At 38.2% G+C, this 144,179-nt stretch overlaps 5 protein-coding genes and 1 long non-coding RNA gene across 6 annotated transcripts; 4 read left to right on the forward strand and 2 right to left on the reverse strand.

Moving 5' to 3' along the window:
• The first annotated feature begins 393 nt into the window (after window positions 1-393).
• Window positions 394-6,868, forward strand: LOC124412602 (facilitated trehalose transporter Tret1-like). The gene is made up of 6 exons (XM_046892617.1): window positions 394-487; window positions 1,582-1,843; window positions 2,212-2,372; window positions 3,843-4,118; window positions 4,188-4,435; window positions 6,186-6,868. Exons 1-6 carry the CDS (start codon window positions 406-408, stop codon window positions 6,582-6,584), a joined length of 1,428 nt encoding a protein of 475 aa, XP_046748573.1. The 5' UTR covers window positions 394-405; the 3' UTR covers window positions 6,585-6,868.
• A 2,160-nt stretch (window positions 6,869-9,028) lies between these two features.
• On the forward strand, window positions 9,029-11,866 carry LOC124416218 (solute carrier family 2, facilitated glucose transporter member 8-like). Its single transcript, XM_046897143.1, has 4 exons — window positions 9,029-9,110; window positions 10,545-10,806; window positions 11,175-11,335; window positions 11,838-11,866. Exons 1-4 carry the CDS (start codon window positions 9,029-9,031, stop codon window positions 11,864-11,866), a joined length of 534 nt encoding a protein of 177 aa, XP_046753099.1.
• A 3,852-nt stretch (window positions 11,867-15,718) lies between these two features.
• Window positions 15,719-23,582, forward strand: LOC124416039 (facilitated trehalose transporter Tret1-like). The gene is made up of 6 exons (XM_046896872.1): window positions 15,719-15,800; window positions 17,792-18,053; window positions 18,427-18,587; window positions 20,672-20,947; window positions 21,017-21,264; window positions 23,012-23,582. Exons 1-6 carry the CDS (start codon window positions 15,719-15,721, stop codon window positions 23,408-23,410), a joined length of 1,428 nt encoding a protein of 475 aa, XP_046752828.1. The 3' UTR covers window positions 23,411-23,582.
• A 1,887-nt stretch (window positions 23,583-25,469) lies between these two features.
• Window positions 25,470-33,130, forward strand: LOC124416038 (facilitated trehalose transporter Tret1-like). The gene is made up of 7 exons (XM_046896871.1): window positions 25,470-25,545; window positions 26,767-26,867; window positions 28,155-28,416; window positions 29,040-29,200; window positions 31,672-31,947; window positions 32,013-32,260; window positions 32,608-33,130. The coding sequence occupies exons 2-7, from the start codon at window positions 26,789-26,791 to the stop codon at window positions 33,004-33,006; spliced, it is 1,425 nt and encodes a 474-aa protein (XP_046752827.1). The 5' UTR covers window positions 25,470-25,545; window positions 26,767-26,788; the 3' UTR covers window positions 33,007-33,130.
• A 1,712-nt stretch (window positions 33,131-34,842) lies between these two features.
• LOC124415983 (octopamine receptor Oamb) lies at window positions 34,843-43,887 on the reverse strand. The gene is made up of 9 exons (XM_046896774.1): window positions 43,319-43,887; window positions 42,073-42,210; window positions 41,457-41,555; window positions 40,501-40,628; window positions 39,004-39,141; window positions 38,277-38,556; window positions 37,976-38,140; window positions 36,979-37,289; window positions 34,843-35,593 (listed from the first exon to the last, which is right to left on the reverse strand). Exons 1-9 carry the CDS (start codon window positions 43,577-43,579, stop codon window positions 35,476-35,478), a joined length of 1,638 nt encoding a protein of 545 aa, XP_046752730.1. The 5' UTR covers window positions 43,580-43,887; the 3' UTR covers window positions 34,843-35,475.
• Window positions 43,888-45,053: 1,166 nt separating this feature from the next.
• LOC124413046 lies at window positions 45,054-120,034 on the reverse strand. Its single transcript, XR_006929842.1, has 2 exons — window positions 119,513-120,034; window positions 45,054-45,114 (listed from the first exon to the last, which is right to left on the reverse strand). It is a non-coding gene; the product is annotated as an uncharacterized LOC124413046 (long non-coding RNA).
• Between the last annotated feature and the right edge of the window lie 24,145 nt (window positions 120,035-144,179).

Genomic DNA, 144,179 nt, shown 5'->3' on the forward strand with positions numbered 1-144,179 from the left:
TGCGTCGTGGCAATTGGATTTAATTCGACGATTTATGACAAAAATCTTGTGCGTGCACTATTATAAACTCTTGCGGGGGGGAACAATAAAGCTGCAGTTGTTGTGGACAATTGGATGATGATCTTCCGGTAATAGATCTTAAGCATGTGTATATTATGGCAATTATATGCATATCAGGGAGAATAAGAGAAAAAAATGAGGCCGTGACCTCAAAATTGATAAGCTTAGATAAGAGGTAACCCCGTATATAAGAGTGTACGAAATGTCCGGCGACTTCTTAACCGTAACGAACCCTTCGTGAGCGCTGCATTTCAACCGCGACAATTTTATCTTGAGATTATTTAAACAAGTCTACCGCAGAATTACTTCCTGATTTTTGCTTATCTTGTTTTTGTGAATTATAAAATGTCTTCATCAGATCGGGAAAATAACTCACCACCGTCACGGACGACTGGAAATTTGATGCAGTACCTTGCAACGCTCTCAGGTAAGTGGTCGCGGTATGATATCGAGAGTATTTATCACGTTTAAAATTCATCCCACGTTGATCATCCAAATAATGAATCCCGCTACTATGTGAGGGCATTTTTCTTCGCTCTGTCATCAACTTGCTGAGTTTATCACCACATAGAGATCGGAGAAGCAGAGGCTCTACCGATTTCTCAAAAGTCTGTTCGGCGCAAATTTAATGAGAAATTACATCATCTTCTCATTCTTCTCGACAAAGTTTCATCGCACTAATGGTCGCATCTACGTACGGACGGCAAGAAGTGAATCATTCCATTTATTTTAAATACCGCAAAGCTAGGAATACAACGGTCCATAACCATCCAAAGTGGCATAAGAATTCTGGCGATTGGATTTAATGATTATGAACATAGAATGATGTGAAAACACAGGGATTCAGATGTCAGTGATTTCACAATTTGTGTCTTCATGCAAAGACACACCGTTTGTTAAAAATGTTCAATATTCGTCATCAAACTTCGCCATTACGTAACTCGTCTTTCTACGTGCCAATGAAATGCATAAAAGTACTCAAGTCCAGTCAAATAAGGTAAAATAAAAAGATTAACCGGTAAAAAAACTGGCTTTTGGTAAACGAGCTTACTAAAGCTTCCGGATGAGAATACCAAATTTTCGAATCAATACATATTGCTCTGAAGCCGCCATTTTAGAAAGATGGTACAATTTTTTAGTTTTTCGTCTGTATCTCGTGAACTGTCACTGATATTGGAGAAATAGTTCCTAATATACAGGCAAAAAACTAAAAAAATGTACTTTTTTCCAAGATGGTGGCTCGAGCGCAACAGGTATCGATTCGGAATTTCGCTAGGCTCATCCGGAAGCCTTAATGAGCTTGTACACAGAAATCCAGACTTTTACCGGTTCATGTTTTCATTTAGCGAAAATTGGTCTAATATCACTGGACTACTTCTCAATAAGTGTCAATCGTGTAGCTGGATCAAACTTGGGTGGTGTTTGAAGGGCCTATTCCCTCGTAGCATTTAAACTTTTGAAATTGAAAATGACCGAGACAGTGAATGACCGTATTAAACGAATGAATACGCTTAATCGTAGCTACCCTGGCCGCGGTGACTGCTGGCAACTATCTCGGCTGGTCATCCCCGGCTCTTCCACTCTACAACCAAAAGGATACACTAACCTTGGCCGATGACGACAAGTCGTGGGTCGGATCCTTGCTCCCGCTGGGAGCTCTCGTGGGTGCCATTCCTGCCGGATGGATAGCCGATAAAGTAGGACGCAAAAACGCCATACTGACGATTGGCGTACCTTATGTAATTTGCTGGTTCATCATAGGATTTGCACCAAGCGCTTTATGGTAACCGATTGAAATTTATTTCAAATTTTTGCTGTTTACCTTTTCAACTGACTTATGTGACCACCTGGCTCTCGATATAGTGCACAATGCCAATTGATAATCGAATTTTGTGATCTGTCAGATCGTCTGAAGCTCGTTTCAATGCTGTACGAGGCCATTGAGGTCTGGGTACCTTCTTGAAGGAGAACTACATTTTTCATTGCATTATTTTCCATCGATTTATACTGAGTGATTGAGTTAAGTCGAACTCCAAACAAGGTGGACCAAGTAATCAGTAAACAGGGATCGAGCGGCGCGGCGTGGAAACCACACGTCTTACAGTAATTACTTTACGAATCGTTAATGTAGTTTTTCTATATTCGAAACAGGTTGTTCGTGGCTCGCTTTTTGGCTGGAGCTGCAATCGGGGCAACGACAGTCGTAGTGCCGTTGTACGTGTCTGAAATTGCGGAGCCAGCTATTCGAGGTACTCTTGGTGCGTTGTTCCAGCTCCAGATCACGATTGGCGTTTCGCTGGGGTATTTGACAGGTAAAACGTTATTTTTATACTTCATGCTACAAGCTGACAAGAACCTTCGTATCGTCGTTGATATTTTTTTTCTTCCTGAATGGAAGTTCGTCGTATGTCTACGATTATTGGGACCTTTTGACATCGGTTATGATATCGAATACGCCTGATGATGAATCCAAGTATCTTTTTTCGCGCAAAATACGATCATTGCGACTTTGAATCGGTAAAAATTGAATTGAAAAAGTTGGTCAAACTATTCGGGTTATTTCGTTCTTGTTACCCCCTTTATTTTTGAAGTTATGTCGGGCTAGAGCCAAAAAAGAAAGGTGGACCGATGGTTGGTACCCGAGGGTATCACTCGAGTCGTCAAATATTAGTATTCGAGTTTATTGAAAACATCCGGGTTCTCTGATGCAATTTCAAACCTTTCCGTGTATACGTGGCGATAAAAATTCAATTTACATGGAGGGGGATAAAAGAGGTCAATAGTGAATAAAGACGTGCAGGCATTTGGATTTGCCGTATATTGGACCACGGAAAAACAACAGCTAGAACCCTGTGCAGTCTATGCCATGGTTTGGACAATTTTTTTTTTATCTTGGTAGAAATGGGTTATAACCTAATTTCAATGTCCACCGGTGATTGCGGCGCTCCAGAGTTAATGAACCATGCTAGATCTCGTAACACTGTATAATCATATTTTTATTTGCATTCAACAGTTGAGGTTTTTATTTTTCGTATCAGAACTATCATTCGGAAGGTTTCACATGATTTAACAGTTATTTATTTCCTCGCCGTAATTTTTAAGCATCTACGTTGGAATAAATATTGCTTTAGACCAAAAAAATTGACCGATGAAAATGTTAATGGCGTGAACATTTTTATTTCAAATGCTTTACGGCGATACGTGGAGTTTTATCGTCAAATAATTTATGATTCTACCCACGTTGTAAAATTCGCACCAGACGCGGAAGAATGATACGAGGCTGAGAGATAGATTGTTGCTTGGGCTGGAAGAAAAAATAAAAACTAACAAATTTACGACTATCCATGTATAATGTGTCTATAATTAAACACTTATCACAGTCATTTTACTGCCAAAATCCTCAATAAATGTCCGATCCTTCGTTATCTCTCATAATTTACGACTCAGTTTATACGTATGTTTTTCTAAGAAATGTTCAATTGATAGAAAAAGGGTATATGTATAGGGCAGATGAATGCGGCATAATGAATCCCGTTCGGTAACATTAAAATTATTGAGCCATACAAACACATCGATTCGATTTATTGATCGTTTTCGAATGTGAATCATGGTTGGTCGGACTGAAGGCATTGGATCCCGTCTGCAACCATATAATGTCAGAATAAATTTCAGCTACTTTTATGATTGTGTTCGAAATCGATCGAAGAAACCTGCGCGTATCGCGCCGCGTTTAAGATAACTCGACCCCTGATCTAATTCTAAGAAATGCTCTCTTGCGGCAGGTTTGATCGGAAATTTGAAATGGATCGCCGTCACCTCAGCCTTCATACCGGCGGCTCTGCTACTGGTTTTTCTGTTCATGCCGGAGACGCCGGTGTGGTTGATCGGCCAAGATCGTCGAGATGACGCGGAGCGAGCCATGGAGCGATTGAGGGGCAAAAGTTACCCTTTTCAGCAGGAGCTTGCGCAGCTCGAGAGCAATAGAAAATCTCAGAGGATGCAGAAGGCCAGCCTTTCCGAGCTTAAGAATCATAAAAGGGCCGTGCTGATATCTTTCGGTGAGTTCGTGGTTATTCAATCACGCTTTGAGTTTTTATGGTTTGACGCCCTCCAATTTCCTCCTTCAGGACTTATGGTTCTCCAACAACTGTCTGGAATAAATGCCGTAATCTTCTACGCCGAGGAACTTTTCAAAGCTGAAGGATCGGCCCTCAGCCCAACGGTATGCACAAGCATCATGGGTGTCGGCCAGGTCTTCGCAACCGGCGTATCCATGCTGCTGGTCGACAAAGCCGGCCGCCGAATTCTTCTCATGGCCAGTTCCAGCGTCATGGGTGTCTGTCTTATTGCCGTCGCCCTGCATTTCTATTTTCAGGTGAGTTTTATTATGATTTGATCAACGAACGAAGCGAAAGTGAGGCTGTAGCCAGGATGCGGAAGAATTACAGGATTGTCGCGAATTTCCATAAATAGACACGACAATTTTATCTCATTATATTTTATGTCATAGTTGAATGGCAAGTTCTATTACGAGTATCATACAGTCGAGTCTTTCAATAGGACCTCTCGCAATAGGGCAGCTTCCTCTCAAGAGAGCTCAGCGGTTTCCCCCACTACTCCAGGTAAACAAACCGCAGCCGAAATTTTGCCAGGTACTCTCGCAATGGGGCCGGAAACATAAGTGAAATGCTGGAAAAAATAGCGTAGCTGTTATGGACTTTGGGCGGCCCTATTGCGCGAGTCTCAGTTCAAAGCGCTGTAAGAGCACGTGGAGCTCGTTGGTGGGAGTGTACTAATTATTACAAATGCTCTCCCGTACGCCCCCACCACCGGTCCTATTGAGAGAGTCGACTTCAGTTACAAACCAGCAGCTAGAGGAAAGCAAGTGGCTTTGGACTGGTCATCAGCCGGTCCTCGAACTTTCCGTTCTCACACGGGAGATTGAAAGGTCACAAAGAAAAAAAAAATATTCAATTAGAATTTTGAACTGAAGATTCAGATTCGTGATCAACAATTTCAAAGCTTTCGACAACCATATTGTTTCAAAATTTTACGTTTTTTTCATTTTTTGAACCACTATGATGGTTCCATCATTACAAATTTTGGAAGTCTGGCCTGGGATTCGATATCAGTGATCCAAAACACCTTTTAGAATGTTTTCCACCCCATTGGATCGCCGGATTTTCCAATCTGATTTTAGATTCGTGTTCAGCCACCCACCAAGCCGACGAGTGCTAATTTTCGTTCGAATCCATTCATTCATTTTCAAGACATCTTCATTTTTTGGGGATTATTTGAAATTCCATCTAAAAAATTGAAAAATTAGTGAACCGCTCAAAGCCAATATCTAATCAGTTCTAATCACGAAGAAGCCGCTTAGATTGAGACCAAAATCATTAAAGTCCGGTAACGTCTTCTTGAGATATCGTCAGGCAAAACAAATTGATCACACACATGCACACAAAATTTCGAAATCTCGAATCTCGAAGCTTCGAGATCTAGTGAAAATTCGTCTTTTCATTTTCGGGGTGATTACAGTAACTTTCTTTTTCCTGAAAACAGAGAAATGGGAAGTTAGCGAAACAAAATGGTAATCAAGTATAATTGGTTTATGGTGAAATTGTACGTTTATAAAGAGTGTACTTTCTACAGCGTCTGGTCTATCGATAAGTTCGTTGGAAATCCTAGATATAGAGCAACCGATGCGGATCTCGCGCGACAAAATCAAAATTGGCAAGATGCAATTCATTTCGTCTGACGGAAGTATAAATATAACTTGACTTTGAGCAGCTCCAACAACTAGAGCTGAGGTCTCACTGGAAACGTTTCTAACCTGACGAAAATGAGACGTTGAACCAACTCGATATAAGATATAGTTGTGATGAAATTCATTTGATATACGTCAGGCCTTGAAAATAGCTTTGAATACTTGCTGGATCAGTAAAATCATTTTATGGAACTTGCATGCCTGCTCAGTGTTTCGATTTAAAATCTTAATCGCTGGCTTTAATCGGATATACGCACCAACATGACATTTGCATAACTCATTATACGCATATCTAGACGACAAGTAGAGAATCTACTACCGAAATCCATTCACCATGTTTTATGTTCTTTCCGACCAGGCGGGAGTACAATCGACCGGCACTCCATGGGTGCCTCTGATATTCTTCACGATCTACATAATCATGTTCGCTATCGGATTCGGACCAGTGCCTTGGATTATGGTGAACGAAGTCTCGCCGACCAACGTCGTGGGCACAATCGGTTCCGCGGCAGCGATGTTGAATTGGTCGCTGGCCTTCGCTGTGACAAAGATTTTCATCAACATGAAACTCGCCATTGGCTTGCCGCTGTCATTTGGCATGTTCGCATTGATATGCTTAAGCGGGACTATTTTCATCGCGGCTATCATACCGGAAACAAAGGGCAGGACCAAGGAGGAAATTCAGATGAAACTACATCGGATGAGGAAAATGGAAACGAAAAACGACACCGTCATTAACGACCAGGCTATGCTGTGATCTACTAACGATCGTCAGGGTATTACGGAAGCACGGGATATGATAAGAGGGAATGGAATGGGATAAATTCGACTGACGAAAAAGACGTTTATTGCTCATCCCCGGAAAAACAACGCAAAATCAAGATTCTCGTTTTGAGCAGAAAAACCGGATCCTTCCTTTATCATGTTGATGGGGTCCCATGCTATCCAATATCACACTGTTGGCCCTCATGGTCCCTTTCGTTTTGTAACGCAGGCTCTCTTACCGTGGACTCTTCTTCTCTACAGATATACAAACGACCTAAAACTCGGGCCAAAAAAGATAACTCTGAATTGGGGTTGTAGCTTGAATTGTTGCCAAAGTACGTACAGAAGATTCATTTCTTCTACTTTCAGACCTGAATCTCGTCTCTTATCGCATTGCTTGTTGCACTGAGAAAATTTCATTCCATTCCTGATCTAATTCACCCGGGGTCGATACGATCCCAGAAACTTATATCTTTCTTATGGGACGAAAAATAACAGTGACCACGAAGGGTTAGCGAAAGTTCTCTCTGTGTTTCTGTTATTCTTTTCTTCCCATCGTTTTCCAATAAAAAGGAAATTCGAAACAATTACCTTATCACCGCCGTCGTATTCCTTGGATTCCACTAGGTGCAGATCCTTCAATGCACTTGGGTCAAGGATCTCAGCTGAATAGAAATTCACTCTCCAATTGTGGTTATCACCAATTACGATTTTTGTTCATTTTCACTGGCAATTGCACATGAGTGTTACTCCTGAAATGATTATTTTGCGTTGAGGAAGATGTGAAAAATTAAATATGTTTTTTTCTCATTTGTAAAAGTCCGAATGACTCGTACAATTAGGACAATTTGATATGGAATAATTACCCCATGAATATATATATAATCTGATTAATTGAGTTTAATAGATCTATAGAACATAGTATTGCCAAAAAAATATCACAAACCTTTTGTCGTAACTTTATCATTAGTATATGTGAACATTGTCGATTCTACAGAGATCATTAAATATATTAGATTCAATTGAATATTGAAAACGGAAACGCTTAGAAGTGAAATTACATTTAAGACCATGCTAATTCTCACGTACTTACGTGCCGATTTTAGGTGACTGGAAAGATATAATGTTCTTTTCAAAATAAAGCATTTTGTATATTTACAAATGAAGTTGTTGGGCGTTGCCTCAGCATCACGCTGAGACGTAAGAATAAAACTGCATTTTTCGATTTAAATGAAAAACGTTTTATGCGGAAATTGGAGGTGCCGTTTTAACTCGTTACGCTATTAGATAATTTGATTATGTAGAGGAAAAATTTTTGGGTGTCAAACGGAGCAAAATATTGGTTTATGTGATTCAGGAGAAAACGAATCCTTCCTCTGCACACAGTTTCTCAAAAAACATTCTTGGTCAAAGTATTCAGGGAAAAAGTTCAAACAACACATGATTATCAGGGAACAAAAAATAAATTACACGCGAAATCATCTTTTCAGGTGAATCACCCAAGTACCGGTTATTCCTGGAAAATGAGGCATATGTCTGACTGTGTATCTACAGTTGTAATTCTTTGCGATTTAGGTGTTTTTCCGTATACGGGGATAGCGTAAGACCCGGAAGACATGCCGATCGCAAGAAGGATTTTCGCACGTCACATTTTCAGGAAATAACATATATATCATGTACATAGATATAATTACACGTACGTATATTTTATACCTACGTAAAATAACTCTAAGCTTAATTAACGTGATTGTATAGACAGATGTACAGTGTAATTTACTAATGACAGTAAACCAAAAATTGGTATACGTAATCACTATATTTCGGTAATTGTGTTGTTTTTATTTAATAACTATAACCTTTTTTACCTGTTGCCATGCGGTACAGGACTTTTTTATTAGATAGAGAGACAGGCTTCACTTTAAAACAAGGAGAGCAAAAGATGGAGTATTACCTGCATATCTGCTTATTAGCTTAAACAAATATGGAAGCCTTATAATAATAACACCGTCATTAAGATCATGCGTTTTTGGTATGAGATAACAGCTAAGAATAGCGAAATCATTATAAAATCAAGTGATTAAGCGGAATCCGTATTTATCGTTTCGAATAGTTTCTCAATACACTGCCACTATCAATATCTATTCAATCCGTAGTGCGGTTATCAATGGTCCGCAATTGAGGTAACCCCGTATATAAGAGTGTACGAAATGCACGGCGGCTTCGTAGCGGTAACGAACCCTTCGTGAGTGCGGCAATAGCAACCGCGACAATTTTATCTCGAGAGAAATTGAACAAGTCTACGGTAGAATTGCTTCCTGATTTTTGCTTATCTTGTTTTTTCGTGTGCCTCTGAATCGCCTTGAGTAAAACCGTTTATACGGAACGTTTGTATTTTGAGTTACACACTTTTATGTTCGTGAGCGTTGTGGGTTAAAAATGTCTTCATTGATACAGAAAAATAACTCACCACCGTCACAGACGACTCAAAAGTTGATGCAGTATCTTGCAACGCTCTCAGGTAAGTGGTCGCGGTATGATATCGAAAATATTTATAACGTTTAAAATTCATCCCACGTTGATTCCCACGGGGACTTTATTTCTGACTCAACTCTGGCCACACCCATTGACTCAAAAAGTGGGAATCACACACGCACAGAAGCTGAGTGTTCTATGTCGACCGCAGAGCGAACATTCGGTTGGTATCTTTTTTGGGCAGTTTGTGTTTGCTGTTTAGCATTTTGCCCTGATTGGGGTTCAGCTAAGCCCGATACCGACTTTAACGTACAATTTTTGAGTCAACGCGCTTGAATCAGGGTTACTTCTGAAAATTGATGGAATAAATGGTGGGGTCCAGTTGACCCCAATACCAATTTTAACATACTTGAAGTCAGCGAGTTTGATTCGTGGTTGTGCTAGTAAAATGTAAATGAAAAAACAATTTTGGTGTCTCATAGATCCCATGTATATATTGCATATTCTTTTGTCACTTTTTTGTGTTAAAAAATTTCTCCCACATCTCGTTCCACATTGTCTATCGTTTGTTTTCTAAAGCTTACATTCGAGTACATTCGCGGAGCGGGTCCAGGGCCGCAGGCCCTGTATGGTGTGGGTCGAAGGGGCGAAGTCATCATCATTATCATTATCGACATCATCATCGTTATCATATTCTATCGTGTAATTATTCTATTATATTTCTATTTTGCGGGGAAAACGAGATTAACGGGAACAAAGTCTACTTTTTTCCCGCAAATCTCATTTTTCCTGCATTTAGCGCTAGGGAAAAAAGTTAAGCGAGAAAAATATGCCACTTTCGTCCCGCTTTTCAGTTAACTTTACGGCTGAGTCGGAAATAAATGTTCATGATTCGTCATGAAACTTCGCCATTACGTAACTCGTCTTCCTTTATGACAATGAGGAGCATTAGGGTACTCTAGTCCAGTCATATTAGGAAAAATAAAAACTTTAACCAGTTTAAGATCTGGATTTTGGTATACAAGTTTATTAAGGCTTCCGGATGAACATACTAAGTTTTCGAGTAAATACCTAGTCAAAAAGGCACACTTTCATAGTTTTTCACTTGTACCCGGGAAACTATTACTGAGATCGGAGAAATGGTTCCCGACATACCGGCGAAAAACTAAAAAAATGTACCTTTTTTCCAGGATGAAGGCTCGAGCGCAGCAGGTATCAGTTGGGAAATTGAGTATGTTCATCCGGAAGCCATAAGAAGCTTGTACACAGAAATCCAGATGTTTACCTTTTAATGTTTTTCTTTGTCGAAAATTGGTCTAATATGACTGGACTACTTCTCAATAAGTGTCAATCGTGTTGCTGGATCAAACTTGGGTTGTGTTTGAAGGGCCTATTCCCCCGTAGCATTTAAACTTTTGAAATTGAAAATGACCGAGACAGTGAATGACCGTATTAAACGAATGAATACGCTTAATCGTAGCTACCCTGGCCGCGGTGACTGCTGGCAACTATCTCGGCTGGTCATCCCCGGCTCTTCCACTCTACAACCAAAAGGATACACTAACCTTGGCCGATGACGACAAGTCGTGGGTCGGATCCTTGCTCCCGCTGGGAGCTCTCGTGGGTGCCATTCCTGCCGGATGGATAGCCGATAAAGTAGGACGCAAAAACGCCATACTGACGATTGGCGTACCTTATGTAATTTGCTGGTTCATCATAGGATTTGCACCAAGCGCTTTATGGTAACCGATTGAAATTTATTTCAAATTTTTGCTGTTTACCTTTTCAACTGACTTATGTGACCACCTGGCTCTCGATATAGTGCACAATGCCAATTGATAATCGAATTTTGTGATCTGTCAGATCGTCTGAAGCTCGTTTCAATGCTGTTCGAGGCCATTGAGGTCTGGGTACCTTCTTGAAGGAGAACTACATTTTTCGTTGCATTATTTTCCGTCGATTCATACTGAGTGATTGAGTTAAGTCGAACTCCAAACAAGGTGGACCAAGTAATCAGTAAACAGGGATCGAGCGGCGCGGCGTGGAAACCACACGTCTTACAGTAATTACTTTACGAATCGTTAATGTAGTTTTTCTATATTCGAAACAGGTTGTTCGTGGCTCGCTTTTTGGCTGGAGCTGCAATCGGGGCAACGACAGTGGTAGTGCCGTTGTACGTGTCCGAAGTTGCGGAGCCAGCCATTCGAGGCACGCTTGGTGCGTTGTTCCAACTCCAGTTATCCTTTGGCATTTTGCTGGTATATTTGACAGGTAAAACGTTATTTCTACACTTTCTGTTACAAGCTGACAAGAACCTTCGTGTCCACGTTGATATTTCATCTCTCCCTGAGTGGAAATTTGTCGAATGGATATAATTATTGGGACTTTATGGCATCGTTAATGATATCAAATTTACATGTAATGTGTCCTGAAAGTGAAAGCGCTCAAAGTTAACCCTTGTATTGCTTCTAATGTCATTCACACACTGGAGTTGCTCATTTTCGATTTTTGCGTATAAGTCGCACTCTTAGCAAAAATTTTTAAATCCTTGCTCTATCTTGGCTCGGCAAACATTTTTGCAATTTACTCAAGTGTTATACAAGAAATTTAACAAGTGTCCGGACATTAGTTCCAACCGATTACATTCGAAGGTTATGGCGCATTCCGGAAAATAACGTAATTTTTACTTTAAGAATCAAATCCATTTTGTCAATTGCTTTAAGTTCTGCAATTTTTTCCACCAAAAACTCAAAATTTGTTACGATTATCCTAGTGAGCCACATTGCGGCGGAACTTGAGTGAAATTGTTTCGAGGCAGGAAAAAATTACTAGACGATATTTTTGCGTTGAGGTTCTGATTTATACATATATCTACATTTCATTGGAATCCGCCGTTTCATTTATCCTTTTCCTTGTTTCCTTTCTATCTTCTAATTAACGATACAAACAAAATCTCCCATCCAAGGGATCGTGCCTACCCCAACGTTTGTTTTTTCGCATTATTCTTTGGAGTAAACAGCTTGGATGCAACTGGTGGTCAAGTACAGAAAAACAATTAATAAAAATGACGCAGATCTGTAAAGTGAGTACACAGAAGCTCTTCGAAGCTTGAGCGCAAGGAATGTATTCTAACGGCAGCTATTTTTTGTTTTGTCTGGCCAAAAAGCTGGATTAAGTGAGGAGTGCTTCAAATACGCCTGATAATGAATCCGAGTATCTTTTTTCGGTCAAAATACGATCATTGCGACTTTGAATCCGTCAGAATTTAATTGAAAAAGTTGGTCAAACTATTCTGGTTATCTTGTCCTTGTTGACCCATCTATTTCCCAAGTTATGTCGGACTCAAGTCAAAGGAGAAGGGTGAACCGATGGTTCGGTACCCGAGGGTATCACTCGAGTCATCAAATATTAGGCCTCGAGTTTATTAAAATCATCCGAGATCTCTGATAAAATTCCAAAACTTTCCGAGTGTAGATGGCGATAAAAATTCAATTCGTACGAGGGGGGGGGGGAGGTGAACAGTAATTAAAGCATGCTGGCTGATGAATTTGCCGTACATTGGACCGTGAAAAAACAATAGTGCTAACCCTGTGCAGTTTATGCCATTTTTTTGACGGTATTTTTTTTCTATCGTGATGAAATGGGTTATCGCCTAATTCCATTAATCGCCGGTGATTGCGGTGCTGCAGAGTCAATGAACCATGCTAGATCTCGTCTAATTATATAATGATATTTTTATTCGCACTCACCAGTTGAGGTTTTCATTTTTCGTATCAGAACTATCACTCGGAAGGTTTTACATGATTTCACAGTTATTTATTTTTGTCGCCAAAATTTTTAAGCATCTATGTCGGAACAAATATCGCTTTGTAGCAGCAAAATTGACCAATGAAAACGTTAATTACGTGGTCATTTTTATTTCAAATTCTTTATTACGGCGATACACTTAATGTTGTGTCCCACACGACACTTTAGTGGAGTGAGGGTATTCAATTTAAGAGAAATTGTTCTGGTATTGTTTTTAGAACTTAACTATTTATTTACAAGTTAATATGAGCGGTTAATAAGATATGTTTATAATTCGTTGACTGGATAGTTCGTTAAAAACAGATATTGGATTGGTATTTGAAACGGTTAGGTATTCGTTGCTTGAGGTCTTGATAGGATTGTTGGTGGTTGATGTCTCGACGGGAACTGACTGTGTTAAAGTAAAGTAAGAAAGAATGTGAAGGAGTTTTAAGAAATGTGGAGGGTGTAGGAGTTTACTGATTCGTCAGTTTTCCCTATTGGTTGATTATTGCGATTGGTGGGAATCCAGGATTGGTCAAGAAATTGCATCGGAAGTCTTGGTTATAGGGATGAAAAGTTTGTATGTAGGAGGAGAGTGGGAGCATGCAGGTATGACCTATGCTTGAACAATACGTGATCCTTTCGGACTTTCGCGTACCTATTGTCCAGACAGGCCAGCGTCCACATCTGGCAGCCAACTGACTATTGATAATTGGTAAAAACCCAGGGGTAATGAAGTAGTGAAAAACCCGCGCTGGTAGTTCCATACGACCCTTAGACGGTTCATTTATTGCGCGATATTTGGTATATTGTTTAGGGTCGCAGTTCCTTCAGCGCGGTCTTGTATTGCCAGATGTGGGACTGCTGTCCTTTCCAGACAGCTCGATATAGCTTGGGAACCACCGTCCAGGAAAATCCCAGCCGTATAAAATATATGGATTAAAATTGAATAGTTGGTTAATTGTATAAATTGGATTGTGTTGATACGCAACAGTTGTAACTCTTTGCGAATTAGGTGTTTTTCCGTATACGAGGATAGCGTAAGACCCGGAAGACATGCCGAACGCAAGAAAGATTTTCGCACGTCACACTTCCACGAAATAACATATATATCATGTACATAGATATAATTACACGTGCGTATATTTTATACCTACGTAAAATAACTCTAAGCTTAATTAACGTGATTGTATAGACAGATGTACAGTGTAATTTACTAATGACAGTAAACCAAAAATTGGTATACGTAATCACTATATTTCAGTAATTGTGTTGTTTTTATTTAATAACTATTCTTTTCTAAAATAATATATAATCTGATTAATTGAGTTTATTGGATCTATAGAACATAGTATTGCCAAAAGAATATCACAAACCTTTTGTCGTAACTTTAATCATTAGTATATGTGAACATCGTCGATTCTACAGGGTTCATTAAATGTATTAGATTCAATTGAATATTGAAAACGGAAACGCTTAGACGTGAAATTACATTTAAGACCATGCTAATTCTCACGTACTTACGTGCCGATTTTATGTGACTGGAAAAATATAATGTTCTTTTCAAAATAAAGCATTTTGCATATTTTCAAATGAAATTATTGGGCATCGCCTCAGCATCACGTTGAGACGTAAGAATGAAATTGCATTTTTCGATTCAAATGAAAAACGTTTTATGCGGAAATTGGAGGTGCCGTTTTAGCTCGTTACGTCATTAGATGATTTGATTATGTAGAGGAAAAATTTTTGGGTTTCAAACGGAGCAAAATATTGGTTCATGTGATTCAGGAGAAAACGAATCCTTCCTCTGCACACAGTTTCTCAAAAAACATTCTTGGTTAAAGTATTTAGGGAACAAGTTCAAACAACACATTATTATCAGGGAACAAAAAATAAATTACACGCGAAATCATCTTTTCAGGTAAATCACCCAAGTACCGGTTATTCCTGGGAAATGAGGCATATGTCCGACTGTGTATCTACATTTGTAACTCTTTGCGATTTAGGTGTTTTTCCGTATACGAGGATAGCGTAAGACCCGGAAGACATGCCGATCGCAAGAAAGATTTTCGCACGTCACACTTCCACGGAATAACATATATATCATGTACATAGATATAATTACACGTACGTATATTTTATACCTACGTAAAATAACTCTAAGCTTAATTAACGTGATTGTATAGACAGATGTACAGTGTAATTTACTAATGACAGTAAACTAAAAATTGGTATACGTAATCACTATATTTCGGTAATTGTGTTGTTTTTATTTAATAACTATTCTTTTTTACCTGTTGCCATGCGGTACAGGCCTTTTTTATTAGATAGAGAGACAGGCTTTACTTTAAAACAAGGAGAGCAAAAGATGGAGTATTGCCTGCATATCTGCTTATTAGCTTAAACAAATATGGAAGCCTTATAATAATAACACCGTCATTAAGATCATGCGTTTTTGGTATGAGATAACAGCTAAGAATAGCGAAATCATTATAAAATCAAGTAATTGAGCGGAATCCGTATTTATCGTTTCGAATAGTTTCTCAATACACTGCCACTATCAATATCTATTCAATCCGTAGTGCGGTTATCAATGGTCCGCAATTGAGGTAACCCCGTATATAAGAGTGTACGAAATGCACGGCGGCTTCGTAGCGGTAACGAACCCTTCGTGAGTGCGGCAATAGCAACCGCGACAATTTTATCTCGAGAGAAATTGAACAAGTCTACGGTAGAATTGCTTCCTGATTTTTGCTTATCTTGTTTTTTCGTGTGCCTCTGAATCGCCTTGAGTAAAACCGTTTATACGGAACGTTTGTATTTTGAGTTACATACTTCTATGTTCGTGAGCGTTGTGGGTTAAAAATGTCTTCATTAATACAGAAAAATAACTCACCACCGTCACAGACGACTCAAAAGTTGATGCAGTATCTTGCAACGCTCTCAGGTAAGTGGTCGCGGTATGATATCGAAAATATTTATCACGTTTAAAATTCATCCCACGTTGATCATCCTCGAACTGGAGGATTTTCGAAGACCGAGAAAGGTGAAATAACGAATCCCGCTATTACATGAGGGCATTTTCTTTCGCTGTGTCATCAACTTGCTGAGTTTATCACCACATAGAGATCGGAGAAGCAGAGGCTCTGCCGATTTCTCGAAAGTCTGTTCGGCGCAAATTTAATAAAAAATTACATCATCTTCTCATTCTTCTCGACAAAGTTTCATCGCACTAATGGTCGCATTCACGTACGGACGACAAGAAGTGAATTATTCCATTTATTTTAAATACCGTAAAGCTAGGAATACAACGGTACATAACCATCCAAAGTGGCATTAGAATTCTGGCGATTAGATTTAATGATTAAAAACAAAGAATTACGTGAAAACATAAGTACTAAACACAAGGATACAGATGTCAGTAATTTCACAATTTATGTCTTTATGCAAAAACACACCGTTCGTCAAAATAGTACATTATGTAACAGGGGAATAAAGTCGGAGATAATAACCGCGGGTGGGCTTACTAGTAATCACCTGAAGGAATAATCGACTCCCAATCCTGTGTTTCATATAGGACTTTATTTCTGACTCAACTCTGGCCACACCCATTGACTCAAAAAGTGGGAATCACTCACGCACAGAAGCTGAGTGTTCTATGTCGACCGCAGAGCGAACGTTCGGTTGGTATCTTTTTTGGGCAGTGTGTTTGCTGTTTAGCATTTTGCCCTGATTGGGGTTCAGTTAAGCCCGATACCGACTTTAACGTACAATTTTTGAGTCAACGCGCTTGAATCAGGGTTACTTCTGAAAATTGATGGAATAAATAGTGGGGTCCAGTTGACCCCAATACCAATTTTAACATACTTGAAGTCAGCGAGTTTGAATCGTGGTTGTGCTAGTAAAATGTAAATGAAAAAACAATTTTGGTGTCTCATAGATCCCATGTATATATTGCATATTCTTTTGTCACTTTTTTGTGTTAAAAAATTTCTCCCACATCTCGTTCCACATTGTCCATCGTTTGTTTTCTAAAGCTTACATTCGAGTACATTCGCGGAGCGGGTCCAGGGCCGCAGGCCTTGTATGGTGTGTCTCTAAGGGGCGAAGTCATCATCATTATCATTATCGACATCATCATCGTTAGCATATTCTATCGTGTAATTATTCTATCATACTTCTATTTTGCGGGGAAAACGAGATTAACGGGAACAAAGTCTACTTTTTTCCCGCAAATCTCATTTTTCCTGCATTTAGCGCTAGGGAAAAAAGTTAAGCGAGAAAAATATGCCACTTTCGTCCCGCTTTTCAGTCAACTTTACGGCTGAGTCGGAAATAAATGTTCATGATTCGTCATGAAACTTCGCCATTACGTAACTCGTCTTTCTTTATGACAATGAGGAGCATTAAGGTACTCTAGTCCAGTCAAATTAGGAAAAATAAAAACTTTAACCAGTTTAAGATCTTGATTTTGGTATACAAGTTTATTAAGGCTTCCGGATGAACATACTAAGTTTTCGAGTAAATACCTAGTCAAAAAGGCAAACTTTCATAGTCTTTCACTTGTACCCGGGAAACTATTACTGAGATCGGAGAAATGGTTCCCGACATACCGGCGAAAAACTAAAAAAATGTACCTTTTTTCCAGGATGAAGGCTCGAGCGCAACAGGTATCAGTTGGGAAATTGAGTATGTTCATCCGGAAGCCATAATAAGCTTGTACACAGAAATCCAGATGTTTACCTTTTAATGTTTTTCTTTGTCGAAAATTGGTCTAATATGACTGGACTACTTCTCAATAAGTGTCAATCGTGTTGCTGGATCAAACTTGGGTTGTGTTTGAAGGGCCTATTCCCCCGTAGCATTTCAACTTTTGAAATTGAAAATGACCGAGACAGTGAATGACCGTATTAAACGAATGAATACGCTTAATCGTAGCTACCCTGGCCGCGGTGACTGCTGGCAACTATCTCGGCTGGTCATCCCCGGCTCTTCCACTCTACAACCAAAAGGATACACTAACCTTGGCCGATGACGACAAGTCGTGGGTCGGATCCTTGCTCCCGCTGGGAGCTCTCGTGGGTGCCATTCCTGCCGGATGGATAGCCGATAAAGTAGGACGCAAGAACGCCATACTGACGATTGGCGTACCTTATGTAATTTGCTGGTTCATCATAGGATTTGCACCAAGCGCTTTATGGTAACCGATTGAAATTTATTTCAAATTTTTGCTGTTTACCTTTTCAACTGACTTATGTGACCACCTGGCTCTCGATATAGTGCACAATGCCAATTGATAATCGAATTTTGTGATCTGTCAGATCGTCTGAAGCTCGTTTCAATGCTGTTCGAGGCCATTGAGGTCTGGGTACCTTCTTGAAGGAGAACTACATTTTTCGTTGCATTATTTTCCGTCGATTCATACTGAGTGATTGAGTTAAGTCGAACTCCAAACAAGGTGGACCAAGTAATCGGCATACAGGGTTCAAGCGGCGCGGCGGGGAAACCACACGTCTTACAGTAATTACTTTGCGAATCGTTAATGTAGTTTTTCTATGTTCACGGTGAAACAGGTTGCTCGTAGCTCGATTTTTGGCTGGAGCTGCAATCGGGGCAACGACAGTGGTAGTGCCGTTGTACGTGTCCGAAGTTGCGGAGCCAGCCATTCGAGGCACGCTTGGTGCGTTGTTCCAACTCCAGTTATCCTTTGGCATTTTGCTGGTATATTTGACAGGTAAAACGTTATTTCTACACTTTCTGTTACAAGCTGACAAGAACCTTCGTGTCCTCGTTGATATTTCATCTCTCCCTGAGTGGAAATTTGTCGAATGGATATAATTATTGGGACTTTATGGCATCGTTAATGATATCAAATTTACATGTAATGTGTCCTGAAAGTGAAAGCGCTCAAAGTTAACCCTTGTATTGCTTCTAATGTCATTCACACACTGGAGTTGCTCATTTTCGATTTTTGCGTATAAGTCGCACTCTTAGCAAAAATTTTTAAATCCTTGCTCTATCTTGGCTCGGCAAACATTTTTGCAATTTACTCAAGTGTTATACAAGAAATTTAACAAGTGTCCGGACATTAGTTCCAACCGATTACATTCGAAGGTTATGGCGCATTCCGGAAAATAACGTAATTTTTACTTTAAGAATCAAATCCATTTTGTCAATTGCTTTAAGTTCTGCAATTTTTTTCACCAAAAACTCAAAATTTGTTACGATTATCCTAGTGAGCCACATTGCGGCGGAACTTGAGTGAAATTGTTTCGAGGCAGGAAAAAATTACTAGACGATATTTTTGCGTTGAGGTTCTGATTTATACATATATCTACATTTCATTCGAATCCGCCGTTTCATTTATCCTTTTCCTTGTTTCCTCTCTATCTTCTAATTAACGATACAAACAAAATCTCCCATCCAAGGGATCGTGCCTACCCCAACGTTTGTTTTTTCGCATTATTCTTTGGAGTAAACAGCTTGGATGCAACTGGTGGTCAAGTACAGAAAAACAATTAATAAAAATGACGCAGATCTGTAAAGTGAGTACACAGAAGCTCTTCGAAGCTTGAGCGCAAGGAATATATTCTAACGGCAGCTATTTTTTTTTTTGTCTGGCCAAAAAGCTGAGATTAAGTGAGGAATGCTTCAAATACGCCTGATAATGAATCGGAGTATCTTTTTTCGGTCAAAATACGATCATTGCGACTTTGAATGCGTCAGAATTTAATTGAAAAAGTTGGTCAAACTATTCCGGTTATCTTGTCCTTGTTACCCCCTCTATTTCCCAAGTTATGTCGGACTCAAGTCAAAGGAGAAGGGTGGACCGATGGTTCGGTACCCGAGGGTATCACTCGAGTCATCAAATATTAGGCCTCGAGTTTATTAAAATCATCCGAGATCTCTGATAAAATTCCAAAACTTTCCGAGTGTAGATGGCGATAAAAATTCAATTCGTACGAGGGGGGGGAGGTGAACAGTAATTAAAGCATGCTGGCTGATGAATTTGCCGTACATTGGACCGTGGAAAAACAATAGTCATAACCCTGTGCAGTTTATGCCATTTTTTTAACGGTATTTTTTTTCTATCTTGATGAAATGGGTTATAGCCTAATTCCATTGACCGCCGGTGATTGCGGTGCTGCAGAGTCAATGAACCATGCTAGATCTCGTCTAATTATATAATGATATTTTTATTTGCACTCACCAGTTGAGGTTTTTATTTTTCGTATCAGAACTATCACTCGGAAGGTTTTACGTGATTTCACAGTTATTTATTTTTGTCGCCAAAATTTTTAAGCATCTATGTCGGAACAAATATCGCTTTGCAGCAGCAAAATTGACCAATGAAAACGTTAATTACGTGGTCATTTTCATTTAAAATTCTTTATTACGGCGATACACTTATCATAGTCATTTTACTGCCAAAATCCTCAATAAATGTCCGATCCTTCGTTATCTCTCATAATTTACGACTCGGTTTATACGTATGTTTTTTTAAGAAATGTTTAATTGATAGAAAAAGGGTATATGTATAAGGCAGATGAATGCGGCATAATGAATCCCGTTCGGTAACATTAAAATTATTGAGCCATACAAACACATCGATTCGATTTATTGATCGTTTTCGAATGTGAATCATGGTTGGTCGGACTGAAGGCATTGGATCCCGTCTGCAACCATATAATGTCAGAATAAATTTCAGCTACTTTTATGATTGTGTTCGAAATCGATCGAAGAAACCTGCGCGTATCGCGCCGCGTTTAAGATAACTCGACCCCTGATCTAATTCTAAGAAATGCTCTCTTGCGGCAGGTTTGATCGGAAATTTGAAATGGATCGCCGTCACCTCAGCTTTCATACCGGCGGCTCTGCTACTGGTTTTTCTGTTCATGCCGGAGACGCCGGTGTGGTTGATCGGCCAAGATCGTCGAGATGACGCGGAGCGAGCCATGGAGCGATTGAGGGGCAAAAGTTACCCTTTTCAGCAGGAGCTTGCGCAGCTCGAGAGCAATAGAAAATCTCAGAGGATGCAGAAGGCCAGCCTTTCCGAGCTTAAGAATCATAAAAGGGCCGTGCTGATATCTTTCGGTGAGTTCGTGGTTATTCAATCACGCTGTGAGTTTTTATGGTTTGACGCCCTCCAATTTCCTCCTTCAGGACTTATGGTTCTCCAACAACTGTCTGGAATAAATGCCGTAATCTTCTACGCCGAGGAACTTTTCAAAGCTGAAGGATCGGCCCTCAGCCCAACGGTATGCACAAGCATCATGGGTGTCGGCCAGGTCTTCGCAACCGGCGTATCCATGCTGCTGGTCGACAAAGCCGGCCGCCGAATTCTTCTCATGGCCAGTTCCAGCGTCATGGGTGTCTGTCTTATTGCCGTCGCCCTGCATTTCTATTTTCAAGTGAGTTTTATTATGATTTGATCAACGAACGAAGCGAAAGTGAGGCTGTAGCCAGGATGCGGAAGAATTACAGGATTGTCGCGAATTTCCATAAATAGACTCGACAATTTTATCTCATTATGTTTTATTTCATAGTTGAATGGCAAGTTCTATTACGAGTATCATACAGTCGAGTCTTTCAATAGGACCTCTCGCAATAGGGCAGCTTCCTCTCAAGAGAGCTCAGCGGTTTCCCCCACTACTCCAGGTAAACAAACCGCAGCCGAAATTTTGCCAGGTACTCTCGCAATGGGGCCGGAAACATAAGTGAAATGCTGGAAAAAATAGCGTAGCTGTTATGGACTTTGGGCGGCCCTATTGCGCGAGTCTCAGTTCAAAGCGCTGTAAGAGCACGTGGAGCTCGTTGGTGGGAGTGTACTAATTATTACAAATGCTCTCCCGTACACCCCCACCACCGGTCCTATTGAGAGAGTCGACTTCAGTTACAAACCAGCAGCTAGAGGAAAGCAAGTGGCTTTGGACTGGTCATCAGCCGGTCCTCGAACTTCCCGTTCTCACACGGGAGATTGAAAGGTCACAAAGAAAAAAAAAATATTCAATTAGAATTTTGAACTGAAGATTCAGATTCGTGATCAACAATTTCAAAGCTTTCGACAACCATATTGTTTCAAAATTTTACGTTTTTTTCATTTTTTGAACCATTATGATGGTTCCATCATTACAAATTTTGGAAGTCTGGCCTGGGATTCGATATCAGTGATCCAAAACACCTTTTAGAATGTTTTCCACCCCATTGGATCGCCGGATTTTCCAATCTGATTTTAGATTCGTGTTCAGCCACCCACCAAGCCGACGAGTGCTAATTTTCGTTCGAATCCATTCATTCATTTCCAAGACATCTCCATTTTTTGGGGATTATTTGAAATTTCATCTAAAAAATTGAAAAATTAGTGAACCGCTCAAAGCCAAAATCTAATCAGTTCTAATCACGAAGAAGCCGCTTAGATTGAGACCAAAATCATTAAAGTCCGGTAACGTCTTCTTGAGATATCGTCAGGCAAAACAAATTGATCACACACATGCACACAAAATTTCGAAATCTCGAATCTTGAAGCTTCGAGATTTAGTGAAAATTCGTCTTCTCATTTTCGGGGTGATTACAGTAGCTTTCTTTTTCCTGAAAACAGAGAAATGGGAAGTTAGCGAAACAAAATGGTAATCAAGTATAATTGGTTTACGGTGAAATTGTACGTTTATAAAGAGTGTACTTTCTACACCGTCTGGTCTATCGATAAGTTCGTTGGAAATCCTAGATATAGAGCAACTGATGCGGATCTCGCGCGACAAAATCAAAATTGGCAAGATGCAATTCATTTCGTCTGACCGAAGTGATGCACCTTGACTTTGAGCAGCTCCAACAACTAGAGCTGAGGTCTCACTGGAAACGTTTCAAACCTGACGAAAATGAGACGCTGAACCAACTCGATATAAGATATAGTTGTGATGAAATTCATTTGATATACGTCAGGCCTTGAAAATAGCTTTGAATACTTGCTGGATCAGTAAAACCATTTTATGGAACTTGCATGCCTGCTCAGTGTTTCGATTTAAAATCCGAATCAGTGGCTTTAATCGGATATACGCACCAACATGACATTTGCATAACTCATTATACGCATATCTAGACGACAAGTAGAGAATCTACTACCGAAATCCATTCACCATGTTTTACGTTCTTTCCGATCAGGCTGGAGTACAATCGACCGGCACTCCATGGGTGCCTCTGATATTCTTCACGATCTACATAATCATGTACGCTATCGGATTCGGACCAGTGCCTTGGATTATGGTGAACGAAGTCTCGGCGACCAACGTCGTGGGCACAATCGGTTCCGCGGCAGCGATGTTGAATTGGTCGCTGGCCTTCGCTGTGACAAAGATTTTCATCAACATGAAACTCGCCATTGGCTTGCCGCTGTCATTTGGCATGTTCGCATTGATATGCTTAAGCGGGACTATGTTCGTCGCGGCTATCATACCGGAAACAAAGGGCAGGACCAAGGAGGAAATTCAGATGAAACTACATCGGATGAGGAAAATGGAAACGAAAAACGACACCATCATTAACGACCAGGCTATGGTGTGATCTACTAACGATCGTCAGGGCATTACGGAAGCACGGGATATGATAAGAGGGAATGGAATGGGATGAATTAGACCGACGAAAGGGACGCTTATCGCTCATCTCTTAAAAACCAGCGAAAAATCCAAGATTCTCGTTTTAGGCGGGAAATCCGGGTCCCTCCTTTATCATGATAATGGGGTCCCATACTACCCAAAATCACACTGTTGGCCCTCGTGGTCTCTCTAGTCTTATAACTTAGGCTCTTTCACCGTGGACTCTTTTCCTGTACAGACATACGAGTGTCCTATGGCGTAGGCCCAAGATCACTCTGAATTGGGGTTGGGACTTGATTTGTTACCAAAGTACATGCGGAAGCTTCATTTCTCCTACTTTCGGACCTGAATTCTGTCTCTTTCGCATTGATTATTGTGCTGAGGAAATTTTAGTCCATTATTGATCTAATTTACCCTCCGCAGTCACCTGGGGTCGGGATGACCCCAAAAACTAATGTATTTTTTATCGGACGAAAAATAACAGTGACCACGAAGGGTTAACGGAAGTTTCTTACTGTGTTTTTTCACATTTTTTTCCCGTTCGTATTCTTATAAAAGGGAAACCCGAAGCAATCACCCCATCACCGCCTCCGTATTTCTTGCATTCCATTAGATGCAGATCCTCTAATGCACTTGGGTGAAGGATCTCAGCCGAATAGAAATTCACCCTTCAATTTTGGTTATCGACAATTTCGATTTTTGTCCATTTTCACTGGCTATTGTACATGAGTGTTACTCCCGAAATGATTATTTTGCATTGAGGAAAAAGTATAAAATTAAACGTATTTTTTCTCATTTGTAAAAGTTTGAACGACTCTTACAATTCGGTTCATTCGATATGTTATAATTACACCATGAATGTATATAAACTGATTTATCGATTTTAAGTGGATTTTTGGAACATACTATTGCCAAAAGAATGACGCAAACCTTTTGTCATAAGTTCATCATTAGTATATTGAAACAATATCGACTCTCCAGAGTTCATAAAAAACCTTCGAATCAATTGAATATTAAAAACGGAAGTGATTCGAAGCGCAATCACCCAAGTATCGGTTATTCCGTGGAAATGAGGCACATGTCAGACTTTGTATCGACAGTTGTAACCTTCTGCGATTAAAGTGTTTCTCTTTATACGAGGATAGCGATCGTAAAAAGAATTTACGCATGTCGCACTTACAGGAAATAACCGATGTATTACGTATACATAGATATAAGTATGCCCGCGTATATGGTATACCTACGACAAATAATTGTAAGCTTAATTAAGGTGTTTGTATAGACAGATGTACAGTATAAATTACTAATGAAAGTAAACCAAAAATTGCTATACATAATGGCCATACTTCGGGTATTGTGTTTCTTTTATTTAACACCAGACTGTACTCAAACACAAAGAGAGCAAAAGATAGAGATATTACGCGCGTATCTGTTCATTAGCCTAAACAAATACGACAGTCGTATTAGAAAATTTTCCGAACGATTGCCCAGTACCAAAAATAATAACACCGTCAGTAAGACCATTCGCCTTTGGTATGAGATAACGGCTAAGAATAGCCGAGTCATTGTGAGATCAAGTGATCAACCGGCGATGGATATTTATCGTTTCGCGTACTCCCTGAATACAATGCCACTGTCAATATCTATTGAATTCGTGGCGTGGTTATGAATAGCCGCAATTGAGCTATGTTAGGTCCACATCCATACCGGGAACAGTTGCCTTAAATGAGGTCGTGACTTGATCGGAAAGGGGCTGTTTAGAAATGATTTCAGATTTGTCATTGGCAGCGCAGATGTTCAGCCAGATGTGTGAACTCGCAGTATGACGCGTGGCGCGAAACGGTACCAGGTACAGTTTCGTCGTCTGAAAAGTCTCTTAGGCATCTGAAGTGTTTGACGTGACACCGAGTCATGAGTATCCGCACAGAGGCCTGTAATAAACTCACCGAATAACACGACGTTATCGTATCTCTACAACTTCGTTTTGGATCTTCCTGACAAATTGACGAACAGATAGACGGAAAACAGCTAGTGGTTTTGGCGCCATATTTCTGCAAGCATTGAATTTATTTCGTCGGTTGGTCACCGTGTGAGCGAAGAGAGGTCAGTGCTATTCACGAGTTTAATGTGTGAGGGCGAATTGGAACGATTACATGCGTGACATCAGCGAGGGTGAGGAAAAATACTGGATGTTTGAGAAGTCGGGTTATTGGTCTATTCTGGTGGAATAATCTTGGACTCAGGAGAGAAGCGCACCCCAGGGTCTTGCTTCATTGTTAGCTCAATAGGTTAGAGCGATAAGAAAATTCACGTTCAATATCAAATAGAAAATACCTAGAGTACATGGCAGTCGGACCTTTTACTATTGCTGTACGATTCAACCGGTTTGACCAGCCGAGACAGTTCACTTACTTAATGAGCTAAAAGGCAACCGGTTGAAGTTGTTTACCTGTTAACGTAGTCAACATAGTTGACGAGTTAACCGGTTAAGCCAGAGTTAACTAGTCGAATACGAATTGACCAAGAAAACTGATGCTACGAATGGAGTATGCAATGAAACTTAGGCTTAATTAACTAAAGTTCCTAAATGAAATAAGTCTTATTACAGCCTTGTCATTTCAATTCGTAGAGAGTCGACTCTTGTCCGATTTTTTATAATTGTTTTACTTGTTTGCTTGACCAGTTATATGCTGGCTGATTAGTTGCTGTTAATTATGAAACTAGTTAAATGTAATGACCGGTTAACTTTTTCAATCGGTTACCCTGAAGCCAATTACCTAAGTTGACCTTCTCAGCCGATTAAGCCAGTTAAATCGTACATGTTGCTCCTGTTTACAAATTCGAATAAGAGATTCTTGCGTAACTCGAAGAAATTTGTGAAAAAAGAAATGACACCTTTTTCTCGGCGGCAAATCATTAAGATACTAATCGTTTTTATACATTTGGTGAGTGCCCGATGAGGCCGTGACCTTGAACAAGGCTAGATGAGGCGACACCCTGTATATAAGAGTGTAGAAAATATGCGGCGAGCCTTTAGCCGAGACGAATTTTTCGCGAACGGTTCATTTCAATCGCGTTGACGTTACTTTGCCGGATTAGAAGCAGGTCTACATTGGGGACGATCATTTCTCCTGCTTGAAAAGTTCGATAGGATATGAAAGACGTCGATAAATTGTTCGAGAATATCACATAATAGTAATTTATAATAATATATTGTATCGGAATAGTTTATATCGTGTCGAATTATTTGAGCGTGCTGTTCAATTCACATTATATTTCAAGTGAAACTGTTTGTACAGTATATCGTAATTTTAGGTGATACAGCTTGTGTGGTTGTGTACAAAAAATGACCTCATCAATTCCGGATGTTTCACCACCGACGCCTACGAGTAAAAAATCTACACAGTACCTTGCAGCTGTTTCATGTAAGTTCCAGCCCTGAAATAGTATGTAATTGTTTTTAAGACACAAAATTTCAAGGTATCTTCGGCCATGGCACGTTTGAACTTTTGCCCGCTGTAATTATCTTGAGATTAGACAATTTTTCGAGTCCAAAGAAAAAGATTAAGATTCTCACGTTGGCTTTAGAACATCTATTTTCACTCTATGAAATACATTGAGTTTTTAGTTTAATCAAAACAGCAAATACTTCTTACTGATTGCTCGTGAGATCGGGTGACGTGAATTCAAATATAAGAACCTATAAACAAATTTAGAAGCTATTGGTTTTAGGTATTTGTCTCAAGGTATTAGCATGAGGATTTGGCCTGGAAATAATTCGATTTCAACATTTTTTTACACCGGTATTCGAAAGACAAGGTCGGATTTTTCGTCGGAAAAATATTAATTTACAACGGCCTTGTTGTTAGTAAAAAAAAGATATTCGGCTGTGGCGAGGTCAAACAGCGTGAACCGAATCTCAAAATTTATTTGTCCGATTGGTTTCAAATTTGGACAGATTCTTGATGTTACTATTTTCTATTGTATGACGAGATGGTTTAAAGAATATGTTTATTGATTTGTTAATACTTGACGTTGAAATTCTAACTTTTTTTCCACTGGAATACTTTTTTTCCAATTTGAAATAAAAAAATGTGTCTGACCGTACAAAGAAAATGTGATATTCAAGGATACGTTCAAATTTCAAGTCACTCGGATGAATAGATTTTGAGGTTCGATCAACACCGTTACACCACATCGCGGCCGAATGATTTTTCGTATTGCCAATAAGTCCGTTATCAATTGATATTTTTCAATGAAGCAAAATTGAAACCTTATAAAACTTTGTACTAACTGTGTGTGAGAATCCTATCTTACCTTCTGATATCCACGTCAGAAAAAAATGTCGAAAATGGACGTGTTTTTTATTTTTTTAAACAAGTCCATATGCTAATTGACTTAAGGTACCATTTTAATTCTGAAGATTGTATCTTATATCCAAGGTGTACAAATATCAATACAAAGGTCAAAGGTGATTCAAATTATTTTTCAACTCCTCTCCCGAATAGAAAGACAAATTGTACTAACTCCGAAAAAAAATGTTGACTTGACTATTCTTGACTATTCCTCGTAAAACTTCGGTGTTTCTGAACTCATACTTGTTTGGTAACGCAATGACTTGAAAGACACACTTGATTAATCGTAAATTCATACGTCATCAAATGACAAAAATAATAGAAACTAACCAAATGAATGATTATGTCCAACCTTAGCTACCTTAGCCGCCGTGACTGCAGCCAACTATATCGGTTGGTCATCTCCAGCACTTCCGCTCTACAATCAAAAGGATACACTAGCTTTGAGCGATGACGAGAAGTCATGGGTTGGATCCTTGCTCGCGCTGGGAGCTCTCGCGGGTGCGATTCCTGCGGGATGGGTTGCTGATAAATTCGGAAGGAAGAAATCGATACTGCTAATCGGTGTACCTTGTCTGCTTTTTTGGTTCATGATCGGATTTGCACCAAGCACGTTATGGTAATTATTTAAAGATCCGTTTCAAATTTTTCGATTACTCGATTTCACACCCCGGCTCACGAGATAGTGTACATTACACGTTTCTCGTGGAATCGTACATGACCAGCCATGCGGTCGAAAGTTCGATTCAACATCGTTTGACACTACTAAAGTTGGGCTAGTTGATCGATAACGACAATAATTTTCATTGCATTAATCGTCATCGATTTATTCCAAGCAACGTTAACCCGTTGACTTTAAAATGAAAATATTAACTCAAAATGCCTTTATTTGAGTAAAGAAACACGTTTTAGAGATGATTTGGATAAGTTTAAAAAAATCGAGTTTTTTTCGCAATGATAGAATAATCCTACAAAATAAATAGCGGCCATCGATTTGTGAGGAAATTTAACACCTGTTTCATGTACTTGAGAATTATTTAATACACTTTATATCTCGATAAAATGGTAAAAAACGAAAATCAAGATTATAATGTAAAAAAAAGCGAATGGTTTAAAACGAACGCCTAACAAGGTGGACCCAGTATACAGAGTTTCAGCGGTGTTGAATTGAAAACCAAACGTCTTGCAGTAATTAATTGGTGAATCGTTAATATGACTGGTATAATATTCATGGTGAAACAGGTTGTTCGTGGCTCGATTTTTGAGCGGAGTTGCAAATGGGGCAACGACAGTCATCGTTCCGATGTACGTCTCCGAAATTGCGGAGCCGGCTACTCGAGGTACGATTGGGTCGCTGTTCGAGCTCCAGATGGCGATTGGGCTTTCGCTGGGGTGGTTGACAGGTAGAAGAATACTTTTATACTTCGTACTAGAGGCGAAAAAATATTTCCGTGCCGTAATTTATTTCTATTTTTTCACTGGAAGTCGCATTTTGTGAAACGTACAAGATGGTCTGTGACTTAATATTATATAGCAGAGTTAACTCAGTCGAGCAGAAGTTAAACTTATCGTTGATTACATTAAATTCGTATATAACGGGTGAATTTTATACCACGTTGCACAAATGGTTTAAGTTAATCCAGACGTCCTTAAATTTGTCGTACATTATTGATTCACGTCTGTACATTACACGTGTCGTTTTCTTTTCATAGGCTTACACCTGTTTCCATTTCTTCAGCAAACAATTATCAGGTTCATCCAAGCTTTAAGCCATAAACTATATCTACGCGTGGCTGAATATCATTCAAAGGCATTTTACACGGAAGAATAATTCCCACGCGTTTCATTTGAGATTTATCAAGTCTTGAATCAATTACAGACTGTTTCAGCAAGTTCTATTATCACATCTCATTACGATCTATCTTTTTCTACTATTTTTTCTCTTGATCTCTTTTTTAATTAACCGCGAGTCCATTACGTCAATTTGTGAGGCGTCATGGCGTAGAAGCTGTGATTAAAATCTCGCGCTTACGAGGTCTCGCTTACTTTCGTTGTTTTCGTGGCATTTTTCACGACACTCAAAGCAGACGATGCAACTAGTGGCAGAGAACAGAAAAATATCATTTTACAGCGGTAAATGAGGTCAATTGGGACAGTAAATATACCGAAACCATGACGAAATTCTCCAGTCTAGAGAGTCGTGTCGTAGTCGGAGCTGTTTTTTTTATCTTTTCTTTGCAAAAGAGATGCGTTGTTAATCGGCCAGAAGATGAATCCAAACGTCTTCGAGCGGGACAAATTACGACAGTTGAATTCGAATAAATTGACTGAAGTTAAGCTGCAAACTTAGCGAAACTGGCTACTGAGATTTTCACGTTATCCAAATGTCCTTGTTGTTCCATTCATCACCTGAGTTGCGCCACATTTGTTAAGGCATCAGATATTCGGAGTCGGAATTGGTAGTAGCAGTCGAGCTTAGTATCAAACTATAAAAACTCCGAGGAGGAGAATATTCCGTATTCTTTACGACGGAAGAATCGCAGCCAGAATTAAGCTCTGTGTGCAGACTAATTCACCTTATTTTTCTGCCTTAGGCGAAATATAATTCCAATAAAACAGGAAGTCAGTAATTGCGGTGCCTCACAACAAATTAATTAGGCACGCTTGCTAATGCGTAATTAGGTGGCGAAGAATCTTTTTACCATTCAAAATTCGATACGAATGTAGAATTTCAAGCTTTCGCAAAATTATTGAAATTCACGCTTTTCACAGGAATGTCCAATATTATAAGTTGGGAAAAATGTCATGAGGTACTTGAGTTGCGTATGAGTCAGAATCATACGCACCAACGATAAGACACAAAGTATATATGGCGCATTCCACGCCAACCCTTACCATTTTTTGTTTGATTAAAAATTTTGTATGTAATTACCTTAACTCCAGAGAAGTATCCCGAAATTGTTTGAGATTTTTTTTTGTTTTTTCTTTTAGTAAACCTGTTTGATTCATGATTTTTTAAATAAGCATGTTTATGGCAATAACATAAAAATTCTCAACAATCTCGTATCGGTTATAAAAATTTTTTCCAAAGTCGGAATTGTCGCGTTTACGTCTCGCAATGTACCTAAAAAACTGCAAAAAAACTTTGACAAGCTTACGCGTGCTCAATCAAAGTAGCAACACAAAACTATTTGATACATATAAGCTATAATCAAAGGTGGAATAACTGAGGTTCTACAGCCACTCAAAGGTTTTCGTTTTTAACAATGGATTTTTAAGAATTTTTTCAGATTCTTCCGAACTAATTAATTATTTGTAATTTTTACACTATATTTATATCTTGAAGAACAAAAATCTATTCAGAAAAGTCTAAAAAAAATTCACAAAAATCCTGGATTTTGTATAAATATGTTTGAACATCAACACAGAAAACACTGACTATTGCTTCTAAGTTTTACCGATTTTTTTACAGTTTGGGTCTGGGCTTAAAATTTTTTATATCTGATATAAAGTTTTTGAGAATTTTTTCAGATTTTGGAAAAACAAGTAACAATAAATTGATTTCAAAAATCATAATTGAAACAGATTTACTAAGAAAAATCTGAAAAAATTCAGGGTACTCTTTCGGAGTTTGTGAGTTGGTGTGGAATGCCCCATATATGTAGATATAATATTCAAAAGTGTTTTATAAATCAGTCTGAAAGAAGAGTTATGGCCAAATTTCTAGCTGTGGCCAAATGTGACGCAAATAGAATGTGAATGTCAATTGGAGTGGTACAGGCGTGGGAACGATACCAGTCAAATATATTCATACGCATTGCTTTAGCCTTTTTTGCTCCAACTGTAGTAAAAATAAATTTTTCCCATTGAACAGGTTTGATCGGGAATCTCAAATGGATAGCCATGACCTCAGCCACTATACCGGCAGCTCTGCTGCTGAGCTTCATCTTCATGCCCGAAACCCCGGTGTGGTTGATTGGCCAAAATCGTCGAAAGGACGCCGAGAGAGCGATGGAGAGACTCAGAGGTAGAAATTTTCCGTTTCAGCAGGAGCTTGCGCAGCTCGAGTTCAACAAAGAATCCCAGAGCAAGCAGAGGGCAGGATTTTCGGAGCTAAAGAACCACAAAAGGGCTGTCCTAATCTCCTTCGGTGAGTCTGGGAATTCCAATCACGAGCTGTGAGCTAGTTTGAAACCCTTCAATCCTCTTCCGCAGGACTTACGGCTCTCCAACAACTGTCCGGAATAAATGCGGTTGTTTTCTACGCCGAGGAGCTTTTCGTTGCCAAAGAATCGGTCCTTACCCCAACAGTCTGCGCTGCCATTATGGGCGTCGCTCAGGTTCTAGCGACTATCGTATCCACGGTTTTGGCGGACAAAGCTGGCCGAAGAATCCTCCTCATGATCAGTACGATCGTCATGGGTGTCTGCCTCATCGTCGTGTCAGTGCATTTCCATTTTCAGGTCAGTTGTCGTTCCCTTTCACCACTTTCACGAGTATACCAGACGTTTGGTGAAAGTCGAAGAAATAACAATCCATTGAACAGTCGAACTCTTCCGCACTTACACTTCTTACATGATGTAACGTAATGGAGTATTTTTTACAAGCAACTCAATTTCTCTTGAATAAACCATAAATCCTTTCTCTCGGTGGAAATTCATAAAGTATGAAGGTCAACAAGAGTACGAACTCGGTTCCCAACATCGTTGCGTAACCACCATTCCAAAACTCGGTGTTACGTCTAGTCCATAAACAGCACGTATCCCAATGAAACCTGTGTATAACCATGTAATGCGTTTTTCCTGAGCAGGCAGGAGTACAATCGACCGGTATTCCATGGGTGCCTCTGATATTCTTCACAATCTACATAAGCATGTACGCAATTGGATGTGGACCAGTGCCTTGGATCATGGTGAACGAAGTCTCGCCGACAAACGTGGTGGGTTCAATCAGTGCGGCAGCGGCCATGATCAATTGGTCACTGACCTTCGTGGTTACGAAGGTTTTCATCAACCTCCAGGCCACGATCGGCCTGCCCTTGACTTTCGGTATGTTCGCCGCGTTGTGCATGATCGGCGCGATATTCGTTGCGTTTGTCGTACCGGAGACGAAGGGCAAGACGAAAGAGGAAATTCAGCTTCAACTTCACAAGATCAAGAAGGAACCGATGGAAATCTATACTATCACTATCGACCAGACTAGGCTGTGATCTGGTAACGATTGTGGATGCATTTTGGATTTGCGAGACGTGATGGTTTTGGAGGGAACAATAAAGGATTAATCCGACGTGTGGATGGAGCGTCTCATCCCTCGCCCGCGCGCCCGTGACAGAGTAGCACATTCAAGATTGTTAAGAATGAAGATTCATTCAAGAATGTGATTGGATTATCGTGGATTGTCATTAGTCCTTTCATCTCAAGGCACACTACAGCTTCCCAAGAGAATTCGGAAACTGAGTTTTAACTTGAGTTGTTATTCATCCAAAAGATTCACTCTTCTACATTCGTTAGCAAATCTCGTCACTTTCTATTCAACCCGTCCTACTAACCAAAATATTAATTCGTGTCAAGTTTAATTGACAAAATTTTTCACATTATTTTTCATCCATTGAATCACCTTATTACAATAGAATAAAATGTTATCTATAATTACCTGAAATCATCACTTGATTTCCGACTCGGTTTTGAAATAATAAAAAAATAAAAATTTATGGTGGTCGGTACAGATCCATAGCCCAGATTGGAACTTTCAACTTCTAATTTTGATTATTGACAATTTCGATGTTCTCACTTTTTATGGTAATCGCGCGAGGGAAAGCGGGACAAAATGACTGACTCTCTAACCGCGAAAAAAAAATCATTAAAAATTTTTTCTAGCTAGCGATAAAAATATTCTGCGCATATGTGCTATATTTCAAATTCCGTAGAAGGTGTAGCTTATATATTATAACTATATTATAGGTATATGTATCGTCCAATTTTTAACGGTTGGTGCGTACTTGTATCTCGAAAACACATCGCACTCTCATTACAATTGCAAACATTGTTGACCGTTTCAATCGTGTGCTAATTGGTTGTATAAATAATTTGAGTAGTTTGAAAAATTTATATCTGTACACTTACCACACTTCGAGTCTTGATAGTTGAAGTTAGATCATAGTATTCCATTACCATTCGCTTCAAAGTTTTCGAGAAGGCAAAAATAAACTTTTCCACTACGTATTTCAGTTTGACCAGTGAAATATATACGGTGCGAAAACTTTGTGCGGAATTATTTTTAATCTCAGCATAAGTGTGAAATAGTTCAGTTTGATTATACTTTGTGAATTATTCAATAATTCTTATGGCGAATATATGTGTTTTGGCCAACCAAAAATTTTGTTGGTTTACATTAATTTATAATGCTCAATAATTTTCTTGTTTATTCCTATTATCATTGTTGTTGTTGTTATTATTATTATTATTATTATTATTATTATTATTATTATTTCTTTGTCAACATGCCTGCAAGTCAATAATGACAAAGTGAGTTTCTTTGGGCCTGTGTTCTGACCATTTTACATTCTTTGTATACATATTTACGACATAATTGAAGAACGTACTTTATTTATTCCTTACATAATGTATAACTTGATGCACCAATCAGGATATCCTGTTTCCGTGGACGCAACATTTAAATAGTAAAGAAGCGTTTAATTCGTATTTACATTAATTAATAATTAACAACAAGTATTATTCATTCATTCATTTTTTTTTCTTTTGAATTTGATTTAAGCGCTACGCCCCTTGACGATATTCGCCACACGATGTGTCTTACGATTCGATCAATATATTATATACGTATACATACGTATAGATATACGATCTATACATTATGTGTAGATTTCTTTTTTTTTTTTTTTTAACCAATGAAATAAAGGTGAAAATTTACAATTTCTTAATGATTATGTGCATGCGTGTATGACTGGCTGACTTATATTTATACGCGTAAGTATTCGTCATATTTATTTATAGACTCGATATGAACGTGCTTTGATTTTTTTTTAAATCAAATTTTGTTTGTCGCGGGTATTATATTATTATGATACACTGACGTGTACCTACCTTGACTAGAATTATTTGTCAATTATAAATGGAGTGTCATTCTATTCCACATTGAATAATGACGTGATTTTTTTTTTAGGCCAGTGCTCTGGCGCGCCAACGTCGCCAAAAGGTTTTTCCTTTGTTGAGAACCTTAGTTTACGTAGTAGGGCTGACAGTATCCTGCTTTCCAAATTAATATTAGTTTTTCATGAAATCTTTTCTCGGAAAAATATAATATACAGTAAAAGGAAATAAAAGAAAAGAAACTAAGAAACGAAATAAAAGTAACTTAAATTGGACCAAAAGGACTTCTTACGAACTGTATGGACAGGCAGGAAAATTAAAACGCGTAACCAATCAACAATCAATATTTAAAATTAGAAGCCTCAAAAAGAAGGGAGTTAAAAGAGAAGAAACGAATTAATACGAATATGAATAAGGTTGAACCGCGAGACTTAAGGCAGCTCTCTAGCCCCGCAAAGAGTTGCCCTATCGACTCTTCTGCAGTTGCACCGAAATTTTCACGAAATTATTACTCTAGAAGTCCTTGGATTGAAAGCCACCCTTTGCGCGCCAGCCCTGACTTGCTACAGTCATCTGGAGTCGCTTTGCGAATGCGCGTTGTGATCCGAACCCGGATCAGGATCGGAATCCTCAATTGAGACGCCGTGATGAGGCGTCCTCGCCGAATAGCTAGGACTTCGATCGCATCTGAAATTGAAACGTGTAAATTTCTTATTCTAGCGCGCTCCGCGTGTCGTCGGATTCTCATTTAAATAGGTAAATAGGTAACTCGACGCTCCTTAGAGTCAAATTTACACAAATTTTCGCAGAATGCACAGCGAACAAATCATCTTGATTTAAAAAATTTATATCGGGTGAATTGTGCAAATAATTTTTGTCAAATTTACTGCACCGTATTTGTTTTGTTTTCTGTTTTCCTTTTATATACCAGATTACTGAAACTTGACTTGCACAATTGATTGAGAAAATTTTTATTCACGAAAGATTTCCTCACGTTTGTCAAAATTATTTTCAACGGTGAAATAGCAGGTACATAATTGTGGGGAAGAAAGAAGACCAAAAAATTGTTTTCCAAATTGAAATCCACGCTATAACTAGAAAACCGATTTTCTCACTGCATCGGATACGTTGTTGTAAATTTTAACGAGAAACGAGTAATTTGAGTAATGCACAGTAGGAAATATATCTCATATTCCCCGCGTTGCATCGCTACTAGGATTTACTACTGTAAAGAAATCCCATTGTTGGTCGTCACGTCTGCTCTACGGCATTCTTACGTTCCTACCAGACGTTGGAAGGAAAGAAGGAAGGAAGGAAGGAAGGAAGGAAGGGGGAGGAGAATGAAAACGCGCACCTACACACAACGTCGTACGAAAGATGCAAGAACGCGGAAGGCATGTGCATCACGAACATCACGAGTAGAGACGAGACGTTATTACCGCAAGGTTGGGTAATATCGTTTTTCTGCACTACGTCTCACACACCTTAGCAGGTACTTTATGTGTCGCGGACAAACGTGATACACGGCCGATATATGTGGTATCACTTTCAAGACATAATGACGCTATTCTACCTCAACAATCTCCCGTACAAACTTCCGGCTGATGCTTGCAGGCGAAAGAATGATTGTGTAAACGGTTTTTCAAGCAAAGCCTTCGCCAGGCAATTTTCAACGCGGTTCTTTCTTACTTAGTAGGAACAAGTCTGAGCTTTGAATGCGAAGGCTGTTCTCATAGTCACTTGATTAATGCGCATTCCCGGAATTGACTTGCAAAGACTCTAGTGAAAAATAGAAGGTTCGATTAAACTTGGCTCGTAGATATTTACGAACGGAGTACACAGAACTGCACCTACGACTCGCCTATGTCTCTGGATCGCGTGATTGCGAATAATAAATTGCGGATTTGATAAGTATCAGTAGAAATTTCAGGCAGCAATGAACTACCAGGAATAATCAATGTTCGTTGGGCGTCTCAGTGCAGAAGGTTTGCTTCAATGCGACTAAGTATTTTTCCACCTTTTCCCTTCAGCTGGAGAAAACAGCATAATCTTGGGCTTTGGGATGAACTTACCGGGTCGCTAATTGGCTCCCGTCACTGCCACGTCTGAGAGTGTTGGCTCTCCGTTTGCAGAAGCACTTGCATATTATCCTCTTGAAGGCGAACCGGAAGTCCTTGCTAAACAAGGCGTATATGCAGGGGTTTATGGCGGAGTTGCAGTAGCCAAGCCAGAAGAGGACGCTGAAGACCGTAGGGTGTATGCAGTTCGGGCAGAACGCTCGCACCAGGTACATTGTGAAAAATGGAAGCCAACAGAGGACGAATCCACCGACGATGATGCCTAGGGTCTTGGCGGCCTTTGTCTCCATTCGGAACCTCTTCACCTTTTGGAGGAAGGTGGACAGCCGGCGAGGAAAAAAGAAGGAAATAAGATAATAAATAAGTTATTACCTGGGTATCGTTATACTGTGGCAAATTGAGTTATTCATTTGCTCAAAGTTCAAAGATATGAACGGAAACAAAAGAAAGCTTCAGGGAAATAATAAGTACTTGCAGAGTTGAGTTGACGTATCGTTTTATAGAGTAAAATACGCGAACGCAATCTTACGACGAGATTGAACTCTGTAGTTGATACACCTCAGGTGATGTATGTGTGAAACGTATTTTCGTCCAGACCGATCAAATTAGCCGTTCCGTCAATGTCTCTACCTCAATTGAAATGTCAAACGGTTCTTCTCGAATTGAATTATGACACGAAGTGTTCACAGTCCCGACATTTGTCACCATGCGGTAAAAATGATGGTGTGAACAATTGGTTCTCAACCTTGACTCAGGGTTGGAACAAACCTTAAAAACGCCTGTTAACCTGGGCGCCACGATGTAGCAGGATCAAACACCGTGTATCGGGTGAATAAAAAGTGAATCCATGAATCAAGGAGGACTGCAAAACGTCAAGAGGCACCACATTCTTCTCCAACATCAACGGAGTTCATAACCCGAAGTTTATAAGATAGCGAGAACATGGATAAGAAATGGACGAGAGTGAGTTACTGCAACGATGTTATCTCACCTGAGCTTTTATGTTCCTCTTTCCCATCTTCGGCACTCTGCAGGGTTTATCGTCAACACCAGGAGCTAGTTCGCGAAGAGATGCATCGTCGCCAGTAACTTGGCTCTCGCAGCTGCTCCGTCGGCTCTGTCGCTTGGTACTTCCTACCCTATTCACACCCCCCACCTGACAAGTGAAAAGCACAACTACTGAGTTATAGAGAAAGCTAGATGCAGACTAGATCTAGTGAGAGATACCTGCACTATGACACAAATGACACGGTCATTTGGACTCGGATAGGTTTCCATAATTTCATTAATACCTTGAGGTGAGCGGCTCTGGGACTCGGGCACAGCTGCGTTTGAGTCTGTCCGTTGCTGTAGTGCACCGATATCTGCGAACACCTTGACGGCGTGCGTTCCAAGGTGTTGCATTTAGTGTTGAGGGTGTCAGTACTTGGGTAGGACACTGATATCTTGATCTTTTCTTTCCTCACAGAGCTCCGACCTGACTCCGGGCTCCTGGGACTTCCATTGTTGCTGCCGTTATGGAGGCTTCCGCGACCTCTGTGGATCCTCAATGTCAGTCTCTGCTCGTCGAACCTTGATCGGGAAGAATCGGAGAACCAGATTGAGGACCAATCAGGTGTTGCCCGATGCCGCGAATCGCGGCGGGACTAATTAAAACGTGTCAAAGAGACGGACGTGCCGTAGTAGTCCGTTGATCGTGGTTAACTGAACATTTTTTTTTCATCCCTCGGCAAGATCAAACGCTCGTTCCGTGTTTGCTTCTATTGATGGGTACAACGGCCAGCCATTGACACGAGTTTCCCAAATTGCACACCGTGCTCTATGAATGTGAACCAGTGACTCGAGCCAAATTGCAGTCGTATCGCTGATTTCGATCTCCATTGGTACGTTTGAAAAGGGAAGTAGACACCATAGACTCTTCACTGATTCATGTTTAGAGAGGACGGGTGTAATTTGCGATGGGATGGGAATGTTTGATTACATCGGAGAACAACAACTTCTCCATATTTCAATGCTTACCGTGAGCCGAGCATTTTCGAACCCTTTGTCGTTCGAAATCCTTGATTGATCGCCTTCGTCGTCGACACAGCAGCGTTGTATATTCTCCAGTAAAAGAAGAGCATAACCAGCATTGGGATGTAGAAGGAACCGAGTGCGCTACGCAAATGAAGAATTAAAATTCGATATTTGCAATCGTGCGATAATCAATCAATGGCGAAGAATAAGATACGGCTTCGTAATTCGGATCGCTGATGATGGTATACTCGAAGTTGGTTTCATTTGGATGCGTGGTTACAAACGCATGATAATCGGATACAGTAAATACGGCATGCGTTTTGGGCGATTAAAATCACCGAACAAAATGGCAGGTTCATATATCGCGATTATTCCTTCAACTAGATTCAACTTGTTGCCAGACTACGAGAATTATCATGCAGATAGCTGACATATTCTGCAGAGGGGAAAATTTCGTTCCGATTAATACACTGGATGTAATTAGCACTTTGATTTAAGGCAAGCATTTAATGATTCGCATTAAAGAGAAAAATGTTCATTTTAATTGTCATCATGAATCCCGAAGTTTATCGTTTGCTCCTCTTGCATCGTTCAACTGTGAAGAGAAATAGAATTTTCAATTACTACGTATTACAAAAATCACTGCGGAGTGAAGAGTTTCGCGAATCGGTAGGGAGAAAAAGCGAAGTAAAATATGCGAGGTAGAAAAAACACAAAACAACACGCACAGACAACCGAATGAAGTTGCAAAAAAGTAGGTAAGGACTTTGTAGGCGTGTGTGAAATCCTTGGATCCCTTGTCGAAACTTTAAGTGATTTCAAAACAAGATCACACCGCACCAGACCCTCATGTTAATTCGAAAATAGTCGTCACATCTTCTTTCCGAGGGTGGTGAAAACTTTTTTCTTTCCTTCAAACTTTCGTCATTCTCTCTCTCTTTTACTTACTGTACGATATTTATTATACACCGAGTGCAGATATCTCGGCCAGGTTTTTCTCAATGTTTGAAAACATTTCTGACACAGCACAGGACGTGTGGACACACGTGGGCGTGGCATCTGGATAGGTATGTAGCTGCATGGTTTTCGCGACTACCCTTTGAAATTCGCCTCAACTACTGTACCTACAGTATATCCACATGTATGTGGTCAAGTCGACGGTACTTTTATCACCGGAGGCCTTTGCTGAGGGTATGAATTACATTGACTGCAAAGTACACGAACGCAACTTTCTCATCTAGTAAACTCCGGATATTACATTTCAGGCCTCAAAATTATAAAATAAATTGCGATGACCGTAGATGGCGTCGAATGAATTATTCAGACACCGTACCTCGTGTACCTTTGAGCATTGCAGCTTGATTACAAGTTTCAAGCATGACATCGTTGTACGGAGGATTCAGGACCGCTCGTTACGAAAATTTGCGGACACTTTACGACCGAGTTCGAATTTCTACGCCGTCATGGATAATTAATAACTTGATAACAGTGTCAACTCACCTGTACACGACGTACCCAGCATCATTGGTGAGTTCGCATATCCAGGGACAGGGAGCGACCGGAATAAAAATTGTGGTCATATTGAAGGGTCCGTTTTGCGACAGGGTTGTATTGTGGGGTGCGTGTACCTGGTATGAAAAACGAGAAGAGTTAAGGCGGAGAAAATGATGGGCTCATTTTTATTCTCTTCCAAGTATAGCGTTGGTACATCCAACGTCAAGGAACTGAACACAAAATCCCACGTGTTACTATCATAATCGGGATAACAGCAGCTGTATTATCGCGTGCCGTTGGTTTTACACCGTGATTCCAATGCTCGCTCGCTCATTGTTAGAGTCACGTTTGCTGCGGCAATTGGCGTAATTGGATTTCAAGTAATTGAGGCGACAAATTTGAAACGAAATGAATTGACTGATGAATAGACGCGTAACAACTTGGATCCGTCTTATTGACACGTCCCGCATCGTGTCTCCGAGTAGTTTAGACCTTTATGTGTATCTTTTGTTCAGAATTGTATCGCGCAAATTAGCAGCCCAAGTTGGTATAGTATAGTTTTATATATATATATATATATGTATATACAAGTAGACGACAAAATTTCAAGGAAGTTACGTGAAATGCGATTGTTGGTAATTAGGACGTTGTAAACGCGAAACACGATTCCGTCATTCTGGGATATTAATTTACAATCGCAATGCTGAATGTGGGTGTAATTGATAATTGCAACAATTCTCTAGAATACCTTCGTGCGACTGTACGATTATTTCCAGTTCATTTTACGACTTTAATTGTTCCAAAGTAACTTTCTACCGTCTATTTTACAGTTGTAACACAAAAAGTATAATCGCTCGGGAATTCAGACCAATTGCTTCGTCGAACTGTGTCACGTTCGTTTTAACGCGTTTTTTATACATCCGCGATGGAGTAAGAACATAATTGATCAAGTTTAATTATACCTCTTTGTCTTTCCAGCCCACGAGAGGAGGGAAACATATCACGAAGCTCAGGACCCAGACAGTCGCCACAAGAAGTCGAGCTCTCTTTGGTGACATGATCTGCGTTTGAAACCACGTATCAACAATGTCTCGTTGCAAAACGAAAGATTAATTATTATGCGAGTGACTGAATCAATGCTCGTATTTATGTAATCGCTAAAGTTTGAAATGAAGACAATTTTCAACTTGAAGATGGTTAGGAACTTTTTAACTCACTCAAGCGTAGTTACGGGGTTTCTGGAATTGTTAAATAACTCTCGAGTGATTACGAGAGAAAAATGAGCGAGTCAATTCTCGAAATTCACAGTATCAGGTTTAGAAATAGAAGAATAATCGTTGTTTAACAGTCTTTAATTTATTGTTTAATGAACTGCCTCTGGAAGGACGTGGCGTGAAATCTAATTTGGTGATTTTCATCGTGACTGATTTGACAGAATCCGGGTCCCGGAATATCGATGAAGTTATTTTACCCCGTTGTAGTCTAGCGCATGCATATTCAGTCCGCGTTATCGATAACGCGCACCTACTTTAGGTTCTATATTAGCGGAATGAATATATTGATTTATTGTTGTTATACCTGTGGATAGCTCACTGGCCTTGTGACAGCTAAGTATCGGTCCAAACTAATGGCACACAAGTTCAGAATCGAGGCCGTGCACATCCACACGTCTACGGCAAGCCATACGGAACACCAAATGTCACCAAAAATCCAAACCTTTACGGGGAGAAGAGGACAGAAAGCAAAGTTTCAGCTGACAATGACCCCTGCAGGCTCTCCGCTACGGAAGAATTCCACTTTTTGTTCCAATGATGTTTAATTGTAACTGCAGGGAACAATGGTTAACCAAAACAGAAAAACTGGGTGTTCACTATACGTACACAATTTATCTAAATGATATTATCGAAGAACGGTATGAGTTAAGGAAATAGGCTGAAGAAAAAGCATAGAAAAAAATGCAGGAAATCAAAGTTTTTTTGCAAATCAAACGATATATTAATTATAATTGAATATAATTTCGACCAAAAAAGGTCGTTTAATTTTTGGGATAGTCAGTTTATTCAATCAATATCGTGAATAATAAAATCTTATCATTTTTGTGATGATAATGAGTTACGGGTCGTTATTTCTTTTTTGGATATTTGCTTGAAATAAATCTATTTTTAGGTTTATATGGTCTTGAGCCTGAGAAAATTGTACGCTGTCAACATAGCTGGATATAATTATTGATATTACAGTTTTTTGAAGTGTACATATTAACGTTATTTAAATTTCGCTCCAGATGGTTTTCCAAGAATCTATAATAATCAACGGTGAAACGAGCTTCGATTCATCAAAACTTGACAAACGATTTTCACATTAACCCTAGGACTCTACACATGGGTACCCCTAAACCCACATAATTCTTCCGGCCTGCTAAAATCATTTTTCTTACTTTGTTCAATCGGATTTTTTACGGTAAAAAAATTTATATTACGTTTTTCTCATACATACAGACATACTATTCTATTCTTCAGTCCTTCAGCTTTCGAATGAAAATAAGCTCTCCTTCGACAAACAGTCCGTTGAATTGAAGTTCTGGGGTGCCTGTAACCCTTGTGTAGGGTCACAGGATTAAAACATGCTAAAATAATGAGATCATCTCTCACATAGACCGAGAGTTGACCTTTTTTTATTTAAATTTTCACTTTTCAGTGTTTCCCCGTATTTTTATTTTAATTTTTTTAAACTATCTAGCGCAGACTGTCTGGCTAAAATAAAATTCATGAAAGAACAATGGGAACACGGTTAAATCGAAAGTACATATTTACTTTAATATTCTTACCTTAAATACTTCCCAAGTGGCACTAAACGGCAGAACCGCAACGCCGACCATTAGATCCGCAACAGCGAGACTGACGATAAACATATTGGTCACGTTTCTCAATTTGGACGTGTGGTAAACGGCCAGAATGACCAAAACGTTGCCCAGGACTACCATAACGTTAACAACGGCAAGGACGACGAGCGTCGCAACGATTCCTGGTCCAGCCCACTCAACGCCCTCGTACAGCGCTGCACAGGCGGACTCGTTGAGCTCTCGCATCTTAGCCTCACTTCCGGCTCTCCATTTTCTCCACTTTCTTCTTCTTCTTCTTCTTCTTCTTCTTTTGTCGTACTCTTTTAATCCTCTTTTTTTCACTCGCCTTTAGATTGGTGCGAAATTTCTACAAAGAAGCTTCGTCATGATTTTTATTTTTTAATTCTCTTATCATTTTTGTCATCAATCTCGTTCAGTTTCTTTATTCGCAACGTTCCCGACGCGGTCAATTAGACATTATAAGTCCGAGTTAGAGAGTCTTTGATTCCCTTAACAGTTTCTTTTTTTAAATCTTCTTTCGCTTGGCTGATTCACATTTTTCTCCTCTTTTCCCGAGCCTCCAAGACTTACTTCATATGATTTAATCTCAATGAGCCCTAATCAATTAATTTACCGCTTTTATCTTTTATACCGTTTCTTCACTTGTCTTTGGTCAATTTTTGGTTACAGGTTACAATGGCTTTATAATTGTTGCGCGGTACCTATTATCATATTTCAATTTATGTGTCAATTGTATGGTTACGGACATCAAGAGTAATGGTGTATAAGCGGTGACACTATTATTAATGGCAAAACACTAAATTAACTTAACGTGTCGCGGTTGGCGTGCATACCTATTTACAGTTTATTGATTACGTCGTAGATTGCCACAATCACTGTCTATTTATTATTGTGTGCTCGGACGAATTTACACATCTTAACTATACTGACTGCTTAATGCATGGTAGATGGGTTATAGAATTGATTTACATGGAATATTTTTTATATAATCAGCCTTTACACGAATATATATATACACACATATATATATATATATATGTATATTAAATTATGGTTATTATTATTGTTGTCATTGTTGCTGTTGTTTTTGTTCTTATTATTAGTTATTCAAGGATAATTAAATGTTGACCTCACACTCACGGGGTTTTCGCGCATATATATATGTATACGTATATGCGTATTATTTATTTAAAAATCACAGCCAGAAAAATAAAAGATACATTCAATGAGTTCCAATCACATTTCCACGTGTATATTTAAGATCAATTATCTCCAAAGCAATTTTGCACGCATCCGTGTTGACGTTATCTATATTTATTCTTTAGATCGATTTTGTATTTATTTCATCCTGTATATTTATTTATGTTTCCTGTTTCCTGTTTTTTTTTTTTTGGATGTTTTTTTTTTTAATATTTTTGTTTACTGCAACCTGTATGTATATTGTACGTATAATGTAGTTATACACGATGAATTCACCGTAAAATTTCTCTCAAAGCTAAATAATCTTTCGGTATTTTAAACATTGTCTGTATCTAAGCAGTCTGAAGTATAATTCTTTTTTAATTCGCTTCGGTCTCATCTTCCTATCCTTTTCCTCTTCTTTTGTTTCTTCCTTTTTCTTGTTTTTAAAGTAAATTTATTGTCTTAGGAAATCCTCTCGAAGTTAGCGAACCGCATTTTCTTCTTTTTTTTTTTTCTTACTCTCACGATTTACATGCCCGATATCATTTTGCCCTCTGCGTTCTCCTCATAATTTCTCCCTGAAACAAAAGCAAGGGTTATTCTAAACATGAGAAATATATCGTTTAATAATATATCTGACGAATATTGCATCGAAGTTGCAGTATATGAGTCAGGAAAAAGACATTTTCACTGCCGATAGAACATTGCGAGTTTTTCAGTAGTTAAAATAGAAACAGTAATCAAGTGCAGATGGGTTTTTGTGAAAAAAGTATTATTTTGCAATTATTCAAATTATTAAAAGTATTATTTTATCATTATTCATAATGATTTTGAGTTCTCCACGTCAACTCAACTTACTTTGCGACCTCATCACCTTCGATACTCTTATCTTCTGATACGTTGTTGTATTCAATGTGAGAAGCGTCACTTTCAAATAAATTAGTTCTGGCCGATTATAATTTTCTACTCCGAGTCGTCTCATGGCTACGAAAACCCTGAATTAATTGCATTCATGCAATATTAATGATTTTGTATTTTATCCGTTTTATTTCATCGCGGAAAAATTTGTTTACGAAGGTGAAATTTTCTTTGTAGTTCATGTAAATGATCCAAAAAATCCATTAAAAAATGGCGAGAAAGTCAAATAGTTAAACTTTGGAGAAAAATTTATTTTGATCTCAAATCACGTTGAAAACATGAATTTTATGGGATGTGAAAATTATGAAATATTTTTCATTACAAGGTTCATTCAATTACCTAAAGTTTGTCCATTCAGTTCTTCATCGTATGATAAATAACGCTTTGAAAAAAGTGATGTCAATTTTGGTTTTGATACACTTTGAAAATATTTTACTCAAAAAATGTGAAGGTAGGTCGAATTGACGTGGGCATAATTCCGTACTTATTATATATGTATAAGACTGATGTATTGTTATACACTCAATTTGTAATTAGCGGTTGATCGATATAACCTTGGTGCACGATATCCAGCTTTCGTCTAATTTTGTACTTGAAACATTTCACATGTACAACGTAGATATAACATATACGATCATACGTACGTATAAACGTATAGAATTACACGTCAGCTCAACGTTAACGAAGAATGCTTGCGTCAGCTGAGCTTCTCGATCGTAGATACGACTCGAAACTATTCGTTGGTGATATTTACACGGTCGTAATATCTCGTGAAAATTTTTTCCATCGCCATTTTCCCCCTGTTCTTTCCGCGTTCGGTGTTTAAATAAATAATCGAACATTGTCAGGATTTTTTATTGCTCCATCGAATGTAGTGATGCAGAATGTATGTTCCTTAATCGATAATCACGCGTGGATATTTGGATGAAATTAGGAAAAGGAAATGATGAAAACAAGAAGAAAGAGGAAAGAGAAATCGACGTATTATAGTTATAATAATAGTGACGATAAAAAAGGTGATCATAAATCTGGCTATAAATATAATCACAGACTCAGTCCTCGGTCAGATTGAATCTGTGATGATAAATTAGAGTGTAGCGTGTATTGACGTTGACAAGTGAAACATGATTACGTCATTTAGTGGATACGTATAAGATGATTTTTTATTTCTCAAGTGCAGCCACCGGTTGTGGTGTAGAGACTGGCAGTAATTGGCCGTGAGTTAATTAAGAGATACCTAATTAAAAGCGAGCTGCAAAGGGTGAATTCACAAAAGACGAAAGCATCCGTAGAGTCGAATTCTAAAGCATTTGGCCGGATTGGTATTAAGTGTACATAACGTATACTTCAAGTTTACAACAAGAAATGCGCCGCATTTGTTGTTGCTGTTGTGTGTGTGTGTGTGTAAAAGCAGAAATCACGAGCAGCAAAAGTAGACATGCAATTATCGCAAAGGAGCTCTTCTCCTCCAGCTATGCGTATTTTCAAGAGAATTTCTCTACGGAATATTTGCGAAAGAAATGAGGTTAAATTGACCGACTCCTCTTTCAAGGATCTGTTGTTTTCCATTCTCTCCCGGCATTTTCAACCCCTTGCCAATTCCCGCATAGCCGCTAAATCCCCGGACATACACCGTATAACCGCGGTTTATACTCGACCCGCATTCCGCAAAGCGTTTCGTTAATGTCAATTATTTTTCACTGCCTTTCAATACACAGATGAAAACGTCTCGTCTTACTTACTTCTCGTGAAGGATGGAAGGCTTTTGACGGAGAGAGAAATTCGCGGGATAGTGGAAAATGCGTGAATGCTTTGAAAGGCATCGCAAAATGGTTCGAAATATCAACTTCATTATCATAAGTAATATGAACATGGATTGAATGGATTATATTATCGCACTGTGCTGGTAAACAGGAGAATAAAAATGGCGAGGAAAGACTTTCTTCGTGTACACGGGATTCCCGTATGGAATGGATGAAGAATAAATTGAAGCCGCAGCAATCCCATTTTCCGTAAAAGGTTTGTTATATCCGAATTGATTTCTGTGTTTTATCTTGCGCTTTTATCCATGTTGAAAATTCAACCTCATTCTGTTCCACAGACTTGTATGCATAGTGAAAAAATAAATGAATAAATGACTAACGAGGGTGACGGTTCCAAATGAAAAACGGCGAATCGAGGTAAAACCTTTACAACAAGCTCATCAGGCGTGAAGGTGATTGAAGTCGGACATGCAAAATGGGGAATTAAAGATGCTCCATCGCTGTATAACAGTGATGTCGAAAAAAGCTTTGTATACGCTATGCGACAGATTTATTGAATAACTTTCGGATATAATCAAAGCCCGAAGAAATTCTTTTATTAATATTGAAAAAAAATTGTTCATTATGCTCAAAAGAAAATCTGTACAAAAGTGGAAAGAGTTCAAAGTGTTTATAACATTTTTTTCTCAACTTATTTCGATCGGAAATTTTATTCTATATGAATATAAAAGTCTTCATATCAAATGATGTAGGATCTATAGTTTCTGAGATAAATGCAATTTTAGTGGAAAAAAATTGTCATTTTTTGTCTACAAATATATTATTCATGGGTGCAAAATAATGGATAAATAATTCATTTTATAAGAAATTCAAATATTAAGAAAAAATTGCAATTTTAATCGAAGCACATATTTTTAATTTTACAATAAATTACGTTAGATTAACAGTTTTTTAAATAATTGCAATTTTATTAAAAACGGCCTTTTTAAATTTTTATTTTATTTTACAAAAGACTCGTTGAGTCTATTTCCGTTACTATTATACGTATATATACCACTCTAACGTCTAATGTTAAACAACCTGATCAACTAACATGCGGCTTTTCAAAATCATTGAAATCACGCTAAGATCCTCATGTGAATCGTGTTTTCTCTTCATTTTCAACTCGGAGACAACTAATTTACATCGATCGGTCAGTTATTTCTGGTTCGTTTTTCGGTTGCCGGTTGAAAACTAGAGCAACGTGAACGAGCTCAGCACACGAGGTGAAGAAGTAATCTTGGTATATTCACCTACAGATATTGCACACAGATTGAAGTGTACCAGGTATAATGTACCGAGGGTGCAAGTGTACACAGTTGAAATGAGGTTTCATGCGAAATTCAACGACGTCTTTTCACGGATTTTTTTTTTTTTACATGAAGATTCACGCATAGTTATAAACCAAAGCAGTCTGTTATACCCTTCAAAAATCATACCCAAGGTCTCGAGGATTCTAGTTTAGGTACTTAGGCCGAATATTGCAAATACTTATGAGTTTGCTGTTCAAATTTCGGAACCCAGTCTTTCGTTGAAGCGCATAAATTGCGCTGATCCTTCAGGATTTTGATATTTTCTTACTTTGGATCCATAAAGATACGAAGAATGGTGAACATCTCTATTCCGAAATTTTCAAGTACACAAACCTTTCTTCTGTACTTGACAGTGGCAACGCACGATGTACTTTGATCACTTATTTTCTGCGTGATATCGTAAACCAACATGTGATGTATAAATTGTGCTTGCAGCTTTTTTTCGCACACCTTAAACTTGCCTGAGCCGTCAAGAATTTATCGATAAATCGATTCGATATTACTGCTAACTTTGGAAGTTGAGAAATACGAAGACTTTGACGAAGAAGAATTAGGGGTTAAAAAAAAATGTGAGAGGATTGGAAAACCGAAAGATCGCAGTCAAAATTTTTCACAAAAGCTTTAGGGGGGGGGGGGGGGGGTAAAGGTTTCAGCGTAAAAAAAAACACTTTTTTTGTGAATTTTTTTTGAAATTATGGGTTGAGCAAGTTCATTGAAACCTTTTGTACATTATTAAGCATACTTTTAACAATAGTCTGTAATTTTTTCATGCAGAAATATTGCAAAACAAGCCGGTGACAGAGCTTGCCCCAGAACGTCTCAGAAAAAAAACCATTTGCAGTGTTCACTATATCTCGGTCGGAAATTATCTGAAATTAAAATCCATTAAAATTTAGTCAAAGTATTATCAAATCCTCCTCCCAACGTTCTACGATTATTTTTTTTTTCATTTAAAAATTTTTGGTGGCCATCTAAAGTGTAAACTGCTTTTTTTCCACGAAAAATTCCACCATTTTGTGGGTGGGAAACCCCCTTAATGTTAAAAAAAAATTTTTAACTAAACGTTGGGGGGAGGTATTTTATATGTAGAAAATGTGTACCAAGTTTGGCATGAATCGGTCAAGTAGTTTGTAAATGGCAGTGAACACGGACTTTGAAAAAGTAGTTTTGAGAAAAACGCGTTTAAAGTTTATTGAGCTAAACAAGTGAAGAAAAAAAGCTCTGTCACCGGCTTGCTTTGCAATATTTTTACATGAAAAAATTACAGAATATTGTTAAAAGTATGATTAATAATGTACAAAAGGTTTCAATAAATTTGCTCAATCCATACTTTCAAAAAAAATTCACGAAAGAAGTATTTTTTTTACGCTGAAACCCTTACACCCCCCCCTCCCCCCCCCCGCCCTTCAAGAGTTTTGCTCAGATCTACTTAAAATTTTGAGAATATAGTCTTGAAATGTTTAACAATAAGATGAGACAAAAAAAAATTCCATTTTTCGAAAGTGTAAACCCTTACCCCCCCCCCCCCCTTAAGTTTACATTTAAGCACAGACAACGAAAATGTAGAATCGCCAGAATATCGAAGATTCTGTTTTTTGGCTTGCTATATATTATATTCTTGTTCACACTGACGTTTCTATATCTCTGCTCATCTACATTTTGAAATTTAATAAAACAGATTTTCGTGTCTTTGAAAATTCGATATTCGACCCTTAAATTTTCTGATCCTTCAACATTTTCACTCCCACCCAAGGGATGACACGGTGTAGCTGTGTGATTGAAGCCCATAAAAACGTAAAATATTACTCTAAAACACTTTAACCTGCTGTATAAATTATTTGAATCTGCCACCAGTGAAAAAAAAAATAAAAAAATAAGAAACAAAAAAATAAAACAAGCAACGCAATAGTGCCAAATAACTTTTAATACTGTACGCATTTGAGGTAGACATAAACTGTTACAAGCCGCCAGAGCGTATATGAACACACGATTTATTAATCGAGTATTTGCTTCATTAAAACTTCAACTCTCAGGTATCTGGAAAACCACTCGCGTTATTAATTTACAAGTTGCGGGGATCGGGGCGATTTGACAAGCTACACGATATGGCGTTACGACGGTTGTGACAAATGCCAATAGTTATTACTATCTCAGACATGCTGACTCTGACGCACCGATTGCATCGGTTTTAAAGGTTCAGGAAAAATTCTGAACTAAAGTCACATCAAACCGTCATATAACTATAGCGTAAAGTTTGCCTGAGATGCCTGAGAGTTGAAGTTTTAACGAAGCAAAATACTCGATTAATAAATCGTCTGTTTTATCCGATATTATAGGTATGTATTGTAGGTTGAATGAAAGTAAAGAAGCTCATTTGAAGAAAAAGTGTGACGAAAAAATTGAAATTGAAATAAAATTTTGCGGGAAACTGATTGCGCGTTATTTTTTTACCGGGTACACTGATTCCTGGTGATCAAGGTATCAGGATTTCAAAATACCTGTACTGCTCAACGAGGGCTGGAAATAGCGACTCGTTTTCATTACGTCCGCATTGGGGGAAGAATTATCCAACTTCCATTTTTTCTTTCTTCAATTTTCTTTGGTTTCCACCCCCCGGCATTCTAATTATCCACTTGTTATTTTCTGAGAAATCTCCGGGGATACTTTTCCTCCAGCGTTTTTTTCCCGTCGGACTTACGATCTCATCAAAATTCAGCACTGCCTTAAGACTCAAGTGGATTGAATCTGACCGAACTCAGACATTATGAACAAAAAATGTGCATCCTTTAATGGATAATCCCTGGATTTATGAGACACGCAAAGATGACATTTGCGAGAACTGTGAAAACTGGAAGAGGTGAAGTGATTCTGAAAATCTTGGTTTATCCTCGAACTCTGACCCCTTTTGAACCCGAAAAGTGTTCTCTTATATCCCAGCATACTTTGGCACCCAAAAGAAATTCAATCGAGTCGGTTTCACAGCATTGAGTTTTTCTCACTTTCTTTCGCTCTGTCTTTCATTCTTTGTTCTTCTCTCACTCACTTATCCGCAAGGGAGAGCGAAACTTTGTCTCGTTTTCTTCCGAAGCCATTTTTTCCGTTACCTTAAAAGTTTGGATAAAATTTTCCAAACTTTTTATCTCGAAAAACTGTTACCGGCACGTATCTGACGTTAAATCGACACTCTATAGCACTGCGTAAAGTCAAACCGAAATTTTTTTCTCTCACACTCTCTGCACACGGTAAAAATTTCTCTGTCAAACGTTTGCTAAATTCGCGTATGCGAATATTCCATTTTTTCGGTATCGCGAACCTGACAACACTGTTTTACAAATATTACACGAAGACATGAAACCAATTTCTGCTGCGATAACCAGATAATATAATATACAAATTCAACTTTGGGGGTTGAATTATTCACTGCAGCGACGTACGATTTACTAACAAATTGGCGGGACCGTCGTATAATTACGGTATAAAGCGGCTGAATAATATACGTTGGACCCGCACCGTGACTGGGGTAAAAATTTATTTAACGTGACGTTGTAATAACACAAAGAGTGAAGTCCGCTTATTTTCAATGGAGAAGAGTTATGAGAACGAAATATTTATAGAATATAAATGGATCCCGTCATTTCTGCGAATTATTTTGATATTCAGAATTATTGATCAACTTTCCTCATCTAAATTTCATCATCGTCAAACCGAATGGCTGGGATGGATCTCGTTGCACGTTGAGCGAAACTTCCAATTTCGATATACCTGGTCGTCTTATTCGCAGGGGTTTTGATGGACGGGAACAGGACAGGCGAATGGACAGATGAATGGACCGAGGAAAGCACTGGGACTATATTATTATGAACAACGCGTCATCCCCGCAGCAATTCTTGTCTATTACCTGCCTATCATCAAAATTGCCGGAGACCCAAGTCAGGGCAGCGAGTCTCGTAAATAAAGGGCCAGAGCAAGTTGATATAATGTGGTAATACGGCTTAGGTTCAGTTCCACATCAGTTGAGATAACTACAGTAGATATTATCAGTGTCAGCTAATGATGACTGCATTAGAATACCTCGATTAAGGGCTCGAAATACCTGAGTAGACAAGCAAAAAAGTAAAACATTTTCGGATTTTTTTCCCCGGGAATAATGAAATTATAAAAAAAAAATTTTATTTTATTTAGAAATGTCGTTTGTATACAAGAAGATAAAAAAAAGAGCGAAAAAATGGAAGATGGCGGCAGTTCGAAGCCTATTTTTGAAGTTAACAATTTTTGATATTGTTTTTTGTCAAAAGTTTGATCGTAGATAATGAGACAAGGTTTTCCCTTGTTGCGCAAAAATCCAGCTTTATTTTTACACTAAATAAGTCCGAAAAGAAAAATCTGACTGCAGATTGTCAATGCGAAGCAGGTTTCCATGGGATTGAATGGTGAATTTAATTGCACGGGAGTTTAAATTAGCCCCTAAAAACCTTGATATTTTCTCCATTGATTGGAATAAAATGAAACGCGGATTGATACAGTGAATCAAAAATTGTACCGATATTTTTTCCTCGCTTGTACATGGCTCGTGTCACAATAGTCTTTGTCATAGCGTGGTCAAGAGCTCCGACCAACGAATTGACCGCCTGATACTTTGGGCAGAAATTACCGAAGCCCATTAGTCCACCCCTCGTTTTTTCCCGCGTCGAGTGAAAAGCTGCAGGGAAGAACCGAAGCTGAGCAAAAACGTGAGCGGCGAACATTTTATACGGTCTAATTTATTATTTTACTCTTTATATGTGAGTATGTGTATCATATAACTGTACAATAAATTTAACCCCGTCGTAAAAGAAACTACGAGCCTCTCAAAATGTCTGGTTAGTTTTAAATCTTTTTTCCAACATCTGAACAAGCTAATAAGATTCTATAAAAACACCCGAGCTGATCACGCTACTTTTCTCGTGGTAACAATAATTCTTGTTACGATATCAAGGGGATAATAATAGATTACGGAATTGGTTTAGAATGCGGAACGGCACGTGATACAAAAAATTTTTTTTTTTTTTAATGATTTTTTTTTCTCTCCAAAAGTAGGCTTATAACTCAGTGAAATAAAGTTGAGCGTATTTGTAAGCGTTCCCTTGAGCGTATTACCTCAAGAAAAAGGAAAATTATGCTCCACCAGTCACGTAGTTTCTTTGATCATAATGAAAGAAATTGGTTGCAAGAAACGAAAATTCACTGAAGTCATATGTCTAATAATGACTGGCAATTTCCGGTAGTTGTGCTACAGAAATGAAAAGCGTGCAATGTTTTTTTTCTTGACTGAATGTTTTGTATAAATGAAATAAATATTTTCATAAATTGTCTCTGTTATTGAACCGATATTGACTTTGTATTTTCTGTAAGATTATAAAAAACGACTAATTCTTACTAATTTTAAACGATAAAAATAGATACTTTACAATTTATTTAACTGTATGTTTTTTTTAAACCATGTAATAAGCATTAGAGTCTACTGTATACGTGAATTTCATTAAATATCGTAATATTATTTAAATGACATTATTTTTGATGATCTATTATATTTTAAGATTTTAATTATTATGTGACCCCAACATTAGTAAATACTTTTCTTCTATTAATTATATTATAATTTGTAATATTTAATTTTTACGTAGGCATAATTAAACTTTAATTTAAAAAAAAAAAAAATGATTTTGTTCAGATAATTCGGATATAACTTAGAAATCATGTTTATTTGTTCTGTTAAATCCTAAATATATTTATGATTTTATTACATCATCGAATAAAATTTTTTTTTCGATTCAACATTTTTCTCCTCCAGGACGAATAATGTTAATACATCTTTCAATAGAAGTGATTCTAACATTATAAATATATTTCTAAATATATTGAATAATAATTTTTGAATAAACTTTTTATCTATTAACCATAATTGTGATTAAATTCAGACGGATTAATGTTTAATATTTTCAGATGCTCGTTTTAACATTTCTGTGATACAACTGTCGTCAACCGCTGACGATCGTCAAATATTTCCTTCTCAAATTAACAAGTGTTTTAGAGTAATCTATAGGTCGAACGGTAAGGAATTCACACCACGAATTCCGTGGGCAATTGGCACGGAAAAATTTCGCGGAGCTTAGGGGGTAAAATCTTTGACCGATCTTGACTGGCTGGCAAAGAGGAAAAAAGAAGCGTGAGGCTAGAGGTTGATTTAAGTGGGGCAGAGTTACGTGACTTGAAACACTGCCCGGCAAATGATTTAGGAAACTTTCGGTGTTTTCACACGTTTGAAGCCAGCTACGATATCTTAGATTACTACGGAAAGCCGCATCGTCGACAGCATACTTTATTGTTAGAGAGAAACCTGACAGTAGTTGAGAGGCGTAAAGTGAAATCAATTAAAGTAAGCTGTAACGCATATATATAAAGCTATAAATGATACGCGCATAATATTAGCAAAGCCGCGTTTTTCTAAGCAAAAAAAAAAAACACGATATAGCACAATTAGGTGCACTTGGGGTATTTCAACTGAACTCGATCCACTTTTGACCTAATTTTTTCGGATTTAGTTTTCAATTTTTTTCGAAATTCTATTAGCCGATAAGAAAACTCCCAATTTTTTCAGATTTTTCAAATCAAATGGTTTCGAGATGTGATTTTTTTTGAAATCACCTTTTTTAAAAAATGGAAATTTCATTTGAATTGTTTCATAGAAAAACATTGTCAGCAAATCTGCAACCACCCTGAAGGTGATTTTTTTCTTTCTAAATTAAAAAAACTGATTTTTCATCAAGCGTGTCACAATTGATTTGGCTCGAATTTCTCTTATAAAAAAGTGTATTCATGACAAAAATTTCAAGACCCGGAATATCATCCCCCGACTTTTCGTTGAAGAGTTAAAACGATCTCAAGTCGATTCAGGAGAGTCAATGCGATTCGAAACTCAACAATGTTTCGTGAAAGAATGAATAAACCGTGTAGGGTGACGGAAAAGAGGTTAATCCCATTTGTTTATATATATATATATATATATATATATATATATTAGTCATATTTATCGACTCCAGACTCATCGCTACGTTCCCTCGAGAAAATACGTTGGAACAGCTTATGAAAAAATTTGACTTGAGCGGTGTTTAAAATTTGTCAAAGTTTTGGTAAGGCAGAGTATTTATAGCTGCTGTTTGCTGATATACGAAATCGAAACACTCTTGGAATTTCAGGCTTTTCCAAGCGATTTCAACATCGTACCAAATCTGTTCAAAAACAATTTTTTATGTTAGAGAACTGCTGGAAAATAATTATTTTGATGAATTCAGTTTTTTTTTCAATCATTGTGATACAATGTAGTTAAATTATCCATTTTCATAACAGGAGGATTTCAGAATTTTAGGAAAATTTATTGCTCTCTGGCTATTACAAGCGGTTTAAAATAAAAGCTATTTTGTCAAAAAAATTCTCTAAGGATTCCAGTAAATAGTCGAGAACTGCATTTTCCAATATGGCACCTGACTAGCACCCAAAAAATGGTTAGTTCTTGTCTTGATCGACTTTCAAAATACTTACTGCTTCGGTACTTTTTGCGATTGCTCGGCTTATATTATGATGTCGCATAATTAGCTGATCAGTAGGCAAACGAAATCTGTTCAAAAACAAAAACGAGCCTCCGACGAGCACCTAATTAATCGCAAACTCTATTCCAACATGGCTGATATAATATTATCTATAGCTGAATGATGAAGCGCCGGCAAAGATATTCGATTGAAATTTTCTCATTTTGATTTATGTATAGCCCAGAAGTTCCTCCCATTATGCGAAGTAGCCGGATCTCACGACGAGCAGAAGCGGGTCGGTAATATGTATATATTCCTAACGTATATTGAAATTTTTACGACCGAGATTCCACCCCAAAATAACCCTTATTGTTTATTTACCAATATCGATCGTGACAGCGTCAAGCACATATGCGAAACTACGGGTACAAGAAACGTAAAAGATCCCGTCAGCACTCGGGACGATTGTGGGAAAAATTCTGGATAGGCAAACGAGTGACAGCGGTGGGATTCTTTTTTACGCTCGTCGAGGAATGGGAGACCATGAAAAACCTTCTTTCCCTCACCGTGACGCCCGCATTTTAACCTGAATTGGAATTTTGCGGTACCTACGCTACTTATAGTCTGTCGGAATGGGAAACACTTTACGAATGAAGTACGCGGTATGACTTTAATTGCGTAAAGTTTGTCTATTCCATTCTAATTCAGTGCAAAGATTCGAAGACGCTGATCGTTCAAGACACCAAAAATCGCTTGCGATGTGCGGTAAGATTGTAGTTTATAAGGGATTTCGAAGTTCATTTTTAATATCTGCTATCGACACGGAAAAGCTTGCGAATAAATAAAGTTTTTAGGTTGGAAAAATGATGGATTCGTTGTTATTTTCAAGTTAGAAATTTGAGGGGTCGACATTTTCATGGTGTTTTCTACAATTTAACTTTGAAAAGCCTCTTTCTCGAAACAGTATTTTTCCAAATTGTAAACGTGATATCTCAAAAAGCACTGTACCGATCTTGCTCTAATTTTTTTTGTTACTCTTACTTTTTGATTTACGAGGTAAACAAGTGGGAAAAAATGCAAATTTACAATTTCTTTTTAAACTGTCAGAAATTAGAATTAAAAAATTTTGAGTTCATTCTAATTCCACAATAACCATTGTTCTTTAGCCACAAGCCTAAAGATCGAAATCCCGTTTATTTTTTTTGTTTTTTTTTTCAGATGAGCAGAACAGCTGGACTCATGTCTACACTTTTTTTTACTTACGTTCCTATCGGGCAATACACATCAGGTTATATTCAATACTTCGTCTGCAAAAAAAATTGCAAAGTTCGTTTAATTATCAGTAAATATAATGTGATAATTATGCGAAATTTAATTTCATTTTTTATTACCTTAAAAAATATTCAAAAAACTTTTTAAAAAGTTAGCTTGCACACTAGACCACCCCCTTAAGAAACTACCAATTGCAATTGTTTGACTTTCCACGCATTTGACTCGAAACTAGACTCCGTGAGTTATGAATTGACGACGTATAGAAATCACATGAAATTACGAAAAACGTATTGAAAAAAAGAAGTAACGTGTCGATATTAACGTTTTTATTCAACTACGTAAGAGTATTTTGAACTTAAAAACACTCGACTTTTCTATTTCGTAGATAATGCAGAGCATGAAAATTACGTGAACAGTGCAAACTCGTTGAGAATTTTGTTACCTGCTAAAGGCGTGAACAATTACAAATTGTCTAAAAAATATTTAAGCCTTTGAGTCATCGAGAAGAAACTAGTATCTTCAATCCTACGGTAATTTGCAAATAAACGGCACAAGGGCGCAACCACCCCTCGATGAAGTTAGTATCCAGAGTTTGCAGTTGAACGTTCTAATTTTTATTGAAATCAGATAGTGAAGGGAGACAATCGAAATTTTGTGAAATATTATCAATCCCCGTAAATTTTCTAGAATGATGGGCATAAGACTGAACCGCGTTATCCTATTTGAAAGAAGTTCAATGAGCTTGGCTGCCAACTTAAGCTTCAACGATTTATCTCGACTAATGGAGCGACATTTTCAAGCACTTCAATCTTGGATCATTAATCACCGCATAGAAAGATGTACGATGCAGTTTGCAACGGAGATTCAACTCATGCTTATCGTGTTCCATTCGGTAGTTCAAAGAGAGAGAGAGAGAGAGAGAGAGAGAGAGACAGAGAGTCTGATTTGATTTTTCTTCATTTTTTCTTCCCGTAAAGATGTTTCGACTTTTGAATGAAAACCTCAATGAAATTGCTGGAGGAAACATTGAAAAGAAATAATTTTGTTTGGAAAAGTTTCCGAGGTAATTTGAAAGTACAGCTTTATTTAGCAGTCGAATACCTTGATGTCGTATTTTCTTTAAGACACCTTGAAATCCGGCAAACTTTTTTCTAACACCACTGCAGCAGCGCTAAGGATTGGGTGAAACTGGTTCTAAAACAGCTGGTACGTAACGTAATTTTTAGATAAAAATAGAAGTTTCTTTTCATAAAATACTTTCCTCGCAAAAACAAAGACGTTTTCAAAATCTGCGTTCAGATCATTCAGTATCTTGTTATAAACATTTTCAAACATTCGCCAGGAATGATTTTAATAATTATAATCGGGAAACTCACTTTCTATACTACAATAAATAATGTAACCTTTATCCGAAAAAGCTTTCACAACAAGACACCACATATTTTGCAATTACTTCAACTGGTACATTTTTTTTCTTTTTTTTTCAAACACTAATTGGATGCAATTATAAAATTACTGTAAATCTCTTGGCCACTGCAGTAAACACGTGAATCAACCAACCACATGGTGACTCGTATCCAATGGCTAACTGAGGTAGAAGGTATGTCGTCAAGAATGTCTGACCGTACGGTTGACTGGCTCTCCTTTACAGGCGAATGACATTGCACCAAAAATTTCTAGAGCCTGTGTACATGAGACAAGAGCTATTAAATATGGGAATTGATTATATATCGTTTAACTTTTTGAAGTGAATTAAGAGTTTATAGTCTCTGACGATGTTTTTGAAAGCTTCGTTGATCTTTGACTGATTTTCATGGGCAAGAAATGAAATTCACACATCGTTGATGAAAAATAATACTTACATGCAAAATCGATACTTTCGTCAAAAGTATCCACTCTGTTTTAGTGCCAAAACTTTTGGAAGTTGAAATTGCATAGTTGTTTTCGATACAACGCGGAGAGTAACACTTTGGCGTTATGATGCTTGTAGCGCGTGGAATTTAAAAAAAAATGTTCAACCAGAATAAAGATAACACTTTTTTTTTATCCCGAGTTGCGGAAAACGTTATAAACTGGATATTTTATTGTCAATTAAATGTGTCGTATATATATATTTCACAAAACCATGCGAGTTACTTATACATATATGTATACATTATATCGTTGACGGTGGCACTTTTTGAAATATGAGATAACTTATAACTTAACTCGTGAAAGCAAAGCTAAATAAAATAATCAAACATATATTTTTCCTTAGGTTGTTCAGTTACTTAGTGAAAACAGCGATCATCCGTTTCTAACAATCATCGGCGGCGAAAAAATGACATTCTCTCGATCGCAGTCTGTTATAGCCGAAGATATTTGAAGAGCGCGAAGAGCGTCTTCTCGGCGTCGCGGTGCCGAGCGCACTAAATCCGGGCGCCGCGACGCCGATAAACGCATGCGCAAACGTTATACGCTGTTACAACTTATAACTATACTCCATGAAACTGATGGAGTGTTTCTTCCTTTCCCGTTTTCCATCCTTCTATTCTGTTCTGTCGCACTGTTGCTCCCGATTCGCGCTATTTATCATCCCCATTACACCGCTCAAGGTTTGTTGATCAGTTGATCAGCCTTCGCTAATCCCCCGAAATATACGAGTAGGTATTAGAAACTCGTTGATTTCTCTCAGCTACTGATGCTCCTGCAGTTATCTGGAGATATTGACGTGCAGCACGGAAGTGCAAGAGTCGAACTGACTTTCCATTCAACCGATACTGCGTCTGCTGAGTGTGAATGAGGGGGTGAATTGGAAGGATATACTATATACTGTACGCCTCGATCCTCCCCAGGTCCCATTCAATTCGACCCCACGTCCCACGTAGGCGAGACTTTCCGCAGATTTACGTCTGTTTGTTTGACCTTATACTAAGTTCGGATTTTCAATGCTCGACTTTTGGTCTTTGAGGCTACCTACGTGTGTTCGTGTGCCAGAAGCGAGAATGCGGGGGAAATTCGAGATCCTGGAAGTTGTCCTGCGTGTCGAAGAGGTGAATCGGTTTGTACGGTGGATTGTGTAATTAAATATCACTCTTTCTATGACATTTTATCACATTTTATTGTCGACATGTGTAATGAAAGATTCGAAAGAGTTTCAAACGATTGTGAAAGGTTTTTTCTCGAGTCATGAGATCTTTCAGCATCGATAGGATCATTCTAATTTATTTCTCAATCATTGGTTTATTGCAAAGTTCAAGCGTGATGATTGTATTGGGCTGGAAGGATTCGCACCAAGTGTGCATTTTTTTTTATTTTTATTTTTTTGTTTATCATCATCGTAGTATCAAAATCGAAATACAAATGAGATAACGAATTGTATGTTTTTTATATCAGCATAATCTGCGAATATATATAAGGCATTTCAAGTGAAATCGAAGAGTCACTTCCCTCAGTGTTTTATGTTATTCCTTTTTCATACAAAAACGATCGTCGCAACATCTGAAAGAGTAGCGAAAAAATTCTTCGAATAAATTAGGCCTTTTTTGGAGTGGAATTAGTACGAAAAAAAAGTTATGCAAGGATCTGATAACCCGAGGGAAATGACTTGGAATGCTCCATATGTATGCATAGACTAGCCAACTATTGAAAATACCATAGTTAAAAAAAAAAAAAAAAAACAGATCAGGAATAGAAATAGTTGAAAGCAGTACTGAAAAGAAACATTTAATTTGGTACCACAATACTTGTGAGTTTCAGTCAGTAGCAAAGAATATGCTATACATAACTAAGCGTTTACTTGAATCAACGAAGTCTCTCACACATCCAGTTTTTAAATGACAGAATTCAGTTCGATTTGTCACAAATGAAAAGCTTCTGCAAGTTGAATCAAATATATTTGCTGTCACTAAAATTTTATTAGGATTATGTACGACGTAAAATTTATGCGATTCCAGCACTTAATTTTTTACCCAACCAATGTACTTGTCTGATTACCGAGCGTTTTTAAAACACCTCGGTATAAACAATTTCGCTAATGGCATCAAGAAACGAAACATCTTTTTTGGGGGTTTAATAAAAATTGCATTTTACAATAGAATCCTATTTTCTTCCGGTAAATCATTGCGGATATCTTTTTTCAAGTTGTTAATATCTCGATATGAATTTAATTGTAAAATGTTATCATTTTAAAATCAAAAAACTTCATAACGACCTTGTATCTAGTATTAAACCCGAAATTCACCTCGATAAAAAGAAGTAAAACAAAACGAGAAAATTCAACCGTGAAACTCGGTCGTCCCAGGACGAACTATACGTTTGTTGAACAAAACTGCACACTGATGTGTAACAAATACCATGAAAATACTATCAAATATGGAAACAATATGTCTGCCATATACAATTACATGGAAGCTGGCAAATGAGATCCCAATTAATTAGTTTCGAAGTCCGATTGACATCGTCGTTATTGTTTTCAAAGCTAATATCACGTATTACGTCATTCATTGTCTGATAGATTTGAAATCATTTTACACTACTTTCAAAACTACATTAAATTGCATTGTTATTTTATCTTCCAATCAACCGCTGGAAGACGCAATTTCACTGCCATAGATTCTACGCAACGTGATACTTTCATTTCATGTTCACCTTGTTGCAATGCATGTGATTAAATTATCCGCATATAATACGCATAAAGAAATCAATCCTCGTGTAGGGCGGGTTCGCAAAAATATCGCCAGTGTTTATTATTATTATTATTATTATTATTATTATTTTGTTTCACAGAATTTTCCATAAAACAAACCCGCTCGCGAGCTGGGTATATCCCTAAATGGAAATGTTTATTCGTAGTGAAATGAGGTCCCCTGGACACTATTGTGTACTTCGGTTGTATCCAATCGATGAGCGGCATCATTTATTTTGGCCAGTACTTGACCCTGTCAGTTTTCCGAATAAGTAAACAACAGTGGCGCAATTTCACCTGATTTTCACCTTGGTCATTCGGTAACGAACCGAACGAATCGAACAACACGCCTCATTAGTTGCGATTTATCGATATATATATATATATATAAATATATATATCTATATAATACTATATATATAATATATATATAAATATACCGAAGGTGGCGTTTAATTATACGAGTGAAATTCCATCGACTCGAGGAATCCGTTTAGAGTCTATGCAGAGACCGATGTCTGCTCATCAATATTTACTCATACGCTGCTAACTTTAGCTTCTTGACTAATTCGGTGAATTTAGATTCAGTAGAGCATAGCTAGTGTAATAACGTCGTAGAAGGGAAGATCGAAGTTCTGCGAGTTTCAATCTTGCAATCAGGACGATTTCGCAGGATACGTAGTAATAATTTGCGAATAACTGCAAGCATACAAGTCGAATATGCGACTCGTGTTCGATGCCTGGAGCGTTGAATTTTACGGTTTTTCCATTGCCTGAAATATATATGCGCTAGAGGATTCTCCCAGCTGCTGCAGGGGGAAATAAAGAAGTGTAAGGTGAAATGAACGGGGGCAGAGACTAAAAAACAAAAAAAAAAAAAAGAACAAAAAAGAACTGTCAAAAACCCTTCACGGGGCCGTTGAAAGAGTCGGAGATTATAGAGAGAAAGAGAACCGGCTTGTTATACGGATGCAGCAGCGGGATTCGCGTGGGACTCGGATTGCGAATGCAGATGCACATCTATCGGATTTCTGCGAAATGCCCGACTGCACAATGAAGCCGAGAGTGCTTTGGCGGACGTATTTCGTATAATTGCCTTTAACTAGCACCATTGATATTCAGAAAGCGTTTCACCACATATATGTATACGTCGAGGATTTCTGGTCCATCCGTTTGAACACTGCTAAGCTCTCGTCACGAACGGTATTCCTAATTTACGCAGGAATCATTTAGCCGTCTTTTTTGTTCTTAAAATTCATGTCGATATTATTGCATTCTGCAAAAATGCCGGAATAAATTCACCCAAACGACGCCGTTTGCTAAATTTTTTATTGTCTTCTGTTCAAAGAAGTTTAATATAATCACTTTCATTACTGCACTAGCAAATATCTCTTTGTTTAATATCGTTTCATTAGCAGAGTAAAATTTATAGCTGATAGATGAATTTGACAAAGGATGATCAGAGAGGAATTTATGAAATTCTCTGGATTAGAGTCCGTTGAAGCTGACATGGAATTATACCCGGCGGGTATGTGTACCCGTGAACGTGTGGGCGCGTATGCAGAGCAGAGTGAAATTAATTGACATATTGTTGGCAGATTTGTACTTTGGTTAGCCTTGTTTCAGATTATTTGTTATTACAGAATACAGAAATTCCTACGAGCCTCGGACGTTCCGCAGTCCGCATTGAGCCGCAGTAGTAAAGCCATCGATTTGTCCGACGAGCGTGTCTGTTTGCATCCCAATCCTGTATACCGGGTTGAATCATTTCAATCAACACGTGCCTCGCGACAACTGACGGTAACTATCAATATGCATCGTTATCATACACTGCGTACAATGTTTAATCTACTTCGTTGTATACAACATCATCACACATGTATACATATATATATATATATATGGAAAGCTGCAATCAAGCCTTTCGTTTCACTATAACGTTTATAATAAGGTTGTTGTAGGATCGACTATACAGTGGAAAATGTTCAAACATACAAATACCGGCACGTTTACTCATTTTTTCCTGCATGCATTCAGTACTGGTCAAGTTTTTTCTGTTGTTTTTTTTTGTTTTTTTTTTCACTTTGTTTTTATACGTTATTTTTCGCTTACGCAACTGCGGAATTTTAACGCGAGGAAAATTTCATCTGCAGTCGACTGATCCTTGGAAATCCTTAGGCTTGCACGGGTTTCCTCTGAGCTTGGTGTTATTATGATTATGATATATACCATGCGGTGAACAATGGGTTAAATTCGCGGTTAGACGGTGAATTTTCACCCTGACGATATCGGTCACAATATATATTTAAGCTGCATTGTCTTGGGTGAAGTTTTTATCACCTCGATTAAAAAGGTTCAGGAGCAATTAGCCTTGAGCTCGATAAAATTAGGCTTAACAACCGAGAATCAATTAGGAAGAATAAAAAGGCGATTAATTACGCTTCCTCGTTGATGCAGCTGTTCGAGTCGAAGTCTGAAGAAACTCTTTACGTCTGTTCAAAGCAACCAAACAGGCTATTCTTCAGTTGTCACTCCGTAATGCCTCCGATTGTGAAGAGTTTTAAATTATCCTTGGCGAGCAGAATCGCCATTTGGATTTCTGGCTTTTACCTGACTTCCGCGGTTTCAGTTCAAATACTCACAATCAGAGGAGCTTTGTGCCTGAGTGTCGACTGTCTCCCGTTGCTTGCCGCTTGCGGTGACGTCACTGCATCGAAGAGAAGGAGAGAGAGAGAGAGAGAGAGAGAAAGAGAGAGAGTGAGAGGGAGAGAAATCCAGGCACTCAGCGAAGGAGGTGGTGGTGATAACACATAGCAGGGACGAGCCGGGTGTAATACTTTAGTCACATGCACCCCAGTCATCGATCATGAGCAGCCCAACCCCCGATCCTCGAGGTCCTGGCGCACGTGTGACCGACGTAGGGAGGCTACAGGACCGTTTAGCATCGACATTGGACACATCGCATTAGCCGAAAACGTGCCTCAGTGTCTTTAGCCTACTTTGGCAGTCGGTCTTTGTCTGATGGGTACAAAGAAGAGGAATGAAAAAAGGGGAGGCGGGAAAAAAGGAGCATTCAAAGACCTCGTCCGTGGTTGTGCAAACCATTTGCTGATGTATCAATCGACCACCACTAATATCCGTTCTCCGGTATGTAATGCGCCATGTATATAACACACGTCATGTGCAAATGGGTATACGACGTCCATTATCGTTATCACGAAAGCGTATTGTGTACAAACCATTCGTGCGTAAGAGTCGGAAAGTTTGACTTGCGCGTATGTCTGATGATTGCGACGCGCGTTGAGAAAAGTTATCACGAAACTCTGGTGAAAATGGGATTTTTAAAATGATGATTTGAATATTGTCGAAATTATAAGAAAATCATCATCGATGTACGACGCTCACTGCTTTTATTCTGACGTTAAATTTGTTCTTATAGTTTGCTACATTTTTTCAGTTAATTCAATAACATTAGCATCAAATTATCGCAACAGTAACAAGAATATATAATACGAGTAACCGTAATTAAAAAAAAAGTATCGCAGACTAAATCTTCTGAACCAAAAGGTGGACAACTCATTTTCATTTTGTACGCAGAATTATATTTTTCAGTTATAGGCAAGAACGAAAATAGCCATAACAATGAGAAATTTTTATCAGTTAATGAATAAACATTTTCGTATATTCAATGAATATTCACGACTCGTGCCGAGTTCACAAAAATCATCCGCAGTTCATAGAACACAGGGGAGGGTGGGGAAAAGTGGGTTCCTGGGGGCTTCAAAATTTTTGATATCTAAAAAAAATTTGGGGGCAAAGTGGACTCCCTGAAATTTTTTAAATCACAAGGGATAAAATTAACCACTTAAACTTTTTATTAAATACGAATTATTCGGAAATCATAATTACTCTAAGCATTTTAACTCCCCCCTCCCACCCAACTGGAAGTTAGACATTTTATAAAAGAAAATATAGGTACATGCAGTAAGTCAGTTTACATATATAACTTAATTTCTCAATGATACTCGATTCTTGAGCGTATAAAGACACTGCATCTGTAGATTGAGAGAAGAAGGGTACGTGTTAGAGGGAAAATGAAAAAAAGTAAAGAAAGAGAAAAACAAAAATCGTTCGAAGGGTAATGATCGGTTGGCCGGTGGCTAAAAATCAATTACACTCACAGTACCGAGAGCTAATGGTAAAATGATGACGATGCTTTTTCAACCTCGTTCATGGATACATGAACGCCATGTTACTGATTGATATACAGCGTCGAAAGCAGAGCTGCGGCCTTATGTGTGCCTCTGAGTGTGTGCGTGTGTGTGTGTGTGTGTGTGTTTGGCACACGTTATCTACCAGATACATCTATTATATACGAGAATTTCGTGCAGGTGGTGCATTATACGTCATTCGCCGACGTTCCCGTTGAATAATTCATCACGTAACCGGACAGGCATAAATATTATCTTCAACAAAATGAAAATTAAACATTTTCCTTCTGAATTTTTCGATATATATTAGATATAATCAATGGCTGTGTGTATGTGTGTGTGTGTGTGTGTGTAGACATTATTATACGTACCTTGATCCGCCGGCGAATTAGCCAATATGTGCAAAACTCTCCCGTCGATTTTTCTTTATCCACCGATAAAGGTCACGTGTTTGCAGCCGGTTTAATCATTGAAACACCTACTCAACCTTCACACAACAAATTAAAGTTATATCAACTACGAGTGCAGAACGAGATTTGAAAAATAAACTTTTCGTTTTCGAGGATCAGGGTTAAACTCTGATTTCAACTATTCGCGTTTCCGTTTATTAGGGTGTTTTTTTATTTTTTTTTTTGGCTGGCTTGGCTTGGCGTCGAAAAAACTTTAATCAACTTAGATTATTTTTTTCAAAACTCCATCTAGCAAGTATGAAGTTGTTTAAAATGATTAATTATTCGATTCTGCTGTCGATACGTGGGATCAGCTTTTATGAAAAAAATACTTCATGTAAGAGAAAATCGATCTACTTCATTGCGCTCCTTCGTATTCCGCAGTTCGAACAAACTTTGCCAATTAGCACGATAAAACGATTGTTGTGCTGCAATATTCACATTCGTTGCATAGGGTACACATACGTACGTAGGGTACGTGAATGGAAAAATTGGAACGAAAGGCATGGAAGAAAGAAAGTGAAAATTAAAAATATAGGAAAAACCGATGCCTTGACGTTATATCTGGCCCATCCAGCTTCGTGACAACATTTTCTTCCTCGACTTCCGGACTTCGATCGGTTCTTATCTCATTTTCGTTATTATCTTCAAGGGGCGTCAAGAGTCTTGCGTGAATTTATGAAAAAATCTTGTCAACTGGACAAAAACAATGGACATGACATCCATAACAAGATTGTGATACAGAAGAATCGAAATTCGAAGAAATTTCATCCTCACAACTTGATCTATACAGGGTCTTTTAAAAATTGGAGAAATTTTCACGTGTGAAAACTTATGATACGATAGATATTAGAAATTCGATGATTCAAGAAAGATTTTAGGAACATTCACAATCGTTCAAAATATCAATGCGTAAGATAAACCGTTTGATTTTATCTGTCAATTTATTTTTGGAATTATGAGATTAAAAATAATAAATTGCATCACATCAACGGTGTATTTTTCATTTTTCACTCTAATGCATTGTGGAAGTAGATTTAAATCAGATTTTTAGTGAGTTTTGAGGATGCATCTGATTAACGCATTCCAGGGAATTTCCTTGGAACACATGCACGGAACTTGGAAATGCTTTTTAAATTATTTTTCATTCGCATGAGATGCACGTGATCCTTTGGCATACAAATGCTGCTTGAAATTCGAAGTGCGCCGTTGAAAGTCGGAATACGGAACTTCGTTGAACGATTTTCTTACCGGAATATTTAAGATTGTAAACTTTTTTCAAATCCACTTCTATATCCTGCAGGTGATAAGTTTCGTTCGATAATATCCATGGAGGTACAAAATACTTACATCCTATATTATATGTATTCGTTTAATATTTGTAACAGTATTGAAAATATACATGGGGCATTCCAAGTGAAATCGAGGAGTCATTTGCCTCATGTCATCAGATCCTTGCATAACTTTTTTTCACATTGATTCCACTTCAAAAGAAGCCTAATTTTCTTTAATAATTTTCTCGTTACTTACTATTTACTCGGTTAAAAAAGGGATAACTAAAAAAACACCATTCTTAAAATTCTTACCACAGATTCTGGATGAAAATTAAGTAATATTTATGGTAATTAGAAAGTGGACTGCGGCCGTCACATATTTTTTTGTAATTTAAAAAAAAAACAAATCAAATCCTAATAGTCCTTATAGAAGCGGAAAAAGAGAAAAACAAAACATGTCCTGGAAAATTTTTATATTTTATATATTTTTCAAAATAAATGAGAAAAATCTTTTTATCTTTTGATCTTTATTATTGAGAAGAAAAGATTTTTCTCATTTATTTTGAAAAATATGCAACATATCAAAATTTTTCAAGACATGTTTTGTTTTTCTCTTTCTTTCCGCTTCTGTATGCACTATCAGGATTTCATTGTTTTATTTTTTTGTTTATTTTGGAAGTGAAATTCAATAAAAATATAAGGCAGCCGCAGTCCACTTTTTAATTACGATAGATATTACTTATTTTTTACCCAGAATCTTAGGGGAAAATGGCAGAATTTAAAAAATGGTGTTTCTTTAGTTATTCCTTTTTTACACAAAAACGATAGTCGTGCCATATTGTGGAGTGGTGAGCAAAATTCTTTTAAAAAATCAGGCTTCTTTTGTAGTGGAATCAATGCGAAAAAATGACTCGTCGATTTCAATTGAAGTGCCCCATATATATTACGTGTGTTCCAGAAAAAAATTTCTATATATAATATATAAAATGTGAAAAGTCATTTATTTCGATATAATTTATCTTCCAAGCTCCGAAAACTGGCCATTGTTAAAATAACAACGAAGCCGTTCACGGCCAGCTTTCAAATTTCACAACTTTGTTTAATCCCGGGTATTTGTTTTGTCGAAAGCGACAATCTGACCCGACTAACGATCGCATATTTCGATAGCTATTGTTTACTGCTTCAATCGTTAATAAAAGTCCACGTTTATACATATGAACATTTATACAGCGTCTAACCGTGTACAAAGTTAACGCGCAATACGATCCATTAAAATTTCGGTAAAGTGAAACTAGAAACAATTTCCACCAAACAGTCGAGTAAAGTTTTCGAAGTACAAAACTCTCACGTGATACATCATGCGTGGATAACGTGTCAGATACGCTAACGAAATTGACGTGACGTAAGCGAGTTATACGGAATAAAAAAGGATAGCTGCTTACATTATTAACGAGACACGCTTCCAGTTTTATTGATAGCGAATTATTTGAGAATTGCGGTTCTCCGTAATATCGTGTACAGTGATACAAGACTCTACTAAATTACTAGACTTGTAATGATCGATAGAATTCCCTTTAAAGTCGACAAGTTTTTTTCTATAGATTATCTTAAACATTGGATTGTCGTAAGATAATTTTCCGATTCGATGGATTATCAAATATACATATATATATATAAACATTAGGATGGCGCAAAAAAACCGACTATTTTTTTTTTTTGAGTCTCTTGTGACAAAATGTTAGTTTTTGATGTTTTAAGAGCCCACTCCAAAGGACAGCTCAAAAGAAAAATTTTAAAAGGTCGCTCCAAATTTTTAAAAATGTAAAAAATCGTCAAAAAATTAAATTAAAAAAATTATATTTTCAGTATTTTGTTTGATTTTTAATTCATGTCGTGGGGTATTGTTATCGATTCTTTTTTACTAAATTGAAGAAAAAAAATTTATGAAATTTTAATATGAATATTAAACGGTCGCTCGAAAAGATCTAAAGAAATGCACCAAGAAATTGAAAAAAAATTATGAACGACCTTTCAAAATTCAAATTTTGAACTGAAACTTTCGGAAACTTGTTTTTCTTTTTCTCTATAAAATTATACCGTAACGAGAAAAATAATGTAAAAAAAAAATTATTTTTGACGATTTCTGACGTTTCAAAAAATGTGGAGCGACCTCTTAAAATTTTTTTTTTGATCTGTCCTTTAAAGTGGGCTCTTAAAACATCAAAAACTAAAATTTTGTCACACGAGACTCAAGAAAAAAAAAAATAGTCGGTTTTTTTGCGCCACCCTAATATACATACATAGAACGATGTCATGGTCGCACTGAGATAAATTTCGTATAATTAGTGTGGTTAGAGTGGCAAGTATTACATTTTAACGTTATTGCACCATGAAGTCTGTTTCTTTGATTTACTAAATTTGTCCAGTCAAAAAAGTCTCAAAATCATTTTATCGTTGCGCTAGCATTAAATTGTCACAGCGACAGCGGCTTTAGACTGGCCATAAATCAGCCCTCGAACTTCCCGTTCTCACATTGCAAGTTCCAAGTTCACATAGAGAATAATATGGAATTCGAATTTCGAATTACAAATTCAGGTAATGATTGCAAAAGTTTACAGAACAAAAGAATATTAATATCCAATCCGAATTTCAAACTACAAATTCAGATTCGTGATTGACGATTCAAAAACCCTTGGATACCGTATTACATGAAAATGTTGCGATTTTTTTTTTCTATTTTGAACCACTGCAATGGCTGCCACCATTATAAATTTAGGAATTCCGACTTTGGAATCGTTGTCGGTGACCCAAAAACATTCTGCCTACTAGTTTGTACAAAAATCTGAATGTTTTTAGAGTTTATTTATTATATTGGATTTTCCATTTCGTATTTTGCAAATTTTAACTCATGGCAAAAGCTCAACTGTTCAGTTTCAGGATGGTTACGATAACTTTCTTTTTTCTCCGGAAAGCGGAGAAACGGGAAGTTAAATAGGATCACGATCTGGTCACTGCTACAAAACTCAATTTCATTTCACACCTAAAAACTATATTTTTCTGTTCTTATAAAAAGTAAAAACGGTCAAATATAGTGAAGTAAAGATAACTAGAAATTTCTCTCGACGTGTAGTCATAAATTTTTGTACTTTGGAACTAGTATTTCCGTTCGCTACGCCTCCACCTTGGTCATCGCATGAATGGGGTGTAATCAAGCACCGTTGGGCTTCCGCGTCTTGAGTTTCATAGTGAAATTCTGCCGGAAGGTAGCTGGAACTCAGGTTAGGGAGATTGCACGACAAGCAGGGCGAGAGTTCAATCTCTGACCACCGACTACAGATGCTGATTTGTAATTCGAACTCGCGGCACTCCGGGATCACGGCGATCCAGCCTGCGCCTTGGGGGTGAACTGAAACTTTGATTTGAATTAGATAATCTGGGATGAAATCATAGTCCGAGATTATGAAATTGAGTTTAATTTGAGTGCGTAAAACGCGCTTAAATTTCAACCATCATCCCGAAATGGATTTGATCACCATTCGTAGCTAATCAAGTTGACTTTTCGTAGCAGAATGCATTGCCGATAGTTTATACTGTTGTTGCAAAGAGTGAAATCACCCGTTTTGCCACCCTTTCTGATCCGGTAGTTGTCATAGATAAAAGATATAAAAGAGCTTTCATACGTCACAAAATGAATAAGGTTGCTGCGTCAAATAATATTATTGTGAAAACAGTCTTGTTTCTGACTTCTGACTGAATTACTTGAAAAACTTGAATTAGAAACAGAAAAATGTTTTAGACAAAAAAAGTTCCAGTTTCACATAAACTTTGTGAAAAATTTTGTTTTGTAATTTTTCGAGTTAAAAAAGCGACCACTTTCATCAAAAATATAGGAAAATAATTTTTTTTGGTCGGTATGTCAGTTTCGAGTTATGGAAAAAAAATTCCAGAAAATATTCTGAACTGTATACAATAAACAAGTATTTTTTTTGGAGGGCTCGATTAGTTGTTCCAAAACTATGCTTTGTTTTGTTATTATGACTTTGTTTTTTGTTTTTTTAGAAAAATCAATTATTATTAAAAATTATTCTCCCCCAAATTTTCAAACTAATCGAGCCATTTAAAAAAAAATAACGTGTCCATTTTACACACTTCAGAATATTTTCGGGAATTTTTTTTATATAAATTGAAACTGACGTACCGACCCAAAAAAATTATTTTCGTATATTTTTGATGAAAATGATCATCTTTTCAACTCGAAAAATGACAAACCAAAATTTTTCACAAAGTTTATATGAAACTGAAACTTTTCTGTCTGTACTTTCAAGATATAACGGTACATAGAAAATATTGAAATTTTGAAAAAATTTACACCACTCTTTTTCATATAAATAAATAATTTGAGAAAATTTCAGTTTTTTCGAGAGTGGACAACTTTTTGACCGTTCGAAACCGCACGGAATGCCGTATATACATATATATAGATATATGATTTCACACTCCTAGAAAATATTTCACCAACTTTTCGAGGAGAGATGATAGAATTTAGTGCAGTATATGTTTCGCCTTGAATTTTAATAAGGTCCTGGTCTTCCTCACATGAAGGACTAAAATTGTTTTAGAATGTAAATGTATAACATCTGTTATTCGTACTTATTTGAAAGACGCCATCAGATGTGAAATTTTGAAATGATGAAAGAGAGAATTACGAGAGAGGAATAAAAATTCATCTATTCGTCGTATGAAATTCTCGGTCCAATGTCGGTAAGAATTTATCTCGTAAGACATTGCACTGCGAATGAATGAAGAGACGCGTCCCCGGTTACACGGAGAGTAAGTATCTATGCGAGGAGTCCATTTGGAGGCGAGGGTTCCTCAGTCTGAACTTATCGCTTATATATTCCAGGCGCTTTTTCAAATTTCCTGATATTCTTCTCTCCTCTTTCATGCTCTCTACACTTTTCTCTTCTCCCGCCTTAGTTCTTCGGCCATTTCGCCCATCCGTAGCAGCCAGTATAGCCACGTACCGAAGATTGAAACATCCATCTTTGCGCTTCTCATCTTCTCTTTCATCACGCCACACCTGCACGGATATCGTGCCACTTCTCGAAGGAGGTGAGACGCTCTGAGAAAAGCCAGATACCTATTCACAAACTTTCTAAAACATTCAAGCCGCACGACTAAAAATAACAGAAGAAAAAAAACGTCTTTTTTCGCAATTTTTCATGCTCAGCTGAAACGATAGTCAAAGCATATGTAACTTCTTTTCTCAATTTACGAATTTCTCGAAAAACCTTCGACCATGAATGTCGAAAACAGAATCTCCAAGGATTCTTTATTACTAGGTAATACAAAACCGATTTCAAAAGCCTGAAAGATTTTGCATGACATAAGATTATTGGGAATGTCACTTTGCAATGCGTCATCTGGTGGAAAAAAATCAAACTAATACAACCAGGCTAGCAGCTGACCGTTGTTGACCGTGTTTTTTCGCGTGTGGATGATGAAACAGATACATCATTGATTACATTTCATTAATTTATGTGACATGAGTAATTTCAAACCCGAAGAATTACGATTCACCTCCATTAAAATCAAAAACTTAGGTTATGTGGTGACAAAATGGCGCCGACAACCAGACACTGAAATCACGAGGACATTTTCCGACAAAAAATTTTGGAGACACGTCAGAAGATCCAACAGCTTTCCGGTAAAATATCTTTGTGAATGATCGAGCTATTTCTAAATTCACCGAACGTCGAATTCGCCGGTTTCCTCGATGCACGCCCACGTATCAAACCATGCGCAATGTAATATTATATCTGCAGCAATCGAGTGGTCCAGAATTTCGTTATACGTACGTATCTGCTCGCACACACGCATCGCGACAGCTTGCGGTTCGTGAGATCACGTTGCCTTCGTTATTATTATCATTGTAACGTATTGCGGGGCGCTTCAGTGCTGCTGGGAAAACCGGTTGTTTAATCCATCGAGAGATATGAAGGACATCGTAAGGACAATAATTTTCCGGTCCTATCCCGTTAAGGGATGCCAAAATAAGCGCCTCGTTTCGCGGCTATTCTCCGCGCTTCAGTGGCTGTGTGGAAAGTCGTCGAGTGGCAAAGTAATGCCTGAATTTTTCTCTTGGGGAGAATTTTTTATACATTTTTTCTTTTATTTTTTGTATTATTCATGATTGAATTTTTGACACACGCACACACACACACAGATTTTAGGGTGCGGCTGAAAATTCCGGACGATCAAAATTGAGATTCATCGTTATGTCGAATTTTCAACGATATTAATAATAAAGAGCGAAAAATTTGCGTACCTACGATTTTTTCAAGACGATTCATTTGTTCTTTTTATTTAGGCAATTATAACCGTACGCTATTTTGACAGTGTGGAATGTTCATCAGAATTTGTGTAATAAACTCGCTGCTTGATTTGAAATGAAGTAATTATATAAAAACTAATTTGAGAAGTAAAATAGATAAAAATCAAAGGAACACTACGAACCAACTGCAGGTACTGCTCATTTAACGATTAATTCTGACAAGGGTGAACTAGCTTTGATCCCTCGATTGAATTCCTTCTAATACCTCAGGCGCAATTTAATTCCTTGTAAAATATCGTCAGAATTTCAAATTACTGAGTCGTTTCATCGGTGTGTTTCACTTTGAGAGAGTCTCTTAAATCAGAGACTATCAAAGTGATAGCACCGAATACCTCGAGCCATTATTTTGCACTAAGTAATGGCAAATTTCCAAAACTTTAATTCTCTCTCTCTCTCTCTCTCTCTCTCTTGTCTTTGGACGATGAAATTTTTGCAGAATGAGAATCTCTTGCGGTTCAGCTGCGACCTCGTGTGACGGGAAAAATGCGTAAATAAATATTATATGAAAATGATACCGCGTGAAACTTTTTCGCCTGACTTGAGTATCAGATCGTTTTTTAAATTTCCGTTTTGCAGAAAGGCTGACAATGATCCTTGTGCAGAATTAGCACACCCAAAATGTCGCACAGAGATCGCAAGAGCAGCAAAAGAGAACGAACATCAGGTGCCTCGGGTAACCGAGATAAACGAAGTGCAGTCGCGATCGGATCTTTGTTAAAGAAGCTTGATTTCTTTGATGATTGGATCCCAGGTAGCTCAGCTGAGACCAAGCAACTTTGCCAGCGTCATTGTCTTTGGAACAAAAGGCCCTATCGTAGATGCACCTGCTCTAGTTGAAGTTCTTTGTGCAGCTATTGAGGGGGCCTCTTTGCAGCTACCTGGACGGAATCCTTTCGTAATACGTAAAACTAATTTTTTTTATCAAGTTTGATCCTTGTTTTTCTAGTCAGTCGTGAGTTATGCATAGGTTGAAATAAAACGAAGGATAATTAACGTGAAATGACCAGAAATCGATACGATTTACTAATTTTATTACGAGATAATCTGATATTGATTTGATTTGTCAAATTTTCATACTCACGAAACTGAGTGGATGTCTTTTTTAAAAATACTAAAATAGAAAATACTCGCTGGAATTATGAAGAAAAGATTGTACGACGATCCTTCATGTTTCGTTATTATTAAAATTTGTTCAAATTCACTCTACGGTGGTTCGTTTTGTTAAGAAAACGTTTTGTATAAGAAGGAAGAAAAAAAATGTGTAAACGGTCACTTAGAGAGAAGTTCTCATTAAAAAAAGAAATTGAATCAATTTTGGAAATCGATTGGACCGTTGAAATGATATATACAACAGGTTACAGAATGAATTTGCAGATACATAGAACTTCTACGTGATTGACATTGATTTTTAGCACTTAAAGAAAAAAATGACTCGATAGAATATTTACTTCAAGGAGCATCAATAATCAAACTTTTAATATTCAATTTCTGATTTCTATATAACGTTAAGACATTATAATTACAAGTTAAATTCGATTCGATTGATCACGCTTACAGCTTCTGAGCATTCGAACCCACACTTCTAACTTCATACTGTAAAATTAAGCGACGAAAGATTTTTTCTTCTCTGGTTTAAACCTCAAACGCAGCATCCAGTTTTACGTCACACTTTCCACCGCGTGTAGTTTCCGGCATAATTTGGGCTTTGAATTTCTGCGGAGGCAGCCGCGTTCTTATTGTCGGAAGTTGGGTGCGCGGAAAATGATACTGAACAGTGAAGTTGGCAAGGAAACCTTAACAATACTTGAGTGACGTTAGCGAGTTCGCTGGACTGTATCAGGCATGCGAAACTCCAACTTCAGGTCAGAAATGGCAGATTTTTCGCGCTTTCGCAACTCGCAACTTCTATTAGAATTTATCTCAAAAATCTGTACGCTTTGAATTCTGTGCTAAAAGGGCAACCGCCTCTAAATTTTGTCCTGATCGAGACGTGATTATTGAGGGTTGAATTTTTTATTATTCAAGTTGTTAAGGGGTTGGGATCAAAACTTAAAAGGGTTAATATTTGAAATGTCCAATATATCGAAATTCCAAATATGCGTAAATAAAATAATGAAGATGAATTGTTCGAAATCTTGAGCCACTGATTAGCAGTCATTCTAATCAGTGACACTTTCAAAAATCAAGATTCAGAACAATTCATCCTCCGTTATTTTATTTTCGTATGGTTGAAATTTCGATATATCGGCCATTTCAAATATTAACCCTTCCCTCCAGGGTGGAGTTCTGACCTCCACCTTTATTAGGGTTAAAGGTGAAATTAGACATCGGCTACTACATAGCTATCATTTTGTTTGGTGTGAAAAAATCAGCGTGTGGCTGTAATAAAATAACAATAATTAGTCCGACCGCGAGCATTTTGATTTGGCGCCAAAGTTTGAATCTGCATCTGACGAATTCCGTAAAAAACGGAGTCTGTCTTGAAAAATTCTGGTCATTATTTCACCGAAATTTTGTTTTCGGTGTCAAATTTCCGATGAATATCTCGTCGCTCACAAGCTTTTGAGTCATGTTGAAGAAAATAAAGAAAACACGTTACAAGAATATAAATTTATCGATAAAAAAATATCAATTTTACCCAGAAAGTTGTTCAATATCAATTTAAATACTAACTTGGATCTGACGATCGCTTTTTCTCTTCACTTTTCCTAATTTCTTACTTTTTGTCGTTCGTGAAAAGTCAAATAATACGAGTATTTCGAATAATACGAAATTCAAATTGATCAGTGGTACTAAGCTTATATCAGATCCATTATCGTGTAATCGGATAACCGCGCTGCCAGCGGTGTTTATAATCCGCGAGCAGCCGTTTTGCAGATGATAAAATAGATTCGCACGGTCCGACGTATGGCATAGAATGTGAAACATATACGCCCTTTGTATCAGCCAACGCGTTTTAAATTTTGAATGGCAAGTCAGCAGGTAGCGTCCGCGAACATATATTCGCAAATCTGCATGCCAAGCCGTCGAGTTTCGCGTGATACCGGCGTGTTCATAATCCTTGACCAGAATAACGTGTGCATAACAAAAACCTTCGCGTTATTCACGCCACCCACTGACGGAAACTGCTATTCCAGCATAAATACAGCGTCTTCTAATGAAGCTGCGGGGAGGGGGGGGGGGGGGGAGGGAGAGAAAAGAGAGATAGAATTAAAGGATGGCCAGAGAGGGCGAGATTTGGCGAGCGAGGAAAAAACAGGCAACGCTCCGACGGCTTCTGCTTTCCGTTTCCTTTTTTCTCCACACAAAATTCCGTTTTTTCGCCCACCCACTTTGTCCTTTTTCCCGTTTCTCCCACTTTGTTTTGTCCCGCGCTTATAACAGTGTATAAACCACAGCTTGGACGGCTCTACGCCAGAGGGTGAATGTTGACGAGTTTCCTCGGCATCCCGAGGATTTATTTTCATCTTTCGGATACTGCGATTGCGGGGATTTGAATTATCGTAAATTACGTTCGTATTCTAGTATATCGGAGAATTTATTAATCACGCGTTCACCCTGCGTCAGATTCCTCAATCATATATCAAGCCTGACGAATCACGAATTACTAACGCTGAGTGATCTAACAGCGTTTGAATCAAAGACGAACCTTTCATACAGACTAGAGTGAGATATATGTGAAAAAAATGATCAATGTTATTAAATTTTTTTATCCTTTATTTTTCTTCCACAGTACTTGGAATTAGGAATTCAAATTTGCAGCCATTTTGCAGAGTTTTTGCTGCCATAGTGATTATGAGAATTCCGACACATAATTTTCGCGGAAAAGTATTTATATTTTTTCTCTGCGATATTTATTCCGATGCGAATTAAACTTTGGTGAGGATTTGCAAGTCGAATTCACACAAATTCATATCTACTGTATAATACTATTTTATACCGAGAATTAGACAAGACTGCAAGGTGTTCTCGGTTCATTCGAACAGGGATGTGGAATCACGATGTAGATCTCAGACCTGTTTCATTTTCCTTAATTTTAACCCCTCGAGAATTGCGGAATTTTAAGGACAATTATCGTTCCGTGGGGTTGAATTCGCATGAGGCAAGAATCGGTCAAATTGGAAGCGATATTATTAAATGTCGCGATAATTAGCAAGTGAGTATAACGCGACATTTAATTATAATTAGCTATAACAGGTAATAACAGTACGAAAGATCGACGAAATGATTATTTGAACCTCGACTTCGCAGGATCGTTAGAAATTTGGTTATATAGATATCCCAACTTCGGGTAGAAACTTTCAACCGATAAATTGACTCAAATTTTTTTTACACAAGGAAGTGTGGGGCAATGTGGGCACCTTAAAATTGATATCTCAAAATAATTTGGGGGCAAAGTGGGCCCCTGAAATTTTTTTAATAACAAGAGATAAAATTAGTCACCTGAACTTTTTATTAAATATGAATTATTCGGAAATCATAATAATCATTCTGATTTTAGGCATCATCAATTTCTTAAGGGACCCAATTTGCCCCACCCTTCCCTACATAACTGGAACTCTACTGGCGAAAAATTTGGAACACCACTTGTATGAAATGGTAGATTTTTACACGTTTTGACGGTGAATCTCTGACTTTGAAAACGAAACGCAATAGCATTCGAATTAACGCCACTAGCAAGCTCTGAGATTATTCACAGTCCAAGCTGTTCGTCGAGTAACTTAAGACGCCCGTGAAAACGAAATTGAAACAAGTTATACGTGCAACGTCAGTGCAAAAAAGAGAGTTTGAATAATATGCAAAGTCACAATGAGCCGCCGCCGCCACCGCCTCCTTGAACACCGGTTGAAATGACGTTCTTAAATTGCAGATGAAGCTGAAGACAGCTTCGCCCTTTTTACAGTTCACACTTTCTCTGTTACGCAATTCGTCTTTGCTGCGCGTAACGCGAAGAGTATAACATATTCTGAATAAATAACACATAAAAAATTTGGAAAACAATAAACCATTATATTATTGTTTTCTTTTCCTTCGTTTTTACAGAGTAAAAAAATGGAAAGATCCCAGGAAAATAGAACTTCATTTTATATATGTAATTTCTTCCAGTTGAGCGAATGGAAAAGTTTCAGCATTCTAAATCGCGGAAATTAACTTATTCGCTGCTGTCTCTCACTTTGCGAAGTAATGTAGTTGTATTTGCAATTTTAATGCTGTTCCAAATCGAAAACCAGACGTTGAGAAAACGGCTCTTGAGCTTTCTGTCAGATGTAATTCATACGGTACTTACCGTTTGAATCCATGCGACAATAGCTTAAGTCGAACAATCTTTGTAACTCTGATAACTTAGAGCCAATCGAAAGGAGAGGAAAGTCATCGAGATACATAAATCTGGAGTACAAAAATTATGAAAATACTGCTCAGTTTAAGGAATATTAGTGCTCGATTTTCCTGCAGGAGTCGATTTGCGATGTCGGAATATCGTGAAAATAAACAAATTTGAGGTTTTCAACACGCGCAGAGTTACGTTATTACTCGTACGTAAGTTACGCGTAGCGCTAATTGAAAAAGGGACGTCTGTCTGAATAATACACTGTGTACCAAGGGCGTAAAGTGCGTTTTTAGACCGAGTACTGCAAGCACACGAGGTCAAAAGTCAACGTAGTCCTTGGTACACACCATATTTTTTGTAACGCATGTATTGATTTATGTCTTTTTGCACTAAGGTGGCCTTTTTTTTGACACGGTACCTTATAGTTATATTACAATTAAACTGAACTTTTTCAACAAGAAAAAGTAAATATGATAAGAATAAATATATGTATATACAGGGGTTAGTCCACACCAACTCGACTAGTGTTGAACCCCGACTATTTGAAAATCATCTCATATTTATATCTAACATTCTACTCGGTAAATAACGCGACCTGAATTTTTTTCAAATTTTTTTATTAAGCCTTTTATTTTTTATGAGTATTTGAAGTCGATTGCGAATGACCATTTTTAAAAATCTGAAAAAATTCTCCAAAATTCAGTGAATGACACTAAACACCCTCCGTTAAGGAAAACGTGGGCCGAATTTTATTTCTATTTTTTTTTTTTTACCTAATTCGAAATTTTTAAATTTTAAAACCCAAAATTACCTTTACTAACTGGAGTGGCGCATCATCGATTTAATGAAACCGAACATTTGCAAATTAATTATAAAAATACAGATTTTCAGAAATAGCGATTCGTAATCGACTTCGAATATTTATAAAAAATAAACGGCTTAATAAAAAAAATTGAAAAAAATTCAGGTCCCGTTTTTTACCAAGTAGAAGGTTAGAAACAAACATGAAATGATTTTGAGATAGTCGAGGTTCAACACTGGTCGAGTTGGCGTGGAATACCCCATACATTAGGCAGTTGAAAAAATGGACTATTTTTTTTTCTCCTAACCACAATGAATGTATCATTCAGAATATCGAAAAAAGGATCCTTGTAAAAAGGGCTGCTCTTAATATTGACATTTAGAGGTGCCTTATCGCGATTTTCTATTTTTCATAAGAATAAGACGGGAAAAATGGTTCTGTTCTTTCTGATTTTTATAACTACCTAACGACGCGTCGTACAAAAATTTCAGAGATATATTTTTTTAGAGAGTTAAACGTTCTACAAAAAAGGTCTCCTGTTATTTTACGATAAATCTATTATTTCAAAAGTTATTTGAGCTCCTTTGTTGATTTTTGACCTCAAACAACTTTTAGAAGAGTAGATTTATCAAAAAATGTCAAGAGATTTTGTTTGTAGAACGTTCAATTCTCTACAAAAATATGTCTGTGAATTTTCTGTACGACGTGTCGTTAGGCAGTTATAAAAATCGAAAAAAACAAGAACCATTTTATGCACAGTATAACAACGGCGCGTCGTAATCGTTGCAGGTAACGTTGACGCAATTGCTTTGTATATAGTATTAAACAGACAGACGAGAAAATGTAGTTGACGTGAACGCACAATGCTGAAAATTAACGCGAGCCCATCGAGCTTTTATGTAATGGAAACTAATTGAACGGGCACATAATATCAGAATGACGTGCATAAATACGTTGCGTCTTATTATTATTTGTCCACTTTTATTATTATTTAGTCAGAAAATATACAACAAATTCAAGAAAATTACGCTTTACAGTAGGCGCACGTCTAATTTTCACGTATAATTGATGAAGTTTCAGGTTCTTTTTTGATCACCGTGATTCATTATTTTCACGCGAGTATATCCTACTCAGACCTGAAAAGCAGCGAAACATTGAAATGTCTTAACAGGTGGTCGTAGTAATATTTGTACTCGTTAATTCAGTGCTGAGGTGCTTACATTTGATTATTCCCAGGATGTTTCAGGACTTTGAATAATCCCTCAAAATGACAATCGTCTGTTTTCGCACCCGGCGTAATTCCGTCTCGGCTGAATTGATGATTGGTATCTGAGCAGCATGCTTACTAGATTATTTTCAAAAACACGAGGTTGAACAATTTGTACTAACGTTAATAATTTTATTACTTTGCAGTAGCGTTAATATATAATTCTACCATGTAAATGGTCTTAACTTCATCTGGTTATCTTGGAAAGAAACGGCAGACTTTATCGTTTACTATTGTTTAGAATTATTCAACCGTCAGGAATCTCGGAGAAGTTAGAAGTGTGACGAGAGTTAACGTTGGGAAATTATTCTTCCAGAAGTTTGCAGACACCTTACGCAAGCAGGTATATATATTTACGATGGAAGCGCCGAGAGATGGGAGGAGAAAATTAATTCCCATCGCTAGTTGTGTCGTTGTCGACGGTTAAAGTATGTTCCAACGTCTTGCAGGCCAACGGCAAAGTCTACTTGGCTTGTTCATTCGTCGAGAGCTTTCGAGGCTCGAAGCTCGCGGCATGACGTCAAAACTTCGATTTTCCCAGCCCAGACTCATATTGCAGGTATTCCAAGCGAGGATCGCGCTGGATTAGCGAAAATTCGTCATCGTAAGAGTTACTTCGTTTATTCATGGGCTCTTTGCTTCGCCTAAAAAGCTGGTGGGACTGAAATTAGAGAGCCGGCTTATCACGAAATTACCGCTGCCCCCTTCTTTCGCCTTCTCGACAGCTTTTCTCCCGCATCGTTGCCTATCAATGGAAGGAAGAGTCCGTCTCGAAATGTCCTTTGTTTTCTTGCTAATCCTTCGAGTCGCCTTCATCGACGGCAAACGACTTATAGAAGTTGCGGAAAGAGATTGGAGAAAATTAGTCCGGAGAAAGAATCTAATTGTAAGCATAATAAAAGGGAAAAGAGAGAGAAAGAGATAGAAAGGAGACGAAGAGGAAGAAAAATGAGGAGAAAGAAAAGAATCTCGCTCAATTATATAAGCATGAAAGATTGTTGTCACATAAAATTACGTCGTAATACGTAATTGCAGAGTAAAATTTTTTTTCAGTGTGCCAAAAAAATTGCAGACTTCGCAAATTGTATGAAATTGGTAACTGTAGTCTAGGAAAAGATGATTCTCTTTTCTGATATTAAAATTTCGAAAACTGGTAGATTTTTGATCAAATAATTAAAGTAGCGTTTGTAGCTTTTGTATATTTTCCGCTCCCTCCTTTACTTTACTTTTTCTTCGATACGTGCTCTGATTGAACACTGAGAAATTATTTCTTTGTTGCTAAAAATAAAGCTCCAGAAGGTATGAATGAAACGAAGAGAAGAAGAGAAAAAAATTCATTCCAACTTCAATTTCAGAAGCTCAATCGCGCGAAGTGTTTCTTCTTTTATTTGAAGAAGAACTTTTGCCAATCCAGGCGCAATAATTTCTTTGAAGAATTAGAATAGGTATTGTGTTTACCCAAATACGCTCTCATTTTGCCTTTACAATTTTCGAGCTCTTGTTTATGTTCAATATTACACAGATCGGGTCTAGTTGGTGTAATATTTCCACTGTAAAACCATTGCCAAATGGACTCAAGTATAACAAATTGATCTGAAGGATATGAGATTAAATGCATTTTTGAACGATCTTGCTTATCTTATTGCATGATGTTTGAAGAGTGAAACGTATGTGAATGAAAAAAATGAAACGGTAAGAGCTAGAATAAAAAGAATAAATGTCAGATATAATATTCCATTCGATTACGTCAAAAAAGCTGCATTACACTATGGTTGATAATTTTCGAAAATACAAAATACCAATTTGTGTTCTGGAAATAACGCGGGAAACCATTGTACATAACTGCTCGTTGGTTGTCCGCTCAATTCCCGGGATAACGTACATCGACTTCATCGATGTACATACATGTATATACGTATATATACTCTGGGGAAAAACATTCGACTACAATACCCATCGCTAGAACGCTGCATATACTGCAACTGGATATAATGCATGCGTCCATAGATCGCGGTAGAAATTTTGCGAGTAAAGCGGAAGCGATTGATTCGGTCTTTTTCCTCCATGGATGAAAAACCAAAAGCGCTTCCAGTACGAGAGCAAAGAAGAGAATAAAAAACGAATCGTTCATTCCGTTATTTGCGTGGGTATTCCAGACTTCCCTTCGGTTGGTACTAAGTTGAGTAAACAATGTTGAATCAATTTTGCGACTCGTATCCCAGTCGCACCTCTCGAGCGCTTGTTATTTCCGTGAAATTTTGTTCCAGTGACATTTTGAGCCGGCGAGGAAAATGAATTAGCTAGACATCCGGTTGAGTCGTTGAGGCGATTGTGTTGGAAGGTGGTAGAACGAGATTCCCTCGAAAAGGGGAGGAAGAATGAAGAAATTTAGGGGTCTGACGCACCGAGCGAACTGTGCCGACACTCTTTGAGTGATGGGCACTCGCCTTACCTCTTAGCGAAAATCCCCGGCGAGTTAAGAACGCCAAGATCGGTACCGGCTGCAAGTAAGTCAGCCCCTTCAAAGTGCGTGAATTATTCATTCATGTGCACCGTGCAGAGAGTTTCTATCGGCAAGTGTAATACATACATTTCCGAATCCCAAACTGTATTTACATTTCTGTCCGACCAGCATGACAGTGAATTAATGAAACTGATCCCGATTTTTTATTTCATCATTAACCTCGTTATTCATACTTCGTATTTCTGCGTCATTGTTTTATAGTTTTTAAAAATTTTTTTTATGTAGTTGTCATACGCTCTGAATTCCTGCTTGGAAGGAATTCGTCCGAGGATCAATTTCTAGAATGGAAAAATACAAGCGGCTGCTGCATTCAACTCTGGTCGTCGTCCCAGACCGACTTAGTCGAAACGATTCACTTATCTCAGAAAGACTTAGCTCCCAGAATCGAGTCAGCGTTTTCGAGGCATCTATCTCTCCGCAACAATGCCGCGATATTTAAGGTACAATAGAGAAACGGGCTGCTTCAGGATGAATCGCGGGATAAACAGAAGAGATACAATACAAGACGTACAACATCTGCGTGGCGGAAACACAATAGATAAACCTGCAACCACCGCGACTAGAGATGATTGAGCTAGAGCGGTAAATCTCTGGTGTGGAAAAATGGACTGGCGATGAATGAAACAGCCGATTGACTTTTGATTGGTACAGTTGAAATGAAGGAGTATGAAAGTAGGTATGGAAATTCCGCAGCTACCGTTGAAGCGCGCATCGAATTTGACTGTTCGCGACTTTGTTCGTCTAATCGTCCCACTGCTAACATCCTCGAGCACTTTTGAGTAGTTTGAGTAATCGGGTGGCTGTACACACGTGTTCGTAACTTGCAAATTGGCCATTAAATTGTGCCCCTAAGCTCAACTTGAGCCAGCTCAAAGTCTACGGGTATGGAAGGAAACTAGAGAAAACAAAACACAACAGCTGCTGCGCAGAAGAACTTTCCATGTTACAAATTTCATTCAAGACCCCGTCGCGTCGAGAGATTCCACCCACTTTAAGCAACTGCTAAAGGAACACGAGTATGACGCAGGAAGAGTGCAGCGCGTCACGTGGTGACGAAAGGTCCTTGAACAAAAAAGTTACGGCGCATTTTTTTAACGACGAAAAAAAAAATCACACCCTTAATTTGGCGCGTTGCCAACAATGTACGAAAAAATATGTCACATTATGGTGTCGCAAAAAAACAGATGATTTTTTTTTTTTTTTCTTCGTGTCTCGTGTGATAAAATATTAGTTTTTGATGTTTTAAGAGCCCACTCCAAAGGACAGTTCAAAAAAAAAATTTTAAGAGGTCGCTCCACATTTTTGGAAATCTCAGAAATCGTCAAAAAACGATTTTTTTTTACTTGTTACGGTATAATTTTATAGTCCAAAAAAAAAAACAAGTTTCAAAAAGTTTCAGTTCGAAATTTGAATTTTGAAAAGTCGCTCATAATTTTTTTTCAATTTCTTGGTGCATTTCTTTAGATCTTTTCGAGCGACCTTTTAATATTCGTATTAAAATTTCATACATTTTTTTCTTTTATTTGGTGAAAAAAAAAATCAATAAAAACACACCACGACATGAATTAAAAATCAAACAAAATACTGAAAATACGATTTTTTCAATTTAATTTTTTGACGGTTTTTGACATTTTTTAAAATTTGGAGCGACCTCTTAAATTTTTTTTTTTTTTCGAGCTCTCCTTTGGAGTGGGCTTTTAAAACATCAACAACTAACATTTTGTCACACGAGACTCAAAAAAAAAAAAAAAAAATAGTCGGTTTTTTTCGCGCCACACTAGTGCCACATTCGAGTCGAGTCTATCGGAATTTACCACTCTTCAAAAAATTCTATTGTTCTGAAAGTTTGAGATACGTTTTTTCGCAGCTCTTTCGACAAGGTTGTTCTTCCGTGACATCAGGCTGAACTGACTAATTGAGGGCAGCTGTAGTTGGTAAAGCGTGTAATGGGAATGTTCCTGAAATGAATTTCTTGCAGTCCTTTATTGTCGCGTTTAAATTTCATTGGGATAATTTCATTCGCACGTCACGAACATTATTAAACCAATTTTGAAGTTGAGCGGATATTTAAAGTACCTACTTCCCTTTTTATTTCTTTCTCGTTTTTCCACCTGCCAAGTTGAAACTGTTCTTACACAGCTTGCGGTACGTGGTTTGTATAATTCAAACTAAGCTGCGAGTGTGTGTAGGTGCACGAAAGGTTAGACTGAAGGTAATTCAGTTGACGTTTTTCACCGACTCAAACTAATTATGCGTTCGTTTCTTATACGTTGAGTCTCCATCACTTGAGCCAGTTTTTTTAAGTATCTCTAATAAGTTCACAACCGTTGTAAGAAGCGTGTCTTGGTTTGTGGAACAGTATTGAAAATGTGCAGCAATTAGTTGAGGACGTATTCCTTGGAGCTCGTCATCATGGTATTTTACAATTTTATCACACAATCCGTCATTCGTCGACGTTCTACAAACGGGAAAATCAAAGGTATTTCCCAAAGACAAACGCTGCGATCGAATATTCATTGGGGGGTGAATTTTTTGAGTCAACATTCAAAATACACGCCCAAACTGATATCAACATCATAATATCAGAACTCTTTGTCAGAAGAGGAGATTGATGTTTGAGGAATTCGTTTACACAGTCAGCAGAATAATATTTTAGGTATGCAATTTTAATTCTGTTCAAATAACTGCTGTGTACATATACAGGCATGGCAGAAAAAAGCAGGTACGACAATGAGCGGTTTGATCTTTAAATTTATGCAGAGGTAAGTGCGTCGCATGATGTGAAAATCGTGGTGAATATCAAATCCGCAGGATTTTCGCGTACCGGGTGAGTGCGAACGGGTAATTTGATCGTCGTAATTCAATTTTGTGATAAAATTCTCCCTCCCATTGCGAGGCATAGAAGAAGGTGTCCTAAAACCACGGAAGTACACGTCTGTAACGATGGTATAAAGAAACAAAAATTTCCCATAGTTACGGCAGAGTTGAATAATTTCATTTTCCATCGTATAAGTACACTACAACAAAACAGGTTTCACTGTCTCTCGACATGGGTAAAGAAAAGTCAAGTTTTCACCCCGCCCTAGGGTAATGTGAGGCAAGGAAGGCAGCTTACGACAATACATCCCTAAATTTCTAAAGGGAATGAAAATGCAGTCGCGAACCACTCCGAGGACCTGCTTGGAGTACGAATAGTGTATAGTCGTGGATCCAAGGCCTAGAAATTAAGTTACGGACTCCAAGAGACGCCCGGCTTGTTAAGAACGACCCCGGCAACAACAACGCCATTAGGTTCGCCAAAACTTAATTTGCCCAGCGCTTAATTGCCCTAATCAGGTCCAAAGGTACACCTTTCAGTCGATGGTAAAGCTCGGACCTAACGAGCTATCGGTCAGGACTGCAGAGTATCACGTGTTACGTGATTCTCTGACCGAATTCACGTCGACAATATAACCAGTTATTCACTATACACGCATGATCAGAAATTTTTACGTATACGCTGACTGCAGTTCGAAATTCTGTCTTCGAATTCGTTCCTCGAAATGGAAATAAATGTATGGTCACCTGAGTTGATTCACAGATATTTGAAATATTTTAAAGTTACGTCAAGTTGATTGATTCGAGAGTCACTCCAAGTGATTTCAATTTTGTGATAACGAAACAATGACGATGATTATCACGATAGCGGCATGAACGATAATAATGCTGACTGTAAATTTAATCAGCGAGAGTCTGATACTCGATGAGTTCCACGAACATACGGGGTAAACCTGTAATTGAGAGGATGCAGGATGCAATACCTCGTACGTATAATTGAGAGGAATCTACCACGTAGAACTGATGAGCAGCGTTGGTGCTCGTAGCTATCAATTGAATACTCGACCCGACTTTTAATCACCGTGCAGCATATTAATGCGTTACGCAGCCGTGTTCATATGTGTATTAAAAATTAGTCATTGTTAGACTAAACAAGGTCGGTAATTCTGGACCACCGTGTTAAGCTGATCCTCTGCATCGTTGACAATAGCAGATTTAATGAAAGGATTTGCGAAACTGACCAAAGCGCAGTTCATGAAACGAGTCCCACTTTTTTGTCACTGGAAAATGGAGTCATTCGTCCTTATACCGATTCCTGGAGTGGCTCTCCATGTTTAGAAGTCTCAAACATCGCCATGTGCAAGAGATTCAATGAGTACAGTGCAATTAGCAAAAAGCAAAAAGCCGTTATCCGTACTAAAGAAATTTTTTGTTTCAACCACTTAAGAAGCATACGTAACACTAACTTACAGTGCAGGATCAGGGATCGTTAAAAGATTCCACATCTGGCGTGTAGGAAAAATTTACAGCAAAAAGAAAACAAAAGAAAAAGATATCGAAAAGATGAAGATGGCAGCGTTTACGTGACACCGAAGGTAACCGAAGTGAGAAGCAAGGTCTGAACAGTCAAGGGCTGCGTAGCGTTTTCTCGAAATCAACGACACCCTAATCCACCTTTCTGCGAGGGGTGAAAGACCCGGAAGACAAAGTGGAGCAACGTGAGGATTGCTGATCGATGGCTGCCAAAACTCGGCCAGCCCAGTGAGACAATGGGGGTTGAAAGTGGGTTGCAGGGTTGACGAAATGTCTTCAGTGCTAAAAAGACGGGCTAGATTTACCGGAAGAATCACCTGCCTGACTTCCGTTGTCCCGGAATTGGAAGACGACCCGAATTCAACCGTGTGTGTTAAGCGGGCAATACCTTTCAGGTCCCGAGGATAGGCTGACTCGGTACTGTAATTTCTCATTTCCCTTTCGTCGTCCTTCGCATTTCAAGCCCACGTCTATCGCCGTTTTCCATCTTCTACATCTTCTTGATTCTTGAACAATTCCGTCACAGCAGTGGGCGATTCCCACGATTACACGGTACCCTTATATTAAGTTCCCGGAAAAGTACGCAAGCAACGGTTTAAACCCTTACATAGGAAATCCACCCACGTGAACCTACAGGCATCCGTAAGAATGCTAAAGGCCCTTGGATGCCTTGGCGCGGTCTTGAGAACCTACCTACAAGGGTTGCGTGGCTAAAAATAAACTCCGGCAAAAGATTCTTCGACATTTTCTTGAAGCACAGTCTCCGTTCCTGCTGATACATCGATTTCCCTTTGGGTATCCCCAGGATCCTAGGAGCCAGCGGTTTTCATCGCGCTCACTCTTCGACCTTGGAAAATTCAATTTTGGCAAATGGATATCCGTATTGCACCTCGTGTTGAAAACGTTTTCACCTAGCGATCCTAGCGTACCATTGATTGAACAGAATTCGTCTCACTGCTGAATTATTTTCATGGTCCATTCGAAGCCATCATCTCGATGTCTTCCGTCGCACAGCTAGTCTAAATATACCGGATGAAGGATTCATCCCGCTATTCCATCGATCTGCAACGAGACGCCCCAGGCCTTGAATTTCCAATCGCATTACGAGTATGAACATCACTAAAGTATAAAGCCGCGGATGTACTACCATTAATGGAACAGATTCTCAGTCTGTTCCCGAAACCCTCGAGTTGCGATCCGGATGGCTTTCAATCTGCAACAAATATATCCCCGGTTAGCACTAGGCTAGGTGAAAGATCTGAGATAAGAACAGCGTTGATTAAAGAATAAATCGGGGGAACGTTGGTTTCGGAAGAAGATAAAATGTCCGTTAAGGATGAAGGCATGATATCAGCGGAAACGAGAGGAGACAAAACGCCGTCAATGCTCGCTATATAGCTGAGCTTGCAAATGTTATCCCAAAGCTCACCAGCCGTACATTCGCGCGTGAATATCTCCCTGGTCCTGCCATGATGGAAATATTCGAGCAGTGAAAAGGTTGAGAAGGTACTTTCTTCTTTCTCTTCCAGCTTTTTCATTTTCTTTATCTCATTTTTTTATCCTCCGTCACGAAATTAGCTCTTACTGGGTGAAGAGATATTTACTCCGCACGGATGGTGCACCCCATTCTCACGTAATGGGCACACACATGTGGGCCTGATTCGCCGATGTATGAAAGTGTGCAGTTAGACGCGTGTGCCCGGATAGATAAGAGACAGAAGTTGCGTGCTGCGTTAATAGATATCTAACACTCAAGTTGAGGCGCGTTCCAAGCAATATCATTTTCAGAGTGTAAAAATGAGAAACAGTGAAAACATGATTCATCATAATCATATTACTCAGTCATTCACACTAATGCTATGTTTTTTGATACCTCGTGGTTAATGATATACACTTTTTACCCATTATTCGAGTATCTGAAATGTAATAAAACAATAAAATTAAACGAAATTGTTGCATGGGAGAATTGAAAAATTCCAAGTCACCTACATTTGTAAATGAACCAAGAGTAAATCTGAGAGATATTCGAATTAGCATCGTTATCATGTGAATCCCAATGGCGATGTGGGTCGGTGGTACGGTTTGAGAAGCTTCATTCTTTTTCTCCGGTTTCCCCTTAAACGAGTGATACGACGATACGTAGCTGGTGCCCCGTTCCATAAATCAAGAGCAGAAAAGGGTCCCTGTAGGCCGAACGCCTGGTAGTCAATTGTCCGATGAGATAGCCTGAGGGAATCCTCTCAACCCCGAGGTGCTCTAATGACGGACAAAGCTTCGTTCAAGGTGACTGGTATGAGTTGACTTTGAGAAACGGGAAAAATCCAGGCTCGTATCTGAAGGGTTGTTGTTGTTTTTTGGAAAGTTCTGCACTAGGTGGGATTGACGCCAGAATTAGTGACTTTAACGGTTATGTGTAACAACTGTATGACCAATAAATGAAAATTTTACACTTGTGAAAACGTACCGGGAGCAGAGAGTGCAAAGGAAGCGTAAAAGCACAAGGAACAGCGGTAACTAACTGAAGTGAATCGAGTTTTAATTAAAATAATACGATGTTGAAATAGTTTTGAAGCCACGAATTCAGAGCATTAATAATTTTAGAGCACAAAGTATCGTTCTTGTCCAATTATAACGAATCGACATTTATTTCCTTTGCAATGAATGCCCTATGCAAACTACTTGAGATAAACTCACTTCTCAGGTTCTTGGTTCGATACGGAAATATTATATGCTGATTCATTACAGGATACAATCTAAAAAATGCTTGAGTGTGTTATTATTAAAAATTAATTTCCAGTCATTTATTGGGAGTACAAGCAAAGAACGATGGAACGCTTTAACTGTGTGATATTTTGAAATCTACCAGCCGCTGCACTTTCTCAGAATTCTTGAATTTTCGGATGAAATTTATCGATGAAAATTTTTTTTTCGATTTTGTTACGATTCGATTACGATTGAAAAACCCTCGGCGCGATGGTCGGAAGCTAAAAGATTTAATGACCCGAGGGCAAGATGAAACGAAAATAGATATAAATTACAAGGCGAGCAAGTCTATACTTTTTCCCATTAGTCAAAGTTATCGAGTGTTGCAGATCGCCGTAATAAATCCTGGCGCCAAGCCTCTTGTGCCAACCTTTGCAAACGTGATTCACCTTCGATTAGGCATAGCAAGCATTGCTCGAACGGGAAGAAAAGCAGCAAGGGAAAAGGAAGAAGCGGGCGTCCGTTCCGGGCCTGTTCATCGTGGTGGGAACTCGAACCGATCGATCGGCAACCCTGAACTCCAGGGTAGATATGGCATGCGGGATTGTTCCGTGACGTTATCGACTGGTTTCTGGTTTGTGTAAGCATCGTAATGCCGGGAATTGTAGGGAATAATCGATCCTGTTCGATGGGACAGCCCTCCGGATGGCTTTCCAAACGAAACACTTAGTGACCTTAATGGGCCTCGTCGATATACAGGCGTGCCAAAACCACCGGCGGGTTTGACGGCGAGCGATCTTAAGCAATTGATCGTTGGACCAGAAAGTACGCCTATGTTCCAGGAATTTAATTGAATCTTCATTCGACCGATCAACCAATTTGATATTCAACATCCTTTTCATTATTTTCCATCCCCCCTCCCTTTGCTAACGATACGATCGATACGTTATCCATTTTCCCCCAGTCACGAGAAGCAGCTTGTTCGATTTTTGAATATTTGAGCTTAGCTGCCTACATCGTTTTTCGAGGAACTTCTTCCACGTGGAGGAGGGATGAATAATGTTTACAATTCCCGAAACTCTCCGGTATCCGATGCTCTCAGACTTTTTAATTTTCTCTAAACGAATCGGTGATTTCTTTGTTCCTGAATTCTCTTGGTTATATACAAATACAGACAGTCGTCTCAATGATAAGTCAGATAAGTGTCAATTTCGAAATGAATTCACCCTATTTCACTTCAACACCTGAATTTCGATGAGAATTTCAAACTCACATAAGTGTTAGATTACTTTGACGTGGGTGCATTACAGTTGTGCAGGTAATATTACACAAGCATGAGACCTCGGACAAGACGACGACGCATCTGATCTTCAAGCGTACAAGCTTAATATTTCACGTGACATTGTACAACGAGCGAGGTGTATAATGGAGGAAATACCTTCACGCTCTTCCACCTTCCGCACAACGGAAGTTCTTTATATCAATAAAGGTCTGCCTTACTTCTAATAAATCGCAGCCGGTGGGTAAACTGGAAAAGAGTTGCGTACGCAGGTTCATAAAAAATGAAACAAGAAAAAGACGAAAGCATGTAAGAAGAGAAAGTAGGTGAGAGAAGAAGGGAGAATAAACGGTTAGGAAAAAGTAGAACAGCAATGGAGAGCTTGGTGTTTCTTGTTTCGTTTCTATTCTGTTCCGCCAGAGTTCGTTCATCTCCGTTTTCACGGTGGTTTTCCTGCTTTATTTTCAGCTCAACTTTACTTCCTATCTTTGCTACATTGCCGCAACCAACGAACGCGGAACATTATCCTTTATTTTTCGAACGCATCCGGGAAACGGAATATCATTCTGAAGTAAAAAGGACCTGCATGACGGGATGCGTACGAGCTTTTACTTGCATAGCCCCAAGACATAACGTCGAAGCTTTCAATTACCCGAGGGAATAACAGGAGCCACTGCGTCACTGGTTTTAATGAAATGGCACGAATGTGTACTCGTTGAGGGATCTTTTTTTGCTTTCGGGAAGTGAGCTTAAAGGAAACTTGAAATCAAGTTTCTTGGAATCGAGAGGATCGTGGCATAACAATCAGTCAAGTGCTCGACAACACTGATGGAGAAATCATCCTTATCGTTCATTAGAAAAAATATCGAAGCGTGGACAGATTATTTAATATCCATAGCAGAATTCAACTCACAAAAATTTTAGGAAAAATTGTCCCTAGTCTTCAAAATAGTAAAATTACCGCACGACAAATTCAACGGCATAATTTGTAAAACAATCAATGTTTTTGATTAAAATTTTCTCAAAAAAAAAAAAAATGTCCAACCTCTCGAAATCGTGAAGTTTGAGCTTTAAATGAACAAATCATACTGCAATAGATACTAGTCACGTGTTTTGTATGTTTGTCCTTAAAAAAAAATTCCATAAAGAACACTTTATTTGATCAATTTTGCAAAAAGTTGTGAATTTTCGAAAAAAAACTTCTTTTATTCATATCTTAATAACACATGAACGAAAAAAAAAACTTAAAAGCTCTTCTTACTAAGTGTAATCAAGCATCAAAATTTTGATGGAATGAAAAATTTGAATTTTTATTCCCGTCCGTTTTGACGAAGACGGCTGCCTATGTATTATGAATCTGTAAAATTTGACAAACATGGATCTACGCGATCAATTGACCTCTATGATCTTGTCTAACAATAAATAATTTCTGTTGGGATATTTCAATATACACAATGTGAGTCAACATCTCGTATATTGTTAGAAAGTGTACAAGTCAACATCAGGTGACGTAAGATGAGAACAAACGCGACGAGAGAATAGAGATAATTCATTCAGTTGGCAACATAAAAGTCATTCCAGTAGCAGGATGAATAACAAGAAAGAAAGGAGAGAAACAGATGAAGCTGGAGGATATTAAAGCAGCTTGAAGACCACCCCCGACAAGGGAGGAGAGAGTTCATTTGTTTTCAAGGTGCGAGCGTCCCATCCAATATAAAGTAGCTTTTAACCCAGCCTCGAGGAACCCAAAGTGCTACCACCAGGAACAAGGCGGAGTTTGTCGAGGTGAGGAAGCTGGCACGCGAGCAATGCGAGCAGTGCAGGATTACGAGGGGGTGGAAAACTGAAAGAGAGACTCTGGAGTGAAACGTGGGAGTGCAGAGTCGGCTGCTGGAAACAGACATTTTCCAATTCCTGATCTGCACTAGCCCTCGGATACGTGTATCCAAGCCAGAAACGAGGTAAATTACGCGCAGCGAACGATTCGCCAAAGTTGCAGCGACTAGAAATGCATTTTGCCAAGACTCGCACAGCGAGGAGGCAGTGCATCCGGTGAATTATGGCGCCGATATGCAGCTCGAGTGTGTTTATGCCGAACTGTCCAGTGCAGGAGATTCAAGCCTGATGCGCCAATTACTCACTACTCTGATAATTGCTTGTTTAGATTTCGGATACGGAGCTGCGGGAATTCGCTTGCACCGAACGATGCTCTGAATTCGAAAATAAATTACGCACGTATCACTTGGACGTACATACAACGTGAGATGTCTTTGCTGCAGTTTCTATTCGCTTTGAGTCTGAAACACGCCATGTCAGAATAATTCTGCAATGCACATTCATTTGACATGCTTTAAGGTGCTTATAAAGAAGCGTCGTACACCTCGAAAAAGCGGGGAAGCAAAACTCTTATACCGCTCAAGCGATCGAAGTGAAACTTGGGCAGTTAATACCTTATTTTGGCAAAAAGCGGAGCGTCTTTTTACTTTTTCAAAATTTGGAAAAAAAATTTACAGATTGGTTACCACCCACACAAATTGGCCAAATTTTCACAGTTACACTGAATGGATCGAACTATCCGGTATGATGCCACTCGGCGGTGATGAAACACACATTTTGAGCCTAGTCCCATGAGATTTGATGGTGAAATGATGAAATGGCAGCTGATCTGGTTTTCGATTACGAAGTACACCAAAATCTCATTTTGGCGACACTTGTTACCGATCTTTTACGCCTGCCGGTAATTTTTTACCGACATTACACGCATACATTACCGGCATGCGCGTAATGTCGGTAACAAATGTCGCCAAAATGAGATTTTGGTGTACTTCGTAATCGAAAACCAGATCAGCTGCCATTTCATCATTTCACCATCAAATCTCATGGGACTGGGCTCAAAATGTGTGTTTCATCACCGCCGAGTGGCATCATACCGGATAGTTCGATCCATTCAGTGCAACTGTGAAAATTTGGCCAATTTCTGTGAGTGGTAACCAATCTGTAAAATTTTTTTCAAAATTTTGAAAAAGTAAGAAGTCTCTCCACTTTTTGTCAAAATAAGGCATTAACTACCTAAGTTTCACTGTGATCGCTTGAGCGGTAAAGGAGTTTTGCATCCCCGCGTTTTCGAGGTGTACAACGGGTCTTTACAAGCACCTAAGCTTCTGAATTGCAGTTGAAGGATTTGTCTCGGTGAAGTTGTTCCTACCTCTCGATTTACAACTTCACTCTACCTTGCACACATGTACGACTCAAGAACGAACCGTGCATTTATTTTTCAACGTTTGAGTACTTGTGTACCGACTCACCGTGCTGATTCATAGACCATGTATGTCCTTTCAAAGGATCATGTGTAGGTACACGCAAAGTCATCTCTACTGTTTATAAATGTACAACGCTATTTCGGTCAAAAGCAAGCAGCAAATCAGTTACATTTCAAGGTAATCAAGGTTACCAAAATGATGATGTAATGTTCAAGCTATTCGAAATTTCGCACCAAATTTTTCAAAATTCAACGGCGGTTTTCCGGTCCATCGCGAAGGCGCCAGTTTTGTTGAATTGGGACAAATATTCCCCAAAAAAAGGAAAACAAGGAATGCAAACGCGTAGCCGTTTTTCACGTTAAAAAAAACCGGCGATTTTTGACGTTGGCAAGTGAAACGTGTAAAAATTTCACACGCGGATGAACGCATGTGTGTCGAAGTGAGAATTCCTGCAGCGGGTGCAGGTTACGTGTCGGCGCGTTAACTAGGTTGGTCAATCGTACGTGGAATTTACACACGCTGACCACGAGAATGAGGGCATGACGCAGAGAAGTGTCGATAACACGCAAACAGGCGTCGAAAATCAGAATTCGAACGGTGTGCCGGGATATCCCAGCTCGCAGCATCCCTGCACCCATAACTTGCAGGAATAGTAGCTGGGCTGACGTTTTCTCGACGGTGAAGAGCGAGCGAACTTCTTCGTTGTTTTAACTCGAATTCCAACAGCAACAGCTGCTGCCCGACTTTAGAATGAAGAATACTCCAATACAATAGGTAAAGTGCTACCAATTTCGAACTTTGGGCTTTCCTACTAGACCGAATTCCTTATTGTCTAACTTCGTAAGTTCGTAACGAGGTTCAGTGTGGACCGAAAAATGTGCGTTAAGAAAGAGAAGAAAAGAGGTTTTTTCATGCAATTTTGTGCACTTTTAAATCCTCTCTCTTGTCTAGATATACAATGTATACTACATTCTACGGCAATTCGTATTTGTAACACATAGCGTTTTCTTCGCAGAAGAATAATCCTGTAATTATGTGTACCTATAACGTACAGAATTAGCCAAATTTGCGGTAAGCGGGTTTCTCATTATTTTTAAGTGGCCCGAAGACAAGTGTTCGGCGTAAATGTAACTACAACTCAACTCAGAAGGGACTGGAACAAAATGAAGGAGGAGTGGAAGGGACCTAAATTGAAGTTACACAATCCATAGGCCGAAGCACGTTTTATGAGCATTGGTTTGAAGATCACAGCTGCCAATTGAGTTCCTAATTTGATTCTAATGACACCTAAATTCCGGGTGAAGAGGAAAAGAGATGAGAGACAAATGATGAGCTGACTCTGTAAAATCGGTCTAAGGAAGCCTGCGGCTGTCGTTGTTGCCCTCGATTTATCCTGACGCAAGATGTTCGATTAGCAGATATAAGAAGCTCGCGAATAAACTGCTCCGCAAAATAGCACCAGAATTGACCTTTCCTGACCTTCCCTCATCACCGTCGAATGGATGAACGTTCGCCCCGGTAACTGCAATAGTGCAAACTTCGTTACCCAGGCAACGATATCTGCCAGTCTAATAAGGGAACCTAATTAAATCTCTATGATAATTGAGTTTTCATAGTTGTTATCGTTCGCTTCAGCCACTATTCAGACGCGGCAGGGCAAGGGATGGAGCTAGGAGAGAAGTCAAGAGAGAAGACAGAATATAGTAGAAGATATAGAAGAGATGTGCGAAAGCCGGGGAAGAGAGCGTGTTCTAAGGATCGAAGGTCGTCGTTGGTTGTCACGGAGACGTTTAGAAGCGCGTGCCGTGCCACCTTCGTAATTGAGATAATAGATCCGAACAAAGCCTTCGTTATCACCAGTTTCGCGCACCTTGTTGAGGCGCTTTATACATATATATTATATATATATATGAAGATTATGGGCACGTAAAATCACTGGGTTAAATACCCGAGTCGACAATCCTGTCGTCGTCTTCATATCGGCGTGTCAAATGAGTCAGGAAAGGGAAGAGACAAAAAGTAATATAATAAGAACAGTAATAATAATAAAGGGAATCGAAGGGCGAAGTTTGAGTGAAACGTTAGCAGGTAGGAACGGTTATCTTCCCCCGAAAAGTAATATTTGCACCGAAAAGTTTCTTCCAGAGATAGTTTTATCCATCGCAATTATGGGACACGCGTGGGGTTTATCACAGGCCTGAGTGTAGGTTCAAGGTATGTGGAATCGTATGAATGGAGGTGAATTTAAATGTTATAAAGTTCGCTTTTGAAAAGCTAGGGTAACGATGAGACCTTTTAAATGAGGTTCGAGGTTTTTTTTTTTTTTTTCATCGTTGAAAGTATATTACACAGAGAAAACTTTAAGCTGTAAAGGAGTATGGATTCTCGAGTATTCACTAACAAGTCATGGTCTCGATCCAATTACGAGATATCGAATCTTAGAATGCAGGAGCCACCGTCTTGCAGGTATCATATTCTATTGCTAACAATCAGACTCGATCTTCGAACGTCAATATATCGTTAAATCAGTTTTTTCTCCTGCACCACTTGTATGGAGAAAAGTATTATTCATGGAATCTCTTCGGCACGGTTGCAGGATAAACTCAACTCCTCGACAACAATTGAAATAAGTACTGCTGAAGCTCATCAGCTGTACATACCTTTGCGCCGAAGCGAATAACATCTTTGCTTGATCGTTACTTCATTCACCTATTTGAATCGGTTAACAAGTATAATCCCATAGTCCAGTCATTGAATCATTCTAGAAATGCAATAGTACAGTAGAAATGTCGAATTCGCGGTTTTGCAGAATCGTCCTAGACTTTGGCTCATTCAACTTAAACGACGGCCAATTTCTATTGGCGTAGAAGATTGTAAAAAGCTATTCGCGAAGCCACGGTATCTGGTTTTGTGCAATTGCGCTTGTCGAGGTGAAGCGCGACAGCAGAAAGCGATTGTCCAAATCGAGCGAAATGATCCGTCTTTGACCAGGCGATAACGCGGACGGAATTCGCACTCAATTAGTGCAGATCGACGCTGCATGCTTTAACGCACTCCCGAAACTGGTGACAAACGGTGGGATTTTTTGCACAAATTTTCACCTTCGATTTCCTCGATGATTATACGAATCGAAGGTGTGACTTGGGATCCAAAAAGGCGAAGAGGAAAGGAGAACTAGCCTCGAACAAGAAACGGTCATAATTTATCACCGGCTCAAGGCTCTGCTCGCCCCACGCTCATTCGCAATTAGTCACGGTCCGCAACGTCGTTTCTCCTCCGTTTATCGTTATACACCTAATCTATGCCCAGACATGGAAACGGACGTCAAGTGACAACAGGTTGAAATTGTTTATAATCACCGTTTCACTGTTCGTTCATAAAAGTACATGATTTACGCTCAGCGCGTTGTCATCTTGGATTCAAGTTTTTTTTTCCGAAGACAACTTTGTAGGAACGGCATGATTTATTTAAGTTAAAAACGATTTCCGACCGTCGTACTGACTTAAGTGACCGTGTATCCGCGGTCCAGACTCTGCAGCACGTCGCCCAAGACTTTGAACATTAATCTACTAAGAGTGCTAGAGTCTTCTAAATGCTAAATAAGCCAATGCTTGACTAACCTACATCATCGATACGATGTGTGAATTCTTGCAGAAGTTGGTCGGACGATGGGAAACAGAATGTTTCACTTTTGCTTCCTTCTCCGGCTATTTTCTAAGGAACGAAAAATCTTCTCTCACGCACCCTGCATTAGTCGGATAAAATATTAGGAAGAAGTGGCCGGTAAAGTGCGATCGGGCTCTTGAGTAATTTGGTAACATACAGCGAGCCTCGATCATTTCAACACGAGTTTCCTGATTCCTGATTAAGTCGGTGTTACACCGTACAACTGTGGCTAATTCGGTTCGTTCTTGCACGCGAACGAATCGTCAAGCATAATCATGCTCCGGTTACTTACCAGGGATATTCCGACAATCTGAGAGAAAGAGAGAGAGAGAGAGACGTAAAACGAGGAAAGGGGAAACCGGACGACATGGCATTAAGCTCGAACGTCGTGTTCTGAAAACTGGAGTTTCCAGCGGCCAGAGGTTAACATAATGATATGATAAGGCTTCAGATTAATCAGTAGAGTAGAATATTCTCCCAACATAAAAAATTATTCCAGGCTTTGGTTCGGTCCTATTTTGCGGTAAGAATATATGAGAGACAATTCCGTTTTCTCCCGAACACCGACCACTGAAATTTATTGGTGAAAGAATCGGTTCCAACAAATGCGGAACATTCCATAAGCATTCGACCTCCGACTTCTTTGTCAATTTTGAAAATGATTACACATTTTTTATTCCAAATTTACAAATTGGAAAATCGATCGAATATTGTTGTAAATATGTTGTAAAATGTACCTTACAACAAAATGAATTATTAGAAAAAAATTAATTGAATTGCCATGCTTGAGGTGCCTGAGGATCGACCCAACTCTTGAGATGAGACCAACGTTTTGGCCTTTTAGCTAACGAGATGTGCGTTTCAATTTGAGGTCAAGTTATTTGATACCTACTTGCCACCTAACCGTAATGAATTTAGGCTAAAGTACCTAAACCCAGTTTACATTTTGCGTAATTGTTTCAGTAATTTGAGCCAACCAAACCGTAGATTAACGTAATTTGAAACGTTTTCATTCGTGAATATCTGTAGTCTAACATATCTTGCTTAAAGAAGATATTACGTATAAAAAAATAAAATTTGTGTCCAAATTTCAGGCTATCTGAGTAATCATTTGTGTGAATATATTTCCAAAGGATTCAAAACATGAAATGACTCAAAACACTCCTTCAACGCAGTTTTTTTGGAAAAGGGTCGTCAAGTGCATATGCAATGCTTGTGTTAAATCGACCTAAACGTTGCACCCATCAGACCCCGTGATTACCGGAATAGTAAGGCTCTCTCATTGTTAGCGTGATTCAAATTTATACTCACCATTCCAAGATAATTACTGGACTTGAGTAATGGTCTATACTGAACGCAAGCGTAATGAGATAATGAAGTGGAGAGGGAGAGGCCAATTATTATCCACTCTGCTATGCTTCAAGAGAATATAGTTAAACTTCATCTATAACACATACATGCTATTGTTTCACTACGAGATCGCGGTCTTATGCTCATCCGCATTCGGGGAGAATTGTCTCTCGTCTATCCTGATGACGGACAAAATCGCGACTCGAGCTAAGTATCAGCCATTCTGAATTTGTAGACCTCGAAATGACCGCTAATATTTCAAGAGAATATCCGGGACTAATCCGCAAATCTATACGAATATCCAGCAATTTGATTTTTTAATTATCCAAGTAGATGGACCAATCGTTCAAAGAACTATTAGTGATTAATGCCAGCCAAATTCTCCATATAAATCGGGATTCACCAAGTTCTATCACGTTATAGATTATCATTCTCATGGCAAAAAGTTGACGATACTGAAGTTGAGAAATACACGAGTCCGTTTGTTACAGTTTGGAACACGTTACGCTGCAAGTATGTTTAAACTTCAATACCCACAAGCGCGATATTCTCTCCACGCAATTTCATCTCTCAGCTGTTCACGCGTTTCCATCCTCAAAGGATGCAGCAAGGACCTATCGCTCATGTGGCAAATATAGACACCTGACTCAACTGCAATTCGGTTTTCGTCAAAGCTTCTTCTACGAGGTAAAAGCTTTCCCGGCTGCATATAAAATTACGGTTACTATCGTACAAGGGTAGAAGAAATTGGTGGCTCGAAACGTGCGATCGACACGCAAAGAGTCTCCCAATCAACGTGAACGCTCGAAAGAGAGTTTTAGGAGAGTAAAAAATTAAGCTGCACAAACTGGCTTTCAACAAAGGGTTCCATAATTGGTTAACAAACACACTGCGGCTTCGTGATGTCTTGCAGGCTTACCCATCCACCCTTCCACTTTTGGCTAATGCCGGCTTTCCAGGTGAGTGACGATGCTCGTGGTTTCTATGTTCAAGTATCCCGGACCGAACAAGGGAGGAATGCAGTGGCTCGAATTCCCCGGGCGCAACTCTCCCGAGGGTCTGAGGGCTAATTCGTTTCGCGTTGTAGGGATGAGGGTGACGAGCTCTGCAGCTTTTCGCACTTTCACCTAATTAGCGCACAATCTGCACGCGTCTGTGTTGCTTGCGCTGCATGGATGCATGCATGTATCCACGTAGGAAAACCCTTCGAGTCTACAATGTTCAGCATCGCGAGAGAGTTACGTTAGAACCTCTTGTATCTTAATATGCTGCACTTAGTTCATTTGCGAAATCGGTAGGCGAGAGTATGAAAATATCAGAAGTTGAAGTTCGACTAGTACAACCGAAATCAATCGATTTCAATTGAATTCCAATGAATTCGTCTGAAGTGAAAAAAAGAATTTGGAGACCACAAAGTTCATCTACAAAAGCTTGTCAAAGAAATCATCAACTTATACTTAACTTATATATTTTCAATCACCTGAAATGTGTGTGCTTAAAAGCCTTTGAAAAAAGAAAAAATGTCCCACGTGCGAATTGAGGGAGCTGTGAATCATCAAGAGCAGAGAAGCTATCTCCAAGTTCCAAGTAAATGGTAAAAAAATTCAATCTCTCTGAATTATTACAGGTAATTACCAGGATTTGAACTTGCATTGTTCCTTATTCCGTAGAATTTTCAATCTAAGAATTCAAACATCCAAGAAAACATTTATTTCCAAAATTTTTACCGAGAGTTAAAAAAATGTCATGCCAATGGAAAAAGTTCGGAGTTTCGGCGACGCGTTCCCTAAACTTATTTAAACTTGGTCAACTCAAGTTGAACCTTTTAAAGCTTGACCCAACGTCTCACCGTGCTCAGAGCCCTTATGTGCAATTTTTGAGGCGTACGTCATAACTATTCCAGAGTCGATTTTCAGCCGGTATGATTCCATCTCTATTTTCATCCCTCTCTCTGTCTCTACGTCTTTTTCCCTCTTTGCTTTGTCGGCTTCTCTCTGTATGCTGGTCGAGTACGAGCCCGCGGATTGGCCTGAGAACGTGCTTGGTCGACTGTTCCGTGTATATATGTATATGGTGAGAGTAGTTCCTCGATGGGAGCTTCTCCGAGAGGAAACTGTCGAATTTTCGGTTTAACTCCCTTGAATTCGAACCGAACCTAACCGAAACTTCAGCGACACTGGGATCGAACGCTTCTATTCTTCAGATTCAACCTATTACGTGGACCTTCGTCGAGCGACCCTTCCTCCAACTGATCATATATGGGGCGTTCCATCTCAACTCAAATTTATCGGTCCGACTTTGGTCATTTGTTACGTTTTTTCCCTTTGATTTGATTTCCATTTCCTTGTCTGCATCATAAAAATTTAAAACGGTTTCGACTTGAGCGAGAATTATCTATATTATACAGACAATAATTTCACAGATTCGGAAGACTTTTGAAAGGTTGAGATGCAATAATTATTATCGGTCTAATTTATCTTTTCGTTTACAGTTTGCAATTAAGAATTGCAGACATAAAAATCCTAGCATTTGCGTTACGACCCAATTTGAAAGTGAATTTTCTTATAAAAAGCTAAAGGGGCACGTTTATACAAAGGGAGAAAAAGATAATGACGAAGATGCGATTCGCGAAAGAGAACAATAGTCTGTGTGTGTGTACCGGCTCAATTAACTGCTTTTGTTTATCAAGAGACAAACGGCAAGTGAGCATAAAAATATTTTTTCACTTTCCTTTTTATACAACCCTTCATTTAATTACTGTGCCCAGCGCTCGGTTGAAATGGTGAAGATAAAGAAGAAAATGAATAAGAAAAAACAAGGCGGAAAAAGAAATAGAGAAATAAAATAAAGAAGACCCTCCAGCGTCGCCGCTACTTTTAAAACGGTTTACTTTTCCCCTTGTTTTTTTTTATTCCCTTACCCAGTTTCAAGGGGGTAAGAAAAAAAAAACCTAAAAAAACCTCCCCCCTCCCCCCCAAAAAAACAAACAAAAAAACGAAGAGCGTAGGCGTATATATAGGCTGCTGCAGGGCACGAGTGTAACAAAATAAAAAAAGAACTACAAGGGTTCTCTCTTTCTCAGTGACCTGTTTCGCGAATGAATATTCACGAATTCCCGTTTATCGCAAGAAATCTGTTGTAGCTTTAATACGCGCGCATACGCTTAATTTTCGTAGTATTCAAATTTGAGCCGGTGAGATTTAGATTAGAATATATCTGATATCTACCCTTGGCGACACTTAATGAAGCAGGGAGAAAATGGATGAAACACTCACAAGTTAAACGGTGAGTATCAATAAAGTACCAATTCAAATCTCTGCGTGGAATAAAAATCTTTACGTGCAAAATCCGCGGGAGCTTAGGAAGCGAATTCATTCAATATTTACGCAATAATCCTTTTAAAATTATAAGCTAATCTCGTTCTCGACTCGAGATAGAATCTCGCGTGTTTCAAACTCTCGCAGGGGTCAATCGGGCCTCTCCAAGCGGACTTGGCTACCTGCACAAGGGAGGCGGGCTGCATTGAAAGGGACGTAGAGGGTGCCACGAGCCATCCTCAACCACCCTTGCGCGGCCACCCTTCGCTTGAATCGATTACCGGAGAACGATGCCATGTCCATGTAGAACCACGTACCTGCATTCTGAATACGAAGACAACGGGTCGTTGCACCGCAGCTTTCCGTGTTGCAACGTTAAACGTGCATCCGAAGGCTTTGTTTTCACGTAATAGATATCAAGTGGTGTGTTGTAAAATTGAATATTTTTAATAAAGTCTCCTGAATAAAGGAGCCATTGTTGAGTAAAATCAAACCAATTTATGGGATTTTTGTTTATATTGTTTAAACCAATGGTCAAATCAGCAATATAATGATTTGTTATTATTTTAGGATCGTTGATGAGGTTTCATGACTTTGCGGAATTTTTTAGAGAGCTTTTTAAAGCACCAGGCACGAGTGACCTCACATTACCATTTAAAGGTGCCGGAAAAAATGATACCATTTAAGGGTTAACCATCTTGAAGTGATTTGAAGTAAAGTATCGATATCCGATAAGCTTTTTCTGTAATTCGAGTATTTTCTGTTTTGAATTTTCGAAGAGATTATCGAAGCTCGCGAACAGACTAATTTGACAAGTAGCCAATGTATGACTAGCTCGTAATACAATAAACGAAAAGTATCGATTTTTGGCTAACCAATTTGCTAAATTTTTGCTTACAGAGGTAATTCTGTTGGCAGAACGTAACTGAAATGGAATCTTATCAATTAAAATGAAGGGTGCCTTGAGTGACGAAATTAATCTTTTGACAATTAAAAACAACAATAAAGAAAAAGAAACGGTACAATATTTCAAGTATAATGTTGTACTTTCTTCAAGTTCGCGTGAGTGTCGTGAGATAAAAGAATGAAGAAAGGGGAACGGTAGACGAGAAAGTAAAAGAGAAAAGAAAAGAAATAAATTACAGAGAAATCATTACACCGTGGAATCTGTGGTTCAAGTTGAGGGGCTAAGAAATTAATTACGCAGCCAGGGATTCCTCCGCAATGATTAATGGATATGGCGACATTGGTCCATGGAGCGAAGTGAATGAATTGCAACCCGATTGTTAATTGCCGATTCCCCTGTCGGCTAGTGTAAAAAATGATGCCCGAGCCGGGATCCGGGTTGAATTACAACGCTAATTATAGTCCACCCGTTACTTTGGGTGAATGATTTTTATACCGTATATCTACAATCTGCACGTAATTATTTTCCTTATACTTCCGTCCTTAAGGACTCGTATTATTAAATTCTGTACTTATCGAATGTAGGGGAGGGTGGAGCAAAGTGGGCCCATTAAGAAAATAATCCCTAAAATCAGAATAAAATGTTTAGAGTAATTATGATTTCCGAATAATTCATATTTAATAAAAACTCAGGTGGTTAATTTTATTCCTTGTTATATAAAAAATTCTATCTTCGCATATTTATACGGGTGATCAGCTTTCAGTCGAAAAGTCAATGATCGAAAGATTTATTATACAGCAGACGTCGTAAGTGTACTTCGGTTATTTTAATTTATCTCATTGGAATATGAAACGAAGATGAAATTTAAAAAAATCGATATCTTCCGAACGACTGAGCTAGAATGAAATATTTTCTAAACCCAGACGCGTTCTGAGAGCTTTTAGAGTTTTATTGATTCTCCATCTAATGTCGATTTGATATTCGAAGAAACGTCGGTATCCTGTAAACGAATGAAAATTTAATTTTACGAATGAATATCGAAGATTTTTGAACCTGTCGTTTCAGTTCTAGTTTCAATATAATTGCGATTTATTTTCAATTTGCCTTTCCGGTGCTGCATCTTTCATTTTCAAGTCCGTGATTTCGTCGCGCAATTCGTAATAAGCTGTCCCAAAAATCGTCGAAATCAGCTTCATTGTGAAAAGTAGTAAGTTTATTGCTTTCCATGCATCGGCACAGAATGCTACAAAAGAGCTTCGTTTTGTTTGAAAATACATATTTCATCGGTTTCACACGATTTTTGTCATTATACGTAGTATGGCGCTGAAGTAGAAAACCGAAAAAAGGAAATATCAGGTTTCTTTCGTTTATAAATATAAGAATTTTTCATTTTACTTTGTTCTGATTATTTATGCTTATAAATAGCATCTGCTTTCCCAAAACTTTGGCTCCGTTCTTTTCTCAACTATACCCTTAATTAAAGAAATTTTTTTTTCAAGACCTCTTCTACAAAAGTATTAAATTCTATAATAAGTTTTTTTGTCAGAACCCTCCAAGAAGGGTAGCGTTTCTAAGCTGTCATCAGATCTTATAGAAAGTTCATGTGATATTTTCACAATTTGCGATAGTTCACAAATCTTGAAATATAATTCTGTACTTAAGTGTACCAAGAAGTCTCAGCTGCATAAAAATTTTACGAAGATCCAATGGGAGCTTCATGTCCAATTGTAAAAAGTAGAAGGTTAATTGATTAAAATGTGACACCCTATACTCCTTCGAATCTCGTTTGCAAAAATAGGAAAGTTATATTGGACACGTGTATCCATCAATTAGATACTAATTATGATTAATAATTAACGGGAACCAAATTATGGTCTGATAGCTCAACTTGGTTAACGGAAATTACCAAGAAACTAAATTCGAAGGCAAGTGCGTGGGCCGAATCCTTTGCTGGGCGGAACGAGCCCGTGAATATTTTTTTCTCTTTTCTTTTCTTTTTTTTTTTTTTATTATTTGTTTAATTATTACGAGTGCCTAATTGCGAATGCAGTGAAACAACTGATGAGAGAAAATACTGTCCAACAATAGATTAGATTTTGGCTGGCGCAGTAGATGCCGATCATTTTCAGGTCGCTCGTTCAGCACGAGTGAAAGAGGTACTCCGATAGCTCTCGTTGCCAAATAAAATGTCCGTCAAAAAATCATTCAACGCTTCAGCCTCCGCAACGTTTGCGTCGCATCGCGATTGAATCGGACGCAACGAGCCGCACGAGATGTTTTTAATTTTCGTGAAACGACATGAATCTCTCTATAATTTGAGAAATAATAGCATGGATATAATATTTTGTTAGAAAGATGATTTAATGCGGTTATTTAAAATATCAAAGTACCAAAAACAAATCTTCTTTTCCCTCGCCTCAGCGTTTCGCATGCATCTATAAATACTTACGTCCAATTGCAAAATGATTTTGAATATAAATTGGGTTCTTTAAATTCCGTTCTTTCTTATATTTATATGTATATAATAGCCACCGAAAAACTCACCCTCGCAAATTGCCTACACAGATATTTTCCCCTCCTGAGACTTCAGGCTGACTCTGGGCAGAAGTATATCACAGCGTGTAAGAGGGCTTCTTCGAAAAATGAACAGCCTCGAATTAACATAACGTTGTATATTCCCTGGTGCCCACCGAGTTCGGGCAAAGTTGTGTAGCGCGAAAACTAGACTGAAAAAAGTTTCTACCTTCTCTCGGCCTTCATACTGCTCCGAATGAAGACGAAGTACAACATGGATTCAGTCGTTGTCTCATCTATGGTTGCCAGGCCATTTTCATGATGATCAAGTGCAATTTAAGATAATTAAAAAAAGGATCACAGCAGTTATACCAACTGCATCACAATCTGATATTCAATGTCTTGCAAAACAAAAGTGAATGTGATGTGATAGTACGAATAAACGGCTGAAAAATGGATAAATTTTGAGAATTTATAGCTGGGAAAGTAATTGTTCAATTCCATTGAGAATTGTTTTATCCAAAAGTATGTAAATCGAGTTTCATTAGAATATTTATTCTTAAAGAATTATTTAGTAAGAAGTATTAAAACGATGCAACTGATTTACTTAAAACTTGGAGAAAGTATTCTTGGAATGATCGATTTTCTGATCACTTTTTCTATTATTTAGTCTGATGTCCCCCTTTAATTACTCCGATGACTCTGCAGTAATGCATCTAAAAAAAAAAAGAAACGACGCAAAGATTCCGGCGCCGAGATTTAGTATTCTAGGTTAAATTGCAGGAACTTGGCGAAGAATCCTGTTCTCGTGAAAATGAAATGAGTTTTGCATATCAGGATTGGTATACAGCGACTCTACGTGCATTCAGGTCGCTCCGCGCCGCCATTCCGATGCATTGAATGATTGAGAATACTCGCCGTCATGACTGCAGTGAAAAAAGAGAGACAGAGATGATGCGAGAGGGAGTTGCATTGAGATGAGGGAGACAGAGAGAGGGAGAAAGTGAGATGCATAGATATATAGATGCTAAGGTGTTTGAGAAAAAAATAATTTACGATTTTCCACAGTGGCATCCCTTAGAAAGTTTGTTTGGGTTTGAAGAAATTTTTTTTTTAAAGATGAGTGTTCTACGTTACGTGTGAGATCACGTTTAATTGATTTTTTACTATTTTTCACATTGTTTTGAATTGACGATGAAACACGCTGTAGCATTTCAATTATTATTTTTTTCTCCCGACATTTATGTTCAACCCAAAGATCACGATCCATAACACAATATCGTATCATCCGAAAATCTCATTCTCCTGAATTGAAAGTTCATATCAAATTCAACTATTTTATCATGAGATTGACGATGAGTTAATAATGAAAAAGTCGTCAAATACACTTCTCAAATATCAATTGAAGACCTAATATTACAAGTCTGGGTAATTTTGTGACGTAAATTGATATTACGATTAATGTAAGCAATAAAAAAAAGTCATTTCTTCACGATACTTCGTGAATTCAAAAAAAATGTGAAGAAACGAAAAATCAACTAAACGCAATCTTCCACATAATGTAGAACAATCATCTATATCTCACTATAAGTACATACATATATATATATATATAAAGATGAATGGATGGACATATATATCGTTTTATTCATACCCACGTGATGCTCGAATATATACGGATTGCTTAGGCGTCAACGAAAAGAACAGCCTTCGGGAGAATAAAATTTTATTTTTCAAAGTCAAAGAAGATTAGTTTTGTCAACTTCCGAGATTTGACTCTTCCGTTAGTATCTTCACTCCTCATTCCTCGAGATAACCTGAGAATTGCAGGAGGAGGATGATGTGCTAAAATAGCTTTGATAAAAGACGGAGGTTCGCAATGGGACAAATCTGCTGAGACTGGAGCCTTTACCCAATCGTCATAACGCAAAGCACTTTCCAGAGTTGGGGAAGCACTGGTGTATTCAGTCAGTGGTTGGGAATGGCCAGCAAACAAGCAAGATGATCGGTAGGGAATCCAGGATATTCCGTAATGACAGATCATCGATACCACGTGCGTGAGAACTAAGGTGATTGATCACAGCCAGATGTGGATCGATGGGCGAAACGTTTTTGAAGTAACAAAGATCGGACATCTCTGAGAGACAGATGCAAAGTGATGTTGCAGATCATCTATCGAGAATCCAAGAGAGAGAGAGAGAGAGAGAGAGAGATACAGGATATTTATTGTAATTACAAAAGACCCGCAGCAAGTGCGTTGAGATGGTTCATCAAACCAATAATAATCTAAAACTTCTTAGATTCTAGTACATAATAGAGGAAAAACAAAAGCCAAATAAAAATAACAGAATAAATCGAAAAATGAACAAGATGAAATAATACTAATCGAAAATAATAATGAGTGATACAGATACTTAAAAAAAAAAAAAAAAAACGTTGCAAATTACAATCTCTCGGAGAGAGAGGGAGAGAGAGAGACACGCTTGATCGAGATCCCTGCAGTTCGACCGGCAACGCCTACGTACTTCTCTAATCATCCATGTAATTCATTGATTTCAATACAGTAGACATCGTGATTACGATACATATTATTACGGAAAAAATTTGCTGTTCGACTTGCGGCAATCACGAACATAAATCATGATTATCGCACGAAAGAGTTACGAGAAGCGGTTACGAGAATTAAAAATTATAGATTGTAATCGAATTTTCTTTTTTTGATATAAATGATGCTGCAGATTACTTTTCGTCGAATAGAAAATTGGCTTACGGAAGTCAATGGGAAATTCGTTATTGTGCTTCATAACTCGAATATGAATTGAAAAGAGAGAAACGAGTCATTTATACGCCACTCAATTGGCAACAAGCGATATCGACTAGCTGGAAAATAAAATGACAGGCTTCGTTGGGCACAAGATTTATTATACACGTTATACCGATTGGCCATAAGAATCTTTGAATAAATTCAGCCAGGCCAGCTGATTACACGCGTCTCGATTAGCCACAAAATTTATCGAGCACACCCCCTGGCTTGGATCACATATATAGGTATACAAGAAATTTAACGAAGTCAATATTTCACGTTATCAATCGAAGGCCGCAACGGGGGCTGAATAATTTCAAAGCGAAGAGGGTTTGCTATCTGATGAAAACTTGGAAAATTGCGTGATATAGAAAAAAACGAGAATTATGCATATGTATACCCGATTCAGCTTTACTTGAAATTAATGCTTCGTAAAATCAAGCTGCAAGTACTGCAAAGTTGATTCAAGTAAATTGTATTCCACACTATTGAATACTTGTTGTAAGGATTAAAAAATACAATTTCGAATTCTCACTCACGACTGCAAGGAATCCTGAACGACATGTGCTCTTAATTTCTTCTTGTCTTTTTTTTCTTCCATCCTTATTCCTACGGCACCGAATTCCCTGAACGCAGATCCTAGTCCGGATTTGGTCCGAGCCACAGGAAACAGGCGGTAAGAGCAAGATATATCAAGACCGAATCGAGTCAACCGCAAGGATCAACCTGCGAGGTCAGGCGTCAGGATCGGATAGCTTCATTCGTTTCGCTAACCGCTTCGGAGTCGGCAGGATCAAATGACCGGTCTAAAGGGCTCGGAAATTACACGTTTCCTCCAGACAACCACTATCGTCGTTTAGCGAAGGATTCGTCTATCTAATTGGTGGAAGCGGGCGCCTTTTTAAAGCAGGAAAAAAAGACGCAACAGAAATTTTATTTTATTTTTTATGAATCGTACATTTGACTTGTTTCATAGATATAAGAGATTATTCTTTGTCTTATCCTTATAAATTGTAAATCACTTTTTTTACTTTGTTTCGAAAAAAAAGTTGCGCAAAATGGAAACGTCATAACTTGGATTATTCTTTCACTCTTACTAGATGATGGTTAAAATTCTAGCAAAACTTTTCCGACACAGGTTGAAATGCAAATGTGCATAAACTCCCGGTTTTCTTTCTAGCTTATGTGTTTTTCTGGCAGATGAATTTTTGCTGCATGAAATTAGCTGCAGTAAATACCGGTGGTGTTCTCGTTACGACACGCTTAGTGCCGTTGAAAATTACTGTTTTTGTAAACATCACGTTTTTATTTGAATTTTATAATTGGCCCAGACTAAACAGATAAAGTTCTGAGACACCGTAGATGCAAATATTATTTTTATATAAATATTAGGCTAATTTCATGATCATGAAACGAAGACTGACTCTTTTTAAGGTTTTTTTTCTTATACACAACACGTCGATTACTGCACGTCGGAATAGACAAGACTTCACGTGGTATGCTTTAAAATACACCCGAGTTCCAAGATTTATCTCATTTTCCGCAATCTGAGTAATCGAATCGTCCTTATTTTCCTAAAATTGTCATGCTAGGCTGCAAATGTATTCGGGCCGAGGTTGAAATTCCGATTTTGAAATTTCCGAAGGCCTGAAATTCCGATGTTTTCGGTGGCGAAACGTAAAGTAAATTCCGAAAGTGCAAAGTTCCGGAAGTTCCGGAAGTAGAAATATTAAAAAATCTGAAACATCGAAATCCTGAATAATCTAAAATATTCTGTTCCGTGAGTTTCTGGATTGGTAAAATTTCACCACTTCAACCTTTCTTTGTTTAGGATTACAGATACTTTTATATTCGGAATCCTGGTTATTCTGATTTTCGGTTTCTCTGATTTTTAACGTCAACTCGTTGATTAAACTATGCTGTGTGAGTATATTTTAATCATCAGAATTTTGCTCTATCGAAAGTTTATTTTTCTTTACTTTTCGTAACTAATATAAGACACTTTTGCGTAAGTAATATAAAAATTCATTCTTCAGCTCTCGGCATTGAAAAAAAAAAAAAAAAAAAAAACAATAAATAACTCTCTAAGACAAATAGAAAAATAATCGCCATAGTTTATATAACTCAGCAATTTCTCAGGACCAAGTAAAAGTTCTAATTTTTTAAATGAGTCGTTTAAAATTTAAACCATATTTTTCTGTGTATAATAATAATAATAATAATAATCAGTGAACGGAAGTACGATGCGAGAGGAAAATTGAGAACAAGCCGAACGGATTGTTCGATATTTACGACGGAAACGCAACTCAGCAATATGTTTTTATTCGTAGGTACGTAGGTATATTGCCCAGATGGGGGCAATATAAAGGAAGATGTGAGAAAAGGTGAAATTGCGAGGATACGAATCGTGCCTGGCACTTGATATCAAGACGGAAAACCAGGAGGTACAGTACAGTGCGTGCTGTGCAAGGTTTCCGTGGCGTGCTTCATTCCGCCATGTTTGAATTGTTTACACGCTCCTAAACGTGAATTTTACGATTCAAGTGATTCATCGTATTTTTTCTTACACTTCTTAGATTATACAGATCGAACGAAACAATGATTCGACGGATAAATTTCTTGGATATCTATACTCGTATAAGCGACGATGACTTATTTATAATTTTCGTTTTCCCTTGTATTTTTCGCCGCTATTTTTTCCTTCCTACTTCCCCTTCGCAAAAAGAATTCTAAGGGTGCTGCCTTATTTCCAGATTTTTTTCCACGCTATAGATGCTTCAACCCTTATTTCTCCATCTGTCAATTCTCTCGATGTACGTACTATATCAGAGCATATGGGATATTCCACACCAATTCAACTTGGAATTCTAACCCTCACCACTTAAGTTCCTTATTCATCTTTTATCTTATGTAAGAATATCGATTCGAATTTTCAAATATATTCATCAATCTTCTTTACTCTAAGGATTTGCGAAATAATATAAAGATCAGCAGCCTTTCTTTCAAATACACATTTTCTACTCATCCTCAATGCATGTTCGAAAGAATATTCAATCATTCTCTGACCTTCCGAAAATTCTTCCATTTTACTGTTAAATTTTCCATAAGTCGCTCGATTCTGATTCCCTGCTAGGAAAAATATTATCCCCTTTCCAAAGTGCCTTTTCTTCCATTTGCTTTTTTCTTTTTTTTTAGGGTGGTGCAAAAAAACCGACTATTTTTTTTTTTTTGAGTCTCGTGTGACAAAATGTTAGTTTTTGATGTTTTAAGAGCCCACTCCGAAGAACAGTGCAAAAAAAAAAAATTTTGAAGAGGTCATTCCACATTTTTTAAAACGTCATAAATCGTCAAAAATCGATTTTTTTTTTAATTTTTTCTCGTTACGGTATAATTTTATAGACAAAAAAAAAATAAGTTTCCGAAAGTTTCAGTTCAAAATTTGAATTTTGAAAGGTCGCTCATAATTTTTTTTCAATTTTTTGGTGCATTTCTTTAGATCTTTTCGAGGGACCTTTTAATATTCATATTAAAATATCTTACATTTTTTTTCTTTAATTTAGTAAGAAAGAATCGATAACAATACACCACGACATGAATTAAAAATCGAACAAAATACTGAAAATGTAATTTTTTTAATTTAATTTTTTGACGATTTTTGACATTTTAAAAAATTTGGAGCGACCTCTTGAAATTTTTTTTGTGAGCTGTCCTTTGCAGTGGGCTCTTAAAACATCAAAAACTAACATTTCGTCACACGAGACTAAAAAAAAAAAAATGGTCGGTTTTTTTGCGCCACCCTAATATATATATATATATACCGAACTCATTTCATATATATATATATTATTATATATATATATATATATATATATATATATATATATATATATATATAAATGAGTTTCGGAGGTGACGGAGTCGTTGACTGAGTCTTTCAATAAATTGGACCAAATCAATTTCGACACTCGTCTGTTGTTCCCCGGAGTGCCACGGGAGCCGAGGAAAAGAGACGGGCGAAGCGAAAGGGGGATGCGAAATAGCGGGAGGATTTATCGATCTCCCAGCAGGATTCGGTAAAGCGAAAGCGAAATTAGCCGAAATTGGCATTGCCTTCCTCTGAGCGGTGGCCCCTGGCCTCTGGCCTTCCTCAAATGGCGAAGACCGGCCGTCGAGGGAACCGAACTTGGGAAAATCGAATCGTTGATATACCGATCAGGGCGGGCCGCGTTCCCAATTTGTACATGCAAGCAGCGAGACCCGAGTTCACCGATTTATCCGTTCTCACAGAGATTCCGAGAGAATCCGGTTGGCCATGCTTCTCACAAGTTTGGTTTCGCGACCGGTGAAAATCCACTTACGACGCGATGCCAATCTGTGCAAATCAGAAAACCGCCTGGCGATATCGAGGATTGGTCAAGGTCAGTATTGATTTTGTGTTACACTGTTAGAAAAATTTGAACGAATGTAATGTCTAGGGTGGGCTTTTTTTTACAGTGAAAATATCGTTCAAGATGATGGAAAACAAATTCTGTGAAAGTTTGAGATCTTAACATTAATATTAAGAGGTGCCTCATCGCCATTTTTGATTTCCCATTTAAATAACACAGAAATTTGTTTTTGTCAAGTTTGGAATTTTATTGCGTTTGAACGAATAAACTAGTTGTAGAAATCAATACATGTTCTTGTAGGAAATTGAACGATCTACAAAAAAGGTCTCATGCGATTTTTCGCCAAGTCGATTCGTTTCAAAGTTATCCAAGGTTAAAGTTCAACCTCAAATGATATACGACGACTTCCACAATTTTTTTATATTTCATCACGAAATAAGTCTCAAAAACATAAAACATCATATTTTTCGTGAAGTCCATCAATTGTTCTTTGATAAAACATCGAGATGTTTACTAATGATTGTGAAGAAAATTGTTTTTCCTTTTCGAAAACTCAAACTTTTCACGAAATACTAATAATTGTGAGGAAAATCGACTTTCCCAACAATTATTAGTATTTCGTAAAAATTTTAATGTTTTGCCAAAAAAACACTTGATGAACTTCATGAAAAATATGTGTCATGTTTTTGAGCTAATATTTCGTATATATACCATTTGAGGTTGAACTTTAACCTTGAATAAATTTTAAACGAGTCGACTTGGCGAAAAATCACATCAGACCTTTTTTGTAGATCGTTCAATTTCCTACAAAAATATGTATTGATTTTTAGAACTCGCTTATTCGTTAGAATGCAATAAAATTAAAAAAGAAAAAATTTCGTGTTATTTAAATGAGAAATAAAAAATCGCAAAGAGGTACCTCTTAATATTAATATTAAGATCTCAAACTTTCACAGAATTTGTTTTTCATCATCTTGAACGATATTTTCACGGTTACGAAAAAAAAAAAAATTTTTTTTTTGGCCCATCCTAATAATGTCCCAGCAAGTCCACTTCATATTGTTGTTATTTGTTATATTTCTGTTGATGAATATGACACAAATTTTTTTAGTTTTAACATTCAAGTTGTTATATCAACATTTAATTTGTTGATATGACAAATTAATACAACTAATTTTATGCTCTTTTTCGACTTTTATGTTAATTTTAACGTTCTTGAAATAATTTTTATTGCATGCATATGTATGTGCAGGCATGTACTGTATGATTCTAACTTCTAAATTAAAATATAAAAATAAATATATTTATATAACAAAATAGTACTGTTTTCTCTGATTTTTGTTATCAAAAAAATATGACCTTTTCGTTTATCAAAATAATTATAGTTTTTGAAAGCAGCACTTTTACTACATTTGTTTCCCAAAAATACGTATATTTAGCTATGCAATCCCGCAAGAATTTTATTTTTACATAAAAATTTGTTTTAGTTATGGTTTTTTAAATGAAAATGGATTTTTTATCCATTTTCTTTTACATTAATTGGACCATAAAAAAGGAGATTGCAGAAGTATTTCAGAAATTTTTCAGATTTTTTGACGTTTTTTTCTAAGAAAAAATATGAGGAATTTTCTTTTTTTTTTTCATTCATATTACGGACGGAGGGTTAAATCAACACAAAACTTTTAGTGAGCCTGCTGGGAAATTTTTTTTCTAACCGTGTTCAGGTTTGTTTTGAAACTGTCGTCAATTTTCCGAATCGATCTATTCGAGCACGAAGCGAGTGATCAAAATCATCGAAAAACGCAATCGTCACAATAATAAGCGTTTTCAATTTTGGATCAGCGCATGTATCAAATCTCGACAAGTTGATCTTTCGATGAATCTTTGATTCATATCATCTGGACATTTCATCCGTTAGTTATTGATCTTGAACAATCAATCGCAAAGTAATAACAGAATGCGAATTTTTTCAACATTACATACCTGACGTAGGTATATCTAGTGAAATGGAGAGGAAAATTCACTTCGGGAAAATTTTGAATAAACAATCCCAATTCATGTAAAAAACAAAAAAATGCTTAGGCATTCGCTTCCGGCCTGCAGTGCAGCTTTAATACACTCAAGGTGGACCCTTTTGGGGGGTTGACGTTACCGTAGACGAAAGAAAGTGGATCGAACGTCGTTCTAAAGTTGTCTCTACCTATAAATATGCGTAACAGGCCCAACTCAGGGTTCATGATCGCCGGCGTAAGGATGAAATCGAGGCCGGAACGGAGAAGCGATCGGGAAATCGCCTCGAAGAAAAGCCAAGGCAAAGACCCTCAAATGCCTTTGATATGACATCGCGGGAATGGCAAAGGAAGGGTTCGATCGCAGGAAATCCAGAAGCGATTTTGACAAGTTATGGTTGTTGTTTTTTTTTGGTTTGAAAAGCTCAGCCACTCTGGCGTGAAATAATATGTGGTGAAAATAAATTGTACGATGGTGAAGTGGATGTAGTTCACCGAATAGATGAACGGTTTGAGCCAACCGTTATTTTCGCCTATGAATTTTCCACTAACTTAGACACTTTCCCAGATAGAGAAGAGGCAAATGCTTGCTATTTAACGATGAAAAACGCGCTAAGTTGAGACTCGGTCGCCTATCTCTTGAGTAAATCTTTTAATACCCTTCAGGGAGGATTTTCTCGCCTTTCTCACCGGGCTGAAAACTTTTCAGGCCTCATTTGCTGAAACGCTTTTTACCTATATTTGGATTAACTACTCTGACTCTGATGGTGAAAGAGAAAAATGAAAAGAATACCTCGCTGCAGTAACGTATTCCCCCACTTTTCAACGCGGGGTTTTACGACTCGTTCTTTACCTTAATTAATTCATTATTAAAACCCTCGGGGCTTAGCCGATTAGCATTTCGATTACCAAGAACGTTTTTTCACTTTTTCGCTGGTCCTTGGGTATATATTACGCGAAAAAGGACTTCCTGCACAGTCACCATAAATTATCTTCTCGGAGCAGCTAATCATTATTAGTCATAAGTGCAAGCTCTTCAATATAATTTAAATTAATGAAATAATTAACGAAATAATTTTCTGAAATGAGAAACAAAATCTAAAAAAAAAAAAGAAAAAAAAAAGGAATGGTAGTCAGAAACATGTCAAGATAAAGAGTAAATATCACCATTGCTTAAATTCACACAGCTTTTCAAAAAATTTTAACTTCGAACTGCTGACACGTTATTTATTGCCGCAGGTTTCAAAGGACTCTGTTCAATCACTGATCGATGCGTAATTCTTTCAGTGTCTCTGCTCCTGATTCTGATGATAAACCCTTGCGTTCCGACCAAAATACGTGCCACGAGCTTCTGACGGTAAGACTTTTTGGATAGGCAAGCCCTTGTATGATCATCCCTTAAAAATAAGGACAAGGGATGATCTGCGCTCTGGCTAGCGAAGCGAAAACTATCTTTCCTGGGTAAACAAAGCCCGCTCTTAGGCCATCGAGTGACATATAAGAGGGTGAGGCAGGCCGAAGGGTAGAAAATTTCTGTTTGAAAACTACTGAATCTAGCCTGAAGGGTTTCTGTCGGTGAAGGTATGCACGAGTCTTAAAAGAATCAGGGACAAAGGGTGAAGGAAAACAAGTGGATAAAGAAATGATTTGCAAAACGTCAAGGCTTTCAATTTGGCGAATTGAGACTCAACCCGGCTCATATTTATTCTAATTCTTCCACTGGGGTTAAAATTCTTCATTCTACGAATAAGTTTCTATATGAAATAAAAGATTGATACTTTTGCCTGGCAAGTAAATTAGAGTGCATTTATACTTTATTTCTATATTCATGATCGAAAACCTCAGCGTTTTTTAGTGGAATGCAACAGATTTTCAGTATTTTACTGTTCCAAAGAAAATTTATATTTAAATATTTTCTGGTAAGTTTAAAAAACTAATAATCTTGAATCAACAATCAATCTTATTTCGAAAATAAAACTGGCCAAAGTTTCTTTTACCAAAATCGAAGATTATCATTATAATAGGCACAATACATGTCGATTAAGTTGGGTTATAATTTTCGATGCAATTTTTTATGTATTTTTGTGTAAAAAGTTGGGTTACTATTCAGAATGAATGAGTTATCGTCATTTGCTGATTATTCAATTCAATATTCATCAGCATTTTGTAAATTAACTAAAGAAAATGGCTCAATTTTTATTACCTGAGGGAGAATTTATTGAAATCACAACGATGTTTTATCTCCAAATATCCTGCTTCAATCTCAAAATTCAATTTTTAACTTTTAACCTGTGATCAGTGTTATTTGTTCGATTGATAACTTTCAAACACACAAAACTAGAAATAAAACAATAAATTTATGTAGCCAAAAATACATGAAATGCGTAATAAAAACGCATGTTTCCGATTGAAGACAAAAGTCGGTCAAACGATATTCCGTCTGGTGTATAATAACCGGGGGATGAAAAAGAAGGGTAGACACAAGGAAGAACCTGGGCATACAACGGTGAAGATAAATCCAGAACGTCGCCTTAACCCGGCTTAAAGCATGATGAAATTCGAGGCGATTTGTATTGTAGAAATTCTACAGAGTATAAGGTTTATATAATATAATATGCATATATATGGAGGGATGAAAACTCACCAAGAACGAAGGGCGAATAACGAGTCATATCTCAGAGGCTAATCTGCTTTCCTACAAAAGGTGGTTGTTTACGATTAAGGGTGCCTGCGGGTTTCAAATAACACTTCTAATTATTGTTTCACCTCGTTAAAACTTTCTGCGTCTTTGCTGCAGGCTAGAATTATCACCAGGTTTATTCGTTCGTTAGTTTCTTAACAGGATACAATTGACTTTTCACTTAGCGTCCAGCGCGTAGATATTTCAATCCTTTCATTTCACATAATTTTCAATCACGGATCAGTCGCGAAGAGAGAGAGAGAGAGAAAAAGAATTTAACTAAAAAGAGAAAAATAAGGAAAAAGAAAAAGACCTCGCAACAGCAATAATTGCGATAACTTTTTACCAACCGAGATTTTCCCTCCCGCGAGATATCGATTAATTTCAAGCACAACTGGTTTCCCGGGCTTTTATCATTCCGCCTCGCGGCTTTCGACCTTTACATCATAGTTAAAAACGACGACGCCAAGCTTGAGAACGACGCGTCTGGCACGAGCAGCGGCCGAGAGCTAACTGAACTCTGATCAAGTACTTCGCGGCTTCTGGCGTCTATCTACCTTGTGTCTATCTACTTCTTAACCTATCAGGCGCAGGTACCTGTAATAAAGTACTTGAATTGAAATGCAGGATGTTCGAAATTAAGGCTCCTTCGTCACGTTCCTCGGGGATGATTTCTACCCTGAATTTTCAGTCGACACTCTACCGAGGATCGACACGCGGCCACGAACTCCTTTGATCCCGGCTCCTCGCTGACGGCGAGTCGCGAGATGAAAAGATTCCTTGAATCTCGATCAAGATAATTGCGGAACTGATGAATTTAGATCAGATAAGGTGAGTGCAGGGGAACGTCGACCCCGAACTGAGGAGCCAAAGAGGCGATGGACGATATTGAACTCTCTCATTTCCTTTCTTCTTTTTTTTTTTATCAATCATTCAATTAAAAAAGCTCAACATTTTTCTCGAAACGCATATTCGACCAATTTCACTTTTCTCATTTCGTTCGATTTCAACCAAATTCAACCGATTTCAACCGAACTGGTACGTCAATGATAAAACAAAAGACTTAAGAGTCCGTTTGACGAGTAAGGTGCTGATCATTTCCCCCAAAAAACTTGTTTCCTTTTTCCGTAAGAATAATTAAACAGTAAATTAATCGTTAACAAATCGTAATAAATGGGAAATCGATTTTACTGACGGTGAATTGTTTCAATTTTTTTTTTATTTTCAATCACATTTAAATTATACCTGAAAAAGTACTTTTCAGGGGCTTTAAACCTCCTTCAGTCCTTCTGATGAATCGCGATTATTCCAGGATTAATATTCACGCATCAATTACACGCTGGCGACAATTATCTTTCTGGAATGTATACATAAATATATCTCAGAGAGAAAAAGAACGAATAAAAAAAAAAAAAAAAATTCATTATCGTCGAAGAGCGAAAATCAAGTCCGCAGCAAAGCTTCATTAGAAATTACCGAATACAATTCGGCGAGAGAAAAAAACGACAAAAATCATCTCCGGACTGCCTCGCTCGCGGAGCTTGAAACAAGCTTCCCGTATTCATGATGAACACACTAGTATAAGCTTTAAGCTTATAACGTACCCGGCGCTTTTGTCCAGCAACAGAATCCGAAGCGAATGACATTATACCTACGGCCAGAGTCGCACAGCCATAATAAAGAGAGAAGTGTGTGGTACAAGCTTGGATCTACCCCGTAGCTTTCGTTGAATCTATTTTTAAACAATGCGAAAATCGCAGCTTCCGTTTGATAATGCGGTACGATTTCATCCAGTGAATTTTGCTCGACTGATCTCGAGGCTTTCGGATACCGGCATAGCCTTTTAAAATCGCGGAGACGATGGTCGAATAAAGCTTTACGTCCGTTCGTCGATAAATTTTACAACGGTTTGGATAAAAGAGAAACTGATAAAGGTAAAAAATGTGGAAAAGGGGGAAAAAGAACATTAAAGAACACTCGTTGCTCGGTACAGATAACCGGTACACCATAAACTTCAACCCACCTTCCTACACGTGAGCCGGAAGTATCGTCTACACGGCAAACGACGAAATTGTGTGTTTATTGTACCTGCGTTTACACCCCCGACCTGATATCGTATTTCCATTGTTATGCACTGTAGAACATGGCCACGATTCTCCATCAGAAATCACTCGGCAAATAAAATCGAAGAAAAATATGGATTGAATGAGGAAATAAAGCGACGATCTCCAAACATTTATTCTCAGTAATTTATTAAGCATGTGAACCAGATGAAATCTGTGTTTTTTTAATCCAAGTTATAATAAATGGTTATAGATTTTCTCCGAGATTTCTTTTCGCAAGAATGAATAAACGAAATTTATCTATGCATAATTGTGGACTCGAATTTACATTTTATGCAAAATTACACGAAAGTCCAAGTCCTGAAAAACTCACATTCTAAATTTCAAACCCCTGAACTTCTTTCTCGGTAGCGGAATCATGTAGAAACACGTGTCGACGAATAATTTTCTGTTTGAAAAACCGAAATCTAACGTACCGTTAAAATAAATAGATCTAGAAGGAAAACTTGCTAAAATATATGTTCTGAACGTGTCCTCTAGTGTTGAAATAACAACTTAAGGGGTTATATACAGTAAAAATTTTCAAAAAATCGATTTGTTTTTGATTTTATTTTTGTAATGCACATATATTTTTAAGTACACGCACAGAAAATTTCTTATCAATCCAGCAAATATTGACAACTCGATGTAAGTTGAAAGAAATACTTTTTTAATATACGTAAAGTGCTTTTGAAACTTTGAACGTGTTTTTCTCGAAAACTATGTTTTTGAAATCGGTGAGCAAGATTTTTCGGAACCGGCTGAACCGATTCTTTTCAAATTTTAACACAAGCTTCTTAAGTATATTTTTTAGTAATTAATCGAAGATTTTTTTTCACTGAAAAATATTTTTCATTTTATAAACAATTTAAGGCCTAAATTTTTGTCAAAAATCGATTTCTTTTTTTCAAAAGCCACCATTTGGCTAAAGATTATTATTTTGCTTATTCCTTCGATCAATGAGAAGATAATACATTATTTCAACTAAATATTTTTGGTTTTCTCATTTTACATTATTCAATCCAGATATATCGTGCTCATAATCAGCTCTAGCAGCTTTCAAAATAATTATTTTTACAAATAAAAAATTTTAAAATACGATTAAAAACAATAAACTAAAAGTTTTCTCAAAAAAAATTCTTGAAAAATCAATTTTTTTCGGCCTCCTGACTGTGTGTAACTGTATGAATCTCTGAAGAGATTCAAAAACCATGCAATGATGATGAAAAGAAACAGAAGATCGAATTCCTGATCTACTGATCAAACGAAAATGTTTAACGGTGCGACACGTCGTATTGTTCGGAGTATTACGTCCGCTCCATCTGGTTTGTGGAGAGAAATAGTGGATGCACTGGGTGCAATTTAGATATTGCAGGAGGTACGCCGCGCTGCGAGTAATGTCTAGATTGTGATCTGTGCTTTCAGGCTTCTCTCAGCTCGCTGCAGCACTATTCCCAATTAGATCGAACCTCGCCGGCCTATGAGCTCGCTGCATGCTTCGCGGAGATGTTCGTTACCATGGATATTCACCCCGTGGAAGGGAAAATTCCACGGTGGTACAAAATTTTGTAACGCTTTCACCGCATATTGCGAGTCTTGACTGTATTGATTATAAACTTATATATATGCGGCGCAAAAAAACCGACTATTTTTTTTTTTTTTGAGTCTCGTGTGACAAAATGTTAGTTTTTGATGTTTTTTGACATTTTTAAAAATTTGGAGCGACCTTTGAAATTTTTTTTTAAGCTGTCCTCTGGAGTGGGCTCTTAAAACATCAAAAACTAACATTTTGTCACACGAGACTCAAAAAAAAAAAAATCGTCGGTTTTTTTGCGCCACCCTAATATAATAAATGAGGAATTTAAAATTACACCAATATTTCATGAAAAAAAATGCACTAATCACAGATAGTTTTTCATAGAAATAACTTTACGATGATCGTTTTACCATGTATCAATAATTTTTTTTTCATAATATTTGCTATTCTGTTTTCCAGCTTCTCCTTTTTTTATGCTAACTTTTTAAATTTTTTATACGGTCGTTAATTATTTTCAAGATTTTTAGTAATACGGTACTGAATCAATAAAATTAACACATCGTGCTCCGTAGATCGTTTATTCGAGAGAGAGAGAAAGGGAGCGAGAGATGATATAATGATCTTTATTGTCCTTCTCGGCTATTTTCTATGATACATAACACATTACTATTCTACGCTCATAATATATTCTCTTAACATACCCTCAAATTATAAAATAGTTTCACATCTTGTTATATCTATCGGCAAGTCATTGAACATTCTGACTCCTTCGTAGCACAAACTCTTTTGCACACTTGTGTGTGTGTGAGAGGGAGAGAGAGAGTGAGAAAAACCATTTCCGAGGAACCAGGTGGAACTGGGTGAAGGTGTGTACCATGTGATTGACCCAACGAGTAAAATACAGTTCGTCATTGTTCTGATTTTGAGCGGGTATACTTGAATGGTTGCACGACTCTGGATGAATGATCGATGAAAATGAAGGAAAGAATCAGGATTTCGAAGTATCGAACAATTTCTTATCGTTACCGATGAAAAGAGAAGCCCCATAAGCGTCATTTTAATAGCAGCCCCAAAGGTGAACAACTCCAGGAAGCCGTTATAGGCGCGAAACCTCAAACAAGGGATGCTTAAGTTGGAAGGGTGGAAGGACTAGGATCTGTTTTGTATATATATATATATATATATATATATATGTATATATATATCTATATATACTCGAATCCAGAGAAAAGAACCCGAGCAAAGCTTCTGGGGAGAAAGCAGTGGGGAAAATCTTGGGGTTCGGGTTTCGAATTTCCATTTAAAGCTGGAAGTTTCGAAAGTAAACGTCGGCTTTCGTGTCGAGCGTGGGTGTGAGCGATCAATCACTCACCCTGTCCGTGCCAACTGATAGGTAACACTGATCGCGCTCATATTTACTTGGCGTAACTCTATCAGTCTCTCAATTTATCCACAACGTGTAAGGCTAACAATAAGTCAACTTCCTCCTGCGGGTTGAACGTGCAAAGTTTTCTTACGCCACGAACCGCGCTCGCTCTGCACTCGGGTTGCACGTAATTCGAACTTCCTTTACTCGCCCGTCCTGCATCCAACTTTACATCCGGCTCACGGCTCCCGACTTCCGTTGCGTTTTCAGTTTTCTCGGACTTCTTGCGTAACCGCACTATACAGTTGTAGTTGTATACCTGCATTCGCATAATCCTAAAGTGCAGCAGCTCTCTGGCTGTCTTCTATCCACGCTTCCTTCTCACGAGGACACACAATGTTGCCTCCTTGCAAGTTCCCGGAACTAAGTAAGTGCATAATGCGAAATCTGCAGGACTTCTTCCTTGGAAAAAAGGCTACTCTTGTAGACTTACGATATACAGTAGCCACATATTTTTTATACACATAGGATGGATTGTTGATTATTGATTCTGGTTTGGACTAGATTCGTTACTTGTAGTTCGAGGTAATGACCACAAATGGTATAAATTGGTTGCTATGACCTACTTTGACACCAATTTCAAACAACGAAGTCTCCCAAGTATCATAAACTTTTGTTCAAAACTTGTTGAAAGATGAGTTTTAGTTAGAAATCGATTAATTGTTCAAGTGATTAAAAATATCCAGATACAGTTGCCTGAAATATATTTTTTACGGCATGGGCATTGAAAAGTCCCCTTTTTGTGGCAGTTTTCGTTCCGTAAAGTGACGCTTTATACGGCAGCAAACAAAGTTGCGGAATAAAGTCTTTATTCCGCAGTTTTGATGCGCAGTTCGAAGTGCGCATCCCAAACTGCCGAATAAAGTAGCTTCGTCGAACAGATCGCGACATAACCTCACTCTTCGTTTTGCTTTTCAATGTCCATACCGTAAAAAATATTGTATGTGGCATGCCCGTAAACCGTTTTTTACCTCGGATAATTTCAGTACTCACTTCCGGCTCGCCTTCAGCTCATCCTGAAATCTTTATCCTTACCAAAAAAACAGGCGGTTTACGGGCATGCCACATAAATAGCTATTACACCAAACGCCGTTTCACATAACTTGCATCAAGCTTCGACCTTACCTCAATTTATACCAATGTACAAACCATCTGCCATCCTTGATCAATGCCCTTCTCACTTCACTACTATAACGCTGCATTTTTTCCACCCTCTTCCAGAAGCAAACTTCCCCTTCATATTTTCTCATCAAATCAATTGTTAACGATTTTTTAACCAAAACGGACGTGTACTATTCTCGAGTCACCCTTTAAGTACGAGTTCATATCAATAATTCAAGACGATTTGAAACTTTTAACGACAGTTAAATCTTCGTAAAACGTCTATTGCAAACAGAATCGACTATCTGAGCTTTAATCAGTGCTCTAGGACGTTCGCAAAGCTCAACGATATTACGTCAACGTAGACGAGGATTCTCGCGAACAGCAAAGCACGTCGAAAATCATTTGAAATTCAGGTTTCAGCGCATGTATAACCCCTGCTTAAGAAAGCTCGGAGCATGCCGTTTCGCGGTTCAGATTTCCGTGCATCATTCATGCTTTCGAGATATCCCAGTGGTGTCGTGCCCGTAATGTTCACCCTGTTGTATATACGTATGAATATATGTATGTTGTATACGTATACATACATGGATACGTGATTACCCAGCTGTATTCTGGACGAAGTGTCACCGGGGAAAAGCTCACTCGTCTTGTGTGACAAACTTTCCAAGATACCGACGTAGGCATCGACGTGTATCGAGTGATCGTTCTCTCAACTTTCCTACTCAACAGACCTGTATCATCATAATTTTGCTCGAATGATCAGACGGTAGTTGAGGAGTTTTACTTGATCCAGTTTCTCACGAGCGTCGAATGAACTCAAGAACTTCTCCGTTTCACGCCACACGAGAATTAAGGATCTACGAAAGGTACGATCCACTCAAAGATCTGTATCATATAACGAAGTTTTGAAAATGCACTTGAAGTTTATCGAGTTCAATTCAGTTCGAGCGATATTCTCTTAAATGGAGACTGTTTTTTTCTTCAAAAACCATCAGCTAAAACAGAATGGTTCTTGACACCACTAGAGTGAAATTTTTGTAAAATCGCAGAAGAGCTTCGACAGGCCAGTAGGCACAATTTGAAGAAGAGAAAGGTGTACTATATGGCTCTGGAATAGCTGATGACCTCTAGATATGATATTTTTTGATTTATAACTATGAAATTAATACTTCAAACTTTAAACGCGTTTTTCTCAAAACTATAGTTTTCAAATTTGCTGCAGTAGTAACTGGAAAACAAATTATCCGATCGATCTGTTTTTTTCTCCTTTTTTGTACAAACAAAACAATGTACATCTTTTGGACAAGATAAAAACTGTTAGATTTTCGAGCTAAATTTTGACTTGTTTTCAAAGCTCCATCATTTCTGCAAATTAAATTTTTTTTTTCTATCCTGGAACATTGTATGAGAAATATATTCTAGTTTAACTCCATTTTTTCGATTTCAAGCACTGTGAAGGCCGCAATCACTGCAGCAGTGGAGCCCCTTGTTTGATCGCTTAGGAGATATTCAATAACTTTTGAAATATTAAAAAATTTTCTATGTACATGAAATGTATAAAAATATAACCTCAAAATTTAAAAGTTATCGTTTCATTAGATTTGTTCTAAAAAATTCTCAATAATCACCTATTTTTAAAACGGTCACACTAGCGGTTCCCCTTAAAGAGATCATAGTGTCAATTCCTTTCTACATTGAAAATATTGGGTTGTTTCAACAATTTTAATGAACTATAAAGCTCATTTTGATCGTAAAAGTATTCTCTATAAATGAACAAAGTCGTATTTTTATATTACGCTTCTCAGTTGATCAAAGAAAGACATGATTATTAAAATAATAATAATTGATGAATAGTAAACCAATAAATTAATAAAAAAAATATTTGACCGTCATCCAAAAAATTAGATTTTGCAGTTTCGTAGACAATTCAATTACGAAATAAATAATCTCTGGTTAATTAAAATCGGTATGACGATGCGATTTTTTCATTCGCAATATTATTCAATATTTGGGTCTCTATAATAATTGCGCGATTGTCGCTCAAATTTATGGTCTCTTGATTTTATTTTCATTTTTTTGTGTCAAGAGTTTATTGTTTTACCTAAATTCAACTCGATTAAGTTCAGCTGCGTCCTCAGACCTTCGTTACATAATATTTCAGCATCCACAGCTCTTTGGCTGGACTGTACGTTTGACACATCTTTAATTGCTCGGTATAAATTAAAAGCCGCGGACAATCTTGCACCGCTGAATTCTGCTGACTCCTGGATTATCTTCTCGTGTCCCGGAAATCCGGGACGGATGCAGTTCGGTTGAAACTCGCGCGTTTGAACGAGGAAAAAAGTGTCAGCAAAGCTCAAGAGAGAAAGAAAGATAGACGGAGCTGGAAAAAAACAGTGAACTCGATTCTCCAACTTTTCATGTGCTTTTGTCAGCCCATGTCGGAGACTATCTTCCAGTACGGAACCGTAAAGCGATATCACGATGGTCCAGGATTGGACGGGGTCAGAACAGGTTCCGTGTGAACCTCGTTCCCCTCCAGAGGGAGAGTACAAATGGCCGTGATTGGGACTCGGGGTTGAGAGGATCAGGGGATTATCCGTAAAAACTGGATCCTCGAGTTCGGATTGAAAAACGGTTAACTGTGTGTTTTTCCCCCATCGAATCTTCCCGGTCGGTGATTCCACCGTGTGTGACTTCCATCTCCGTGGGACGGTATCATTCGCAAAATTTTCTTGGGATCTGAACTCGTTCTATTCGGGCTAACTTGTACTAACAAACCTCCACTATTCCCTCGCATCGTTGCCAACTTTATACCTTGGGGTATTCAACGAGGTATCGATTGAGATCGAAATTTGAGATTTTACATTTATTCCACTATTTTTCACATCAAAGTGTATTCTTCGAATAACGAAGTTCCATTTTTTGACCTTTTTTCATTGCCGTTCTATCTGGCATCTGAAAAAAATTCAGAATATTCTAGTAAAATATTACAACGATTTTCAACTATTGTCAAAACTGGAGTTTTTACCACGAAATGGGATACCTTTAAAATTTTATAATAAAATTTTGTTTTTCAAAATGTTTTTTAAATGGCCAAAAATAACTTCTATAAACATTACTGAGCATTATTTTGGATTTTTAAAAATATACAAAAAATTTTTTTTTCCCCTGACATCTAATAATCATTTTGTATTTATAAATTTTTTTTTAACCACATATCTTTTGTTGTATGAAAATGTCACTTTTGCCAAGGGCTTCAAAATTTTTTACAGTATTTCACTACATCTTCGAGAATTTTCTTAGATTTTAAAAAATGCGGTCAGACACGGATCATCGAATGTTTTTTTTTTTTTTTGGTCAATTGAAGTTCCGTTTCGCGATGAGTACTTTCATATTAAAATTTCCGGAGCAATTGTTAAATCGCAACATCCGATTGAGATCGATATCTCGTGAAATGCCGCACCATTATCTACGCGAAAACTCAGAAAAAAACTGCATGTAGAAGTTAATTTCCGAAGGCAAAAAATTCAGGCTGCTATATTTACGAAGCTTCGATAATACCATTAATCACGCTCGGCTGATTATTTTATCGGCATAAAATTAGCCGAAACCAAGTAGTTCCGCGTTGTATTCCAATTTTAGATAGATTACACGGGTGAATATCTGGGCACTATTTTTTTTCGGCGGGAAAAAAATGTGTTCAACGATAAAAGAATAAGGATTCTAGGACTATATTTCCTACAATTAGGATAAAGCACACCCTGTACTCTGCTTTTTAAAGGGACACGTCAGCGAAATACACTTCTTCGATTTACTTGACACTTGAACTCATAATGAAGCTCCATTAAATAAGTGGTTTTCACTGGGTTCCAATCAGTTACGTTCCACATGTTTTCAGTTATTATTTGAAATAACGTCAAAAAGTGGTGTTTTTTCGAAAAGCTCCTTGCGTACAATTCTCATCGTAAAAATCCGAAAAAATTCCACAGCCATTAGAGGAGCCTAAATAAGAAAAGTTAATATGAAAATTGCAATCCGACAAGTGACCATCTAATTGAAAAAACATCACTTTTTGACGTTATTTTAAATAATAACTAGACACGTGTAGAACGTAACTGATTGAAACCGAGTGAAAACCACTAGTTTTATGGAGCTTTATTACAAGTTCAAGTTTCAAGCAAATCGAAAAAATTTAGAGTTCCACTAACGCGTCCCCTTAAATGATTCTAATCTATCTTTAAGTGCACCAAATATTACAAGCTGTATCAATCTCATCAGCTGTTTTAATTCTGGATCTTATAAAGAACCGAGTTAGAACATAAAACTAGTATACAAAAGCAATAATGAGCAACTGAGAAACAGTCGGCTAACACGAAGCTTTTTTTTAACCTCGATTACAAATTAGCACGGTTATCGTATGTGCAGAAAGCTCGCATATACCTCGACCGAAAAATACGATAAACTGTTTAACAAGCTTTCAGAATATAATCGAGATTATTTTTGGCATCGCAAATCGTCTAATCGATCTACGAGCTGATTATGTGAAAGTGAATTTATCAGCACCGGGCAAAACATGGGATGAGTAAACGTCGAATGTTTACTTTATACTGCCATCTGTGTAAAAGATTCTGAGTCATATGTACTTTTTACGATCTCCTTTACTCCGCGAGCATAAACTACTAGGGATTTATGTTGAGCCACGTCTGCCCTACACGCGGTCAGTATGAGATTAACCGGATGACGAAGACTTCAGGATATATATCGTCGAAAGCAGCGAATCCGAGATCCTGCAAGGATCATATCTCAAGTCGTCTGCAAAGGATGATAGAATCACTTAACCGTTAGTTAAGTGTATAGACGTGGCTCGTTTCAGTATCGTGATGCCCGGCTGTAATACTCTGTAAAGGAAGTGAACGGACTTTCAGGAAGACTCGCAGAGGTCCTGGATTTGGGAAATGGGAATCCCCGAGCTTCGGATAAACGGGGGTATTAAACTCTCCCGAAGGAACACTTGTAGTCCTTCCATATGTAATGCATGTATAGCGTAACACGTACGCTCAAGGTATCCAATAAAAATCTCAGGGCGTTACGGCGTCGAGTGCATAGCCTCTATACTGCCGTTCAAGAGGAATCGATCTTCGAAAAAGGGTCAAGACTTTTCTTCGTCATACATTCAACAGCTCTTTCCGCTGAGACGACGCACGGCGCTTGCCAATTTTTCTCACTTGACTCAATGGTGTTTCACAGTTACGACGAAACACGAATATTATTATTATTATTATTATTATTATTATTATTGTTATTATTAATAAGTCTCGCTCTTAGTTTTGCCAGTTTTCAAGTAATCCACGTATCGTTAATGAGCTCCTGATATGATTATACGGTTGTTTTTTGTTTTTTTTTTTTGTTTTTCTTTTCACCTATTGGTTAGTTGCACGAAGGTAGAAGCTACGAGTTGGAATTCCATCAAAAGTTAAGATCGTAACATGAGAATGAAAAAAATCTGTGGAAAGTCATTACCTAATTTTTTTCAAGTTTTTCTTGTAATTATTATATTCAACCGCGTGATCCTGGCTGTGAATCTCTTGTGAATGGATAAAATTTGGGTAACTATAGGTATGTATTAAATATAATAATGTGCTGGGTGAGGGGCAGGAAATCTCGGAATTTCAATGTCACCTTCCGCAGTCTTCCGGGGTAATGAGTTTTCTGATCTTCAACTCCCCTCAATCCTATCCCGTAAATGGAATTGGTTATTTCCTTTCTCCTGCAGCATTTGTTGAGGAGAGACATCGGGCGCATCTCACTGGTCGTTGAGTTGAAGTTAGGTAGGGAAGTTGAGATTTAAAATTCACTAATTTAAACTGGAATGAATTCGCTGGGAAATTCTGCGGAGTCTAGTGCTCGGTAAACAGCGAACGACGCTGCGCGTCGCGACGTCGCGAATTCTCCCCCAATATGTGTGCAAATTCACGACATCGTCTCAACTCTGCAAGTCTTTCGAAACCTGCACGCTGACCGTATTAATTTGGTGTATCGAGCATCAAATGCACTAAAGCACTAAGTAGGCCGTAACATTTATCTTCATAAAACGTATATATATGCGTGTGCAATATACCTGTATTTATATAACATTTATAGGTAGCTGCGAAATCAGCGAGTCGCTGTTTCCCCGAGCAGCCTTAATTTTAATTGGCAAACTTCTTCCATACACATTATCACGCGTTTCTTAGGGAGGCAATCTTCCTTCCCCCGGCAGGATTCGCCGATAGGTATGCTAATGGAACTCGTTTTCCGTGAGACTGCTCGGAGTTATAGATCCTGTAAGTCTCGGGAAATACTCTTTAATTTCGGCGGCTCTCGTCCGCGCGGATATTCGCGATTCTTTCGCATGGCGGTGGTTGTAATTCACTTGTAAAAACTTTCTCAACCGACGAAAACACGCGACAGTTTAAAGTCGGCTAGCACGAGGCAAAGCGCGAGGCACACACGCGAAGAAATAGCCCGGAAGTAAGATTGATGATTACTGCACAGCGTGAGGAAACCGCATCGCGTGGTAATTGCGAAAGACTTGTGTATATTATAAGTGCCTGTATATCTTTTACGCAAATGAGTCTCACCGCAGCGGTGACATTGAGACTAATTGCTTTCGAAGAGCAGCCAGAAGCAGCTTAACTTTTAGAATTATTGTAGTACATTATGTAACAAGGGAATAAAGTAAGTCGGAGATTATTCCCCCGCGTAAGTTCGCTCGGGCAGTAATCACCCAAGGGAATAATCAACTTTTATTCCTATGTTACATATAAGACTTTATTTCCAACTTGACTCTGGCCACATCTATTGATTCAAAAAGTGGGAATCACTCAGGCACAGAAGCTGAGTGTTCTATGTCGGCTACAGCGCAAGCGGGTGGTGCCCTTTATTGGCAGTTTGTGTTTGCTGTTTTCGTTTTCCTTATTGGGGTTCAATTGACCCCAACACATCATTGGGGTCTCCTTGACCGCAATAGCGACTTTAACGTACAATTTTTAAGTGAGCGCGTTTGAATCAAGGTTATTTCTGCAAGTTAATGAAACAAATATTGGGGTACAGGTGACCACAATACCGACTGTAACGTACTTGAAGTCAGCGAGCTTGAATCATGGTTGTGTTGGTAAAATATAAATGATGAAATAACTTTGGGGTCTCCGAGGCCCCATGTACCTATTGCATATTTTTTTTCACTTTTCTGTGTTCAAGAATTTCTCCCACATCTCGTTTCACATACTCCACCGTTCTTTTCTGAAACTAACACTCGAGTCTAGCGTGAATCATTATCTAATAATAAAAAACGTAATTATTCTATCATATTTTCATTTTGCGGGAAAAAAAGCCACTTTTTTCCCGCTAATCTCATTTTTCCAGCAAATAAGGGAATAAAGTTAAGCGGGAAAAATATGCCGCTTTCGTCCCGTTTTTCAGGTGAAAAAAGTTAATTTTATGGTTGAGTCGGAAATAAACCCCTTTCACGGGGTAAAAAAAGTTTCCCATCGACCACATATTTAATTTGTTGCAAAATACTTCCCCATTGTGCATATAATAAGCCGCATTTCTGGTCTGAAACTGATCCATCTCTGCCATAACTCTGCAGGTTATAACAAGAAAATACATGAAATTTAGCATTGTCCCGAAAAGCGGTTCATTTGGTCGTTTCTCATTCACGGAATGTGTGTTTCATTTCCATGAAATAACAACCCCATGTCATATTGATCAACTTTTCGGGTTTAAATTTTGACCGGGAAGCTCGAAAAAAATAAAAGCAAAGCATTATGGGATGAAACTTTGACTAAATGTAAAAAAATTTCTACGCTTTTTTCTTTCATCACTCTTTTCTAAAAAAAAGTTTCAGAAATATGCTAAGGGGCAGAGTAACGAGTCGTATATTTCAGCGTCTATAATAACAACGTAAATCTGCTTGCTGCGCTTCTAATATCCCCGCCAGATTTGAAGATGAAGGTTTTGGAATTTGAATAGGTTGCCTTCCGAATTCACGGAGTTGAATATTCTCGCCCCTCGTTATCCGATGGATAATTGTTAATTCAGTTCAACATACATACATTGCCTTTGTAGCTGAAAGCCCTTTGCCACACGACGGGGATAAACAACAATACAATTTTCATATTGGAAGCTGGTATCGTACGTGTTATAGAGAGGCTGAAAATTCAGGAGCCATTAGAGCCCGTGGCAACTTGGGACGGAAACCGGCCTGGCAATTTGCTAAGACAGTAAATTTATGACCTAATTAACGGGTTCTAATGAAAATTGAAATCGCGGAGGCCCACGGACCTTGTAGCCTGCCGAAAGGAGGCGACTCGGCAACCGAGGCGTGCGCCGGAGAATTGGTTGAATCTTCCCCTCCTTCTTCCTTCTATTCACCCTCAGGCTACGCCCGATTCTCCCTTTTTCTACCGACTCGACGAGTCTTCTTTCATGCTTCTCGGAATCGTACCTTTGCACAAGGTTTCATTCGCCTCCCTTTTAACGGCCGATAATTTTACTCAAACTTATAACCATTCCCGGAAAAGTCACCCAGTGTCCTTGGCAAAAACAAACTCTCTAATCAGTATCCTGCGTAAGGATGATCCAGATTTCTCCCGCAAGTAGTACAAGCGATTACACTTTAATCACGAATATCACACATTTTCATACCGTGAATGCAAATTATCTGACTGTAACCTGAATAAAAAAAATTAGAGGGGTGAAAACGACCCCCATAGATGACCATCCAACGAGGAGATTTCTTATGGATTCTCCTATTCACTAAAAAACATTTCAGTGTTGGTTTCATTTAAATTTTTCACCCCTTTAAACCGTTTTTCCGCAGATATAAAAATACGTGTTTCTTAGTTTTCAATGTTCTACAACATCCATGAGTCTCAACGAAATCAGAGAGGGACATCAAACTGCTGCTCCTTGTTAGCAGAACGTTTTTACAAACGTATTGCAATGTCAGCAAAATTACTCAAGTGAAAAGGAATTCTTTTCCTACGACTGAATTTTCGTCCTTGGAAGTATGATCCGCGATTTTCACTAACGATGCATTTCGCTTTTGATTCGGTATGAAATAGCACTCAATAATTGATTGACGTTAAGAGCTACAGGAAATGATCCTGCGGAATGAAAATGCAGGCATCGGTATATCAACGGTTGTCGTATCGATTTTCCCAGACTGATAAAATTCACAATTTTGCAAATGTGTTTCAACTCCAACTAATTTTCGAAAACTGTAAATACGGTCTTTGGTTTCTCCTTTTCCAACGGTTTAAGCAGCTTACATCCTGACAGACAATTCATCGTTCTGATTCCAACAAAGTGATAATCCCTCTCAAATCACGCAGTGTGGATACAGACAAGTTGGCATGTTGGAATCCAACTTCACCCTATACCGCGAGAATTCACCGGATGGTGTTTACCCATTTCCTGAGGGAGTGCATGCATGCATGGATCACACCCGCGATGCACTAATACAAGCCCAGCAGCAAGTCTGGATAGACGCCAGGACGATTTTCCCTGCTAATTAATTTCCTTGATTCACTTGGCACGCTTCCTAAATTACCAGTGACTGATCCTGCTCGCCTTTCACAACAGCTTTATCCTAACTCAACGATTCGTGACGTTTACATCGTTCCATTTCAGTTCTCAGCTCATACGCCTCGAGCTTGAATATTATACCAATTAAATACTTGATTTTCATTCTACGTAATGAGGTAAAAATCGGTTTTAATTCGTGAGAAATTTTTTTCGCAACAGAATACCGAAGCTCTCAAAACTCCGCGAGGGTTGATTTCAACGTGCAACATGAGACCAGCTTTTTAGTTATTAAATGTATTATGCGTTATACGTTGGACGAAGAAAGGAGAAAAGTACTTTTGTTATCCTAAGAATGAATAGCTGGAGGCGCAGAGCTTTCATTCCACGCACATTCGGAGTACAAGGCAGCACTTCACATGGAAATAAACCCGATTGAGAATCCTACAAGAATTTTATATTCCTTCGGGGTGATAAATAAATTCCTGCAATTTCCTTCAGCGAAGAATTCAACCGGGTTCGAACCTCTGAAGCCCGTTCCACAATCCGTGACAAAGTTATACGCTATACATGTATAGATAGACACGAACATCGTACTCACTGGCGCTGGTAACTGCAAAACCGAAACCGTCGACAGCTACCTGACGCCAAGTTTTGCGGTCACGTTTACACGAGCCGTTACTGAAGACTTGTTTGACGTTTTTCCTCTCTTGTTGTACGATTTTTACTCTTCACTCGCAAATTACCTGACATTCATGCCCGTATTGCTCATGACTCTGTGGTCATTTATTGTTCGTTCATCGTAAAATGAAATTCCTCATCGTCACGGTGCATGTATGCATAAACGAGAATATATACTGAAAATTTTAACCACTTAGCTTTGTCTCGATCTGCCCAGGCGAAGAATCTATCCATCACGCAAATATTATTACCGAGGAAAATAATGTTCATCAAAAGAATTTGTTCTTAATGTACCCGTAAAAGAATCTCTCGGATTTCTATAAAATAACGGCAGAGTCTCAATTCTTGAGATTTTTGACTGTATTAGGGAAAAACGAGGGAAGGGAGCTGAGTTTGTAGAGAATTTATAACAGGATTTATTCAAAGTTATTTAAGTTAACCTTTTCCCTAGCATAGTGATTCTGTCCAAAACGATCGTGACATCAAGTTAATTAGAACGTAATCAGGTATCATAAAGAAACTGTCCTTAGTTTGAGTCAAAGATCGAAATTTATTAGCCACTTCGGAATCCCAAAGCAACAACTGAAGGGAATAGAAATTGGACCCTTGATGTGACCAGGCCATTAGTAAAAATTCTATAGTTCGTAAGTCATGTTAAAGGGTCAGTCCAAGACCCAACCAACCCGCACAGTGAAAAGAATCACCTGACGATTCCCGAAACCTTGTGAAAGCACCTTTTCCTCCGACTTTTTTTATTGACAATAAAAAAAGGTAGAGTAAATTACTTTCCGACAAATCCACAAGACCACACTCATTGGCATCATGAACGGGATAAAATTTTGAAAAAAATCTGCAGGGTGACAACGGAGAAATATTTACTTTGGCACACGGTACTCGAATGGTTTGGATACGTGTGTCAATAACGAAATGAAGATAACCTTCACCGAACGGATCGAGGTATCGCCATATTAATTCCACTCAAAAGATGAGCCAATTGGACCGAGCAGCCATTCGTTTGGGATAAAAGAACGCGACATTAATTTTGCGGTACAACGCAGATGGAGTCATCGCATCAGATGTAATTTCATGATTTGTATCTTTCTCATTTTCTTTGCTTCCGTTCTTCTCCACACGCATAGGTTATTTACGATCTCGAATCGCTAAGACTGGGTTAGGTTCTGTTTTGAACGGTCGACGAGCACACCAACCCTATCTGTGTATGTATCTTTTCACCCGTATTGGTTAGTCCCTCCTAAATCCGGGTTCCATTGAAAGAAATGTTCCTGCTAACAGACACGCGGAGAACATTGGCGAATTTACGGGAACGGCAAAACAAGCTCCAGACACGAATACGCTTATTTTGTTGCTTTTGTTAGACATGAATCGGCCGGCGTTTCGCAAAATCGTCGACAAATCACCACCACGGTTATTCACCTTCAAATACCTACTGTGCACAACATTTTTACTCACACAGGTACTGAACCTTTTCCTCCATTAGACAATGTGGTTTCACACATAAAATTATGATAATTGTGATAAATACATCATGGAACGGTAATTCATCCATTTGGTCATGCTGATTGGACTGCAAAAGGAAAAGAGAAGTCGCAGCACCAAGTAATGCGTTTACTTGATGCAAACCCAACTTGACTGATTCTGCTGTACCTTAAATGAACTTGATTCATTTAACCAATATCGGTCTTAAATATCACCTTTATTTGAAATTTTGTTTCACTGCTACAGTTCCTGACAATAATCGCTTGGAGTAATTGAATGCTTCCTATATGCGTTTCTCTTCTATTCAACTAATAAATCGTGTTCCACTGTGCCAGACAGATGAGTATGGAAAAAATAAAAAGTACCAAGTTAGCCGAAATTGTACTTGAGCTATTTGCAAAGCAGTTAGTTTCGCCATATGCTCATGGTCGGCGGTTTCATCAAGTTCCTAATTAACATTGTAGGTCACATTGGGTTCGGCACATACACGTAACAACGGATACGTGTAACGAACACAGTTACACGAGTATTAATCTCATTAAGTGGCCTCAAGGAGGCCCATCGACCGCCACGCAGAGTGGTTTAGGTAGGCTCCTCTTATGGGGGCGTCCCGAGAGGCTCCGGCGGTTTGGGACCCGGCAGGACACCCAGGATCAAACTGGAAATCGATCTCCAAAGCCTGGAAAACACGCCGAACACCTGCGCCATCCCTAAAGATCTATTCGTAAATTAACTAATGTCACACCTTTACGGTGAATAAAGGGCATATGTTACAGGGTTTGACCATTCGCCTCCATGACATTTGGTTCGGCCCTTCAGGTATCCCTGAGTCCTCGTGTTACCTGGGAGATGGTGCAATAAGTCACTTGCTGTTAATTTTTGCAAAATTGTGCAATAAGAACGTAATGGAATTCACAAATCTGTTCTGTACTCCGTTAACGACAAATCCCGTGATGTACAGTTCGAACAAAGAGTTGGGGAAAAAGAAGAGAACGCGTTTCAAAAATCGCCAGCAATTTTATTAGAGCCAGTCTTGGTGATCTTGAATGGAACAGTATTCTTACTATGTACGAGAAATGAATTTGTGAAAATTCGATTGACACGAGCTATTTTAAGATATGATAATGATTTGAGAGAAAAATTCATGTCCTAAATTAAAACTTTGAGAATTACGTACTAAACTCTCTACAAATTACTTGAAACACATTTAATTATTCTTGCATGGTAGTATTTTTCTAATATAATTAATGTTTTAACGCGAAAATTGCTGACGAACATCTGATGCTCGTTACTGATTTTGAAATAAATGCGTTTCAATCCACTCTGGAGATAACTGTTGGTAAAATTTTTTGTGAACGGCGTCGTTTGGATCTGTGGTGAAAAACATAAGCGAAACATTTAACAACGCATTTCGAGAACAATCCGTCAAATCAATTGCCATGTGAGTATTTGCTGGCCTTGGTGTCTCTATTTTTTGCCTTGTTACCCTAAAAAGTTGATTGTATTGTATTCTGTATATGCGAGCTAGTCCCATGTCTGTTCTTGTTCTAGGTTATTGTGAATTAACAGATATGTACTTGGCGGTTCAATCTTTTTTGATAAACGATGAGAACACATTTTTAATATACTTGACTAAAGGTTTTTGCACCAAAGGTGCTTTTTTGGGGGAAATATCTACACCTTATTCTTGATCGGCTAAATCTTTTCGACAATAATAATTTTTTTCTGGAATTGAATACTAAACCCGAGAGATGATATCCGGGATCGCAAAGAAACCGAGTGATTTCCGCGCGTTCTCTTTGATCTACAGCATCTTTGATCGCAGTCTCAAGCCGGGAGTTTATCTTAATAGCGGTAAACTAATACAAATGAGCGAAACTGCGTTCCGAAGGAAACAGTTTAAACTCAAACGTTTCAACCGTATCTAGTGCTGACGTATCTCTCATCTTCCTTTACGCTCCACCCTTTGCCCCGGGAGGATCAAACGCACTTATATGCAAACGCCACCTGCAATCAGATATGTCTTCTGAATCGTGCCTTCTCCATTTCGCTGTAAGAGAAGGGCAATATTTACTCGCGAATCCGAGTGCGCGGAAAGAAATATTTCCATTACTGTAATTATAGTTTCAATTTACGTTTGGCAAAGCGTACTATTCCATCGCTCTTGCGATGCAATTGCATCCAGTAATTAATATGTACACAACCATAGGATGGAAGTTTATGGAATCGTTACCAGTTCGTACCGGAGTTAATTCCTGCAAGCTTCATATCATTAGCGTAGGTCGATGATTATACAGCTATAAAATGATTCAGATTCTTCCCGCAGTTATTGTCAATTTATTTTATATTGCCTCCTTATACGCTTCATACTGCTCACCGGTCCATCCTGTATGGGTGCAACAAACTTTTGCAATGTAAAATAGCTAGAATATTCGCCATGTAATAAGAAATTATACAGACTATACGTGCTAAGAGATAATTCACACAGTTGTATAGCAGATGCAGATGTGGTTGGTGTTTATGGCTTATATTCATACCGCGTATCTTTTAACGAGAAAATGTTGTGCGAAAATTGGTGAAAAAGAACCAAAAGCAAAAATCAAACACAGAGAACAGAAGAAAGAAAAGAATCAATTAATCTAGTTTTTTTTAGAAAACGAGCTAGGAATCATCCCATTTCTTTTTCCACCGAGAACTTCATACCCACTTCCGGTGTCAGACTTTTTCACACACTGCAGTCGCGGTGCGAACGACGAAACCTTTCGTAACAGAGTTCAAAAATTCTTCAGTAAAGTAATTACGATATATGCCAATGAATAATGTGGATACTATTTTCAATGCATATCATATCATTTTAGCTAATCACCTTATTTCGACCCCCAACGATCTGATGATGAGAGAAACTTAATCACACCACTGACGAAAACGAATTCCGGATTACACCGGAATAAGGACAAAACCGAGTTGCAGCTTCTTTTACGAAATGATATCACTGAAGTATTCATGAATTTTTGATAGTTCAGTTCTTGGTGTTCATTAAGTGGGATCGAAATTTTTCTACATCGTCGTGCAGAGTTTTTACGAGAGGACTCGACGCACATTGTTTACTTCGTTCTCCCCGAAAAAATCCTGAGAGAGCTTTTTATGAGACAGCTTGAAACCGCTTTTAATATCACTCCGACTCATCAAGTTTTTTTGTAACAAAGTTTGAACGAGTGAAGTAGCAAGTGAAGAGGAGATTTTTTTGTCTAAATTTAAAAACGAATCGTTGTTCGCTTCATCTGATTTCAGTTTCTTGGGCCTCTCTAATTATCCAGAAACCATTTTCACGTAGAGAGATAAAATATTGATGCGATTACTATTTCGACTAAATTTTTGCCGATTTCGAGTTAAAAATGTTGCAATATTCATTGATCCGAGCCACGAATCTGAAAACAGGTAGTTACACACTGTTATAGCCAGTGATAAACGATCGGGGTGAGAAAATATTACCTGCAAGTCTGTTCAAGTATACAATAAGTTTGATTAAATGAAAAAGCGTAGAGTAGGTACGGAGGTAGGTACGGTAAAATGAAGTACAAGAATAAACGAGGAAAGTCAAGTGAAGCAATGTTTCATTTTTAACAAGGTGAATGCCGTCGTGATACGCTACTCGAAGGAACGCGGGGTTTGAGACGTGATGAATGTATCAAATTAAGTCACAACTGTTCCGCCATGTCGGTGCCCCACACCCATTTCTTCCCGAACTTTTGGCGTACTGCTTAATACGCTTTTTCAACCCTCATCTTCTCTCGCCGCGTAAATATCAGCGAAGGTGTTCGTCGGCGAAAAAACTAGCCGGGTAACACGTGGCAATTACGAACTTCCAGCGGTTTCCGGTATGTTAAACGAATTAAAACCCATTTTCTGAGCTTTGATATTTCACCCTCAGTCAGTCGAATGGAAGCTACGTCAGCGATCCAGGGTGCAAATTGCGCTTTGAAGTTCGTTTCATCCCCTGAATCTAGAAAATCCTGAGCCACTAATTCTCCCCGCTTGTCTAACCCCGTCTTCGTCCACGTTACGCATCTTTGTTGTCGATTGTCACGAAACGCAAAGAAGCCCTGCGATAAGCAGCCATTGAATTTCCCTACGAATCGGTGAAGAGTCTTAACCATCTGCGGAAGCGATCGTGCCGGTTTGAAAGTTTACGATTACACGCGGTGTGAAAAAAAGTTTTCCTTGGATGATAATGAAATGTCAGGAACTGGGACATTCGTGTCTTGGAATGAGGAAAGGAAAACTTGTAGGATCAAACTTCTAGTCGACGTCCTTCAACTCCAAGTGATTTTAAACGAGCGTGAGGCATACGAGCTTTTACATTTATTTCGTCCGAGGAAAGCCATTCTGACTCGGTGATGCGTAAGCCACATCATGTGCCACGCTCGCGTTCTGTGCCACGATGCATTATGGCCAACGGGAACAAAGCCAGCCGGAATAACAGAAGAAAATTCACCGAATGCCAAAAATCTAACCCGAAAACTGAGTTACGGAGGCTCTCGATTCAATGTTCAACGATGCGAGAAATATTGCTCATAAAATATTAGGTAACCGTTGTTTATATGTATCTTGGATCTCGGTGTCAAAAGGACGAGAGAAGCGCGGTATCCTTATGAACGAACATTTTTGGTCACGAGCCAAACGCTTTCACAGATTCATAATTTCTAACAAAATCACTCGGTTGTACTTTTAAAATATAGCTCCATCCGTTCACTGGACCAAAAATATTCGCTATCGATCGGCACTCAACAGTGGTTGAGTGACAGTTCGTTGACGTCAAGGGTGAACGAGAGAGTTGATACAAATTCCGAGTCAATCACTCGCGTCAGGTTTTCGGGATAACTGTAACGTTTTTTCTCGAATTCCACATTCCGCTTACATTTGCAAAATCAACCGAACCCTTCTCCATATGTCAACAGAAAAACATAATCGTTCCATCGAATGTATATGCAGATGGGAATATTATACTTCTGTGTGAAAACAATTTTTTACCAACAAGTTTATCTACTCGCGTCACGAAGCTCGGATCTCAATTTTCCACGTGAAATATACCACCCACACACTTTCCTCCACCTCCATCTTCGTTATATTAAATTGAACATCGCTCGCGATAAAAGTGTGGCGAAATTAAGTGTGCAAAAAAACGCAGAGTGACAGATTTTGACGTGACGCCTTCGACAACATGACGAAGTGGGCTTCTGCAGATGCTCTCCAATTTCGTAACACTCTACGCATACATATATGTGTATACGTTAGGATGTCCCTTGTTTAGGGTGTTGACAAATTTTTGACGCCTCACTCCCCAAATCAACTTCAAATATTTTGAAAACAATTGCCTAATTTTTTTAGATTTCTACCTCAACTCTGGGATAGTCCACTTTGTGATCAAAGTTTCTTATGGAAATAACATGGGGAAAAAATTGTTTTCTCAGTATATATTTTGTTGCAAGAGTAATAATATCTTTAAAAATTTGTAACTGCGAGGTTTCAGTGGGCATTAGTGCTACTATCTGTAAAAGAATTTACATCACGATACCAGCAAATCTAGACGAATTGCACTTCCTCTAAATGTCCCAAAAAAAGTCAGATTTTGAGGGTGTGCAATTCGTCGAGATTGCGTGGTATGATTATGTGAATTTTTTCCCACACAGTAGCACTATTGCCAATTAAATCCTCATTGTTACAAATATGTTTTGGACATTATTACTTTTACAATAAAATATATACTGAGAAAAAAGAGTTTTTCCATGTTATTTCCATAAGAAACTTCGACCACAAAGCGGACTATCTTAGAATTGAGGTAAAAATTTAAAAAAATTAGTTAATTGTTTTCCAATTATTTGAAGTTGATTTGGGAGGTGAGGCAGCAAAAATTGGTCAACACCCTAAATAAGAGACACCCTAATATCCACATGAATATACATGTATGGTCCACACGTATTGAGGCTATATTTTTATTGATTGTGAGAGCTTTCGTTCGGTTCAGAGGATTTATCCACCTGATCGGATCTCCACCGAAGTCTCCTTCCGTGGAAAGTCCTTCCCCATTTCTTACCTGCACGCCTCGATCGCGATCATCGCGATTGAATTGATATCGACAAATTGCAGGAGCACGTGTTTTCGACGTACATACGAGGATTGAGTTAGATGCACTTTTGTATCGTATAGGTATACCTGCAGCGTACGTATGTAACGAACATATAACTCGTGTGGGGCGGGTAAAAATTGACTTTCCGCCTTTTGCGAATCGGCACATTTTACGAACGAGTATTGACGGGATTTATAAAAATGTGGCAAACTATAGATCCTGCTGTCACAGACATCATCGTCCGCAGCTCCGATGCGTTTTATACCTCTCGCAATTTGGTTTTTATCAGGGTGGCTTTCAACCCAGTTATTTATGCATGATTTCTTTCACACACATAGCTTTTCACACACCTTTGATTCTGGTCTTCGAAGCAGAATTACAGAGGAGGATCAGAGCAAAGTAATGAAGTGTGAGCTCAACGCGACTAGGAAATATATTTTTTGCGGATACTTTATTCGCGAGAGAAGAAACGAATACATAAAAGTTTCCTGATTAATTATTTCCCTCGGGTCATGTTTATCTCTCTACTGCATATAAGAAACCTCATTGGCGAAAGTAATCGAACGTGTTTCGCACGTCTCACGTGA

This window comes from Diprion similis, chromosome 2, assembly GCF_021155765.1.
Source record: "Diprion similis isolate iyDipSimi1 chromosome 2, iyDipSimi1.1, whole genome shotgun sequence".
Taxonomy (NCBI): domain Eukaryota; kingdom Metazoa; phylum Arthropoda; class Insecta; order Hymenoptera; family Diprionidae; genus Diprion; species Diprion similis.

Coding starts and splice junctions, on each gene's coding strand:
- LOC124416218 (XM_046897143.1), top strand. CDS start 9,029: ATGTCTTCATTGATACAGAAAAATAACTCACCACCGTCACAGACGACT. Junction 10,807..11,174: donor TTTGCACCAAGCGCTTTATG/GTAACCGATTGA, acceptor TATTCGAAACAG/GTTGTTCGTGGCTCGCTTTT. Junction 11,336..11,837: donor TTTGCTGGTATATTTGACAG/GTAAAACGTTAT, acceptor CGATTATCCTAG/TGAGCCACATTGCGGCGGAA.
- LOC124416039 (XM_046896872.1), top strand. CDS start 15,719: ATGTCTTCATTAATACAGAAAAATAACTCACCACCGTCACAGACGACT. Junction 15,801..17,791: donor GTATCTTGCAACGCTCTCAG/GTAAGTGGTCGC, acceptor GCTTAATCGTAG/CTACCCTGGCCGCGGTGACT. Junction 18,588..20,671: donor TTTGCTGGTATATTTGACAG/GTAAAACGTTAT, acceptor CTCTTGCGGCAG/GTTTGATCGGAAATTTGAAA.
- LOC124416038 (XM_046896871.1), top strand. CDS start 26,789: ATGACCTCATCAATTCCGGATGTTTCACCACCGACGCCTACGAGTAAA. Junction 28,417..29,039: donor TTTGCACCAAGCACGTTATG/GTAATTATTTAA, acceptor ATGGTGAAACAG/GTTGTTCGTGGCTCGATTTT. Junction 31,948..32,012: donor GGCTGTCCTAATCTCCTTCG/GTGAGTCTGGGA, acceptor CCTCTTCCGCAG/GACTTACGGCTCTCCAACAA.
- LOC124412602 (XM_046892617.1), top strand. CDS start 406: ATGTCTTCATCAGATCGGGAAAATAACTCACCACCGTCACGGACGACT. Junction 2,373..3,842: donor TTCGCTGGGGTATTTGACAG/GTAAAACGTTAT, acceptor CTCTTGCGGCAG/GTTTGATCGGAAATTTGAAA. Junction 4,436..6,185: donor CCCTGCATTTCTATTTTCAG/GTGAGTTTTATT, acceptor CTTTCCGACCAG/GCGGGAGTACAATCGACCGG.
- LOC124415983 (XM_046896774.1), bottom strand. CDS start 43,579: ATGCGAGAGCTCAACGAGTCCGCCTGTGCAGCGCTGTACGAGGGCGTT. Junction 40,629..41,456: donor TGGGCTGGAAAGACAAAGAG/GTATAATTAAAC, acceptor TTTTCATACCAG/GTACACGCACCCCACAATAC. Junction 35,594..36,978: donor GGGAGCCAATTAGCGACCCG/GTAAGTTCATCC, acceptor TTTCAATTTCAG/ATGCGATCGAAGTCCTAGCT.